The sequence below is a fragment of the Neomonachus schauinslandi genome, chromosome 4 (assembly GCF_002201575.2).
Source record: "Neomonachus schauinslandi chromosome 4, ASM220157v2, whole genome shotgun sequence".
Taxonomy (NCBI): domain Eukaryota; kingdom Metazoa; phylum Chordata; class Mammalia; order Carnivora; family Phocidae; genus Neomonachus; species Neomonachus schauinslandi.
In genome coordinates, this window is record NC_058406.1 from 50,073,811 (window position 1) to 50,214,476 (window position 140,666).

The 140,666-nt window shown below is 37.5% G+C and overlaps 1 protein-coding gene across 2 annotated transcripts; it reads left to right on the forward strand.

The window, feature by feature from the left end:
- The first annotated feature begins 33,541 nt into the window (after nt 1–33,541).
- ATG4C (autophagy related 4C cysteine peptidase) lies at nt 33,542–121,095 on the forward strand. 2 transcript variants are annotated; one of them, XM_021679951.1, is made up of 11 exons: nt 33,542–33,731; nt 57,853–57,992; nt 66,884–66,967; nt 80,740–80,973; nt 83,081–83,411; nt 85,868–85,938; nt 90,074–90,210; nt 96,428–96,506; nt 97,165–97,241; nt 105,004–105,123; nt 113,735–113,775. In XM_021679951.1, exons 2-11 carry the CDS (start codon nt 57,917–57,919, stop codon nt 113,756–113,758), a joined length of 1,233 nt encoding a protein of 410 aa, XP_021535626.1. In that variant the 5' UTR covers nt 33,542–33,731; nt 57,853–57,916; the 3' UTR covers nt 113,759–113,775. The 2 variants fall into 2 exon arrangements, with proteins under 2 accessions (XP_021535626.1, XP_021535625.1); XM_021679950.1 differs by lacking the exons at nt 33,542–33,731; nt 113,735–113,775 and adding an exon at nt 120,571–121,095 and having other exon boundaries at nt 57,893–57,992.
- Nucleotides 121,096–140,666: the final 19,571 nt, after the last annotated feature.

Genomic DNA, 140,666 nt, shown 5'->3' on the forward strand with positions numbered 1-140,666 from the left:
ATTCTGTTTCCTCAAAACAAAACAAAACAAAACAAAACAGCACTCTTCCTAGCTCTAAATTCTACGGGGGATTTTCTTTTAGAGAATAAAAAGGAAACAAAAGGAGAAAAAAAAAAAGAAATAAAGGGGACACAGTACTACGGATTTGTAATTTCTGGTCTACTTAAAAGTCCAGAGGTAGGTGAAACCCTCATGTCAGTGACCCTGGGCCTGGGCTCAGGTATAGGACCCAAATATGTTTGAGGTAAGAAGACTGAATATGTGGTAAAAACCATATTGTGGAGGGACTTGCAGGCACCATAAAAGAGATAGATTAAAACTGAACCAAATGTAGACATTTCTATTTCACAAACTTTAAAAAATATCTGTACTATTTACCACGGTGGTCTTGGCTGCTCTAGTTTCTGATGCTCCTTTAATTTTGTTTTCTTTGTCTTTGAAATGCACTGGACAACATTACAAATTATCTACTTCGCCAAATCTGGGTTCTTCCACAGAGATATGAATTTAGTTCTTCAGCAGTTCAAATACTTTCCCCCTTTTCCCTTTTGTCATTATCTCTGATAATGCCATATTACTCCTCCCACTCAAAAGCCAAGAAAGACAATCCAACTACTTCCTCCTCCAACTTACTTACAGGAAAGACTAGAAACAATTCTATCAACTCCCGCTGGGGCAGCAAAATGCCAAGGAGCTTTTCTTAGATTTTTGAATTCTGTGTGACTGTCTCTGTAGGTGCTTTCCAACAATTTGGTTTTATCTTTCTTGAATTCTGTTTTTGCTGCAGAAACCTTCAATTGTCTAACAGTGGTGGCATTTAGTAATCTTTGCCAAGTTTAATTCCAATTCAGTTGCCTGGAAGGTTTCAGTGACCCTGGAATAAGCTTTTGTAAAGCTTGTTCTGTGCAATGGGAAATTGCTCAAGGAAGTACGAGACAGGGTCTCCCCCTCCCTTCCAGTAAACAGATTGATTTATTTCTTTTTATTTCAAGATGGAAACAGAAAGCAAACTAAAAAATATGACCATCACCTTTGCTCCTACTCAAGTACAAGTTAAATCTGCAGCATCGAAAGAAGCAGTGCTTGCCTCAGGGAAGTGTATGTGTCTGACAATACCCAAGGTCATTGTAGGTGGTAAGCCGGCAAATCTTTTATTTTAATAATCATGTATTGCTGGGGCGCCTGGGTGGCTCAGTTGGTTAATCGTCTGCCTTCCGATCAGGTCATGATTCCGGGGTCCTGGGATCGAGCCCCATGTCAGGCTCCCTGCTCAGCAGAGAGCCTGCTTCTCCCTCTCCCTCTGCCTGCTGCTCTGCCTACTTGTGCTCTCTCTCTACCTCTCTGTCAAATAAATAAATAAAATCTTTAAAAAAAAATCATGTATTCCTGTTAATATGTATTAGAAAAGTATGACAACATTATAAACCATCATTTCATGGATACCATTATTTCAGATTAGGCTAAACAAAAAAGCTCCAAGAAAAATATGAAATAAATAATATGACTGGCATGCGAATCCTGAAAGTGGTACATGAATAATGCTGTACAAACAGTTGATGGTTAAGAAATATTGTCCGATTAAAATATACTGGGATTTGTCTTAAGACAAAACTGTTCTGGGGGCATCTGGGTGGCTCAGACTCTTGGTTTCGGCTCAGGTAGTGATCTCATGGTCATGAGATTGAACCCCATGTTGGGTTCCATGCTCTGCTTAAGACTGTCTCTCCCTCTGTCCCTCCTCTCTTCTCTCCAAAATAAATAAATAAGTCTTAAAAAAAAAAAAAAAAAAAATGAAACTGTTTTGAATCCCAGTATTGCTGTGAAGCAGCTGTGAGCTTTAGGCAAGTTCACAAACCTCGCTGAAACTCAGTGTCTTCATCTGTAATGTAAAGATAGTTCCTACCTTACAGTGTTTTTGAGAGAAACCAGCTACTGGATTTATTTATTTATTTATTTATTAAGATTTTATTTATTTATTTGACAGAGAGCACACAGCGAGAGAGGAAATACAAGCAGGGGGAGGGGGAGAGGGAGAAGCAGGCTTCCCGCTGAGCAGGGAGCCCCATGCGGGATTGATCCCAGGACCCTGGGACCATGACCTGAGCCGAAGGCAGACACTTAACGACTGAGCCACCCAGGCGCCCCCAGCTACTAGATTTATTATTATTTTTTTAATTTTTTTAATTTTTTAAGATTTTATTTATTTATTTGACAGAGAGAGACACAGCGAGAGAGGGAACTAAGCAGGGAGAGTGCAAGAGGGAGAAGCAGGCGCCACGTGGAGCAGGGAGCCTGATGTGGGGCTCAAACCCAGGACCCTGGGATCATGACCTGAGCCGAAGGCAGACGCTTAACGACTGAGCCACCCAGGCGCCCCCAGCTACTAGATTTAAAGCAGAGTTTTATAGTGAGCATAGTGTGTACTCATTAAATGGTAGACATCTTTATCTGATTCCTCCTGACTCTGTTTGTCATTTATCTTAAGTAAAAATCTTGTAGCCACAAAGCAAGTAACCAGCTCTCCTGCCCAACATTAGTGTCAGAAAATACTGGTGCCCCTGAGAAACAGGGAACCTAATGAATAGGGCACTGTTTCAGGAATCAGGAGATCTGGCTTTCATCCTGGACTTACTGCAGCCAGTGACTTAACTTACAAAGCAACTATGAAAACAAGCCTTGTGCCTGAAAAAATAAACCATCTCACTCTTTTTCTTGATGTTTGATTGCCATGGGATTGTTTTCAGAATTAGGAGAATATGACTCAAGTTCAGTTCAGGTCAGTAAACATTTTTTTTTCAGGATTTGATCTGTGTCAGCCACTGTGCTCGCTCTTGGATATAAGAATGAATAAGGCAAGATTCTTGAGCTTTCATCCATTCATTCAGTAAATGTTTATGGAGTACCTAGCAGGGAACAGAAACCTTATAAGGCCTGGGGAATAAAAAAAAAAGAGTTACTGCACTGATAGAATTTATAATCTAGAGAAAGTTATAGACAGTGACGTATTAATACATGTTTAAGAACTAGCTCTCTACAAAATAAATCAAAAAAGTGTCTGTGTATTAAATTTTATTAAGATAAAGAATGTGTAGCCAGAATTTATAAATAATAATATACACTTTATTGGAAGTCATTATACCCAGTTGGTTCTCACTAAACAATTTTGTTGATTTTTGCAGAACTCTTAAATCCATGGCAGACCTATGGTTGTAATCGACAAATAAGTGTGGTTCCACCTGAATGTTGGTTGATATTTTAAGTTAAAGATTAAGATGAAGTGAAACGAGGAAGAAGAATGTCAAAACTTCACTTGTTTCTCAATGACTGAGTGATTTCTTCTTGAATGAGATAATAGTTTTCAAAAATTTCAAAAATTACAAAAAATTTTTGGTGCTATTCACAATCTAACTGCTACAGACAAAACACACTTTTAATTTTAATTTGTATTATTATTTTTAAAAGATTTTATTTATTTATTTGAGAGAGAGAGTGAATGAGAGTGATTAGAGCACAAGCGGGGGAGAAGCAGAAGGAAAGGGAGGAGCAGACTCACCACTGAGCAGGGAGCCCGATCCCAGGGCCTTGAGATCGAGCCCCGCATCGGGCTCCCTGCTCAGCGGGAAGCCTGCTTCTCCCTTTCCCACTCCCCCTGCTTGTGTTCCTTCTCTCGCTGTGTCTCTCTCTGTCAAATAAATAAATAAAATCTTCAAAAAAAAAAAAAAAAGAGAGAGAGAGAGAGAATCGTAAGCAGGCTCCATGCCCAGTGCAGAGCCTGATGCTGGTCTCAGTCTCACAACCCTGAGATCATGACCTGAGTTGAAACCAAAAGTTGGATGCTTAACCGACTGAGCCACCCTGGCACCCCTCTTTATCACTTTCTTAAGTCTAAATAAGGAAAAGAACAATATTAACCCTTATTGTAGCATTTTTTTATTTCTGTGATAAAAATACTGCCAGTATTGCCACTTTTGAGTAAGTTACTAATATGATTTTCTTAAATACGGAGTTGGAAAGAGATTATATATAATTTCCACCATATAGATAGGATAGATGTAAATAACTTCAAAAACATAAATAGTAGTAAAATTCACTAAAATAGGAAGTTATGAGTTTTGAATATTTTCTTTGTTTTCTTTCTTATCTTTCTTATCTTTTTAAATATAATTTATTTCATTATAAGTTGTGGTTATAATAAGTATTATAAATTTATTTAATTTAATTTTTAATAATGGTGTGGAACAACTTGCTCACAAAATTTCTGAAAATAAAACCATCTATTCTTTTGAGCTAGTATATGCTAGCTCCAGCAGTCTTGGAAATGTTAGGAGGTAATATCTTGAAATATTCATATCTGTGTTTTTTCTTTTCTATACTTTCTTGTACTTGATCTTTTCCCTATAACTCAGAGCTGGCCATGATGCCTTAAGAAGAAGAATGGCTATTTTAGTGAGCAAGAAACAAAGGTCCTTATTATACATGGTAGATTGAACACATGTGTTCACCACAGGTTTCTTTTGAAATCCCTATGAAGGCATAAACCGAGAAGAGCCAAGAGAGTGGGAAAGGATAAAATATAACAAAATTTGAAGCACGGAAGTAGATGAATAAGTGAGAATGAATATTCCAGTCTAAAGAAAGCTAAAATCTGAACTTACAGAGGAAAAGGTAATAACAGCAAAGCGATTCATGGCTGTGGAATCCCAAAAGCTCAGGAATTGGAAGATAAAATTGAAGGAAATCTCTGAGAAAGTACAACCAAAAATAAAAAATAAATGAAAAATGGAAAAGAGAAGAAAATTATAGAGAGTTCAGCATCTGAATAATAAAACTTTCAGAAAGGAAGAATAGAGAAACAGAGGGGAGATTATCAAAGTAGTAATTCAAGAGCAATTCCCATAACTGAAAGACATGAGTTTCCAAAGTAGGAGAGCTCATTAAATGCTTAGCACAATAGATTTAGAAACACCCACACCAAGGCATCTCATGTGAATTTTCATTTACGAGGGACAAAAAGAAGTTCCTGAGCATTTCTAAAGAGGGAAAAGGGAGGCCACAAACAGAGCCAGAATTAGAAAGGAGTTGGCTCTTTCCAGCAATGCTTCATACAAGAAGGCAATGAATCAATGTCTTCAGAATTCCAAGGAAGATAGTTTCAACCTAGAATTCTATACTCAGCCAAACTTTCATTCGAGTGTGAGGCTAGAATAAAGACATTTGTAGTTGTTCACATTCTTAAAGATTGTATCTAACATGTACACTGGAGAATGTGCTCCACAAAACAAGGGAGCAAAATAAGGAAGAAAGATACGGTACCTAGAAAATAGGAGATCCAACACAGGGAGAAGAGAATCCTCAGGATAGGTATGGAGATCCCAGAGCCATATTTGGATAATATCGCTAGGGAACAATCTATTCATGTCAGGGCAGGAGAGCAGAGGGCTTTACAAGGGATGTTGCCATGAGATAAATAAATCAAAAAAAAAAAACAAGCCTAATGTATTCGAACATTATGAGAGGAAATTTATAATTCTGGAGGAATGTTTGAGGATGAATTAGTTATAGGAACATAGAAAACTGAGCAAACAATGAAGACAATTATTATTAACTCCAAAAGAAAAAAATTGTACAAGAAAGGAAGTACAATCATTGTATACTGCAACAGTCATGTTGAGGTAACCAAAAGTTATAATATGGGGAGAAACGAAGGAGGAAAAGAGTGTATGTGAATGTGTGTGTGATATGGCATGGGGTGGGCAGTGTTGTAAGAAATCCTAATCTTCATCTTCTGTAGCAGGAAACCTAGAGATGTGAAACTGAGCAATCTTGAAATAGCAGCAATCACGGATGTTATTTAGGAAAGATGGAAGCAAGTACCAGAAGAATATTTAGCTAACATAATGGAAAAAATATTGTGTTTGAAAAGTGGGAATTGGGAGTAGAGAAGGAGGAACAATGTAGTGCTTTTTTCATTGTAAGTATTATAGTAGTATTTGACTTTTAAAGCTCTGTACAAAGATAAACTATTGTTTCATTTTTTATTTTATTTTTTAGGTTTTATTTAATTTATTTATTTGAGAGCGAGAGAGAGAGCATAAGCAGGGGGAGGGGCAGAAGGAGAAGCAGACTCCCGACTGAGCAGGGAGTCTGATGCGGGGCTCCATCCCAGGACCCTGGATGACCTGAGCAGAAGGCACTTAACTGACTGAGACATCCAGGAACGCTGATAAATTATTGTTTTAAATAAAGAAGCAAGAAGCACCCAACTTTCTTCTTTTTGTTTTTTTCAAATAATCTTCTGAAAATAGAATACAGTGAGGAAAGTGATAGTGGTAAGGGAAAGCTTCAACCATAATGGTTATGGAGTACTGGAGAGTGATAATTACCACCCCTGTTAACAAAAATAATCACACCCTTAAGTGTTACAAAGAAAAACCAGAGGGGGTTGCCTGGGTGGTGCAGCTGGTTAAGCGCCTGACTCCCGGTTTCGGCTCAGGTTGTGATCTTAGGGTAATGAGATTGAGTCCTGCATTGGGCTCTGTGCTCAGCTCGAAGTCTGCTTAAGACTGCCAGGGGCGCGTGGGTGGCTCAGTCGGTTAAGCGTCTTCCTTTGGCTCAGGACATGATCTCGGGGTCAGGGATCGAGTCCCGCCTCAGACTCTCTACTCAGCGGGGAGCCTGCTTCTCCCTCTGCCTGCCACTCCCTCTGCTTGTACTCTCTGACAAATAAATAGATAAAATCTTAAAAAAAAAAAAAAAAAAAGACTCTCCCTCTCTCTCTCCCTCTGCCCCTCCCCCTCTAAAATAAATACATCTTTAAAAATTATGAAACATTTATGATGTACTAGTATTTCTTAAAAGAAAGAAAAAAGAAAAGAAGAAAAAACCCAGGGGGAATTGTGGAGCCTTATAATAGGGGTACTCAATCTACTCTAGGGTTTGTGGAGGATTTCCATACAAGCTTACAATTGAGCCAAAGAGACAGATTATAAGCAGATAATTTCAACACAGGTGGTAAGTAGAAATGATAGAAGTATACATAGAGGGACTTAGAGCACATAGAAGGGCATTTAGCCCAGTCTGAATATGTCAGGGACTTCCTAGAGTAAAGAATGGCTAAAGATGTGCAGGAGGCTAATGAAAGATGTGGAGCAATCATCAAATGTTTCTGAAAGGTTTTGAACCTTTGCATGCATAAGTTGAAAGATTCTAGACAAATGTTTTAACCTGATAATCAGATTCATAAATGGTTTTAATATTTTAATATCTCTTTATAGATTTGGTAAAGAGGGAAAAAGAGATCAAATAATAGTAATATTTATAAACAACTGGTATAGAAAAGCCTTAATTTATTTGGGCATTACCATAGTTCTTTCAAGTTATATTCCTTCTCTTGCCCTGGAGCTATAAGAAAGTAGGAGAAGGCAGGGGTATTTGGAAATATTCACCCTAATCCTACTCTTTTTTTTTTTTTTTAACCTTAAAGCATTTATTTTAACCTCATTCACTCATCATATTTCTTGGAATGGGGATATGTACATTACTTACCAATAAATTTTTTTCTTTTTTTTCCAATATATATATATATTTAAGATTTTATTTATTTATTTGACACAGAGAGACACAGTGAGAGCGGGAACACAAGCAGGGGGAGTGGGAGAGAGAGAAGCAGGCTTCCCGCGGAGCAGGGAGCCCGACGTGGGGCTCAATCCCAGGACCCTGGGATCATGACCCGAGCCGAAGGCAGACGGCCAACAGACTGAGCCACCCAGGCGCCCCTCCAATAAATTCTTAATGCCTTAATTTACAATTACCATAATTGCAGATACTTGAAAATCATCCCAATTAAATGAAAAAAACATACAAAAAATTATCTTTCTTTTACCTTTATAATTCAAAGTATATTCAAAATAACGTGTTTTTCGTTTTTTTTGACAGAGGAAGAGAGAGACCGTGCCTGTGAGCAGAGGAAGAGAGAGAATCTTAAGCAGGCTCCAGGCTCAGCACAGAACCCAACCCGGTGCTCGATCTCATGACCCTGAGATCATGACCTGAGCTGAAAACAAGAGTTCCACCCTCAAAGGACTGAGCCACCCAGTTGCCCCTATTGTAACCTTTAACCAAAAATTCAGTGCCAGTTTTGTTAAGTTTAACAAAATGGCCACATTCTTAAGTTTAATTCCGTTGGTAACACGGATTCTTTATACTAGTCTGATTGAACTAAGAAGTTACAGCTGCTAGGCAATTAAAGACAAGCTAAAGGAACTCTAGCCCTGTTTCCAACTATTATCCAGGGCTCTCTAGTCTTACTTCAGTCTGGCTCTTCATTCAGATTCCTTCTCCAGCAGCTTCTGGCCTTTGTCTCCTCTTTCTGGCCATATATTTCATTGCCTCCTGGACTTGATGATGAAATCTGCCTTCCTTAGGTTGAACCGTGGCCTGGAATCTCGCTTAGCCCAGCCCCAGGGAACCATGGCAAAAGACTTCATTCTGTTCAACCAGTCACCTGCTCAAGTTTGTTTGAAGTTAATCTTTAGGGTTTGGAACGATATTGTGCATCCACAGTTCTCTATGTGGTGGAATTGTGATTCTTACTCTTTTTTTTTTTCTCCCTTGTTCTTATTTTTCCCTAGGAAACATGGGGAGGAGCAACAGTAACATTTTACATTTGTATGATGGGCTTCTGTCCTTCATATCCTCTTCAAGCAGGGCAGCTCAACTTTTCTGTGTTTTATTTCTTAACGTCCATAGTAAGATTTTAACAAAGGACTCCGCGGCAAAAACAATGTTTCTCAGATCACTTGTGCATTGAGTATTTCATTTAATCCTCAAAACAACACAGCAAGGCTGATAGCTCATTTTTAAAAATTCTACTTGAGAGATGAGGATATGAAAGCAACAAAATTTTGACTGAGCCTCTTTTATGCAGCTAGTTAGCTTTATATCTGGGATTGCAATTTAGGGCAGAAGTAGTTATGGTGCAAATTGGGAATTCACGTGGTAGTTTCTTGTGGTTACCAAAGTGTGAACGGATTCTTAATATCCACAATATTCATATCTCTCCCCAATCCTGCTGGGGTCATCAATACCACATTACCCTACCTGAGGATCAGTTGTTTCAACTCTGATGCTTTGGTAATTTTTTTAAAATTAATAATTGGGATTTGTAAACTAGCAAAAGATTTTTTAAATTTAAATGCATGAATTCACGGGCGCCTGGGCAGCTCAGTCGTTAAGCGTCTGCCTTCGGCTCAGGTCATGATCCCGGGGTCCTGGGATCGAGCCCCGCCTCGGGCCCCCTGCTCGGCGGGAAGCCTGCTTCTCCCTCTCCCACTCCCCCTGCTTGTGTTCCCTCTCTCGCTGTGTCTCTCTCTGTCAAATAAATAAAATCTTAAAAAAAAAAATAAATGCATGAATTCATTTATAGGAAAAATCTTCCAGAGACATGAAAGCTAAAATCCAATGAAGGAATGACCTTTGTTGTGGAAAAACAAAAGAAAGGAAGAAATCAGGTCTTTTCTGGACAATCTGGGACATCAAATTATTAGGTGTAATATGTTTCCCCCTAGGGATATAGGTCACTTTCAATATTTGCCAAAGCCAGGCACTGGGAAACATTTGTAAGCTTTAATAACTGAGCTGCTTCAATGCGTTTTGGTAGAAGTTTAAAACCTCTCTGGCCCCATTTTATTAAACATATACCTTTGACTATACAACATCTCTCTCTTAGGATATTATTGAGAGAATAACCATCTACTTAACAGTTTTTATTGTGCCTGCAGTGTGTGTACATTGTGTACAGCTGTTATGTTGCACAAATGCCATGATTAGAGCTCTGGAAAAGGAGTTGGAGATAGAGGAGGAATTTGTAATCTGAGCAGGAAAGGACTTATTTAACTGGCTAAAAGTGTGTCAATCTCCTCTGCTTTGCAAATAAACTGGAACTCAGAGGTAAACTTTAGATCAAAAACAAAAACTCTGGGGTCAACTAAGGAGACGGGTATTAAAAACTAATAGTTGAAACAAATTTGTTGTAGAATAATCAGAATATACAGATACTTTTTTTTTTTTTAAGATTTTATTTATTTGCGAGAGAGACAATGAGAGAGAGACAGAGAGCATGAGAGGGAAGAGGGTCAGAGGGAGAAGCAGACTCCCTGCCGAGCAGGGAGCCCGATGCAGCACTCGATCCTGGGACTCCAGGATCATGACCTGAGCCGAAGGCAGTCGTTTAACTAACTGAGCCACTCAGGCGCCCTATACAGATACTTTTTTAAAAAAGATTTATTTATTTTATTTTAGAGAGAGAATGAGAGCAGGGGGAGAGGGAGAGAGAACCTCAAGCAGACTCTGCACTGAGCATGGAGTCGGACAGGCTCAATCCCATGACCCTGAGATCATGACCTGAGCCGAAATCAAGGGTTGGATGCTTAACTGACTGAGTTACCCTGGTGCCCCCTGTACAGATACTTTAAAAAAAAGAGAAAATAAAAACTACCTGAGCTCTAACAGCCAGAGATAAGAATTATTAACATTTTAAGATAAATCCACACTTTATATGTATATATACATATGTACAATAAAAAGCTATACATGCTGGTTTATAACTTGCCTTTTAAAATTCATCAATATATCATAAACATATTTCTATGTCAAATAAGTTATGTTAGTTACTACGTAGTATTTTATTAGACTATTTTACCAAAATTTGCATAGAAAAATCTTTGTTTTGTTTCTCATTTTTGAGATTTATTTATTTATATTTTTAAAAGATTTTATTTACTTTTTTAATATTTTGAATTGTATTTTTTTTAAGACTTTATTTATTTGACAGAGAGAGAGAGAGACACAGCGAGAGAGGGAACACAAGCAGGGGGAGTGGGAGAGGGAGAAGCAGGCTTCCCGCGGAGCAGGGAGCCTGATGCGGGGCTCGATCCCAGGACCCTGGGATCATGACCTGAGCCAAAGGCAGACGCTTAATGACTGAGCCACCCAGGAGCCCCAAAAGATTTTATTTATTTATTCAAGAGAGAAAGAGAGAGGGAGTGGAGGGAGGAGCAGAGGTGGAGGGAGAGGGAAAGCGTCTGCCTTCGGCTCAGGTCATGATCCCAGGGTCCTGGGATGGAGCCTCTCACATAGAGCTTCCTGCTCAGCAGGGAGCCTGCTTCTCTCTCTCCTTCTGCAGCTCCCCCTGCTGTGCTCTTTTGCTCTCTTTGTCAAATAAACAAATAAAATCTTTAAAAAAATTTTATTTATTTATTTTGGGAGAGAAAGAGAAAGAAGGGGGAGAAAGCAGAGGGAGAAGGAGAGGTAGAGGATTTCAAGCAGACTCCCCACTGAGCACGGAGCATGACATGGCTCAGTCTCACGACTTGGAGATCATGACCTGAGCGGAAATCAAAAGTCAGATGCCCAAAAGAATGAAGGACCCAGCCCCCCCCCTTTTTTTTTAAAGTAAGCCCACCCCCAACATGGGGCTTGAACTCATGACCTGAGATCAAGAGTTGTATGCTCTACCAACTGAGCCAGGCAGGTACCCTGAAATCATACTGTCCTGTATTGCCTGATGTCCAATGTCTAAAAACCATTTTTCTTATATTTTGTCTGCTTTTTTCATTGTTTTGGAAGAAAGGGTGAATGTGGTCCCTGTTACTTCATCTTGGTCCAAAGTAAAGTCTCTATCTCAACATTTTTAGAGTGCCTGTCATGTGCCAGCACTTGGGATCCCTGCTAGAACATATGAGCAAGCTACAGAAAGGTCAGAATTTGAGCTGGCTCAATGGACAGCAGCATCCAGGGATATAAATGCTACCTGATTTTAAGATCTCTGTCTCTCTACTTCTGTTTCTTTCTCTGTCTCTTTCCATATCTTGTGTCTCTATCTTTTTGCACACTGCTGTCAATTTTTCCTTCTTTAGATGATCTGAATTTATGAAGAGTACACAGGCAAAGAGACTTGAAATTGTATTCTTCCAGGGTGCTGGGTGGCTCAGTCGTTAAATGCCCTCAGCTCAGGTCATGATCCTGGAGTCCCAGGATCAAGTTCCGCACCGGGCTCCCTGCTCAGCGGGAAGCCTGTTTCTCCCTCTCCCACTCCCCCTGCTTGTGTTCCCTCTCTCACCATCAAATGAATAAATAAAATCTTTAAAAAAAATTAAAAAATTGTATTCTTTCAAGCTTAGTTATTTTAGAAAAAGGTGAATATCTTTTTCTCAGCTTCAGTATAAAAAATCTCTAGGAAGGAAAAATAAGCCCATCCCTTGGATGAGTCATTGTGGCTAGGGAAGTAAGGAACTTAAGCTGACCCAGTCCAGATCACGTGTTTACATTTGTGACCAGGGAATCTCTTACAAAATAGAGTCACAGGGGAATCATCAGATGAGTTGCCATCACAATTTATGTTTACAATTTTGGGTATACTAATTTTTTTTAAGATTTTATTTATTTATTTTAGAGAGAGAGAATATCAAGCAGACTCTGTGCTGAGCAATGAACTGGACACGGGGCTTGATCCCACATGACCTGAGATCATGACCTGAGCCAAATCAGGAGTCTGCACATTTAACTGACTAAGCCACCTAGGCACCGTAGTGGGTATACTATCTTTTTTTATTTAAAAAAAAAAACTACTTTAGGGCGCCTGGGTGGCTCAGTCGGTTAAGCGACTGCCTTCGGCTCAGGTCGTGATCCTGGCGTCCCTGGATCGAGTCCCGCATCGGGCTCCCTGCTCGGCGGGGGGTCTGCTTCTCCCTCTGACCCTCCCCCCTCTCATGTACTTGCTCTCTCTCATTCTCTCTCTCGCAAATAAATAAATAAAATCTTAAAAACATAATGTCCAACTTCAACACGTTTGCCAATGGTTAGTATTAAGGGGTCAGATGCTTGCTTGATACAGTGCATAAAGAAGCTAAGGTAGAAGGAGGCTTAACGTTTGAATAATGAATATGGTTCAGAAAAGCAATACACTATAGAAAATCATATGAGGGTCCAGAAGAACAACCGAGAACTCTAAAGGGTTTCTAAAGGGAAACATTTGTAAAGATAGTTTAGAAAACATCCAAAAAGAACTTTATGATAAGGTAGGGAAATCTTTTCTCATTCATGGACCCACCCAGGAAATTCTTTTTTTTTTTTTAAAGATTTTTTTAATTTATTTATTTGACAGAGAGAGAGACAGCGAGAGAGGGAACACAAGCAGGGGGGGAGTGGGAGAGGGAGAAGCAGGCTTCCCGCCGAGCAGAGAGCCCGATGCGGGGCTCGATCCCAGGACCCTGGGATCATGACCTGAGCCGAAGGCAGACGCTTAACGACTGAGCCACCCAGGCGCCCCCACCCAGGAAATTCTTAAGACATCTAGGCTAACTATGTCAAAGCTGGGCAAGAAAAAACTTTAATCTTGGAGTCATCTTTGAATAGTCTCTCCACTTATTATTCTCTCAGCCAATTAATTATCAAGTCCTATCCATTCTCTCAACCCTCTTTGCGTCTCCTTATTTAAGTCATCTCTCGCTTGGATTACTGCAAAGGTCTTCTAGCTGGCTTTCTGAATCAAGTCTTGCTGCCTATGATGGGATGCTTGTGCTTACTGCCCAACATCCATTTCCACTTCTTCTCTGTAGCTGCACCCAAAAATCTCCTTTTGGGAAAAATTCCTCTCTTACTCTTAACCATATAATTTTGAAGAGATTAATCTCACCTTCAGTTCCAGAAGTGGATTCTTGTGAGCTTAGCTACTTAGTGAATTTCTTTTTTTTTTTTTTTTAAAGATTTTATTTATTTATTTGACAGAGAGAGACACAGCGAGAGAGGGAATACAAGCAGGGGGAGTGGGAGAGGGAGAAACAGGCTTCCCACTGAGCAGGGAGCCCGATGCGGGGCTCGATCCCAGGACCTGGAATCATGACCCGAGCCGAAGGCAGACACTTAACAACTGAGCCACCCAGGCGCCCCTACTTAGTGAATTTCTATTGAATTAATAAAATTACTGATTCACTTATTGATTAGTGAATTCATCTATTCTTCTGATCATACTGATTACCTTAGGCCAATGAGACACAGTAAAATGTTGGGGACTTCTGGGAGCTAACTTATATATTCTTCCTTTGAATCGCTGTAGAAATGTCATTTTCTCAGGGACAATTTCCCTAATCTCACAATTTAGGTTATCCTCCCTTGTTATGCACTCCCGTAATACAAATACATTTGCAATTGTTTACAATCTGCCTTCCTTTTTAAGAATATACAGTTCCTGGATGTAGGGCTTTCTATCATACTCATTGCTATATTCCCAGAGTTCAGCACAGCGCCTGAGACCAAATACACAGTGAACAAATCCATAGACCAAGAATGAACATGGAACCCAGAATCAGAGAGAAGGCAAAAAATTGTATTTTAAGAAGAAATGAGCATTCTACCAAACCTAGTTTGTTTATTTATTTATTTATTTATTTTAAGATTTTATTTATTTGACAGAGAGACACAGCTAGAGGGGGAACACAAGCAGGGGGAGTGGGAGAGGGAGAAGCAGGCTCCCGGCTGAGCAGGGAGCCCGATGCAGGGCTCGATCCCAGGACCCTGGGATCATGACCTGATCCGAAGGCAGATGCTTAACGACTGAGCCACCCAGGCACCCTCTACCAAATCTAGTTTAAACATCAACCTAAAGCTACCTGATGTTAAAGAATCTGAGTATTTTGGCTTAAATTCCAGTTTAGACTGAACTAAGAGAGGAAATGTGAAATCAGAGAGGACAAATATTATGCCTTTCAAGTAAACTTTTTTTTTAAGTTTGCTTGTTTGTTTATTTAGTTAGTTAGTTAGTTCGGTATAAGTAGGCTCCATGCCCAGTGTGGAGTTCATTGTGGGGCTCGAACTCACAACTGTGAGATCAAGACCTTAGCTGAGATCAAGAGTCAGACACTCAACCAACTAACTGAGCCACCCAGGTGCCCAATGCTTATTTATTTTTCTTAGTAATCTCTACACCCAACGAGGGGCTTGAACTCACAACCCTGAGATCAAGAGTTGCACATTTTTCTGACTGAGCCAGCTGGGTGACCCTCAAAGTTTTGACTACACTTTCCTTAATGAGCTCTGTGAACTCATCCATGTCTATGCTTGTGCATTGTCTATCATTTTGGTATTTTCTTACTCATTAATTCAATTAATATTTATTCACTATCTCCTTTATGCATTGCTATAGGTGCTAGAGATGGATGAATAAAATGTGATCGTATAGGGAATTTACAGTCTAATTAGAAAGATAGATGTGTAAACAAATAAATTATAATATAACATTGTGGTAAGTGCTGAAAGAAGAAATTAATGATTATTGCTCTCTTTAAACATATGGTATTATTAGTCAGGGTCTTTCAGTTGCAAGTGACAGAAACCCAATATCAAATGGCCTAAGCAGAAAATGGAATCTATTGACTCTTGTAACTAGGAATTCCAGGGAGAGAGCTAAGCTGAGCTACTCAAATAATATTGTTGGGTCTCTCCATTTCTTTCTGGGTTTATGTCTTGCTGTTTAGGCCTCATTTTCTTTTTCTGAAGATGGACTCTGAGGTAGATTGTTGTGGTGCACTGCCCAGTTGCCACCTTTAGGATGGAAGCACTGATTTCTCCCTGCTTTTTGGGAGTGTTGGCTGCTGATGGCTCAAAGCTGAGTCTTTCTCTGTGAATTACCCTTAGACAAAGGGAGGCACCTCATTCCAGGTTATGCCTCCTTTCTGGGAATAACTTGCCTCCACACTGATCAATGAGGGGTTCCAAGCCCTGGCCTCTTGCCTTGATTCAAGACATGTCTGAAGGGCCATCTCAGCTTTAGAGCTACCCATGGGGTCAGTTGAAGGGTCTGAAGAACTTGAGAAGGTCTGACACTTGGCAGACCTATGAATAACAGGGTTGAATTTATTTTTAAATTCTGGTTATATAGAAAGAAATGGAGAGAAGTAAAGAGGAGGAAATATGAAGTAAGATCAAAAGATTGTCCTAATTAAAGACCAAGAGCCTTGCCCTGTGACTTCTCTTTAGGATTCTGCAGATCTTCATCAAGTGCTTCCATGTAAGTGGGTCTTTTGTGAAAGCAATGAAGAGACTGGGCTTCCCCCTGGACTTGCTTAGGATGGCAACTGTAGAGCACAGGTATATTTAGGAGTTTAGAGATATAATCCGAAGATAATCTAGGACTTATGTTCTAGAACTTTGCAGAGACATTGGGTAGAGCTATAAACTCTATATGTTAAAAGGTTTAACTGGTGAATATCTGGATATATCTGTCATAGCAACAAATATCTTGTAGAATAAAATATAGCTTTATTTTCTAAATATTCAAGGAACTAATAGCAAAACTAATAAATGCCATCAATCACAGTAAAAGAAAGGTAAAATGTCATAGAAATAGAAAGATCTTCACCAAAATCCAAGATGGATTTTTAAAAAAGATTTTACTTATTTATTTGTCCGAGAGAGAGCAGGAGAGCACAAGCAGGGGGAGTGGCAGGCAAAGGGAGAAACAGGCTCCTCACTGAGCAAGGAGCCCAATGTAGGACTCAATCCCAGGACCGATCCCAGGACGAATCCCCTGAGCCAAAAGCAGGCGCTTGCCTTGAGTCACCCAGATGTTCCTAGAAAAGATGGATTTTTATAAGTCATTATTTGACTTTGTTATAAAAAAATGAGATAGCAAGAAAAATTAAAAGTTCATTTTCCAAGAAAATTTTAAAAAATAAATTAGGTTCATCCATATATCATTACATGTAAAAATAATCAAAATTTTTGTCTCTGATTAAAACATTACCCAAAGTGTTCCCTGAGATTTTATTCATTAAACAACAACAAACTGGGCACCTGGGTGAAGCAGTTTGTTGGGCATCAGACTCTTGGTTTCAGCTCAGGTCCTGATCTCAGGGTTGTGAGACTGAACCCTGTGACAGGCTTTGAGTTTAGCATGGAGTCTGCTTGAGACTCTCCCTCTGCGCCCCACTCTTGCACTCTCGCTCAAATAAATAAAAATAAATCTTAAAAAAAAATAAACAACAACAAACCCCCACAACTATCCTCTGAAGAGGTACCTCTGCAAATGAATACAACTGTGAATTTTAAGTCCTTCTAGAAAATAGACAAATGGATTAATTTCTGGGGAACCATTTCTGCCCCGTTACTGGGGTTTTTTTGATGGTTGTGACTTGCCTGGGAAAAGCACAAATTTGAACTGAAAATAAAACAGCAAATTAAGAGAGCCATCTACTGGCAGCTCATTGAAATCTGTTTAATTCACTAGGTTTTTATGCTGAATGTACTTCGTAAGTAATACTATGATACACTTTCTTGGATAAATTTAATGTGACCAACTTTCATGCTATTCTTTGTATGAAGGAGGATATCTTTAATATAGTAGTTATAACCTGAAGCACAGATACCCATGTTTAGAAGTTATTCTTTAAAATTTAGCCAACTTGGCTATTACACAAAGAATGATGATGATAAGGTATATGATGTTTAGTAAAGTGAGTATAATAAGAGCAGACAATATATGTCTAGCACTGGCCCATGTAATTTCCTTATATTAATTTTTATAATCTTCACAACAGTCTTATAAAGTAGGTGCTATTATTATCCTCATTTTGTAGATGAGAAGACTGAGCACAAAGAAGTTAGATATCTTGCCCCTAAGTCAAACAGCTAATAAGTGTCAGCACTTGGATTAAGACTCAAGTAATTTGGCTGCGCAGTCCATACTCTTTTTTTTTTTTTTAAAGATTTTATTTATTTATTTGAGAGAGAGACACAGCAAGAGAGGGAACACAAGCAAGGGGAGTGGGAGAGAGAAGCAGGCTTCCCGCTGAGCAGGGAGCCCGATGTGAGGCTCGATCCCAGGGCCCTGGGATCATGACCTGAGCCGAAGGCAGACACTTAATGACTGAGCCACCCAGGCGCCCCAACGCAGTCCATACTCTTAACTATAACCAGATACAGAAATATATTGAGTTCATGTTATGTAATCAGCATTGTTATGGCTTATAGAGAGACTCCTGAAATTGAGCTACAGATATAATGCAATTCCTATAAAAATTCTAGCTGACTCTCTTTTTGCAGAAATTGACAAGATGATCCTAAAATTCTTAAAGAAATGCAAGGAACCGGCAGCAGCAAAAACAATTTTGAAAAAGAACAAAATTGGAAGACTCTCATTTCCCAATTTTGAAACTTATCACAGTGTTACAGTAATGAAAGAAAACACGGTACCAGCATAAAGATAGACATATATTTCAAAAGAATAGAGGGGCACCTGGCTGGCTCAGTCGGTGGAGCATGCAGGGTCGAGCCCCATGTTGGGTGCAGAGATTACTTAAAAGTAAGGTCTTTAAGGGGCGCCTGGGTGGCTCACTCGTTAAGTGTCTGCCTTCAGCTCAGGTCATGATCCTGGGGTCCTGGGATCCAGCTCCACATCGGGCTCCCTGCTCCATAGGAAGCCTGCTTCTCCCTCTCCCACTCCCCCTGCTTGTGTTCCCTCTCTCGCTGTCTCTCTCTCTGTCAGATAAATAAATACAATCTTAAAAAAAAAAGTAAGGTCTTTAAAAAAAACAATAGAACTATGACTCCAGAAATACACCTATATATTTACGGGCAATTGATTCTCGACAGGAATGCCAACACAATTTAGTGGTGAAGGAATAGTCTTATCTTTTTAAAAAATTCTTTATTTGGGCGCCTGGGTGGCTCAGTCGGTTAGGCGACTGCCTTCGGCTCAGGTCGTGATCCTGGAGTCCCGGGATCAAGTCCCGCGTCGGGCTCCCTGCTCGGCGGGGGGTCTGCTTCTCCCTCTGACCCTCCTCCCTCTCGTGCTCTCTGTCTCTCTCTCATTGTCTCTCTCGCAAATAAAATCTTAAAAAAAAAATAAAAAAAAATAATTTTTTTTTTATGTTTAATTCAATTTAGTTAACATATACTGTATTATTAGTTTCAGGTGTAGGAATAGTCTTTTCAACAACTGGAAATCCACATGCAAAAGAATGAAGCTTTACCTCCTATCATATACCAAAAGGAACTCAAAATGGATCAAAGACCTAAATGTAAAACAAACAAACAAAAACAGAAAAAAAACCCTAAATGTAGGATCTAAAACTATAATGTTCCATCTTCCTACCTTGCCAAAAAATACTTTTATAACAACAAGTTGAAAATTTTGTTTAAGTTTATGGTTTTATATAACTGAATGTCATCCAAATATCAAAGATGATTGAATTTAATTATTATTATACATGTTTGTACATCCTGTTGATGAGTTGGGAATACTTGAATTAGTAATAAAACAAAGATATACATAATTCATAAATTATTGTATGCTGTATTAGCTTGCTAGGGCTGCCGTAATAAATAAAGTACCACAAATTTAGTGGCTTAAATAACAGAAATCTATTGGCTCACACTTCTGGAGGCAGAAGTCTGTGATTATTTGAGTTGCCAGCTAAACTAGACAATTTTTTCTTGAAACACCATTTTTACATGAAAGAGTAACTGGCAAACTATGTTTATGCAGACTTTGGCATTTGACAGAATTTTTTTCAAAAACGAGTGAAGTATACCTGTTACTTCAATAAAAACTACACAATATTTTTTGTTGATAATAAAATTTGAGATTTTCAGTGAAAAATAGAATGTAGGAGAACTATCTGCCACAGTGAGCTTGTCAGCTTCCAAATACTTACAGACCTTTCTGACTAGAGAAGTGCGCAGGTGAAGCACATTCCCACCTTAGGGGTTTTGCACTGCCTGTTCCTTCTGTCTAAATGCTGTTCCCTTCCATCTGCTTGCCTTCCTCCCTTACCTCCCTTAAATTTTCAATCACATGTCACCTTCTAAATGAGGTCTACCTCCAGTGCCATATTTAAAGTTATAATCCATCCCTCAGGCCTTTCTCCCATCCTCTGTTTTTCTTCCTCCCTCCACCTCCAAAAGACTTATTACCTTCTTTTTTTTTTTTTTTTAGGTTTTATTTATTTATTTGACAGAGAGAGAGAACACAAGCAGGAGGAGTGGGAGAGGGAGAAGCAGGCTCCCTGTGAAGCAGGGAGCCCAATGCGGGGCTCGATCCCAGGATCCTGGGATCATGACCTGCGAGGAAGGCAGATGCTTAACAACTGAGCCACCCAGGCACCCTTGACTTATTACCTTCTACCATTCTACATAATTTACTTATTTTATTTTTTTAAAGTTTATTTATTTTTGTTAGTAATCTCTACACCCAATGTGGGGCTGAAACTCACAACCTCGAGATCAAGAGTGGCATGCTCTTCTGACTGAGCCAGTCAGGTGTCCCTACTTTATTTTTTGTTTGTTCCGTCCTAACCAACTAAAATGTAAGCTCCTTGAGAAGAGGAATCATTGTGTTTGTTAACAGATACAACCCAAGCCCCTAAAATAGTGCCTAACACATTGTAGGCAATCCATTACATATTCAGTATATTAACAAATGTTTGTAATAGTATTTTAATATATTCATAAAAAGTTACAATTATGCATCAAATTCTTAGGGGTCACTATCTCGATTGTAGTATGTTTCCTCAATGTTTGAATTTTTATAAAAAATCTAGGTTATTTTAAGATTTTATTTATTTATTTTAGAGAGAGAAAGTGCACATCCATGTGCACAAGCAGATGGAGGGGAAGAGGTAGAGGCAGAGAATCTCAAGCAGACTCCATGCTGGGCGCGGAGCCCAATGAGGGGCTTGATATCACAACCCCAAGATCATGACCTAAGCCAAAACCAAGAGTCAGATGCTTAACTGACTGAGCCACCCAGGCTCTTCAAAGACCTAAGTTATTTAAAAAATCAGAATATATATGTAGAGGGGCACCTGGGTGACTCAGTCGCTTAAGCATCTGCCTTTGGCTCAGGTCATGATCCCAGGGTCCTGGGATTGAGCCCCACGCCGCATTCCTTGCTCAGTGGGGAGCCTGCTTCTCCCTCTCTCTCTGCAGCTTCCCCTGCTTGTGCTCTCTCTCTCTGTCAAATAAATATATAAAATCTTTTTTAAAAAAAGAATATGTATTTATATAAACATGTACATATATGTATATACACACACATATATAAAAATACATGTATATGTATATGTACACATGCATATCTATGTTTAGCCCAGCCCAAATTACCATCTGTTCTGAGATGGAATTTATTTTGAGGAATTTATTCTTATTCTATGCCACAATAAGACTTCGTTTTTATTAAGTCCTGTTCACTTTCTGCCTTATTTTATAATTCATTGTATATATTCTTGTCTTCCTCAAAAGATTTTAGGCTCTAGGGCAAGACAATGTCATGCTCACATAGGCACCTGGACAACTGAGTTTTTAGTCATGCCTCAAAGACCAAACATTTTCTTTCCTTTTTTTTTTTTAAGATTATTTACTTATTTATTTGACAGACAGAGACAAAGGGAGAGAGGGAACACAAGCAGGGGGAGCAGGAGAGGGAGAAGCAGGCTCCTGGCTGAGCAGGGAGCCCGATGTGGGGCTCGATCCCAGGACCCTGGGATCATGACCTGAGCCGAAGGCAGACGCTTAACCGACTGAGCCACCCAGGTGCCCCCCAAACATTTTCAAAACTAGAGTAGATTTATTTTGAAAATGGCATTTGTCATTCAGTGGTACAAATTTGTGAATTTAATAATAAAACTAAATATTGGGACTTACTAAACATGATCCTTCCCAGCTTTTGTGTTTCCGTAGAGACATCAAAAAGAATAAATACCAAGAGGAGTTTTCTTCTGGCTGCCTTTTTACTTTAAGATATATCAATCTAAGGTTTTTATTTTTTAATTTTTTTTTAAGATTTTATTTATTCATTTGAGAGAGAGGCAGACAGAGAGAGCACAAGCAGGGGGAGAGGCAGAGGGAAAAGGAGAAGCAGACTCCCTGCTGAGCTGGGAGCCAGACACGGGGCTCAATCACGGACCCCGGGATCATGACCTGAGCCGAAGGCAGACACCCAACCATCTGAGCCACCCAAGGGTCCCCCAATCTAAGGTTTTTATAACTTTATTTATAAACAACAGCTTTTGTTATATCGAGGTTTAATATTAATATCAACTTATTATTCATATTAAATGAGTAACACCTTTATATTTATAAAATATAATACAGGTTGTAAATCATTTGTGAAATACAGAAAGCAGTAAGAAAAAAATTTTTTCAAAATTTCATCATCTAGGGGTGCCTGGGTGGCTCAGACAGTTGTGTCTGCCTTCGGCTGGGGTCATGGTCCTGGGGTCTTGGGATGGAGCCCCATGTAGTAGGGCTTTCTGCTCGGTGGGGAGCCTGCTTCCGCACCCCCACCCCCGTTGTGCTCTCTCGCTTTGTCAAATAAATAAATAAAACCTTTAAAAAAAGTTTCATGGGGGCGCCTGGGTGGCTCAGTTGTTGAGCGTCTGCCTTCGGTTCAGGTCATGATCCCGGGGTCCTGGGATCGAGCCCCGCATTGGGCTCCCTGCTCCGCAGGAAGCCTGCTTCTCCCTCTCCCACTCCCCCTGCTTGTGTTCCCTCTCTCACTGTCTCTCTCTCTGTCAAATAAATAAATAAAATCTTAAAAAAACAACAACAAAAACTTCATCATCTAAAGGCAATTATTGTTGATATTTTAATCTGTATATCTTGATACCTTTTCTTCTAAGTGTAGTTTTTCATTTGAAGGAGTTGTGATTATTTTACAAGCATAATTTTTTATCCAGCTTTTTTCATTTGCAATTAAAACATAAAGCACATTTCCATGTTATTATGAACTATTGATAAACATTACTATTTCAATCTTCGCCCAATTCAAAGTTTGAGATTTGGTTTTTGGTTCAAGTGACAAATTGCCAGTATTAGACTCTTTCCTTTTTCTCCTGGCTCACTGAATTTCTGAGTCTCCTAACACCCAAAATAGTTAATAATTTTCTATCAACAAAGAAAGAGAGAGAGAGAAACTATATTTAGATTCAGAAGAACCTGAAATTGAGTCAGGCTAAGATTTAGTCTAACAGAAGTAATGTTTATGAGCAGTATTTAACTTGCTGTTCTTCCCTGGAGAGCAGTGTAAGGTAGAAGGAAGAGCATAAGTTTTTAAAAAATAATTGGAAAAATGGTTAACTTTCACAAGAATAGAAGGAATTAAAAGAAGGAAAGAGAGAAAGAAAACTGTGAATTTTGAAGTCATACTGACCAGAGTTCAAATCATCTAAAAGTTGAGAAATGTTAGACTAGCCAAGGAGTAGACTATTTACTGCCTACCAGGTTCCAGGTGCCTTAAACACATCAGTTATGCCACTAGCCCCAAGAAAGAGGAATCACTGTCCTATGTCCCCATGCCTTAGAGGGTTGCATATTATACTAAAAACACAAGAGTGTCTTTATCATTCTCTTGCAGGTTCTCAGTACTAATCCAGTACAACCTCTCACCCAAAATATTTGTTCTTATTACTAATAATGTTCAGCCCCCAAAGAAATGATTCTTACATCCTTAGCTCTGCGTAATGCAACTGTGTTCAAAGGTAGTGGTTTTGGGTTTTGTTGGTGGCAATATCAAAGATAAACATTGCTTCAGAGCATGGAGAGGATTTGAGTGGTAAAATGCTTAGGTAAGAAAAAAAAAAGACAATTACCTTGTCAAATCCTTTCTCTCAGAAACCATGAATGCACTAGATTCTTTTTTTTTTTTTTAAAGATTTTATTTATTTATTTGACAGAGAGAGACACAGCGAGAGAGGGAACACAAGCAGGGGGAGTGGGAGAGGGAGAAGCAGGCTCCCCGCAGAGCAGGGAGCCCGATGTGGGGCTCGATCCCAGGACCCTGGGATCATGACCTGAGCTGAAGGCAGTCGCTCAACCGACTGAGCCACCCAGGCGCCCCAATGCACTAGATTATTGAATAGCAAGGAATCCTTTCACCATAAAGCTAGTCGTTCACTTTGTTGCTTCTGTTCCTATTCCATTTTGTGCCTCCTTGCAAGGTACTTACGAATTAGCATGGTATTTGCAACAATTGTATAAGGTGACTGTGGTAGGTATTTTTAAAATGGCTTCCAATGATCCCCACCTCCTAGTATGTATGCCCCTTTGTTTTGTTTTCAGTTTTTTGTTTTTTTTTAAGATTTTATTTTTAAGTAATCTCTACACCCAGTGTGGGGCTTGAACTCACAACCTTGAGATCAAGGGTCTCACGCTCCACCGACTGAGCCAGCCAGGCACCACTGTATGCCTTTTTGTAATCACCTCTCCCTGCGTGTGAGCTAGAGATAGTACATTGTTTCTAATATGTAGAATACAACAAAAGTGACGAGATGTTATTTCTATGATTGGATTTTAAAAGACAATGACATCCATTTTGCTAGCAGACTCTATTGCCTTCTTGGCTCATGTGCTTTAAAGAAACAGGATGATATTGAGGCAAAGAAATGAGAGTGGCTATGACCAATAGCCAGTGAGGAACTACGGCCTTCAGTTCAACAAAGAACTGAATCCTGTCAACAACCACTGATTGAACTTGGAAGCACATTCTTCCCCAGTCATGCTTTCAGATGGGTCCACAGACCTTGGCCATAATCTTGATTACAACCTTGATAGAAACCAGAAAGCAGAGGACCCAGCTAAGTCATGCCCAGATTCCTAATCCCGCCAAATTGTGAAATAATAAATGTTGTTCTTTAAAACCACTTAGAGGGGCGCCTGGGTGGCTCAGTTGGTTGAGCGACTGCCTTCGGCTCAGGTCATGATCCTGGAGTCCCGGGATCAAGTCCCACATCGGGCTCCCTGCTCAGCGGGGAGTCTGCTTCTCCCTCTGACCCTCCTCCCTCTCATGCTCTCTGTCTCTCATTCTCTCTCTCGCAAATAAATAAAAATCTTAAAAAAAATAAAATAAAATAAAACCACTAAGAGATGGGGGCGCTTAGGTGACTCAGTTGGTTCAGAGTCCAACTCTTTTTTTTTTTTTTAAAGATTTTTAATTTATTTGACAGAGAGAGACACAGCGAGAGAGGGAACACAAGCAGGGGGAGTGGGAGAGGGAGCAGCAGGCTTCCCTGCTGAGCAAGGAGCCCAATGTGGGGCTCGATCCCAGGACCCTGGGATTATGACCTGAGCTGAAGGCAGACGCTAAATGGCTGAGCCACCCAGGCGCCCCAAGAGTCCAACTCTTGATCTTAGCTCAGGTCTTGATCTCAGGGTTGTGAGTTCAAGCCCCATGTTGGGCTCCACGTTGGGCCTGGAGCCTACTTAAAAAGCCAAAAACAAAACCACTAAGAAATGGGTAATTTGTTATACAGAACACATAACTAATGCAGTGATTGGTGTAACGTTTTGCAGTTTCTTTTTTCTTATTTTTTTGAGAGAGAGTGTGTGAACGGGGGAAAGGGCAGAGGGAAAGAGAGAATTTTTTTTCAATTTATTAACATATAATGTATTATTGGTTTCAGAGGTACAGGTCTGTGATTCATCAGTCTTGTATAATACCCAGTGATCATTACATCACATGCCCTCCTTAATGTCCATCACCCAGTTACCCCATCCCTCTCCCCACGTCCCCTCCAGCAACCCTCAGTTTTTCCTATGATTAAGAGTCTCTTATGGTTTGTCTCCCTCTCTGGTTTTGTCTTGTTTTATTTTTTTCTCTCTTCTCAGATAATCCTTGTTTTGTTTCTTAAATTCCAAGTATCAGTGAGATCATATGATAATTGTCTTAGGAGAGAGAGAATCTTAAGCAGGCTCCACGTTCAATGCAGAGCCCAGTGTGCGGCTGGATCTCATGACCTTAGCTGAAATCAAGAGTTGGATGTTTAACCAACTGAGCCACCCAGGCGCCCAGATTTTGCAGTTTTGTTTTTTTTTAAAGATTTTATTTATTTATTTATTTGACAGAGAGACACAGCAAGAGAAGGAATACAAGCAGGGGTAGTGGGAGAGGGAGAAGCAGGCTTCCCGTGGAGCAGGGAGCCCGACCGGGGCTCGATGCCAGGACCGTGGGATCACGACCCGAGCTGAAGGCAGACGCCCAATGACTGAGCCACCCAGGTGCCCCCAGATTTTGCAGTTTTAAACATTATATATTACTCTTAAGTGTGTGTATATATATGTATATATACATATATATAGGCTTAAACATAAAAAACATTTTATTTATCATAAAAATATAATTAGTGATGTTGAGCATTTTTTCATGTACTATTGACTATCTGTATGTATCTATTGGAGAAGTATCTATTCAAGTCCTTTGTTCATCTTTTAATTGGGTTGTTGTCTTTTTGTTTCTGATCTGTTAGTTCTTCATACATTCTGGATACTAAACCTTTATCAGATAAATGGCTTGCAAATATTTTTTCCATTCTGTGGATTATCTTTTCACTTCACAGTGTCCTTTGATGCATGAAAGCTTTTAAATTTTGATGAAGTCCAACTTATCTTTTTCTTTTTTGTGCTTTGGTGTCACATCTAAGAAGCCATGGCTAAATCCAGGTTATGAAAATTTACCTGTATGTTTTCTTCTAAGAGTTTTATTATTTTAACCTTTATATTTAGATCTTTGATCCATTTGGAGTTAATTTTTAAATATGGCATGGGAATATCATATGGTTAGGGATCCAAATTTATTCTTTTTTTTTTTAAGATTTATTTATTTATTTTATTTTATTTTTTTAAGATTTTATTTACTTATTTGAGAGAGAGAGTGAGAGAGAGAAAGAGCACAAGAGGGGGGAGCGGGAGAGGGAGAAGCAGACTCCCTGCTGAGCAGGTAGCCCGATGCGGGACTCGATCCCGGGACTCCAGGATCATGACCTGAGCCGAAGGCAGTCGCTTAACCAACTGAGCCACCCAGGCGCCCCCCAAATTTATTCTTTTGCATGTGGAAATCCAGTTGTCCCACCACTATTTGTTGAAGAGACTATTCTTTTGCCACTAAATGGCCTTGGCATGTATTGCTTTTTTCTCCCTCTAATTTTTTTTCATTGTGGCAAAATATACATAACATAAAGTTTACTATTTTAACCATTTTTAAGTGCACTGTTCAGTAGCATTAAGTACATTCACATTGTGGTGCTGCCATCACCGCCATCTATCTCTAGAACTCATTTCATCTTTCAAAACTGAAACGCTATACCCGTTAAATAATAATTCTTCATTCCCCCCTCCCCCAGCCCCTGGCAATCACCATTCTACTTTCTATCTCTGAATGTGACTACTCTGGGTAGCTCATGTAAGTGGAACCACACAGTATTTGTCTTTTTGTGACTGGATTATTTCACTCAGTATAATGTCCTCAGGGTTCATTCATGTTGTATCATGTATCACAATTTCTTACTTTTTATTTTTTTTTATTTTATTTATTTTTTTTAAAGATTTTATTTATTTATTTGAGAGAGAGAGAATGAGAGACAGAGAGCAGGAGAGGGAGGAGGGTCAGAGGGAGAAGCAGACTCCCTGCCGAGCAGGGAGCCCGGTGCGGGACTCGATCCCAGGACTCCAGGATCATGACCCGAGCTGAAGGCAGTCGCTTAACCAACTGAGCCACCCAGGCGCTCCAATTTCTTACTTTTTAAAGGCTGAATAATATTACATTGTGTGTCTACATACATTTTGCTTATTCATTCACTTGTTGATGAACACTTGGGCATCTTCCACCTTTAGCTATTGTGAATAATGCTGCTATGACCAGGGTGTACAGCATGAACTGCTTTTTGTTAGCAAAAACCTTTCCCAGAAGCTCCCTAACAAATTTTCCTTCACATCTCATTGCCTGGAATTGTGCCACATGTTCATGGCCTAAACCAAAAGAAATGGGCCACATTGTTTGGTTAGAGTCTAAACTATAGGCAAATCATAATTTAACCTGTAGGCTTTGGGGAAGGAATATCTCTGCCCAGAAGCTCTGGGCTGTAAGGAGGCTGTGGAATCCATTATAAAACAAGGATGTGAGTGTAAGTCAGTTTGCACCTTCTGCTGCCAAGAGTCCTGAAAGCTACACACAGTTAGGGTGAACCTCAGATTTATATAGAATTTCTGCTTTGAAACCTTGAGGCTGGTGAATATACCTCATATTCCTGTCATCCTTGGTCATCATCTTTCTTTTTGTGCTCTCACCTGTGCTTCCCTTCCCCCTGACCCAATCCTCTTACTACTTTTCTTCCTTAGAAATCTTTCCATTCCTTCTCTCATGCTCTAATTTGCTACAACATGATTCTCCTCACAGAATTCACTTCCTGGACTTTTTAAAAAAAATATTTTATTTATTTATTTGAGAGAAAGAGAGTAGGAGCAGGGATGGGGGTGGGGAGGGCACAGAGGGGGGGGCAGCAGAGGGAGAGGGAGAAGCAGACTCCCTGCTGAGCAGGTGAGCAAGGAGCCCGTGGACAACTGGGGCTCTATCCCAGGAACCTGGGATCATGACCCCAGCCTAAGGCAGATGCTTAACCGACTGAGCCACCCAGGTGCCCCTCACCTCCTGGTCTTATTGAATGCTGACTTTTCTCTGGATTTGGTCTCTCTGCAACTTTCTTGAATTTATGTGTTTTTATTTTTGTCTTTTTGTTCTCATTTATTCATGCACACCAGGTTCAGAGATGAGTTCAGCTCTCTCCTCATTCTGTAATCCTCTGATTTTATGTAAAAATCCTGTTCCATGAAGGATTTTGAGACATTTGTATATACCATTCTCTACCTTGCCTCATTCCTGGGTTATGAGCTTACATCCCTATCTACCTAGCTCACAATCTTATCCATGTCCAAGGACACCTGGTGGCTCAGTCGGTTGGGCATCAGCTTTCGGCTCAGGTCATGATCCCAGGGTCTTGGGATCAGGTCCTGCATTGGGCTCCCTGCTCAGTGGGGAGCCTACTTCTCCCTCTACCTGCTGCTCACCCTCTCTCTCTTTCTCTCTGACAAATAAATAAATAAAATCTTCAAACAAAAAAAATCTTATCCATGCCCATTTTTTCAACCATCATCTAAAGTGGATAACTCCCAAAGGTATATAGTGAGCTCAAATCTTTCTCTTAAACTTCATATCTAACTGCCTCCTGGATATAGCCATCTGGCAATTCTTTAAGCATTTCTTTTTTTTTTTTTTAAAATAAAAAAAAAAAAGGTTTTATTTTCAAGTAATTTCTACACCCAATTTGGGGCTCAAACTCACAACTCTGAGATCAAGGGCCGCAAGCTCTTCTGATTGAGCCAGCCAGGTGCCCCAACCATTCCTAACTCAACATATGGAAAATTGGAAAAGCAGAAACCTGGGGGGTCTTTCTTGATTCCTTCTCCCCCTCATACCTCCTTTTGATTCTATTATCCTAATATCTCTGACCAATTCTTTTGTTTTTTTTAAATCACTATTTACTTCAGATTTCCCATTTTTTAATATGAATTATGAAAACAATATCTTAACTGTTCTTTTCAGCCCAAGACATTCTCCATAACACTGCAGCCTAAAATGCAATCTAATTATGTCATTCCCTAAATGGTTCCTTATATAATCAGGTTAAAGTCCAAGATTTTTAACATAGTACACAAGACCCCTTTAGGAAATAGCCCCAGGCTGTCTTTCCAGTTCTGTGTCCTACCACTCCGTCACTCTCATGTTCCAGCTGTAATGAATTTATTCTACATTGGCTGAGCCTCCCTCTTCGGCAGTTGGTGAATTATTTTTGCCATTTAAGTTATCTCAGGACTTTCTCCTCCAAGGTCCCTCAATTTGAGAGTAACTGACACTCCTTGTTCTCTTAATACCTTGTCCATACCTCTATCATAATGTTTATCACACTGTATTGTGGGACCGTAATTTTCCTATCTGAATTCTCTTCATATTTCCAGGATTTAGCACAGTGCTGGGTGTTTGGTAGATATAAGCTGTGGTTAGATCGTGTGCGGCATTTCAAGACTAAGGTTTACTTTGCAGCACTTGCTGAATGTGGCTATGTAATGAAAAGGAGGATGGAATAATATTGCATTTAGGAGGGAAGCTGAATCCACTGAACTCACTTTCAAAATTATGAGGATTCTGTAGCTAGGTTGAGGTACAGAGGGCAGTGGAGAAATAGAAAAAGATTGAAGACGTAGGAGAGGTGATGGAAATAAGGTCACTTGGAAAGGAGGAAAGGTTTTAAGTTTTCCTCAAAATATTTTTTTTATCTTTTGAAGGCGTACAAGTTATTGGTCTCATCAAGGGCTGGGCTCAATTTATCTCAAGATAATATTCTTGACCAGGGATTCATGTTACACATTTACTTATTAAACAGACCTTTCATCTCTCCTTGGGTTCAGAAGGGAAATGGATAAAGAAGTATTCTTGGTAGAAGTTAAGGATTAAAAGTTTACTAAAAAATCTTGAGTTGTGGGCGCCTGAGTGGCTCAGTTGGTTAAGCGACTGCCTTCGGCTCAGGTCATGATCCTGGAGTCCCGGGATCGAGTCCCGCATCGGGCTCCCTGCTTGTCAGGGAGTCTGCTTCTCCCTCTGACCCTCCCGACCCTCCCCCTTCTCATGCTCTCTCTCTGTCTCTCTCTCTCAAATAAATAAATAAAATCTTAAGAAAAAAAAATCTTGAGTTGTATCACAATCAATGCTACTAGGATGGCTGGTATGGTTTCAAAGTATATGCCTGGGATATTATGACATTTTAGAAAGGTCTTGACACTTAAAATAGATGTTGTTTTATATATATATATATTTATATATATATATATTTTATATATATATTTATATACATACACATATACATACATATATATATTATATATATATATATACATACACACACACAGCAATAAATGTTCTTTCATGTTTTTGAGTGCATTCTGATTAATGAAATATTCTGGTTTTAATACCTGTTTTATTATATAATCTAAATTACTAATTAAGAAAATGAAGCTTGGATGTTAAAAATAGCTTATATTAAAACTACATAGTATGGTGGCGCCTGGGTGGCTCAGTTGTTACGCGTCTGCCTTCGGCTCAGGTCATGATCCCAGCGTCCTGGGATCGAGCACCGCATCGGGCCCCCTGCTCCGTGGGGAGTCTGCTTCTCCCTCTCCCACTCCCCCTGCTTGTGTTCCCTCTCTCTGTCAAATAAATTAATTAATTAAATATTAAAAAAACAAACTACATAGTATGAGTAAGAAGGGAGTGTCAGGGCTTCAGACATCACTCTGAACTCCCACAAACACTTATGGAGAGCAAATTACTCTGAACAAAGTACTGTGTTAGAGCTGAGAGGGACACAAATATTTAAGATGTGGCTTCTGCCTCTTAGAAGGTATATTAGCTAGTATAGAGTTCCAATTAACCAAATGCATAAGTGATTATTAGTAGATTATGTTACATATATTTTACTTTCCGTTTTCTATTCTGATAAGGCTCTCTTATCATTTCCCTTTTAAATCTTTCCCAACTATCAAAATTCTCTGTGCTTCAGAAATGGACTGTAGTGGTTAAACAAAGTGCTTTGTCCTTAGCAGCACTAATTGTGTATTTGTTGCACTGAAATGAGTATCTTGTCCAGCTTTAACTCTCCTATGCTTGGCAATTGGCTGAATTGGAAAGTCAAAGACACGTTTAAAAGTGAGGACAGAATATTGCTGAGTATTGCAGCTGCCAAGAATCTCCTTTTAAAACCTAAAGTCTGTTACATAAATTATGTACTCTTTAAACCCTCTTCCATGTTCATTTACACAATTGATCATTGAAATTACTTTAGAATATGCATATCAATTATTTAGCATATTTTAAAAGCTTCCTTAATAACATCTTTAATAAGTGGATGCAATTATGTATTTATTTACTGCAAACAGTTATGAATAACAGATAACCTAATTATAGTTTATCATTACCTCTAATCATTCCAATGGAAAGGTTTCTCTTACTGCATTCATATTGTTGGTGCATTGAGTATGGAAAGCAGCAGATTGTTTTCTGTGATCATAGATTTTAAATATTTACTCGCTAGTGCTGCATAATTCAGCACACTGTAGTTGGAAAGCCCTTTGTATGGTAGTGGATGCCTTGTCGGTGTTACAGAATACAGTTTCCCTCTGTGACTTCTGTGTGAGGTTGTAAAAATGGAAAGTATTCTACTTCGTTTTTCTAACCAATTAAAATCTGTTTAGCTGTAAATCCATAGAAAATCAATGTTTATGGTATATATCAATTTTATTTTGTGTAATTACCATACAGTTTAAGAATTCAAGCATTGTTCTCATGGGCTACTAGTGCACAATATCAAAAATAAAATATATTCATTCAGGGGTGCCTGGGTGGCTCAGTCATTAGGCGTCTGCCTTCGGCTCAGGTCATGATCCCAGGGTCCTGGGATCGAGCCCCGCATCGGGCTCCCTGTTCCGCGGGAAGCCTACTTCTCCCTCTCCCACTCCCCCTACTTGTGTTCCCTCTCTCGCTGTCTCTCTTTCTGTCAAATAAATAAATAAAATTAAAAAAAATATATTCATTCTTGGTAATCTAAATCTTTATGAAAGTAACAAAAAGGCATCCAGACAGCTTGTTTGATACATGCTATCTGTCCTAAGAAATCAAAACAAAGTTCTGTATTTTAAAATATGGAACCACAGGCTATTTAATGAGGCAAGAAAACAGTTATTTTGTTTTGTTCACTCTAATAAATGTTACATTTATGATCTTGCTATATCCTTTGTGTGATTGGTTACTTGGTTGCCTTACCACATAATAGAAAATAAATAGCTCTAGTTATAATGAAAATAATCCAAACCATTAACCCGTTAAAAAAGTGAAAAAATTTTAAAATTTAATTTTGAACTTTCAACTCGGCATTCTGAAAGATTTCCTTTGCCATGTGGGTGCACAGTCCGGCAGTACAGATTGTTAATTTTTCACTCCCAGCTCTTACTATAATTTCTTAGGCTATTCAGGAGCGTGTGTGGCAGTCCTTGTTCCAACACAATCTTTCAGTACTGCAAAACGACCTAGGATTACACTTCGCAATAATTTAGTATCATACTCCTTATGAGTGTGGATAAAAATTCCCATTTCATAAAAAGCGTTTATACTGTCTTGAGTTTCAATCCTTGAAAATAATCGGAATGTGGAAAATGCACACATTCCTTAATATTTTATAAGTATTTACCTACCGTCTCAACTATAGCTTGGCTTAGAGAACCTTCACAACAGGATAGCACAGAATAGCGGCATTTTTATCAAAATGGGTCTACATTTTTCCAAGGAATTTAGTGACTCCTCTGAAATCACATCTCGGGTCTGCGGCTGTCAGGAGGAGAGCAAAGAATGAGGGGGCGCAGTGCATACTGGGTCTTGTAGTTCTGGTGCCAAAGGAGAGGGCGTGGCGTGGCGTGGCACGCTGGGAGTTGAAGTCCAATTGTCCCGCGGGAACTCCAAGCAGGCGTAATGTGGATTGTCTATCATAGACACCAATTACAGATAGATACTTTCCCTTGGCTCTGCGCTTGCCGTATTGGTGACCTAGGGGCTGGGGTGGCGAACAGTGGGGAAAAAGGATGAAGTGGAGCATGGCTCTGTGGGCCGTTGATGTTGCTACGACTAATCAAAAGGATTTAGTGCCCCGGAAGTGGCTGACCTACTGGGATCGAAGGGGGAGGCCTTTCCTCTTACTACGGTGGCCGGGGAGCTCGAGTGTCTGTGGCTGCGGCGCTGAGGTCGGAGCGTCTGCGTGTGTACTGGCTGCTTTTGGGGCGGCTGCTGCTAGAGCTGGAACATTTCCCGGGTTGGTGGCTCCTGCACATTTTTTACACTTCTCCAGTTCTGTTTCGGTGAGGGGCGATTTGAGCCTAGCGGAGTCAGGAGAAGGTTGGGACTTAGTGTTTCTGGTCCCCAAATGACCGGGTTTTGGGGGGACCCTGCCCTCTGTGGAGATCCTGTGGCCAACTGTTTAGGCTCTCTTTGAGGATTTTGGCGCCTCCCTCATCTACTTTCTAGTGTAATTTGTCTTCTGACCTCTGGCCCTTCCTGGGCTTCAAACTTAACAAACCGTAAGCCTTCCTGTAGGCAGCTGTTCCCCTCTCCTTGTAGCTTTTCTTGGTATTCCAGATACGACCTCTTGTCCCCTAAGCTATCGCATCCGTTTAACTTTTTCCCATTTAAAAAAAAAAACAAACAAACGAGAGAGAGAAATGAAAATCAGAACCAAAAATTAGATTCTGAAGGTCTCAATCTTCTCATTCCTAATACCTTTCCTCCTTTTTGGCCTTTGTTACTTCAAGCCTGTGTTACTTAACACACTCGCTTGAATATCTTAATGCCTTTCCATCCAGACATTAACGTTCACTCCCTTTATCTGGTTCTCACGTATCCTCAACGCTACCACCTCCATCCCATCTAAGGGCTTTATAGGTTGGAAGTTCCAATACATTCTTAGGATGACTGGTGAATCTGAGAGACGTCAGTGGTCAACTCGGCATATCTCTGCTTATAGAGTTTCTATTTATTTAAGATTTCTTTGGCTTCCATTTTCGTTTTGTGTTGATTATTTTCCCACAAGGGGTTTGCTGCTACTCTACAGTTAGAGGAGAATACCTTGTCCGACGGCTCTTTGTATCTGAATTACTTAGGTGGGATATTTACCCCCTCTATTCTTAGTCGGGACATATATCCCCTGTGGAATTTGCAATGATTTTGTGTCAGTTAATAGCAGATAGACACAAGGGAATGCTCTTTCCTTCTTGCTTGCTTGTGATCTCTTAATTAGATAATGAGTCATTGAAAGTACCCAGAGGGATTGGAAAAGCTTTAAAAGGTAAAGTCTATGTATGTTCCAGTTTACAAATTAATAAAGCTTCTTTCCTGAAGGAAGAGTTTCTAATTGGTACAATAATCTGATGCTATATTGATTTATCAGTTCATTCTCTGTAAAATTTTGGGAACGGTTTAAAGTTAAAAATTAGCCAATATAAGGAATTGATAATGGAGTAAAAAAGGTTTAAAAACCATTTAACTAATGCTCCTTTTCTCTAAAATGGAATGCAAATATGTTGAAAAATTTATTTGTTGTAATTATTTGTGGTATATATTTTTTTAAGATTTTATTTATTTAGGGGCGCCTGGGTGGCTCAGTCGTTAAGCACCTGCCTTCTGCTTGGGTCATGATCCCAGGACTCTGGGATGATGACCTGAGCTGAAAGCAGACACTTAACTGACTGAGCCACCCAGGCGCCCCATGGTGTATTTTTATATATTTTGATACAGCTGGTAAAACAGCATTGTATACTCTTCACTAATACTTTGTAGACAGAAATTTTTGTACTTCCTGGCTTTATGGGGACTGTGTAACTCAAATAAGTTTGCAGTTTTTCTTTTCTTCTGATTATTGCACTATGGAAATCCTAATAGTAAAACTTTTGTTCTTCTTTGAGCAGTCAAATATAATCTATACATGTCAGTAAAATATAAATACTTGTACCCTGTCAAATTGGATTATTCCTAATTAGTCAGAAATGCTTTCAGCCATGCTTATGATTTGGAGCTAAATATATATTTCAGATTTAATTCACTCATAGAATTCTTGATTGGATAAACAATTAAGAGGCTAGATATTATGCAAACTTTTGATATTTTTCCTGAGATTTTATTCATTTTGTAAGCATTTATTGAATATGTCTTGCTATTTAACTATTGTCAGAAAAATCATCAAGGGCGCCTGGGTGGCTCAGTCGTTAAGCATCTGCCTTCTGCTCAGGTCATGATCTCAGGGTCCTGGGATCGAGTCCCGCATTGGGCTCCCTGCTCAGCGGGGTCTGCTTCTCCCTATCCCTCTGCTGCTCCCCCTGCTTGTGCTCTCTCTCAAATAAATAAAATCTTTAAAAGAAAAAAAAATCATCAAAACATTTATTGAGAGCATCCTCTTGTCCTCAGCTCTGTACTAGATGCTGTTAAAGCATTATTGGATTTAATCAATATAACAACTCAGTGAGCTGGTGAACATTATTTACATTTAGCAGATGAAGAAACTGAAGCTCAAACAGTTCAAGTCATTTAGTTAGTCCAGTTCGTTTTGACTCTTCCCACTATACCACAGCTGCAAAGATGTGTTCTCTATCCTGGAATATATAAGGAACATTAATTCAATAAGTATTTTTTGAAGCAGCTGTTATTTGGTACATGATATATGTTATCTGTTGCTGGAGATATAACAGTGAACAAAAGAGACAAAAGTCCCTGCTCTTGAGGAACTTACATTATAGCAGAATGTATGGGATGTAAACCTTGCCTTCAAGAAGCAGCAAGTACAACCAATATGCTGTATTAGATTTTATGTGTTTTAGAATGTTAAAGTTGAGGGGCGCCTAAGTGGCTCAGATGGTTAAGCGTCTGCCTTCAGCTCAGGTCATGATCCCAGGGTCCTGGGATCGAGTCCCGCATCGGGCTCCCTGCTCAGTGGGGAGCCTGCTTCTCCCTCTGCCTCTGCCTCTCTCTCTCTCTCTGATTCTCATGAATAAATAAATAAAACATTTAAAAAAATGTTAAAGTTGAAAAGAGAGATTAACTAGGAATGATTTAACGAAGAAGATGAGATTTAATCTAGAACTAAAGTAGTGACTGTAGATCTGGTAGGTAGAAACGGGGAGGAAAGTGATTCTAGCTTGAGGCATAAAAAGAAGAAAATGCTGAATTGTAGGGGAGAGATAAAAGAGGGACGGACAAATAACTGGACTGCTTTGTATCTTTAGTTCCTTGCACACACAAGTGCACAGTTTTGGTTGAATTTGAAACAAATGTTTAAATGAATGAAGCTATGACAAGAGTTCAGATATATAGCAAGGAGGAATTAGATAGATCTAGTGTTATTTTAGTGGGACTGGGAGAAAGGAATAGATTTGATAGCTGTTGGTGAAAGAACCAGTAGGTTCTGTTAATATTCAGTGTTGGGAGTAGCGTGGTGGCCAAAGGAGAAAGGGAGGCTAGATTACCAAGTTTGAACTGAGTGGACCAGGTGTGTTATTGATTTACTTATTTCATCAAATCATGAGATTAAAAAAAAAAATTCCAAGATGCACCTTTGTTTTATGAACCAGTATGAAAGAAAAAAATATTGCCAATGTAACAAAGATCATCAACTATAAGATGTATCCATTTTCAGAGTTAGAATGTAAATGTATGATCTAGAAATGATGAAATAAAGTACTCCTTATGGTTGGTGGACCTTATAACTAATTTTTTTCTGTTTATAAATAAACTTGCACTCTTTGACATGCATTCAATCATTTAGCATTTATTAACTGGGCAGTCTCCTAGGTCACAATGATGAAATGGTGAGTAAATACAATTTCTACCCGCATAGAACATATTGTATAACTGGGGAGGCAGACATAAATCAAATGTTCAAAGAAATTTAAAGTTTGCAGTTATTTAAGTGCTATAAGAAAGGACTTGATGTTATACAGAGGAAAAACTGCTTACAAGAGGGACAGCAGTGTGGATAGGGAGAGGCCAGATGAAAAGATGAAAATATCCTGGGCAAGATGGTGGTGAAGATGGAAGTGGGTGGATTTAGAGATATTTAAGAGGTGGAACTAGGTGATAGACTGGATGTGAGGAATGAGGGAGAGGAAGGTGGTGCCTAGCTTTTTGGCTTATGTAACTGGATGGATAGTGGTACAGTTCATTGAGATAACACTATAAGATGACCAGGTTTGGGGGGACATGGTTTGTTTGTTAATATTTTTTTATGGTGGCATCAGTTTTCAAGGTTAATTTCTTGTTTTTTTCTTTTATGTCATTGTTTGAATTAAGTATACTTGAGGAATGGTGTACCTGAAATAAATTTTTTCAGTTTTTTTTTTTTTTTTCTTGAGTGAGCAGGGATAAAGTTCTAGATGAAAGCATTTGGAAATATGTTGGTATTTGTTCTGAATTTATATGTAACATATTCAACCATATATATGAATAGGTATATGATCTTTATTTTCACATGGGATTATGGGCAATAAATTGGGCATCTGGTTAAATTCTAACTTCATTCAATTAGTGTATATGTAAATTTAAATGTATATTAGGGAAGAAAGACATGCTCTTGATTTTTCCTTGAAATGTCTCCTTTGTGTAACTTTTGATAGATGTTGAATCAATACAGGCAGTTTATTTTTTAAATTTTATGTTTCATAGTAAAGCAGTAGAATGTGTAGAGCAGAGAGCATGGCCTCTGGAGTCAGACTGCCTAGATTCAAGGTGTGTTTTGCTATTTACCAGCAATATGACCTTGTAGAAGTTATTTAGTCTTTCCAAGCCTTTTTCCCCCTTAATCTATAAAATGAGGATAATAATAGTATCTGCATTATAGAGTGGCTGTAAGGATTAAATGAGATGATATATGTGCATAGGTTAACAAAATTCCTGGTACAGAGTTTGTGTTTATTATTGTTACAGATATGTGGTCTGAAATTATCTGTGTGTCTGTAACAACATTTTCATTATAGAGATCCTTATAACTAAAAGATCTCAATTGGAGAAAAAATTTGCTTGGTTAGTCATATTTGGATTTGGAGTAAATATTATGTAAGATAGTTTTGCTGATACATAATTGTCCTAGATGAGTTAACACATGTCCTCTTTTAATTATTTTCATTAGAGATTATGTTTAGTCTACAGCTATAATAGGAAACTAATGGTGGCTTGGTTTGTAATTACTTATTATTTGTTAGGATTATTACTTTTATTTTTAGCCAAACCTTTCTAAACCTCATACTTGCTTTTAGTGCTTATGGAAAGGATAAAAAAGTAGTTAGACTTAATAAAGTCTGATCAGTCAATTTAATTTCCACCCTACTTTTTTCTCCCAACATTTTTCTTTTGAAAGTTTCAAACCTAGGGCACCTCGGTGGCTCAGTCAGTTAAACGTCTGCCTTCAGCTTAGGTCACGATCCTGGTGTCCTGGGATCTGAGTCCCTGCTCAGTGGGGAGCCTGCTTCTCCTTCTGCCCCTCCCCCCCCCACTAGTGCACACTCTCTTGCTCGCTCTCTCTTGAAAAAAAAAAAGATCTTAAAAAAAAAAGAAAGTTTCAAACCTATAAAAAAACTGAAAGAATAGTACAGCGAGTACCTGTATATCTTCTGTTTAGATTCAGTAGTTGTTAACATTATACCTCATTTTGCTTTCTCTCTCTCTAAATACACACACATCGCATGCTTTGTTTTTCTTGCTGAACCATTGGAAACTAAGGTGGAGTCATCCTGACACTTCACGCCTAAGTTCTTCATCATATATCTCCTATGAACCAGGACATTCACCTACATAGCTGTAATGCTGTGTGCACACCCAAGTAATTTAACCCTGATTGATAATACTATCTAATGTATAGGCCATATTAAAAATTTGAATTTACCCAGATGTTTATCAGTAATGTCCCTTAAAGCTTTAAAAAAATACTTAAAAAATACTTCCAATTGGGGCACCTGGGTGGCTCAGTTGGTTAAGCATCCAACTCTTGATTTCTGCTCAGGTCATCATCTCAGGGTCCTGGGCTTAAGCCCCGCATTGGGCTCTGTGCTCAGTGCAGCGTCTGCTTGTCCCTCTCCCTCTCCTCCCCCCCCCACTTGCACTCTCACTCTCAAATAAATAAATAAATAAATCTTTTAAAAAAATCCTTCCAATCAGAGATTATGAATTTTCTTAGTTGTTATGCCTGTTTTCTTTTATCTAGAGCAATTCCCACCTTTTCTTTTTCCTCCTTCCTTGTTTTTGTTTTTGTTTTTTGGTCTTTCAAGACCGACAGTTTTGTTGAAGAGTCCAGGCCATTTTGTTTTGTAGAATGCCTCACAAAATGAATTTGTCTGATTGTTTTCCCACAATTTCAGGTTAAATATTTTTTTAAAGACTGTTACATAGGAGATATTGTAAACTTTCCATTTCACCACTTCAGGAAGAATATAATGGCAGTTTGTCCCATTATTGGTAATGTTAAGATCAGTTATTTACGTTAGCCAGATTTCTACATCCTAATGTTATCTTTTCCCTTTTGAACTTAATAATTAATCTATGGGGGAAATACTTTGAGATTGTTGGATATTCTGTTTTCCAACAATTTTTTTTTCTATCCTTGGTTTTAGTAGCCATGGATCTTCCTTACCTGAATCAATCATTGCATTGGTGGTTGCCAGATAGTGGTTTTCCAGTTCTCTCAATCCTACATGTTTGTTGACTATCTTCTCTAAAGAAGAGCTATTCTTCCTCTCTTCTATTATTTTAGTATCACTATGTACCCAAGAATTCTTTAAAAAAAATTTATCGGTTATAAATCTGTACCATTCTTCTTCTTCCCTTTTCTTCCTCTTCTAAGATTTATTTATTTATTTATTTTTTAAAGATTTTATTTATTTATTGAACAGAGACATAGCGAGAGAGGGAACACAAGCAGGGGGACTGGTAGAGGGAGAAGCAGGCTTCCCGTGGAGCAGGGAGCCTAATGCAGGACTCAATTCCAGGACCCTGGGATCATGACCCGAGCTGAAGGCAGATGCTTAACTGACTCAGCCACCCAGGTGCCCCTTCTTTTTTTTGAAGTAGGCTCCATGCCCAGTATGAGGCTTGAACTCATGACCCTGAGATTAAGTCTTATGCTCCACCGACTAAGCCAGCCACATGCCCCACCATTATTCTTTTTGATGATTAAATTATCTCAAATTGATTAGTCAACTTCAAGCCAGTTGCTGTGGCCTTTGCATACGTTCACCTTGGTATTTGGGCACATTATTATTTTTTTGTACAATAAGATGTTCTAGGCTCACCTTGTATATTCCCTGCCTAGACCTGGATTAGTCATTCTACCATGGAGTCCTGATTCAATTTAGTTGCAAATGGTACTCAGAAACCAAGATTGGGCATTGAAGATACTCATTGCTACTGGAGTATCATTGCTTAAAAATTTTTTTTTTTTTTAAAGATTTTATTTATTTGAGAGAGAGAGAATGAGAGACAGAGAGCATGAGAGAGAGGAGGGTCAGAGGGAGAAGCAGACTCCTTGCTGAGCAGGGACCCCGATGTGGGACTCGATCCCGGGACTCTAGGATCATGACTTGAGCCGAAGGCAGTCGCTTAACCAACTGAACCACCCAGGCGCCCCTGGAGTATCATTGCTTTTAGGTCCTTTAAATGGATACACACATGCACACACACACACACACACACTTATAGGATACCTTCAATTCAAATTCAGAACCACAAAATTCATCTTCACCTTCTGGCAGTTCATATTTGTATCTCCTTTTTCCTACAGGGAAAATTTTGATTCAAAACCATATCAGTATATTTACTCATCTAATCTCCTGTAAAACACTTAAGATAGTTTTGGTATTACTATACTGATATTCTTTCCAACAACAGATTTACCAATTAAAGATTTCTTTGCCATTTTATGTCCTTAGACTATATCCTGCTAAAGACCTATAGTCAAATTATGTGTTCAAAGTTATTTGTATTATATTTTCTGTGTGATTATGTTATCAGCTTAAAATATAAAGTTCCTACTAAACTACATTTTAATAGACTCTTTCTGTAAAATAAGTTATCTGGTAAAATGACTAAAGTAGCCATAATAACTTAAAACTTTATCATAATATGTGTATTGTTATAGGGAACTCTAGAACAGTTATATCAGGTAGAAAATATGCATTTTTTTTATCTTTGTAAAGTTTTAAACCCTTAGCTTTATTTTCAAATTGATATACGGTTGTTTAAAATTAGAAATGGGAAAAGGACATTCAACAGTTCCATTTGTAAGCCAAAACAGTTGTGTGTGTGAACATTTTAAACAATGCTCTTTTGACTGATGATACAATTCAAGCATTAATCTTTAACAATAGACATAATTGTTGAGGGTACTTTAACTCCTTCCTAAGAAATATGGCTAGTGTTATCCTTATTTACACCCAAAATAGTAAGATTTATATTATTTGTGTGTCCTTGGTCTTTGTATTTGAAGAATCCCAGTTGTGACTGTATGTGATATTTTTCTTGTGTGAATATTCTCATTGGAAAGGGGAAAAATATTTCTCAATAATTGTAACATTTTATATTTCATTTCTACTGTGGGACATAACCATATTACATCTTAAGTTCTGGTTAGTTATAAACATCTTGCATTTTAGAATGTAAATTTTATTTACTTATTTTATTTATTTATTTGTCAGAGAGAGAAAGAGCACAAGCAGGGCGAGCGGCAGGGAGAGGGAGAAGCAGGCTCCCCAGTGAGCAAGGAGCCCGATGTGGGACTCGATCCCAGGACCCTGGGATCATGACCTGAGCTGAAAGCAGACACTTAACCGACTGAGCTACCCAGGCGTCCCTAGAATGTAAATTTTATGGGGACAGGAACTGGGTTTCATGGCTCATTGTATCTCCCATAGTACCTTACAAAAGTAACCACTCAAGTACTCGATGAATGAATAAATGTGATACTTTGTGTTTAAATGAGGTATAATTACTAGTCTCAATAATATGGATGCACCTTTTTGTAGCAGAAGTAACTAGTGGAATGGGACTTGGAAAAGATCTTGTCCATATTTACTTGTTAAACAAACCTCAAAATCAGTGTGTCCCAAACTGAATTGATGTTGCTAGTTCTACAATTCAGCTTGCTATTTATATCTCATTTTTTTTTTTTGAAGATTTTATTTATTTATTTGACAGAGAGAGACATAGCGAGAGAGGGAACACAAGCAGGGGGAGTGGGAGAGGGAGAAGCAGGCCTCCCGCAGAGCAGGGAGCCCGATGCGGGGCTCGATCCCAGGACCCCAGGATCATGACCTGAGCCGAAGGCAGATGCTTAATGACTGAGCCACCCAGGCGCCCCTATATGTCATTTCTTATCCCCTGATCAGTATCCTGTTTGAGGTCCTCATTACCACTCATATAGCAGTCTTCTGACTAATTGAAGGAATTGAGTGTATTTAATGTGGAGAAGAGATGATGCAGTCTTTATTTTTTTTACGTTTTTTTTAAAAAGATTTTATTCATTCATTTGAGAGGGAGAGCACACACACATGCGTGCGCGCGCTTGCGCATGAGTAGGGGGAGGGGCAAAAAGAGAGGGAGAAGCAGACTCCCCAGTGAGCAAGGAGACCAATCTCAGGACCCTGGGATCATGACCCCAGCTGAAGGCAGATGCTTAACTCACTGAGCCACCCAGGCGCCCCTGGAGGTCTTTAGATATCTGATGGGTGATCAAATGGAAGACATATTAGTTTCAGAAGGCCCAACCAGGACCAGTTGGTGGAAATTATAAGGTCACAGGACTTTTGGTTCCAAATGTCTTTCAAGCAAGTGAAATTGTTTAAAATTAGCTGGAATAATATAGTTATGTGGATACTCTAGAACAGTTATGTTAGTAAAGAAAAATAGTTTAAATAAAATAGTATCAGGCTTTTAAACTTACAGCTGAATTTTTAGCTCAGTACAGAACTCATTAAGCACTGAACTCTGTTTTGGAGGCGTTCACTCAGAGGCTGGGTGAATGCACTTGGCTAGGATGTTGTAAAGGAGATCTTGCTATTGTATGGGTGGTTGAACCCAATTAATGATTCGTGAGTGAGTTTGAACCGGATAGCAGATTAGATTCCTGGGATGGGAGTGATGTTTTTTTCAATCTTTTAAGTTTACACATTTTCTTTCGCTGCTTTCTTTCACTGTTCACAGGTTAGGGGAGATTAGGGATAGATTGGAATGTGTATGGGAAATATATGGGAAAATGGTTAAGACCTGTTATTAATATTACTACTTACTGGTTAACTAAGTACTTTGTTTTTTTTTTTTTTTAAAGATTTTATTTATTTATTTGACAGAGAGAGACACAGCGAGAGAGGGAACACAAGCAGGGAGAGTGGGAGAGGGAGAAGCAGGCTCCCCGCAGAGCTGGGAGCCCGATGCGGGACTCGATCCCAGGACCCCGGGATCATGACCTGAGCTGAAGGCAGTCGCTTAACCAACTGAGCCACCCAGGCGCCCTAACTAAGTACTTTGTAAATTCCCTTTCAGTCCTGAGATTCTGACATCCCTCAGTTCTTGTAGAGGTTAGGTTAATTTTGTTAATGATTAAATAATTTGACCCTGTATGTTGCTTCTTATGCAGACTGCTTATTTCACCACTTGCAAAGTTGCATTTTAAAGTATGGAGGCTCCAACCATTCATAGTTACCTTGGACCTGTCAGAGGTTACCTGACATAATTAAAATTTAGTTATCAAACTAGAGTAAATATTATATGCTTCCTAGAGATAAGATCAAGGAGATCAAGGAATGCTTAAAACAGCCCAGATTTCGTTAATACTTCTTACTATAATTTTAAGTAAGTGATTGAAGTCATTTAAACTGCTTATATCCCATTTAGATTGTTATGATGACCAACTTTATAGTCTGTGAATGTGTACTATTCCGTGCTGCACAAACGGAGTTTTTTTTTTTTAATATTTTATTTATTTATTTTGACAGAGAGAGCACAAGCAGGAGGAGTGGGAGAGGGAGAAGCAGGCTCCCTGCTGAGCAGGGAGCCTGATGCGGGGCTCGACCCAGGACCCTGGGATCATGACCTGAGCCGAAGGCAGACGCTTAACTGACTGAGCCACCCTGGCGCCCCTCAAATGGAGGTTTTTGATTGTAGGACCTTGGTACAAGTCACGTGTGAGGGTAAATGAACGCTCAGTACTTAGTTTCTTCTTTTTAATTTTTAGATTTAAGAGAATAATGCATAAGTAGTACATTTTATTTGAGTTGTCATTGTAAAGTAGCTGTGCATTGATTTAGTGTTTTTAACTGGAGGGTGTATTCCTGAGGAGTTGTAAGAATGTTTATAAGCTGTATCCTTGAGGTAAAACTATCTTATTAGTCCCTTATTAATCTTTTTGCTATCAGCTCTTTTATCCCTCTTTTGTTATTATTATTTTTTTAAGATTTTATTTATTTATTTGAGAGAGAGAGAATGAGTGGGGGGTGGAGAGGGAGAAGCAGGCTCCCCAATGAGCAGGGAGCCTGATGTGAGGCTCAATCCCAGGACCTTGGGATCATGACCTAAGCCAAAGGCAGCCGCTTAACCAACTGAGCCACCCAGGTGCCCCTTATCCCTCTTTTAAAAGCCAGTTTCTGGGGCGCCTGGGTGGCTCAGTCGTTAAGCATCTGCCTTCGGCTCAGGTCATGATCCCAGGGTCCTGGGATCGAGCCCCGCATTGGGCTCTCTGCTTAGCGGGAAAGCCTGCTTCTCCCCCTCCCACTCCCCCTGCCTGTGTTCCCTCTCTCGCTGTCTCTCTCTCTGTCAAATAAATAAAATCTTAAAAAAAAAAAAAAAAGGCCAGTTTCTGATTATGTGAGTCCTGCCCTTATTATATTGCTGTTCCTTTGCTCAATCTTTTTATCTTTACTTCTTACTGCCATCTACTTTGCCAAACCCCTAGCTCTGAAAGAAGACAATCCAAATAAATACTACCAGTGTTCTCTCTTTCTTCATATTTGTGACTTTTTAAAAAAAGATTTTATTTATTTATTTGACAGAGAGATAGAGAGAGCACAAGTAGGCAGAGCGGCAGGCAGAGGGAGAGGGAGAAGCAGGCTCTCCGCTGAGCAGGGAGCCCGATGTGGGGCTCGATCCCAGGACCCCGGGATGACGACCTGAGCCAAAGGCAGACACTTAACTGACTGAGCCACCCAGGCCCCCCCCGTATTTGTGACTTTTTAAAAGAAATAAACATGCTGGGTTTACAAACAACATTTTTAGACTACGCGTTCAGTGTATGAAGATAGGAGATTGGCAAATATAGGAAAAGAGGGAAAAAGAAATGGATACGGTAATTGATGTTTCTGCAAAGAACTGAGATGAAGAGAAATAAGAGAGCACAGATGACACGCCAACATACTGAGAGACATTCAAGGTCAGACAAGGGATTAATATTTGTTACTAAAAATGCAAGCAGGTAGAAAAGGTTACAGTAGGTGAAAACTTAGAATGGACCTCACAGTTCATTTTATTTGATGGTATAGCTAAAAGCACATAAAAAATTCTAAATCAATATCTATATTTCATCTTGCTGCAGAATACCATTTGGGGAAGATGCCCAAGCATACGCAAATCCTGTAAGTCTGCAGTGTTTTTGTCGGTTGTACTAGTGACTGAGATATATTCTGTAGAGTCAGTCCCTAAAGTTCTGTCAGGAGCTTTTTCTTGGCTTTAAATTCTCAGTGGATAAAATATTCTTCTATCTATTGCCCTATGGGAGAGGCTGATTACCTTCATCTGCCCTTCAAGGACATTGATTTGAGTACCCTTTACATTTATCAGTTTATAATTTATCGACTGTCTTAATGCATGGTTATGGTTAGAAAAGTGACTCTCTAAAAATGACATCTGGGTCTCAATCGATGATTTTCATATCAAGTGTTGCAGCTCTGCGTTCCAAAAGAACTCTGCTTAATGTTCACTCTACTTTTCACATCATTAACAGTAAAGTTTAGGAATAAACCTCATCTGGTAGCTTTATGTTTACTAAGATAAAATAAAATAGAGATTTCTCCTCTTTACTGCTATTTTTTAATTAAAATGGATTTGTCAGAAGGTAAGCAGTGAACAGAAATATGGGAATGGTGGATGGTAAGATTTATTGTAGTATGCATTAATAAAGAAAGTCTACTTGAAAAAAGTTACTAATTTCTCTGAAGTTTAGGAAATAACCGTAAATCCCTTCTTAAAAAAAAAAAAGAAAAAACCATAAATCCCCCCTCCCCCATTTTTTTAAACCATAAATCCCTTCTTAAAAGTGTTTGGAGGGATGCCTGGGTGGCTCAGTTGGTTGAGTGTCTGCCTTCAGCTCAGGTCATGATCCCAGGGTCCTGGGATGGAGCCCCGCATTGGGCTCCTTGCTCAGCAGGAGCCTGCTTCTCCCTCTGCCTGCCTCTCTCTCTGTGTGTCAAATGAATAAATACAATCTTAAAAAAAGGTGTGTGGAAATTGTGAAGAATGTTATTTTGATGGTTTTCCAGACTAAGGCTCTGACATTACATAAACTAAACAAGAATTTTGGCCTGTCAGTTTGATCACTACAGCAGTGAAACCAGGTATTTTTAAATTTTATTATTATTTTTAAAGATTTTATTTATTTATCTGACAGAGAGAGACACAGCGAGAGAGGGAACACAAGCAGGGGTAGTGGGAGAGGGAGAAGCAGGCTTCCTGCTGAGCAGGGAGCCCGACGTGGGGCTCTATCCCAGGACCCTGGGATCATGACCTGAGCCAAAGGCAGCCGCTTAACCGACCGAGCCACCCAGGTGCCCCGAAACCAGGTATTTTAGATAACAAGAGATTGAAATATACTAGGTAATGGGTAAATCATCACTTTATACCTGATAGAATGAATTTTAATTCATTTCTAATTTTTTAAAAATCAGGAAAGCTTTTGGAAAGGGAATTTGTGGGTGAGGATAGTTTAGAATTTTTAATGGTACTACTGCCCTTAAAGTTCATTGTGGTTTCATTTGTGTTTTTTGCTCATTTGTAGTTAAACTAAAAGTACTGTTTTCTTGCCTTTCTTTGGCTTATCTCACCAAGTATAAAAAAGACATTTTAATAGACTGAATGGACTCAATTATTAATTTATTCCTTTTCCTCTTTCTAAATCTTAACTACTATTTTAAGGAGGAAAAAAATTATGAATTAACTAGGGATATCCTCCAAGTCATTTTATTCAGCTAGAGCTGCCCTAGGGGATTGCATTGAGGAAGTTACATTTTCTACATGACTAAATAGCTGAATCTGATGTCTTTAAGAACCGGAAGAATAAAATTGTTTATCTTAAAAAGGAAAAAGCACTGTCTCAGCATTTTATCTTTCTTAGAAGCTGCTTAGGATTTTGTAATAGAATGTCTTCTCTGTAGGTTTCTTAGTCAAGCAGTTTCAGGTGCATTTGTAATTTCCTGTATTCAGTTTTTAATTCAGCAATTTATTTTTGAATATTATTTTAATGTAAACATTCAATGTAAACAATTTAAATAAAGAAAAGTACAAAAAATAAAGAAAAGATGATATTTCATCTCTTAGTTCCTCTTTTAGCATGGACTTCTGGACATTGTTTTTGCATATTTGTGTGTATGTGTGCAACTCTATATACATGTAGAGTATATATGCATATAGATGTGTAAATTATATTCATGCTATTCTCTCTTCCTTTTCCTCACCCTCTATAAAGTTAGGTAAACTTTTTTATTTTTTATTTTATTTATTTATAAAAGGATTTTATTTATTCATTTGAGAGAGTTACAGAGAGAGAGAGAGCATGAGCAGGGGGAGAGGCAGAGGGAGAGGGAGAAGCAGACTCCCCGATGGGCCGGGCGCCCGAGGTGGGGCTCCATCCCAGGACCCAGAGATCATGACCTGAACTGAAGGCAGATGCTTAACCATCTGAGCCACCCAGGCACCCCTAAACTTTACTTTTTTAGAGCAATTTTAGGTCCATAGCAAGATTGAGCAGACAGAGTTCTATATACCTCCTAACAAAATGTAGAACTTTCCCCACTATAAACATCTCGCACCAGAGTGGTACATTTGTTACCGTTGAACCTACACTGACACATTGTTATCACTCCAGGTCCATGGTTTACATTAGGGTTCACTTTTGGTGTAAATAAATGTATAATGACCTGTATCTACAACTGTAGTACTATAGAGAATAGTTTTATTGCCTAAAAATCCTCTGTGTTCTTTCTACTCATTCTTTACCCCTCTTGCCCCCATCCCTCACAAACACTGATCATTTTACTATTGCTGTAGTTTTGCCTTTCCAGAATATCATACTGTTGGAATCATACAGTTTGATATACAGTGGTCTTTTAAGTTTGGCTTCTTTTACTTTGTAATATACATTTAGTTTTCCTTAATATCTTTTTATGGCTTGATAGCTCATTTCTTTTAAGTGCCTGAGTAATAGTCTACTGTCTGGATGTATTACAGTTTATTTATTCATTCACCTACTGAAGGACATCTTAGTTGCTTCCAAGTTTTGGTAATTAGGAATAAAACCGCTATAAACATCTGTGCAGGTTTTTGTGTGGATTGTTTTTATTTCATTTGGGTAAATACCAAGGACCACAATTGCTGAATCATATGCTAAGAGTATGTTTAGTTTTGTAAGAAGCTGCCGAACTGTCTTCCAAGTAGCTATAAGATCTTGCATTCCTATCAGCAATGAATGACAGTACTTACTGCTTGACATCCTTACCAGCATTTGGTATTATCAGTGTTTTGGATTTTGCGCATTTTAATAGGTGTGTAGTGGTATCTCATTGTTTTAATTTGATTTCCCTGATAACATATGTGGAGCATATGTTCGTATGCTTATTTGCCCATCTCTATATCTTTGGTGAAGTGAATCTGTTAAGGTCTTTGGCCCATTTCAAAATTAGGTTGTTCATTTTCTTTTCTTTTTTTTTAAGATTTTATTTATTTTTTTGAGAGAGAGACACACACAGCGAGAGAGGGAACACAAACAGGAGGAGTGGGAGAGGGGGAAGCAGGCTTCCTGCTGAGCAGGGAGCCTGATGCGGGGCTTGATCCCAGGACTCTGGGATCACGACCTGAGCCGAAGGCAGACGCTTAACGACTGAGCCACCCAGGCGCCCCTGTTCATTTTCTTATTGTTGAGTTTTAAATGTTCTTTGTATATTTTGGATAGCAGTCCTTTAGCAGATGTGTCTTTTGCAAATACTTTCTCCCAGTCTGTGGCTTGTCCTTTCATTCTCTTGACCTTGTCTTTCACAGAGAAGTTTTTAATTTTAATGAAGTCCAGCTTACCAGTTATTTCTTTCAGGTATTGTGCCTTTGGTGCTGTATCTAAAAAGTCATTGCCATGCTATAGGTCATTTAGGTTTTCTTCCATGTTATCTTCTAGGACATTTATAGTTTTGTGTTCTACATTTAGGTCTACGATCCATTTTGAATTAATTTTTGTGAAGGGTGTATGATCTATTCTACCTCCTTTTTTTTTGTTTGTTTTTTTGCATGTGTATGTCCAGTTTTCCAGCACCATTTATTGAAAAGACTGTCTTTGCTCTGTTGTATTGCCTTTGCTTCTTTGTCAAAGATCAGTTGACTATATTTATGTGCGTCTATTTCTGGGCTCTCTATTCTGTTCCATCAATCTATTTGTCTACTCCTTTGCCAGTACCAATAATGGCTTTGTCTGATTTTAGTATTAGGGTAATGCTGACCTCATGGAATGAGTTAGGAAGTATTATATTTGCTTTTATCTTTCGGGAGAGACTGTAGAGAATTGGTATAAATTCTTTCTTAAATGTTTGGTAGAATTCAAGAGTGAAATCATCTGAGCCTGATGCTTTCTTTTTTGGAAGTTTATTAATTATTGATTCAATTTCTTTAATAGATATAGGCCGAATTAAATTGTCTATTTCTTGTGTGAGTTTTGGCAAACTATGTCTTTAAAGGAATTGCTTCATTTCATCTAAATTATCAAATTTGCAAGCATAGAATTGTTCATAATACTCCTTTATCCTCCTTTTAATGTCCATGGGATCTGTGGTGATGTCCCCTGTTTCATTTCTGATGTTAGTCATTTGTATCCTCTCTTTTTCTTAGTTAGCCTGGCTAGAGGCTTATAGATTTCACTGATCTTTTCAAAGAATCAGCTTTGGTTTTGTTGATTTTCTCTACTGATTTCTTTCTTTCTGCCTTAATTTTTATTATTTCTTTTTTTTCTGCTTACTTTAGATTTAATTTGTTCTTTTTTTTTTTTAAAGATTTTATTTATTTGAGAGAGAGAATGAGAGAGAGAGAGAGCATGAGAGGGGGAGGGTCAGAGGGAGAAGCAGACTCCTTGCTGAGCAGGGACCCCGATGCGGGACTCGATCCTGGGACTCCAGGATCATGACCTGAGCCGAAGGCAGTCGCTTAACCAACTGAGCCACCCAGGAGCCCCTAATTTGTTCTTCTTTTTCTAGTTTCCTAAGGTGGAAGCTTAAATTATTGATTTTAGACCTTTCCTCTTTTCTAATATATGTAACTTTTAAGGGAATTTTCTGCATCTCACAAATTTTAAATTGTATTCTTATTTTCATTCAGGTGAAAACATTTCTTAATTTCTCTTGAGGTTTCTTATTTGGCTCTGTGTTATTTGAAGTATTTTGTTTAATGTCCCCAGTATTTGGAAAATATCCAGCTAACTTTCTGTTACTGATTTCTTGTTTAATTCCATTTCAGTGAGAACAAATATTATATGATTTCTGTTCTTTTAAATTTGTTAAGAGGTGTTTTATGGCCCAGAATCTTGTCCATCTTGGTGAATATTTCATGTGAACTTGAGAATAATGTGTAATCTGTTTTTGTTGAGTGAAGTAGTCTGTCAATTATGTCCAGTTGATAGGTGGTGCTATTTAATTCAACACTGTCTTTACTGATTTTCTGCCTGCTGGCCTTGTATTTCTTTCTGTTAGAGGGGTATGAAAGCCTCCAACCTTAATAGAGGAATCATCTGTTTCTTCTCACAGTTTTAGCAAGTTTTGCCTCAAATATTTTGATGCTCCCTGGATATCTTTTTATGGTAATAAATATAGATCTATGTCATAATATGTATATACCATAATTTTGTCATCAGCAGATATTTGTGTCTATTAGCACACCAGTGTGCCAGGTATAAGGATACAGTAGTGAATGAGACATATTCTCTTACTCATGGACTTTTTTATTTGAGAAATTATTATGTAAAATGCTTGTTTCTTCAGGATCATTAATTTCATCTCTTATGATGATGAAAAAAGTATGAAATTCATTTAATGTGCATTACTTAGATTTAATAAGTTTGAAAATATTTTCCTATGTTTATTGGTCTTTTTCTTTTAGAGTGCCTGGATTTTTTTTTCTATTTGGATGTTTTTTCCCTTATTGATTTATAGGAGCTCTTCGTATATTAGAGACATTCAGTTCAGTTTTGGGGGAGTCAAAAGTTACACATGGGTTTTCACTAAACAGGGGGTCAGTGCCCCAAACCCTGCATTGTGCATTATTCAGGGGTCAACTGTATATGAATTATTAAACTAGCAACAGCTTAACTAGTTTGACCTTATAATAATAATTTTATTATTCTGATCTACCCTAGGTACAATGGCAATAAAAGTATTCTTAGAGCATAGTCAAGGATATGTTACAAAAACATTTTAAATGTTTCATGTTTGGGGGTATAGTTATTCTGAGTAAATAGTCAATAAGCAGGAATTTTGAGGAAAAATAGTAATAATAAAAGAGTAACCTAACAATTTATCCTACTCTAAGTTCCTTGAGGTTAGAAAATTTTCTCATTAATTTCTGAATCTGTCACAGCATCTTACCTTGGCTATTTATTTATTTATTTAGGAGCCATTTTCTAAGGTACAGACTTTCCCCATACAAAATATCTTACTTTGTCTTTATGTTCTTCCCACCAACTTTAAGGGATCATTTTTACATTCTTGCTAAGGACTGTCTAGGGTATTCCTGGTAATCAATGTTGCAAACTGTTTGAACCAAAGTATTCCCCATTACCTACTTTCTTCCTGACTTAGAAAGAAAATACAAGGGGGCACCTGGGTGGCTCAGTTGGTTAGGCGTCTGCCTTCGGCTCAGGTCATGATCCCAGAGTCCTGGGATTGAGCCCTGTGTCGGGCTCCCTGCTCTGTGGGGAGTCTGTTTCTCCCTCTCCCTTTGCCTCTCCTCCTCGTTCTTGCTCTCTCTCTCTCAAATAAATAAATAAAATTAAAAAAAAAAAGAAAATACACGTGTGTATATTCTCTTATTTTAAATATTTTAAATTTAAAAGACTCGTGGTTGGTGACTTTTTGGGGTTTTTTTTTTTTTTAAGATTTATTTATTTGAGAGAGAGAGAAAGCAAGAGGATGGGCAAAGGGAGAGGGAGAGAGAGCATCTCAAGCAGACTCCCATCTGAGTGCAGAGCCTGATGTGGGACTCAATCCCATGACCTTGAGATCATGACCTGAGCCAAAACCAGGAGTCAGATGCTCAACCAACTGAGCCACCCAGGCACCCTGGTTGGTGGCTTTTTTTTTTTTTTTTAAAGATTTTATTTATTTATTTGAGAGAGAGAGTGAGAGCGAGAAAGAGCACAAGAGGGGGGAGTGGGAGAGGGAGAAGCAGACTCCCTGCTGAGCAGGGAGCCCGATGCGGGACTCGATCCCGGGACTCCAGGATCATGACCTGAGCCGAAGGCAGTCGCTTAACCAGCTGAGCCACCCAGGTGCCCAGTTGGTGGCTTTTTAACAATAAAAATTTTATGTATTTATTTATTTAAGATTTTATTTATTTATTTGAGAGAGAGAATGAGAGACAGAGAGCATGAGAGGGAGGAGGGTCAGAGGGAGAAGCAGACTCCCTGTTGAGCAGGGAGCCCAATGCAGGACTCAATCCTGGGACTCCAGGATCATGACCTGAGCCGAGGCAGTCGCTTAACCAACTGAGCCACCCAGCTGCCCCAACAATAAAAATTTTAAATTCTAAAAATTACATCTGTTCTTTGTATAAGATTTGGAAAAGGTGGGCAATAGTGGTATAAAAATAACCACACACAATTTTGTATCCAGAGAAACTTGTCAATTTTTGATTTCCTTCTAACTCTTCCCCTGCCACTTCTCCAGCTAGTATCATATGATGCATAAAATTTTAGATTTTGCAGTGTTTCCCCATTATCACAGACTTCCTGGAGACTTTATTTATTTGTAATTAATTATGTTTTAAAAAGATTTTATTTATTTGAGAGAGAGAAAGAGTGAGCACAAGCAGGGGGAAGGGGCAGAGGGAGAGAAAGAAGCAGACTCCCCTCTGAGCAGGGAGCCCGATGCAGGGCTCGATCCCAGGACTTGGAGATCATGAGCTGAGCCAAAGGCAGATGCTTAACTGACTGAGCCACCCAGGTGCCCCTGGAGACATTTTTAAAAAAACATTTATTTCTTGGGATGCCTGGGTGGCTCAGTCGGTTAAGCAACTGCCTTTGGCTCAGGTCATGATCCCAGGGTCCTGGAATTGAGTCCCGCATTGGGCTGCTTGCTCAGCAGGGAGGCTGCTTCTCCCTCTGTCTGCCATTCCCCCTACTTGTGCTCTGTCTCTGTCTGACAAATAAATAAATCAAATCTTTAAAATAACCCATTTATTTATTAGAGAGAGCAAGAGAGAGCGAGTGCACACAGCAGGGGGAGGAGCAGAAGAAGAGGGAGAGAGAGAATCTCAAGCAGACTCTTGCTGAGTGTGGAGCCTGATGTGGGGCTCGATCTCATGACTCCAAGATCATGACCTGAGCTGAAATCAAGAGTCAGACACAACCAACTGAGCCACCCAGGCACCCCTTTGGAGACATTTTTAATGGATATGTAATCAATCATGTGGATGTACATTTTATAAACCTTTCTCCGTACTTCTCCAAATTTTGTTAAATTATGCAATTTTCTGGAGGAAAATTTCTAGTTGTCAGTGACAAAATTTCCAATTGATAGACTTTTACAGCTTGTAAAAGTGCTACTAGTGATATACCTTATTTATCTATTCACTGATTCATTTAATAAACATAATTTGAGAACTAATCACATGCCAGGCAGAACTCAAGGACACTCAAAAAGTTGACCATCTAGTTTAAGAGGTGAGAAGTAATTACAGTACAGTATGATGAATGCCATGATAGAGGAGGACATAGGATCCTATGGGAGTTAAGAGCGGGACATCTCTTTTAGTTTGAGGTATGGAGGTGGGTAGAAATCTTACAAGTCTGACCAGAGGAGGTGAAACAAGCTGGGTCTTAGAGACTCATGATAATAAGGTAGTCAAAAAGTGAGGGTGAGCAGGAAGACCTTTTAGGTTGAGGGAATGGCACATGCAAAGACATGGAAGCATGTCCAGTTTAGGAAGCTTTAATATTAATATTAAAAATGGCTTCGGTGAATGGTGCAGTAAGGGAGTGGCAAGAGAGGAAGCTAAGTAAAAGGGCAGATGTAATTTCTTTTTTTTTTTTAATGTTTTATTTATTTATTCATGAGAGTCAGAGAGAGAGAGAGAGAGAGAGGCAGAGGCAGAAGCAGAGGGAGAAGCAGGCTCCCCGCCTAGCAGGGAGCCCGATGCGGGACTTGATCCCAGGACCCTGGGATCATGACCTGAGCCGAAGGCAGACGCTTAACCATCTGAGCCACCCAGGCGCCCCAGATGTAATTTCTTGAAGGGCCTTGAATATTCTCAAGGCTGAAGGTGTAAACATAAGGCAAAGTCCTTGAAGAACATGTTTGTAGCTCTAATTCTCATTTATACATCAGCAGTTCTCAAATTAATAGCTCCCGCTCAGACCTCACCTTTAAGCTCCAGATCTATATATCCAACTGCCTAGTTGGCCTCTCTAGAATATATCTAGATTCTAAGCTCCATGAGAGGAAGTATTTCACTGCTTTTGTCCTAAGCTGTATCTGCATTGCCTTGAACAGTGCCTGGCAATAACTTATTGAATAATTAAATAAATGGATGATTCTTTAATATATCTCTCAGAGACATCTCAAACTATATATAAATTAAATTCATGATCTTCCTTCTCTAACCTGAATCTCTTCTGATGCTCCCTATTTCAATGGTTGGCACCTTTTATTTAGTTTCACAAGCCAGGAACATGGGTGTATCTTTGGCATATCTATCTTTCTTGCCTTCTATATTCATTTAATCACCAAGACATTGAATTTTTGACACATTTCCTTATAATGTCTATTTATCTCCCTCTCTGTTGCTCCATTCCAAGGTATTATCATCTCTCTTCTAGTCCTGTAAAGTACTGGTAAACTCTATAATCATGTACTCTTCTTCTTTTTTTTTTTTAAAGATTTTATTTATTTATTTGAGAGAGAATGAGATAGCGAGAGAGAGAGCATGAGAGGGGGGAGGGTCAGAGGGAGAAGCAGACTCCCTGCTGAGCAAGGAGCCCGATGCGGGACTCGATCCTGGGACTCCAGGATCATGACCTGAGCCGAAGGCAGTCGCTTAACCAACTGAGCCACCCAGGCGCCCAATCATGTACTCTTCTCCTTTGCAATCTATTCTTTGTGCTGCTCTGGGAGTCAGACCCACAGAATCAGATTCTAATATTCCTGTTTGAAACCAATTGTTCTTAGGATAAACAATAAGATTCTTAGCATGGTGTACAAGGCCGTGTGTGCTCTGGCCCATGTCAAACCTATAGCCACATCTCAAGCCCCCTTTTTGGATTTTTTTGTGCTCTAGTCATACTGACTTTTAAAATTTTTCCAATGGACCATGCTTTCTCCTGCCTCAACTGTACTGTGTCATTAGTAGCTTTTAGTACATATTATAAAATGGAATGTCTATTGTTAGAGAAATAAATATATCAGTACTTTTGAGTAGATATTTATAACCCTAAAAGAGCAGTGTTCTGTGCAGCATTCTTTTTTTTCTGTGCAGCATTCTTTTCTTGATAAGTAAACTATCTGAATTATTGCAAATAAGCACAAGCATTTTAAGGTATAATTTGTTCCTTTTTCAGATTATATTGCACATCTCAATTTTCCCTCAAGTCAGTTATAAAACAAATATCTGTAAGCTACATTTATTTTTATTTTAAAGTAAGAAAACATCTTCTGTTGTAGATTTAAGCCATTTTATTTTTTTAATAAGATTTATTTATTTGAGAGAGAGAGACTGCATGTGTAAGTGGGCGGGGGAGTGGGAAAGGGAGGGGTAGTGGGAGAGAGAAAGAGAGAGAATCTCCAGCAGACTCCACTGAGTGCAAAGTCCCATGTGGGGCTCGCTCTCAGGACCCGGAGATCATGGCCTGAGCTGAAATCAAGAGTCCCACGCCTAACTGACTGAGCTACCCACGTGCCCCTAAGCCATTCTATTTTTTTTTTTTTTTTTAAAGATAACACAGGCAGGGGAAGTGGGAGAGGGAGAAGCAGGCTTCCTGCAGAGCAGGGAGCCCGATGTGGGGCTCGATCCCAGGACCCTGGGATCATGACCTGAGCCGAAGGCAGTCGCTTTAACAGACTGAGCCACCCAGGCATCCCAACAATTAGGTTTTGTATGAAAGTAGTGACTTAATCAGTTTAAGTGGAATCCTCCATTCTAAAGATAGTTGTCATTTCTTTTTCTTTTTCTTTTTTTTAAAATATTTTATTTATTTATTTTTATGAGAGAGAGAGTGCACAAGCAGGGGGTGGGGTAGAAGGAGAGGGAGAAGCAGACTCGATCCCAGGACCCGGGGACTACAACCTGAGCTGAAGACAGACGCTCAACCAACCAAGCCACCTAGGCGCCCGATAGTTGTCATGTCTTACAAGATTTAAAACCACCTTCTCTCATTACAAATAAAACAAATCTTGAATAGTCTCACAAGCACCGAAGTGGAGTTGTTTCACTAAGTTAATTTATTGTTTTTTTTTTTAAAGATTTTATTTATTTGAGAGAGAGAGAATGAGAGAGAGAGAGAGCATGAGATGGGGGAGGGTTAGAGGGAGAAGCAGACTCCCTGATGAGCAGGGAGCCCGATGCAGGACTCGATCCTGGGACTCCAGGATCATGACCTGAGCAGAAGGCAGTCACTCAACCAGTTGAGCCACTCAGGCGCCCTAATTTATTGTTCTTAATTGTGAGTACTTGGAGGAGATTATTGTTTGGTTTTGTGTGATAATTTTTATTGTATATTTGGTATTTAATGTTTTTTGTAATTAAAGTATTTATAGAATATATTATATTCTGTTATGTAAAATGAGAAATTGGTTTGCTCATTTGCAGTTCAAATTGTATTTAATCATAAGTAAAACTTTAGCAGTATTGTACCATATAATATATACTCATTACTTATTTTTCTTTAATTTTTTTTCTTTTAGTACTAAAGATTTAACTTTACAGAAGAATGCAATCAAGTTATGGCTTTTTCTTTAGAATTTAAATATGGAGGCCACAGGAACAGATGAAGTTGACAAGCTAAAAACTAAATTTGTATCTGCTTGGAACAACATGAAATATAGTAAGTATCATTTAAAAATTGTATACATCTAAAGAAATATTTGAAGACAAATATCATCTGCCTTATTAAGTCACTCACAATTGCTTAAGTTTCTCTTTGAATGAAATATTTCTGTAAGGAATGTGGATAAGCCTATATCCTTAAGAAAGAACCACATATCATCATAAACATTGTCTAGAAATTCAGGCATACTATGTGGTCCTTTTTTTTTGAACATTCAGAAGCAGAATTTATTTAAGTGAGGATAATACCTCAGTTTTTCAGACTCAGTTTCAGGCAACCAGGAAGCAAGCAAAATAGACCTTTGAACACACAAAGCAGACAGTATAATGTTTCCATACTGATACCTATGAATTTCTCTTAGGAGTACCCTTAGACCTTTATTTTTAACTTACTTATTCTTGGTTTGCAAACAAATCCAATAAGGATCATATGGTGGTTTTGAAACCCACCTTGGACTAGAAACAAATTAGAGATGAAGAAACTTTCAAAGATGGAGAAATACTTAGCAGAACCAGTTGCAACAGGAAGAAGTTCATATCCATAAAATAGGAATGATAACATTTAGCAAAACCCCTTCATAATGCAAATTTGGGTAAAACACAATTGACAGTTGGCTCCTGGTTCACTGGAAGGCATGGCCAGGTAGCTATTTAGATAGTTATAACTTGATAATAATGAAATATTTCATTTTGAAAACTATGGACATTGATTTTTTAAAAAATTGAGATATAATTTACATACTAAAAAATTTACCCTTTTATGATTCAGGGGTTTTTAGTATATTTATAAGATTGTACACCTTCATTACTATCTAATTCCAGAACAATTTTATCACCCGTAAAAGCAAGCCCGGACCCATTAGCAGCTACTCCCCATTCCTCCCCACATCTCTCCAGCCCCTGGCAACCACCAGTCTATTTTCTGTCTCTATGGGTTTGACTGTTGTAGACATTTCATATAAATGGAATTGTACAACTTGTGGCCTTTTGTGTCTGACTCCTTTCATTTAGCATAATGTTTTTGAAATTCATCCATATTATAGCATGTATTTATCACCACTTCATTCCTTTATGTGACTGAATAATATTTTATTGTATGGCCATACCGCATTTTCTTTACTCATTTATTAGTTGATGGACATTTGGGTTGTTTTTGACTTTTTGGCTAATACAAATAGTGCTGCTATGAACATTATGTACCAGTTCTTGTGTGACTATATCTTTTCGGTTCTCTTGGGTATATACCTATTAGTAGAATTGCTGGATCATATGTTAACTCTTTTTTTTTTTTTTTTAAGATTTAATTTATTTATTTGACAGAGAGAGACACAGTGAGAGAGGGAACACAAGCAGGGGGAGCGGGAGAGGGAGAAGCAGGCTTCCCGCGGAGCAGGGAGCCCGATGCGGGGCTCGATCCCAGGACCCTGTGATCATGACCTGAGCCGAAGGCAGACGCTTAACGACTGAGCCACCCAGGCGCCCCATATGTTAACTCTTAAGTTTAACTTTCTGAGGAACTACCAAGCTGTTTCTCAAGGTGGCTGCACCATTTTACATTCCCATCAGCAATGTTTGAAGGTCTGAATTTCTCTATATCCTCACCGACACTTTTTATTGTCCATCCTTTTTTTTTTGTTAAGTTTTTTATTTATTTAAGTAATCTCTAAATCCACTGTGGGGCTTGAACTCACAGCCCAGAGATCAAGAGTCGCATGCTTTTCTGACTGAGCCAGCCAGGCGCCCTATGTTGTCCATGTTTTAAAAAAATTTTTTTTAAAGATTTATTTATTTTAGAGAGAGAGAGCATGAGTGGGAGAGGCAGAGGGTGAGGGAGAGAGAATCTCCAGCAGACTCTGTGCTGAGCACGGAGCCTGACATGGGGCTTGATTTCACATGTCCCCAGCCGAAACCAAGAATAGGATGCTCAACTGACTGAGCCACCCAGGTGCCCTGTCCATCTTTTTTATTCGAGCCATTCCAGTGGGTGTGAAGTATCTCGCTGAGTTTGATTTGCATTTCCTTGATGAATAATGTTAAGCATCTTTCCATATACTTATTGGCTATTTTTATATATTCTTTGGAGAAATGTCTATTTAAATCCTTTATGCCTAGTTAAAAATAGAGCTACCCTATGACCCAGCAATTGTACTACTGGGTATTTACCCCAAAGATACAAATGTAGTGATCCGAAGGGGCACCTGCACTCCAATGTTTATAGCAGCAATGTCTACAATAGCCAAACTATGGAAAGAGCCTAGATGTCCATCAAAAGATGAATGGATAAAGAAGATGTGATACACACACACACACACACAGAGGAATATTATGCAGCCATCAAAAAATGAAATCTTGCCATTTGCAATGATGTGGATGGAACTGGAGGGTATTATGCTACGTGAAATAAGTCAACCAGAGAAAGACGATTACATATGATCTCATTGATATGAGGAATTTGAAAAACAAGACAGAGGATCATAGGGGAAGGGAGGGAAAAATGAAACAAGATGAAACCAGAGAGGGAGACAAACAATGAGAGACTCTTAATCTCAGGAAGCAAACAGGGTTGCTGGAGTGGAAGGGGGTGGGAGGGATGGGGTGGCTGGGTGATGGACACTGGGGAGGGTATGTGCTATGGTGAGCGCTGTGAATTGTGTAAGACTAATGAATCACAGACCTGTACCCTTGAAACAAATACATTATATGTTAATTAAAAAAAAAAAAAGTTACCAGGTTTATTACTGCTGACAGTTACAAAAAAAAAAAGTAAATCCTTTGTGCCTTTTTTAATTGGGTTGCCTTTTATTATTGAGTTGTAAGAGTTCTTTATATATTCTAGATACAAATCCCTTAGCAAATGTATGATTTGCAAATATTTTCTCCCATTTGGGGATTGTCTTTTCACTTTCTTGATAGTGTCCATTGAAGCACAAAACTTTCACATTTTGATGAAATCCAATTTATTTATTTTTTTCTTTGGTTGTTTGTGCTTTTGATATCATATTTAAGAAACTGTTGTCTATATCAAGATCATGAAGGTTTGTACCTATGTTTCTTTTTAAGAATTTTATTATTTTAGCTCTTATATTTAGGTCTTTGATCCATTTTGAGTTAATTTTTGCATGTGATGTGATGCAGAAGTCCAACTTCATTTTTGTATGTGGTATTTAATTGTCCCAGTACAATTTTTTGAAAAGAATATTCTTTCTCCTTTGAATGGTCTTGACACCCTTGTCTAAAATCAGTTGACCATAGATGTAGAGATTTATTTCTGGACTTGCAGTTCAGTTCCATTTATCTACACATCTGTCCATGTGCCAGTACCACACTCTCTTGATTACTTTAGCTTTTTGTAAAATTTAAAATTGGGAAGTGTGATTCCTCCAACTTTGTTCTTCTTTTCCAAGATTGCTTTGGCTTCCAAGATTTTTGATCATCTTATCAATTTCTGTAAGAAATCCAGCTGGGATTTTGATATAGGTTTGATATAGAATCTGTAGATCCACTTGCAGAGTATTGCCATCTTAGCAGAGTATTGCCATATTAAGTCTTCCAATCCATGGACATGGGATGTCTTTCCTTATATTTAGGCTTATAATTTTTTCCAGTGATGTTTTGTGGTTTTGTGGTGTACTTTTTTGTTAAAGTTATTCCTAAGTATTCTTTTTAAAGCTATTTTAAAATGAATTGTTTTCTTAATTTTATTTTTGTTTGTTTGTTGCTGGTATATAGAAATTCAGTTGTTTTTTGTAATTTGATCCTGTGTCTTGTAAGCTTGGTGTTCTATTTTATTAGCTCTAACAGTTTTTTGTGGATTCCTTAGGGTTTTCTGTATGTAAGATCATGTTCATCTGCAAATAGAGGCTTATGCTCTTTTTAAGCTTATGCTCTTTTTAAGCTTATGCTCTTTTTAATCTGGTGAATAGGTTATGTGATGAAGATTTCATTTGTAAGTTGAAAATTGTCATATAGGTACTAGGTAACACATTTTAGTAGTATCCTAGGAATTGTTACTTAACCTATTATTTACATATGTGTTGTTTTCCTTATTTAGATATTTAAGTGTCTATAGTAAAATTATGGTAATCTCTAATCTCTAAAGAACAGATTGTTCAGGGTAACTAAGTGTTCTAGATAGCTTCAAGTTACAAAATAGTTATTTTTTGTTTGATTTTATTGGTGAAAATCATTCTAAAATGTTTTATGTATTTTCCTTGCTTAGGGTTTGTGTAGTAGGGGTGGTGTAGGAAGGACTAACATTGATTGAACACCCATAGTGCATTAGCATTTTGTAGATCATTTATGTATCTTCTTATTTAAATCTCATATCTTTTCTTTCTTTTTTTTTTTAAGATTTTATTTATTTATTTGAGAGAGAGAGAGTGAGAAACAGCATGAGAGGGGAGAGGGTCAGAGGGAGAAGCAGCCTCCCTGCTAAGCCAGGAGCCCGGTGTGGGACTCGATCCCTGGACTCCGGGACCATGACCCGAGCTGAAGGCAGTCGCTTAACCATCTGAGCTGCCCAGGTGCACCAAATCTCATATCTTTCTGAGACAGATATCTTTCTGAGGTGTTTTTTTTTTTTTTTTTTTTAATTAGAAAACTGAGATTCAGCGACATATTCATAGTCACATATCTAGGTAATAACTCTTAAAACTGGTATTCAGGGCGCCTGGGTGGCTCAGTTGGTTAAGCGACTGCCTTTCGCTCAGGTCATGATCCCGGAGTCCCGGGATCGGGTCCTGCATCGGGCTCCCTGCTCTGCGGGGAGCCTGCTTCTCTCTCTGACCCTCCTCCCTCTCATGCTCTCTGTCTCTCATTCTCTCTCTCTCAAATAAATAAATAAAATCTTTAAAAACAAACAAACAAACTGGTATTTAAACCCAGCCTGTCTTGCTCCTCAGTCTGGCTGTTTTCTGGATACAGATTTCTGGAACATAATTTAGGATTACTTTTATCAATGTCAATATCATGAAATGATGAAGGAACTCGAAATGGCTTAGCACTTAAGATTTAAAAGACTGTGGACCTTACTTTCTTATAAAACTATTTCATTTTTGCTTTCTTCTCCCCTCCCCCCTTTTATTTACATGACTTTATGAGGCATGTAAACTTGACTTCCTTTTTAAAATAGTAAGTAAACCATCCTTCTGTATATTTCTGATCCTCCAGAAAATCATTATCATCTGTTATTTCTGTGTTCTTTGGCTTGTTTACATCTTTTAAAGCCTTGTGATTTTCGAGTTGCTGACTTAATGGACTATAGGTTTTTTATAATATTTTGTTTATGGTAGCTAGTCTCCAAAGATGGTCCTTAGTAAGGATCTTTAATCACATCTTGTGTTGTTTCTTTTCTCATTGAATCTGGGCTGGCCTATGCCTTATATTAACCAATAGAATGAGATACAAATGAGGCTGTGTCAATTCTAGGCCTGCTTGCTCTGTTTTGGATCTCTGAACTGTTATGTAACCAGCTTAGGTACTCAGCTGGAGAAATCACAGGGAGAGTCCACACAAAGAAGAAAGGCCCTGAGACTACATTAGAGATAAAGCATCAGCCAACGCAGTGTCTCAGTTGAGCCTCTCCATCTAATTTTTACGACATGAGAGACTCCAAGCAAGACCAGCAGGAGACCTGCTCAATTGAGCCCAGTCAACCCACAAAACTGTGTGATATAAGAAAAAAAGTTGTTTCAAATTATTAAGTTTCGGAGTGGTTTGTTAAACAGGAACAAATAACTGGAACAGTGTTCTGGTTTCTCTCTTAATATTTTTTTGTAATTGAGAGAAAAGTAACATAAAGTGAGATGAACAGATCGTAAGTATATAATTTGCAGAGTATAACTATGAAACTAACAATCTAATCAATATATAGAAAATTTCCTTCACCCCAGAAGGTTTCTTCATTCTTCCTTCTGGTCAGTGCTCACCCCTCATAGACAGTCACTGCCCTGTGTCAATTTATTTAATGGCTTTTTTGCCAAATTTACTTTCTTAATTTATTTAGTTTTATTTAATTAGTTTTTATTTAGAAGTCATGATGACATTTAATTTGTCTCTGTCCCACCTCCCTGCTGCTATAAATTGAGATTTAGAGGTAAAAAGTGGGGGAGATTGAGGGATAAAATAAAAATATATTCTTGAGTATTAAGAATTCTGATGAATATATATTTCTCAATATGTGTAAGAAGCACTTATTCATAATCATACTTGGCTCTTTCCTATGCCCCAGGCTCTGTTATCCTATACCTTTATGGATTTTACATCCTTCATTTTTCAATCTCTGTGTGCCAGAACATCCTGCTTCAGCATCAACAAGCTAGGGCAGAGATAGTGGTATATTTCTTACAACGCTTTTAAAAAGATAAAATGAAAATTGGTCAACTAAAACTAAATAATTTAAAGAAAAAAAGAATACAGACTAGTTGCTTGGCATACTGGTCTAATTCAGCTCTGACATGCCTGTGGAAAAAGAGAAAAATGGCTGGACCTTATCAGAAGTCCTGAGTCTTCTTTATGTACCTAGCATCAAGGAGTATTAAAGGAAGTCAATCTATCATGAGGGTTAGGTCCTGCCAGGATTTGCACAGGAAGTACAAAAGTAAGAGTATGCACCATATGAATGACGGTTGAGCTTTAAAGCACTATAATCTGTGCTCATGTAAAATGTGGATCCTTGCAGTGCCCAGGCTCTAAGAAATCAGATTTGCAACTTCCCTTTTTTTTTGAGGAAGGACTGGTGACTGGTAGGAGGGGGTAGGCAGAGGGTAATAAAGCATAGAGAGAAAGAGAGAAGTTCCCCCTTAAAGATTGTTTCCTTTTATTTGAGGTTGTTTTTATGAAGTTCTTCAAATTTGCCTTAGAAATGATGTTGTACGGGAAGGAGTTATTACTATTTTGGGGATTAGAATCATTCCGGTGCAGTACTAATAATATTTCTAAGACATAATGTTTGTAAAGTGCCTAGCCTAGTTCCTGGTATACAGTAGGTGGCCAGTGAATACTAACTTCCCATTGGAGTTTAGAGAAGAGCATCAGAGTCCAGTGAGAGAAGGAACAAATGGCTTAGAAATGCATACATGAGCCAGAAGAAGAAGTAGGATTTAGATAGGCTGATATTGAGGAGGACATTTTGATAGTATGACCCAGATAGCAAGCCCCACTTTGAGTATAGGTGAAAAGTAGTGGAAAAGATGACTGTAAAGGTAATTTGTATCATATTTTGGCAAGTCTTTAGTATCACTGAGAAGTTCATAATAAATCTGTTAAGTAATGAGTCACTGAGGATGGTTTTTGGGCAGAAGAGTTACCCAATCAAAGCTGAGCCACGAGGAGATTAATTTGGCAGTGACATGTGGCATATGCTAGAGTGAAGAAAGACTGATGGCAGAGTATTGCAGTAATCCAAGCTTCATGAAAGCCTGATTCGTGTGTTTGATTTTCCATTCTTTTTTCCAGCAAATTCAAATACTTGCATCATCTTTATTATGAACACACATTTTTGTTTATTTGTTTTTTATATTTATTTGTATTATAGCACTTTGGGGGGCACTTTCATAAGAATCACTGATTTTAAATTTTCTAACAACTCTTCAATATAAATGGCAACCCTCTTTGGTCCCCTCCCTTTTCGGTAGCTTTGTACTCTGTCATTCAGTAAACTTTACTATCACTCAATAAACTTTGCTTTGCTGCCCAAAAAAGGAAAGAAAAATAAAAGAGTAGACCTAAATCTGTTGACTCCCAATTTCAGATTCTTTCTGTTTATATGCTCTTGCATTTTAGAAGCGGCTTTTAAGGCTACCATTAGCAGTCAGGAATTTCATATACTTGGGAATATTCAGGAATGTAATGGACAAGTGTTTTTCTCAGGAAATCGAGAACTATTAATGGTACCATAAAAAACCAAGAGGAGGGGCATCTGGGTGGCACAGTTGGTTGAGCAATCAACTCTTGGTTTTGGCTCAGGTCATGCTCTCAGGGTCGTGGGAAAAAAAACCAAGAGGATACTACCTTTTATTTTTTATTTTTTTTAAAGATTTTATTTTTATTTATTTGACAGAGAGAGACACAGCGAGAGAGGGAACACAAGCAGGGGGAGTGGGAGAGGGAGAAGCAGGCTTCCCGCCGAGCAGGGAGCCCGATGCGGGGCTCGATTCCAGGACCCTGGGATTGTGACCTCAGCTGAAGGCAGACGCTTAACGACTGAGCCACCCAGGTGCCCCAAGGATACTACCTTTTAGACACATACAGTTTAGTAGGAAGAAAATTGGAAGAATTAGAGTTTGCAACTACAGTTGGGGATTGGGAATTGGGAGGTGGAAAACTGAGATGAGGATCTCTGAAAGCTTTATTCACTACTTTCAGAGATCCTCAGGTGGCTGACATGATGGGGTTATAACATTTCCCTAGGAAACTTCAATCCACATTTATCAAAAGCACTAGTGTATTGTGTTACCTTGTCCCTAAATTACTTCATTGGAATACTCAATTACTTTAAATATTTAATTATCTAAGATGGAAGGAAATATAAGAAATTGGTAACATTTGTTGCATTTGGGAAAAGAGATTGGTGTCAGAGAAACTAGAATAGAATTTGTACCTTTTAAGTTTTATACCATCAGAACATTGTGTTGGAAAATAAATTAAAATTAAATTCTTTTCTCATGTCCTTTATGTGGATAGAATGTGTTTAAAATACTTAACTGTGTGTGAATGTCACATAAATGGCCTGTATTTTCAGCTCATTGTCCATATATTTTGCTATTCTTGCAAAAAAATGCATGTCTATAGTTGAGAATTAGTGATTTGAAATTAAGAAAAAGGAATGCTGCTAGACTCTTAGTCTGAAATCCTTTAATTGCAAAACTACTTTTCCCTTTTCTCCTTTAGGTTGGGTGTTGAAAACAAAAACATATTTTAGTAGAAATTCCCCTGTATTATTGCTTGGAAAATGTTACCATTTTAAATATGAAGGTAAGTGCTAAATTTGTAACCCATTTAAAAATCTTTGTAGAAATTCATTGTGTAACTGTTTTCATTGGTTTATTTCCAGATTAATCTACTTTTGGCATATTTCTTTTTGTTTTTTACTTACACTTTTTTATTGTAAAATACACATAACATAAAATTTGCCATCTTAATTTTTTTTTAAAGATTTTATTTATTTATTTGAGAGAGAGAGAATGAGAGACATAGAGCATGAGAGGGAGGAGGGTCAGAGGGAGAAGCAGACTCCCCGCCGAGCAGGGAGCCCGATGCGGGACTCGATCCTGTGACTCCAGGATCATGACCTGAGCCGAAGGCAGTCGCTTAACAAACTGAGCCACCCAGGTGCCCGCCATCTTAATAATTTTTAAATGTACAGTTTGGTGGTGTTAAATACATTCATAATGTTCTGCTAATAACATTACCACCATTTAGCTCCAGAACTTTTCATCTTGTCAAACTGAAGCTCTACCCATTAGACAATAACTCCCCAACCTTCTCTTTCCCTCAGCCCCTGGCAACCACCATACTACTTTTTTTTTTTAAAAGATTTTATTTATTTATTTATTTGAGAGAGAGAGAATGAGAGACAGAGAGCATGAGAGGGAGGAGGGTCAGAGGGAGAAGTACACTCCCTGCCGAGCAGAGAGCCTGATGCGGGACTCGATCCTGGGACTCCAGGATCATGACCTGAGCTGAAGGCAGTCGCTTAACCAACTGAGCCACCCAGGCGCCCATCGCCATACTACTTTTTATGCCTGTGTTTTGGCATATTTCTTTTAAGAACCTGTATTTTATGTAACACAAAATATATTGCCATATCGTTTGGGTTTCTAGTAAACTCCTTGAGGATGAGAATCATGACCTCTTTTGTTATATCCCTCCTAGTTTTGGACTTATAATAGTATGAATGCTAAGTAAATATTATTTGAATTGATTTTTTAATATTCTCTATCAAGTTCTCTGATAACTTTAAAGTATATGCTAATAATTAAAAGCATCACCTTAGTTAACCTAATAATGGTAGAGTTTCCAATTCTTTTTTTTTTTTTAATTTTATTATGTTATGTAGTCACCACACAATACATCATTGGTTTTTGATGTGGTTATTCACGATCCATTAGATTTTCCAATTCTTAAGGATGCTCCAATTTCTGAAATTAATTGACTTTATTTGATGTTTTTAAGTTTCCACATTTACTCATCCTCTTAATAATTATCATATGTTTTCTTTTAATAATTATTATGTATTTTCTTTTAATAACTTATATCACTTAATGAGTGCCTTCTATGTGTCAGGCATCATGCTAAGCTCTTTGTGAAATGTCTTTAATTCTTACAACAAGCCTACAAAGTTGATTCAAATATCCTTACCTTATGAGTATGGAAACAGGAGATTAGAGAAGTTAAGTAATTTGTCCAAAGTCACACAGGCAGAGCTGAAATTTAAACCAAGACTATGTCTCACTTTACGACTGGTGTTTTTTCTACTATATGTCTTTGCTTGATTTTGTGTGTATGAGTGTGAGTATGAGTGTGAATGTGTATGTATGTGTGTAAGAGAGAGGAGAGAATGTATGTGAGAGTATGTCATTATCAAGGCTTTTATTTTTGGTTGACCTATTTTGGCATATCATTTATCAGCAATTTTCCAAAACCTTTTAAATGTCTTGTAATAATAACAGCTAACATTTATTATTTATTATGTGCTAGGCAGCATTTAATTTACATGTTTAACTGATTAAATCCTCACAGCATTCTTGAAGGATGAATAGCAAGGTGATGGACAAAGAAGGGATGCATTTTAGGTAAATAGAATGGCACAAGATATTAGAGAGTATATTTCAGAAACAGAGATGTCCAGTGTAGGTATGGTGGGAGAGAATTCTGAAAAGAATCAAATTATGGAGGGGCTTCTTGAATGCAATACTAAAAAGTTATGTCATTTGTTTATAGGTAGAGGAGAATATGGGCTTTGGGGTCAGACATAAGTGCTTTGAATTTTGGCTCTTTACTAATTAGTTGTTACTTTAGGCAAATTATTTATTCTTCCTAAGTATTAATGATAACTGTTTCATAAGGGTTTAGTGATGTGCCTGGTACATATGAGCATCTTAAATAGTATTATTAGTCATGATATAGGAAATTGGAGAAAATATGTGTTAATTGACTACATTATCAGGTAAGGCTTCTGGTCAACAATAAGCTATAAGTAGTTTAAGTGTTCGGGTACTCAAAAGTTACACATGGACTATAGGGTTGGGGTTGGAGCGCCTAACCCCACATTGTTCAAGGATCAACTGTATTTTGCTTTGGTTTAGGAGTGGTGATAAAGGGAAGGAGAAAGGTGTGGGGATCTGGAGGGAGAAAGGAGAGGAGCTAGAAAGGTGGTAAGAGGCTACGTGTTTAATGAGACATTCCCTTGTTGACATCCCCTGATCTTAAGTAAAGTCAGGTAAGCTTATGAAATGCTTGATCTAAGAGGAGTTCTTTTGGAAAGGGGATAAATTTGACATGTGGAATGAAGAAGACAACTCATATTGTAGTGCCTGGACACAGGGAGGACCATTAAAGCTTAAGCTATGGAGACTTAGCAGAAATCTTAGGGGCTAGCTTTGGACTCCTACATGTCACAGAATTTTTGGCATAAGCAAGGTTTTCTAAGTTTTCAGAGAGAGAGAGTGGGGTGCCCAAGTTGGCTTCTTAATTGCAATGATTGTTATTATCTTAGATTTTTGAGCAACAAGAATGCCAAATTTCAGTGTAATCAGTAATCATATATTGAGAATGTACTGGTTAGGACATTGATCTTGCCCAGAAGGAGCACATAATAACCATAACTAAATACATGCTTTGGAAGAATAACTGATAGAAGAATGATTGGAAGTCAATTAATAGGCAAGATACAATGACTCTGATATAGGCTAGTGGAAATGGAAAGGAGGGGATGGATTTGACATATTTTAAAATAGTATCAACAGCATTTAACAAATGACTGGATTTAGTAACATGAGAGACAGGAGATAAAGAAGACTTAGAAACTACTATCTTGGATGATAGGTAGTATTAGTAACCAAATGTGCTATACTAAAGGAAGCATGGGTTTGAGGGTACATTTAGTGTTTGAAGTAGACTATTTAGAAATGAACAGTCTGAATGAAGTAGGCTGTTTAGAACTGATCTGTATTTATTTTCAGAGGTGGCCTTTGAGGCCAAAGGGTAAGGTCATATTGATGGAAAGTATAGGTAGAGAACATCCATCTTTAAGGATATCCTGATAAGGAAGAATTAGTGAATGAAATTAAGAAGGAATAGGCAATATATAGGACAAAAACCCACAATGGTATATTATCATAGAGACCAAAGGAAAGAGATTTTCAGGGAGAGTTTCAGGACAAAATGTCTAATGCTCAAAAGAGGCTGAGTAGGAAATAGCCTCAGTAGAGGCTCTAGGGTTTGTTAATGAGAAATTGCTGATGACTTTTGAGAGAGCAGTTTCACTAGAGTAGTAAAGATAGAAAAGTAACAGTAGCTAACCTACATTTACTGAGTGTGGGTCTGTGTTATGCATTGTTTTTTTTTTTTTTTAAAGATTTTATTTATTTATTTGAGAGAGAGAGTGAGAGAGAGAAAGAGCACAAGAGGGGGGAGCGGGAGGGGGAGAAGCAGACTCCCCGCCGAGCAGGGAGCCCGATGCGGGACTCGATCCCGGGACTCCAGGATCATGACCTGAGCCGAAGGCAGTCGCTTAACCAACTGAGCCACCCAGGCACCCTGCATTGTTTTTTTTTTTTTTTTTTTAAAGATTTTATTTGAGAGAGAGAATGAGATAGAGAGAGAGAGCATGAGAGGGGGGAGGGTCAGAGGGAGAAGCAGACTCCCCACTGAGCAGGGAGCCCAATGTGGAACTCGATCCTGGGACTCCAGGATCATGACCTGAGCTAAAGGCAGTTGCTTAACCAACTGAGCCACCCAGGCGCCCACATTGTTTTGCTTTAAGGAGCTAGGGGGTTATGATATTTGGTAGAGAAGAATTTCTTATTTTTTAAAAAAGATTTTATTTATTTATTTCAGAGAGAGAGAGACTGAGCAAGCATGAGCGGGGGTAGGGGCAGAGGGAGAGAGGCAAACAGACTCCCTGAGCGGGGAGGCTGACACCGGGCTCGATCCCAGGACCCTGAGATCATGACTTGAGCCAAGGTCAGATGCATAACTGACTGAGCCACCCAGGTGCTCCAGAGAAGAACTTCTTTTTTTTTTTTAAAGATTTTATTTATTTATTTATTTGAGAGAGAGAATGAGAGAGAGAGAGCAGGAGAGGGGGGAGGGTCAGAGGGAAAAGCAGACTCCCTTCCAAGCAGGGAGCCCGATGCGGGACTCGATCCTGGGACTCCAGGATCATGACCTGAGCTAAAGGCAGTCGCTTAACCAACTGAGCCACCCAGGCGCCCAAGAGAAGAACTTCTTATATAAAACATAAAATTACAGCCTATACAGGAAAATATTGATCAATTTGACCAAATACAAATTTGGAATATCTACATGACAGAAGACACTATAAACAAAGTTTCATAGCAAGCCAGAGAGAGAAGATATTTGCACACGCTTTTTGATTCTCTTTTTGTGTGTATAAATATCTGTGTGTGTATCACATGATGATCTTTCTCTCCATCTACTTCTTAAACAAAAGGGTAGTCTCCAAAATAATAATGAACTACAAATTAATATGAAGCACATAAACAATCCAAGAAAAAATGAGCCAAGATAATGAACAGGTGCTTTTTAAGTAGAAATTTGAATGGCCAAATATAGGAAAAGGCTATGTTAGTAATAAAGGGAGTTCAAATTAAAATGAGATATTATTCTTAGTCATCAGATTTGCAAAAATTAAAAGGTTTCATGATACCAAATGTTAGCAAGGATGTGAAGAAATAGGAACTCAAGCACTGCTGATGAGAGGGTAAATTGGTACAACCTCTTCATGAAAAATTTGAGAGTACTTAGAAAAATTGAAAATATACACAACTTAGGACCCAGCAACCTTTAAGTATTTACCATAGAGAAGTTCTCTGTATGTGTGGAGAACACGTGTACAAGGATGTTTATTGTAGCTTTATTGAAATAAAAAGTTGGAAACAACTCAAGTATTCAGTAGTAGGAGATTTGATGAATAAGGTTATTCATTTATTCCACAAATATTTATTGAGAGTCTTATAATGTGCCAGGCACTGGAGTTAATACTGAAAGTATGACAGGCACAGTCCTTACTCTCAAGGACCCTACTGTCCAGCAGATGAGAGACATTAAACAAATAAGTACAAAAGTTATCAATCCTATTATGATATTTGTGATAAGCAGAAGTATAGGCTGCTATAAAACTACAGAAGGAGACCAAATTGGAAAGGTTGCTAACAGATGTATTTCAAAGTAGCTTAAACATTAAGGGGATGTATTAACATACACAAGCAGAAGTCCTATGTAGGGATGGCTCTAGGTTGGTTAATTCAGTGCCTCTCTGACATCAAGAACACGTGTTCTAGTCATCTTCTGACTCTGCTAATCTCAGCATGTTGGCCTTATCTTCACCTACCACTCTTTAAAGTAGCAAGTGTTTATTTCAGCACCAAGCTAGGATATATGACTGATATGACAGAATCCAGTGGAAGAAAGACTTTTTCTTCTTTGTATTATTTCTTTATTACAAATATTGAATTTTTATATGTTAATAATTTTATATTAAAACTTTAAAATTTTGATATTATGAATTATTCACACATAGAGAAGATAAAAACCTTGTGTATATACTTTTGAGAGTAACAAAAGTGTACTCAACAAGAAAACTACAATATTGCTTTTATGTATTTAACTTTTAGTTCAAGTATAATTAACACACAGTGTATGTTAGTTTCAGGTATATAATATAATGATTCAACAATTATATCCATTACTCAGTGCTCATCAGAATATGTGTATTCTTTTTTTTTTTTTAAGATTTTATTTATTTATCTGACACAGAGAGAGAGACAGCTAGAGAGGAAACACAAGTTGGGGGAGCGGGAGAGGGAGAAGCAGGCTCCTGGCTGAGCAGGACCCTGGGATCATGACCTGAGCCGAAGGCAGACGCTTAACGACTGAGCCACCCAGGTGCCCCTCAATATGTGTATTCTTGATCCCCTTCGTCTGTTTCACCCATCCCCCACCCACCTCCCCTCTGGTAACCACCAGTTTGTTGTCTATAGTTAAATCTGTTTTTTTGTCTCTTTTATCTTTTGTTCATTTGTTTTGTTTCTTAAATTCCACATATGAGTGAAATCATATGGTATTTGAGTAATTTTTTTATCTTTGTGTGCTTCTTCTACCCAATTATAGCCCTCCCATGCCAAAAAAACCCTGCTATCGCAATGTTACCAATGATTTTGTATTTCTTGTTTCTAATTTTTTGAAAATGGAATCAAACTATATTTTGCTTCTGTTACTTGCTTATGGCTTTCAAAGTTGTGTTTTTAAGAACTATCCATGTTGTTACAGGTAGTTCTAGTTTATTTTTATTGCTGCATAATATTCCACTGTATGAATTACTACAAATTATTCATTCTATTATTGATGGGCATTTGTTTTTAGTTTTTCACCATTATAAAAATGTATATAGTATTTTCTTGCATCATTTATTGATTTTTAATTCAATTCCACTGTGGTCAGACAAAATACTTTCAATATTAATCAATAATAAAATGAGATCTTATTTATTTGAGAGAGAGAGCGAGAGAGTGTGCGCACAAGCAGAGGGGAGGGAGAGGAAGAGGGAGAAGCAGATTCCCCGCTGAGCTGGGAGCCTGATGTGGGGCTCAATCCCAGGACTCTGAGATCATGACCAGAGCCAAAGGCAGATGCTTAACCAACTGAGCCACCCAGTTGCCCCGATAGAACGAGATCTAAAAAATGTTCAAATTTCTGGAAATTAAGTGATACACCTCTATATAACTCATTTCTTCATGCATGCCATTTTTTAGTAAAAGTTATGATTCAAAAAGTTCCGAATTCTGGGATTTTATTTCCATACATTTGGGCATAACCCTGGCAAGATCTAGAGCAACACAGATCCATAAAAACAGTAGACATAGTACAAAAACCAACAGCACACATAGTAAGACCACTTGATGTCTTACTTTCATGCCCTTCCTTATGTTCCACAAAGAGATCCCTAGGCAAAAGTCCATCCCTGAGATGGCTTCAGGTCAGAAAAAGCTTTTATCATTTTCTAGCCTCTGTGCTACCCTCTCTACTTTTTAAAAAGTGTTTTTTCCCTTTTTTCTTTTTTTTTTTTAAAGATTTTAATTATTTGACAGAGACATAGCGAGAGAGGGAACACAAGCAGGGGGAGTGGGAGAGGGAGAAGCAGGCCTCCCGCCGAGCAGGGAGCCTGATGCGGGGCTTGATCCCAGGACCCCAGGATCATGACCTGAGCCAAAGGCAGACACTTAATGACTGAGCCACCCAGGTGCCCCTCTCTTTTTTCCATGTACTATTTTCACCCTAAGGCTAGAGATTGTCTATAGATGCTCCTCAACCCAAAAATTAGGAAAGAGAGAGCCTCATCTCTGTTCAATTTACGTTAAATAATTTTGGCCCCTATGATAGAACTGGTATGCCAGAGATAGCCTCAAATTTAAGTTTTTTCCTTAACAGTCTCTGGGCCCATCATGTCCTGAATCATCTAAGAGAAAACCTAGAAAAATCCTGGCCAGATGGGGGCATGGTGTCTGTGAAAAGATTAAGCTTACTTAGAATGAAATAAAATCCTTAATTGCTTCTCTCACAGATAATCTGTAAAATTAAATTTTGGTATTTCGTCAAGATAATACTAACTGGTAGGACCATTTGGATTTATATACTACAAATATTTTTTGGTAGTGTATTTTATTTATCTATCTATCTATCTATCTAAGCCACCCAGGAACCCTTATATTACAAATATTGACATAACAATGCACAACAGGGTATCTTACACTGGGAAGGAAGAATTGTGTAATATAAAATGAAGAGTTTGTAGCTCAGGAAAGGTAGCAAGATGAATTTAAAAGCTTGAAAGATCACGCCAGATTTAGCCTGGTTAAAATAATCTAATTTTTTGCAAATGTGTCCTAATATTAGTAGAAATAAAATAATAGAAGGCAGATTATCAAGTTTAAGAATCTTATACTTATTGTGGCACCTGGGGGGCTCAGTTGGTTAAGCTCCTGTCTTCGACTCAGGTCATGATCCCGAGGTCCTGGGATTGAGCCCCACATCTGGTTCCCTGCTCAGCGAGGAGTCTGCTTCTCCCTCTCCCTCTGGCCCTCCCCACTGCTCGTGCTCACACGCTCTCTCTTTCAAGTAAGTCAATGAAATCTTTAAAAAAAGAATCTTATACTTATTTATCATTATGAATAAATTCACTGTAGATGACTCAGAGGCTGGTAGGATGAAACTGCTACTTCCTAAGCACTTAAGATTTTTTTCTTTATCACCAGTTTGGAAAAATTTGATTATGATATGCACTGGTGTAGTTTTGTTCATGTTTCTTGTGCTTAGGTTTTGTTGAACTTCTTGGAACTGTTGATTCATAGTTTTCATCAAATTTGAATTTTTTAAAAAAGATTTTATTTATTTGAGAGAGAGAGAGAATGAGCAAGGGAGTGGCAGAGGGAGAAGCAGGAGAAGCAGACTCCCCGTTGAGCAGGGAGCCTGATGTGGGGCTCGATCACACGACCCCAGGGTCATGACCGGAGCTGAAAGCAGATGCTTAACTGACTGAGCCACCCAGGCGCCCCTCAAATTTGAAATTTTTTCATTTTGTCTTCAAATATTTTTTCTTTCCTTCCTTTTCTTCTCTCTCCTGGGTCTCCAATTATACGTATATTTTCATGGATGAAATTCTGCCACAGCTCACTGATGGTTGTTTATTTTATTTTTAAAAAAAGATTTTATTTATTTTAGAGAGAGAGTGCGAGTGGGGGGAGGGGAAGAGGGAGAAGGAGAGAGAAAACTCAAGCAGACTCAGCGATGAGCACAGAGCCCGACTTGGGACTTGATCCCATGACCCTGAGATCATGACCTGAGCCGAAATCAGGAGTTGGACCCTTAACTGACTGAGCCACCTAGGCGCTCCTGCTGGTCCTTTATTTTTAAAAAATTATTTTTCCATAAAAAAAAAAATAAGAAAAATAAAAAATTATTTTTCCTCTCTGTGTTTTATTTTGGATCATTCTTAATTGCTGTGTCCTCAAGTTCACCAGTCTTTCAGTCTTTTCCTTAGCAATGTCTAATCTGCCATGAATCCCAGTCATATATTTTTCATCTTGGACATTGTAGTTTATATATCTAGAAGTTCCATTTTTTTTGTCTTCCTTTTCTCTAGTTACCTTTTGGAACATATATAAAATAGTTGTAATAACTTTTTTAATGTCCCTGTTTGCCAATTCTAACATTTGTATTAGTTCTGGTTCAGTTTTTATTGATTGAGTATTCTCCTTTTGGCTTGTGTTTTCCTGTCACTTTGCATGCTTAGTAATCCTTGACTGATTGCCAGACATTGTATTATTTGCCTTGTTGGGTGCTGGATATTTTTGTATTCCTTCCAGTATTGCATTGTGTGCATGTGCCAAACTTTATCTGTTTTACTCTTGGGGGGTATTTGGGTAATTTTCAATTTTTGGCAATTGTTAAGAATGCTGCCGTGAATATTCTAGTACATGTGCTTTGGTGAATGAGCACGTGTATGGATTTTCATTCAGTATGTATACCTGGGAATGTAATTGCTGGATCATAGGGTATTCATATGGTCAGCCTCAGTAGGTACTACCAAATACTTTTATAAAGTAGATGTGCCAATTGGTATTCCTACTAGGTGTTTGTAATAATTCTACTTGCCTTATGTCACCATTACTTGATATTTTTCTTTTTTATTAGAGCTACATTTTGATTTTATGTTTTTTAAGATTTTATTTATTTATTTGACAGAGAGAGACACAGCGAGAGAGGGAACACAAGCAGGGGGAGCGGGAGGGGGAGAAGCAGGCTTCCCGCCAAGCAGGAAGCCCGATGCAGGGCTCGATCCCAGGACCCTGGGATCCTGACCTGAGCCGAAGGCAGACACTCAACGACTGAGCCACCCAGGCGCCCCTACATTTTGATTTTAATTTGCATTTATCTGATAACCAATGGAATGAGCATATTTTCATAAACATTTTTCCATTTGGATATATCTTCTATTAGATTATCTTTTTCTTGTTCATTCATTCCTAAGTTTTCTTTATATTTTCTAGATATGAATCCTTTTTTGAATTTATCTATAGGAAATGTCTTCTTCTAATCTATTATTTTTTCATTCATTTAATGTTATCTTTGGAAGAAAAGTAGTTCTTAATTTTAATATAGTCTGGTTAACTATTTTACCTCCTTAAATAGTTACTACTATTGTGTTCTGTTTAATAAATCCTTGCTTAGTTTAGGACAAGATGTTCTCTCTAGTATTTTGAAGCTGTCATTTCTTTGTTCTCGCTGTTTTTTTTTTTTTTTAAGATTTTATTTATTTATTTGACAGAGAGACACAGCGAGAGAGGGAACACAAGCAGGGGAAGTGGGAGAGGGAGAAGCAGGCTTCCTGCTGAGCAGGGAGCCTGATGCAGGGCTCGATCCCAGGACCCTGGGACCGTGACCTGAGCTGAAGGCAGATACTTAACGACTGAGCCACCCAGGTGCCCCTCTCTGGTTGTTTTTCAGATCATTTCTTTGTCTTTTGTGTGAACTTTATTTTACTCTACTTGGAATTCATATCTTTCTTAAAATCTGAAATATTTTCAACCACTTTTAATTTATATCTATTCCCCATTCTTCCCATTCTTTCCAGCATCTCTGATAAATCTTTGTTAGATTTTTTTTCGTGTCTCTGAAATTCTTTGGTTTTTCACATATTCTATTACTTTGTCTCTCTGTGCTGTATTCTGAGTAACTTTAGCTTTTAAATTATCTCCTAAGTGGTGTATAATTTTCTGTTTAATCTTACACCAAATTTCTTTTTAAAAAAAAAATTTTTTTTATTCTTATGTTAATCCCCTATATTATTACATCATTAGTTTTAGATGTAGTGTTCCATGATTCATTGTTTGTGCATAACACCCAGTGCTCCATGCAGAATGTGCCCTCCTCAATACCCACCACCAGGCTAACCCATCCTCCCACCCAATCTTACACCAAATTTCTATTTTAGTTATTATATTTTTCATTTCTAGCAGTTCCATTTGGTTTTCTTTTCTATGTGCCTGGTCAATTTTAATAGTCTGTTTTTTTTGTTATTTGTCTAACCTTCAGTACCCTTCTATTTTTTAAACATATGCATACTTACTTTATCCTGTATCTGATAATTACAAGAGCTGTAGTCTTTGAGGGCTCATTTTATAATTTGTTTACTTGTAATTACTTCTCATAATAGCTTGTTTAATTGTGATAGTCAGCCTTGATTGAACCCTCAATGTTTTTTTGTTTTTTTTTTTTTTAAGATTTTTTATTTATTTATTTGAGACAGAGAGAATGAGAGAGACAGAGAGCACATGAGAGTGGGGAGGGTCAGAGGGAGAAGCAGGCTCCCCGCGGAGCAGGGAGCCCGATGCGGGACTTGATCCCGGGACTCCGGGATCATGACCTGAGCCGAAGGCAGTCGCTTAACCAACTGAGCCACCCAGGCACCCTGAACCCTCAATGTTAATAGCAGTTCTCTTCTGTTTCCTTTATCAGCTTTCATTTCATTCTTTGTTGTGGTTCTTTGTGACTTCCCATGCTTCGTAAAGCTCTGATCTCACATTTCTCCCTTCATAAAAAACAAAAGCAAAGCAAAAAAAAAATTCAAAACCCTCTTCCTTTGGTTCCATTTATCTTACATTCACCTGACAACTGTTTATTGCACATCTACTATGAACTGAATGAATTCTGTGCTAAGTGCTGAAGCTTTAGGGGTGCAGAAGAAAACATTCCCTCTCTTCTAGTGTACTTGAAGTTTGGAAGGGAGGCAGATGTAGATAAATATTATAGATATAATTAATTAAGATTGTGAAAAGAAAAGTCAGTCAAAGAATGGGATAGCAGGGGCAGTATTAGTATAGTGGAAAGTCAAGAGGACAATAAAGTTCATTTAGTACTAGCAATTTTCCAATAATATTTAGAGTAAATTCTTTTTGGTGGGGAGGGGCAGAGGGAGAGAGAGAATCCTAAGCAGGCTCCACACCCAGCCCAGAGCCCGATGCAGGGTCCATCTCCTGACCCCGAGATCATGACGTGAGCCAAAATCAAGAGTCAGAGGCTTAACCAACTGAGCCACCCAGGTCCCTGTAAATTTTATATTTGGAGTAAATTTAGAGTAAGCATTTAGAGTAAATTTAGAGTAATTTTAGAGACTAGATCTTAAAAGGATAAAGAATTAATCACTTTGTCAAGGTAGGAGATTAGGAACTATATGTTTGGCAAGACACAGGATGAGGTGCGAGAGTTATGTACTATTGTATCAAATTTCAAACAAATTTAAATGTCTCTGAAGTAGAAATTTTGGACATATTTGTAGGGCCATGTTCAATTTCTAGGCATTTTTATTTGTAATTAACTTCAAATATTGAGAGAAATTCATCGATAATGGGGGCTCGGCAGCCATTCTTTTTATTGTCATTGAAACTGTATGCCACAAGTTAGCTCTATAAGCTGAATATTACGAAGTTTAGGGGATTGTAATTTTTTCAGAATGAACTTGAGGAAGGATAGGTGCAGCAAGGATAAAGAATAAAAGCATGATAAAACTGCTTTAACATCCTGCAGAAGGGCATTGGAAATTGAACTCCTTGGAATTGAAAGTTGTAGGCAGATTTATCTGTCCACCTGTCCACCCACCCAGACCAAGCAACATTTATTAGGATCTACTTGTTTTAGGCACTGTGCTATATGCTGAGGTTGTAAAGGTGACTAAGATATTTTCTCTAGGAGTAATCAAGCAATGTCCGTTCATTTTGAGAGAGTAATCAAGGAATGTTAGTTCATTTGAGCCCCAGTATTTTGTAAATTATTGGGCAAACAGTGACCACAATTTTCACACAGAAATTGTATTACAGATAGTCAATTTGAAAAAGCTTTTTAAAATGATATATGTGGGTGGGAGCAGTTTTTAAAAAAATGTATTCAGCATGAAAGGGTAACTATATATTTAGGAATTTTATATTCTTACTCTTCAGCTTCTTAGTTTTGATTTTATAATTTGAGTATAAATATTCATGACAATAAATACAATGTGCACATTTTATTTGATTTTTAGAACTAGTTTATGTGATTACGTTCAGTTTTACATATTGACAAATCATATTTTATTTGCAAACCTCATTTTAGAGAGCACTAATATGTATATCCTGAGCCAAATGAGGCAAAAAGAAAAGGTATTTTTATGTTATCCCCTCATAAAAGAGTTGATTGTATTTGGAATATAGGATATTATTATTAACAGTATTACTGATGAAACCTTTTATTAGCTAGTTCAAGAGTGTACAAAACATTTCAGCATCCATTCTCATTTGATTTTCATAATAGCCTGATTAGGCAGAATAACATTTATCTTCATTTAAATTGAAAAAAAGTGTTAGAAAAACTGTAATATACTTCATATCTTATGGACAGTAATGGGAACATAATACCATTATTGATGTTTCTTTGCATATATTTAGACTATAGTTTATATTTTTATTTTGTAGATGAAAATAAACTGTTACCTGCAAGATCAGGATGTACAATAGAAGATCATGTAATTGCAGGAAACGTAGAAGAATTTCGTAAAGATTTCATTTCAAGAATATGGTTGACCTACAGGGAAGAATTTCCTCAAATAGAAGGCTCAGCTTTAACAACAGACTGTGGTTGGGGCTGTACATTAAGAACTGGCCAGATGCTGTTGGCTCAAGGACTCATACTACACTTCCTTGGTAGAGGTAAACCAAATCTCTGTTTTTGGGGGGGGATTTTTGTTTTGTTCTTTGTTTTGGGGAGGCAGGGACAGAGAGAGAGGGAGAGAGAGAATCTTAAGCAGGTTCCATGCCCAGCGCAGAGCCTGACGTGGGGCTCAATCTCAGAACCCTGAGATCATGACCTGAGCCAAAATCAAGAGTCAGAGGCTTAACCGACTGAGCCACCCAGGGGCAACCTGCTTGTTTTTTTAAATTTGAACTCCAGCTTGCAAACTGTGTAAAATTTCTTATGGTTAGTTTCTTGGCTTCCTGATGTCTTCTAAAAGTTGTAACTAATCTAGCATATTCCATATTTATTGAACTAGGCTAGGTATGACTTACATGTAAGTATAAATTTTTAGTAGCCTTTGGATTTTTTGTTGTTGTTGTTATTATTTAGTTCTTTTTGATTGAATTATCTGGATTATCTCCAGTTCAGTAAATCTTGAGCAGGTCAATGGCAGTGACTTTGAGCAGATAGCTGATATTTTTATATTATTTAAATCTTAAGAAATTTAAACCGCTTTCTTTATTTTCTCTCTGTATATCAATAATGCTTTAAAATGTTTTTATCTTTACAAATATGATTATAATCAGTTAACTTGATTAGGCATATTCTTAATAAGGTTATCATGCTTAGTCTTTTAAGACTTTCAAAAATGTCATTGATACTTCTTACATATATCTATTTTTAAAAAAGAAAAACCTTTCTTACCATTTTTAATAATTTGTACATTTGTAGGAAGATTTTAGTTTAGTATTTTAGGCTATCATATATGGTTATTACTAAGTATTATCATATTTTTAGAGTGTTAGATAATTTTCCTGCAATGCATGGCAAATATTTGGTAACCTTTCTATAGGGATTATTGATGAGATTATTTAGAGAGAATGTTTATTCAAGAGTGGTATGGATAATACAAAGAAAAAGAATTTTTAAACTTTCTCTGGGATGATTTATTTATAGTCTTGTGCAATCACGGGCAAGAATTGGGATTTTTTTTTTTTTTAAGATTTTATTTATTTATTTGACAGAAAGAGACACAGTGAGAGCAGGATCACAAGCAGGGGGAGAGTTAGAGGGAGAAACAGGCTTCCCGCAGAGCAGGGAGCCCGATGCGGGGCTCGATCCCAGGACCCTGGGATCATGACCTGAGCCGAAGGCAGACGCTTAACGACTGAGCCACCCAGGCGCCCCAAGAATTGGGATTTTTTTATAGTCCTAACTAGTTCTCTGAATCTATGATTCATTTTGTTAACTTAAAGTTACATGTGTGCTTGGAACTGCCTTGTCATAAAAACTGTTAAGTAGTGAATATAGTTGGTTTTGGGGGTATCTTTGATCTTTAATGACTTCTATTTATTAACTTCTCATTTACTAGAGAATTGATATTACTCCCTAAACAATGATTATTTTGAAAGGATTGTTTGAGAAAAGAACAAAGAAAAGAAATTTAAAATTTTCATGGTTAAGACTTCTATTTTAACATATAATCAGAGCAAAATCTACTTTCTGAAGTTATTCTCTCATTAATGTTAGTGAATATGTTTATTGTGCGTTTGGGTAGTCAAGATTGGATGTCTGATAAATAGTACTGGTAAGGGAGTATAGAAGTCCTCATTCCATTTCAGCACTGTCAAAGAAAAGAAAAGAAAGAAAAGCATTTTCCGGAGTTGTTTATTTGTACCTGAGTTTACTATTTTTTTAAAAATTATTTCTCAATATTATTTTTTAAATTTTATCTCAAAGCTTTATTGAGATATAATTTACATAATATAAATTCACTCATTTAAAGTGAACAATTCAGTGGTTTTGGCATGTTGCCAGGGTTCTGCAACCATCACCATCACCTAATTTTAGGACATTTTCATCATCCCCAAAAGAAACCTCATACCCTTTGGCAGTCACTCCCAATACCCTGCTTGCCATAGGCAACCATTAATCTACTTTCTGTCTCTGTAAATTTGCCTACTTCTGAGTTTACTATTTTAGTTTAGTAACCTGTATGACTTTAAATGCTATCTACTTATCTTAGTAGAATTGTTAAAATCTATTAAAAGATCTGAACACCTTGCTTTGGAACTACTATAGCTTGGACCTGGCCTGATGCTTTGAACATTGAAAATTCAGACTCTGAATCATGGACTTCCAACACTGTAAAAAAATTTACTGCATCATTTGAAGCATCACTTTCAGGGGAAAGAGAACTCAAAACCCCAACAGTTTCTCAGAAGAAAACAATCAGGAGATATTCTGATGATCATGAAATGAGAAATGAAATATATCACAGGAAAATCATCTCTTGGTTTGGTGATTCCCCTTTGGCTCTCTTTGGTTTACATCAACTAATAGAATATGGAAAGAAGTCTGGGAAAAAAGCCGGAGATTGGTATGGACCAGCTGTGGTTGCTCATATTTTAAGGTAAAATTGTATTAAAATCTTTCATCTTACGACAGAGGTCCTTAGGCTCAGAGATACTGATTTTTGCAGTGCATATATGTAATTGGAACTTTTAAAGTCTTACTGTTTGAGAATATTCATAAGGAAGCATTCATTTGCTAAAAACAAGACATTGCAACTCTAGTTACATTTAATATATCTGTGACAAATTTTTCCTTTTTTGTTCATGGGGATAGATATCCAGGGTCTCTTTCTAACCAGATTTTCATTAGACTACCTTATTGGAATGTTCTAAAAACTAACAACTCTTTCAACCTTGGAACATGCGTAACATTATAGTTTTTTTTTTTTTTTAATAGTGTAACCTGGGGCCTGTAATGTACTGATAGTGTAATGAAATGTCAAGAGCTAAAATTGATGTTTTCAGCATTTCTTTGCACACATCAAATTCTTGTGAATTGTAAATGTATGGGACTATTAATATTATAATTATATCATAGTAAAATAAAGGGTCTGTGACATTCAGAGTAGTTAGAAAAAAGTCGAAAGTCAAATCTCACTGTACCTCAGCCTTTTATGTGCCATTTGGATACTGCTTAATTTAAAAAAAAATTTATCTTATTTGTTGTGTGTCCCATTGTTGTAAATGGAATCATTAATATGTCACCCAAATATAGTATGTTATAGTAAGTTTACTCCATTTAAAATAATATATAAATTAGAAATTATTATAAATTTTTTTGCGTATTAGCTGGCTTTTATATTTTATAGGCCAGATGCTTACAAATGGAAATCTATTTGTCTAATGTTATTAAATGGATTGTTAATAATAATATCAAGTCCTGCTTGGTATGATATTTATAAAAGCATAATTATAAAAGCTTAGTTTCTACTCTTCAAGGTATTATGTTCTATACCCCAGGGATCAGAACACTTTTTTTGTAAAAGGCCTCATGGTAAATATTTTAGGCTTTACAGGCTATAAAGAGCTCTGTTGACCATTTTTCTTTTCTTTTTTTGTTTTACAACCCTTCAAAACTGTAAAAGCCATTCTTAGCTTGCAGGTTGTACAAAAATAGGCCACAGGTTGTATTTGGCCTATGGGCCATAGTTTGCCAATCCCTCTTCTAAATTAACACATACAAACATAAATAATAAGTCATGTGAAATTAAAAAATTATAAAGATACAGTTAAATAAAAATATTTCTATTTCTCTAATTTGTGTAATTTCTTTTTACAGATACTGTGACTTTTTTCAAATCATTTGCACCATTGAGAACATTCTATTCATTCAGAAATATTTTTCAACTTGCAGTTTTACTTATAGAATTCTACGACTCAAAATTAGGAAATTCATTTGTTCAGGTTACATAGGTTTTTGAGTGAAGGGGGAAAAAAGTCATGCATTTATTTATTTATTTATTTTAAACATTTATTTATTTATTTGAGAGAGAGTGAGTGGGAGGAGGGGAGAGGCAGAGGGAGAGAGAGAGAAAAAATCTCCAGCAGACTCCCTGCTGAGCATGCAGCACATCTGGGGCTTGATCTCATGACCCTGAGATCATGACCTGAGCCGAAATTGAGTCCAAGGCTTTACCAGCTGAGCCACCCAGCCACCCTATAACTTACAGTTTAATGTTCTTTGAGTAATTTATTTTTAAAAAGATTTTATTTATTTATTTGACAGAGAGAGAGAGCAAGCACAAGCAGGGGGAGCGGCAGGCAGAGGGGGAGGGAGAAGCAGGTTTCCCGTGGAGCAGGGAGCCCGATGCGGGGCTCGATCCCAGGACCTTGGGATCATGACCTGAGCCACCTAGGCACCCCTTTTTTGAGTAATTTAGTGTAATACTCTACTTAGAAAGGATTGACCAGATTTTGATACCATTCAGATAATAGTTTTGAAAGCAGACACTATAGGTTAAATAAGTGAAAAAAAAAAAAGATGGCTTTCTTTCCCCTTAAATCTTTTATTTATTTATTTATTTTATTTATTATTTTTTTAAAGATTTTATTTATTTATTTGACAGAGAAAGACACAGCGAGAGAGGGAACACAAATGGGGAGTGGGAGAGGGAGAAGCAGACTCCCTGCCGAGCAGGGAGCCCCATGCGGGACTCGATCCCGGGACTCCAGGATCATGACCCGAGCCGAAGGCAGTCGCTTAACCAACTGAGCCACCCAGGCGCCCAAATCTTTATTTTTTAAAAAATTTTTTAAAAAGATTTTATTTATTTATTTGACAGAGAGAGACACAGCGAGAGAGGGAACACAAGCAGGGGGAGTGGGAGAGGGAGAAGCAGGCTTCCCGCTGAGCAGGGAGCCCAGTGCGGGGCTCGATCCCAGGACCCCGGGATCATGACCTGAGCCGAAGGCAGATGCTTAACGACTGAGTCACCCAGGCGCCCCTCCCCTTAAATCTTTAATTATTAACTGGAAATGTTAGGCTTTTAAAGGATGATACATGTTGTTTTTTTAGAAAAGCAGTTGAAGAAGCAAGACACCCTGATTTACAAGGAATAACTATTTATGTTGCACAAGACTGTACAGGTGAGGAATGTATATAATTCTAATTTTTATCTGATTATTTGGTTATACTTTTTTACTTAGATTTAATTGGCAGATGACATATTAGTTTCAGGTGTACCTTATAATGACTTAATATTTGTATATATTGTGAAATGATCACCACAGTAAGTCTGATTAACATCTGTCACCATACATAGTAACAAAAATCTTTTTTTTTTTTAAACTTTTTTTTTTTTTTTTAAAGATTTTATTTATTTGACAGAGTCACAGTGAGAGAGGGAACACAAGCAGGGGGAATAGGAGAGGGAGAAGCAGGCTTCCCGCGGAGCACGGAGCCTGATGCGGGGCTTGATCCCAGGATCCTGGGATCATGACCTGAGCTTAACGACTGAACCACCCAGGCGCCCCACAAAAATCTTTTTTTTGTGATAAAAACTTTTAAGATCTACTCTCATAGCAATTTTTTAAAAAATATTTTATTTGAGAGAGAGCACAAATGGGAGGGGCAGAGGGAGAAGGAGAGGGACAAGGACAAGTAGACTCTACACTGAGCAGGGAGCCAGATATGGGGCTTGATCCCAGGACCCCAGGATCACCACCTGAAACCTGAGACCAAAGGCAGACGCCCAACCGGTTGAGCCACCCACGTGCCCCCTTAGCAACTTTCAAATATAACAACATAATATTATGAACTGTAGTCCCATGCTGTATGTTACATTCTCATGACTTACTTGTTTTGTAGCTGGAAGTTTGTATCTTTTTTTTTTTTTAAAGATTTTATTTATTTATTTGACAGAGAGAGATAGTGAGAGAGGGAACACAAGCAGGGGGAGTGGGAGAGGAAGAAGCAGGCTTCCCGCCGAGCAGGGAGCCTGATGCGGGGCTCGATCCCAGGACCCTGGGATCATGACCTGAGCAGAAGGCAGATGCTTAACAACTGAGCCACCCAGGCGCCCCTGGAAGTTTGTATCTTTTGACCCCCTTTATCCACTTCACCCTCTTCCCCACCCCCTGCCTCTGGAAACCAGCAATCTGTTTTCTGAAGGGAAGGCTCATTTGGTTAAAGTATCTGTTAGGTCAGAAGAGTCAGAGATAGGGATGGTCATGTGTGTGCTGCCTCAGAAAAATTAGAGAATTTAAAGGTTTATAATTAGAATCCATTACTGAGTAGTTTGGAAAAAGTAAGATGATAGAATTGAAATATGGAAAGAACTATTGTTGCATTTTTCTACCTTTGGTTTAGATTGATTATGGGAGATAGGGAAGCTGCTGAACGGAAGAATTTGATAGCTCATAACCTAAATTTGGAATTTAAAGGGAAGAAGTGGGGCACAAGTAGCAGAGTTTGTTAATCAGCTAACTGTACAAGAGCAGAAGAGTTTGGTTTTCTTCAAACAGGGAGTTTGAAGAAAGTTTTTTTGTTGTTGTTGAACAAAACAAAATAAAGTTTTGTCTATATTTGCTTCTACAAAATCCTCCCATTTGCTCTTGAAGTATTCTACTTAGACTGTCACACCCCTCACTCTACCCAAACTGCTCTTATCAATAATTTTTTTTTTAAAGATTTTATTTATTTATTTGACAGAGAGAGAGAGAGAGCGAGAGCAGGAACACAAGCAGGGGGAGTGGGAGAGGGAGAAGCAGGCTTCCCGCTGAGCAGGGAGCCCGATGTGGGGCTTGATCCCAGGATCCTGGGATCATGACCTGAGCCGAAGGCAGACGCTTAATGACTGAGCCACCCAGGCGCCCCCTCTTATCAATAATTTAATCTTGCTAAAAATCCAGTGGTCACTTCTCAGAGAGTCCTCACATCACACAATCTACTAGCAGCATTTGACACAGTTGACCACTTTTTCCTCCTTGTAATGTTTTGTTTACTTGATTTCTAGAATGCTACTTTTCAGGTTTTCCTTCTACAGTGTACACTCCTTCACAGTGTTCTTTGCTGATTTTCCTTATCTCACTGATCTCTAAAATTGCACTCGGCCTTTAGACCTCTTCTCTTGTACACAGATTTGAATTCACCTGGTCTCATGGCTTTACAGGACCATCTATATGCTGTCAACTCCCAAATTTATAGGACCTCTCACCAAATCCAGGCTTTTATATCCATAACTGCCTACTCATCCTCCCCGCTTGCATGTTTAATAGATATCTGACACTTACCATGTCTAAAACTGAATTCCCGATTCTCCTACTCTTTCCCCTCCTATAGTTGTCTATAGTATGTCTTTGTAAATGGTATGTCTCTTACTCTGTTTACTTATACCAAAGCCATTCAAATCACCTATGACTCCCTTTTTTTCTTCTCCCATCTTGCATTTAACATATTAAGGAGTTCTTTAACTTACTGATCACTTTTAACCAGCTCCACATGACCATCCCATGATTGTTCCCTATCTTCACAATTACTGCCCTTGTTCAAGCTACTATCATCTCTTGTTAGATTACTGAGGCTACTTTCTTTTTTTTCTTTCCTTTTTTTTTTTTTAAGATTTATTTATTTGAGAGAGAGAGAGAGAGAGCATGTGAGCGTGGTGAGGAGGGGGAGGGACAGAGGCAGAGGCAGAGAGAGACTCTCAAGCAAACTTCCCACTGAGTGTGGAACCCGATGCAGGGCTTAATCTCAGGAACCTATAGATCATGACCTGAGCTGAAATCCAGAGTTGGATGCTTAACTGACTGAGCCACCCAGGCGCCCTATTTTCTAATTGTTCTCAGTGCTTCAGCCCTTGCCCCTACAGTCTGTTCTCAACACAGGAACCACACTAGTAAAGTGTAAGTCAGATTAGGACATTCCTTTTCTTAAAAACTCTTTAATAGCATGCTGTCTCACTCAAAGTAAAAACTGCAGTCTTTAAAATGGCCTTTAAGAGTTCATGCAATCTGGGGCACCTGGGTGGCTCAGATGGGTAAGCATCTGCCAGCGGCTCAGGTCGTGATCCCAGGGTCCTGGGATTGAGCCCCACATTGGGCTCCCTGCTCAGCGGGAAGTCTGCTTGTCTCTCTCCCTCTGCCCCTCACCCTCGCTCATGCTCTCTCTCTCTCTCTTGCTCTGCTCTCTCTCAAATAAATAAATAGATAAAATCTTTTTTTTAATTTTATTATTATTATTTTTTTTAAGATTTTATTTATTTATTTGAGAGAGAGAGAGAGCACAAGAGGGGGGAGCAGGAGAGGGAGAAGCAGACTCCCTGCTGAGCAGGGAGCCCGATGCGGGACTCGATCCTGGGACTCCAGGATCATGACCTGAGCCGAAGGCAGTCGCTTAACCAACTGAGCCACCCAGGCGCCCAATAGATAAAATCTTAAAAAAAAAAAAAAGTTCACAGAATCTGTCTTCATTCTCCCCCAGTGTTTCACTTTATCTCCTAACCTTATTTTGTATTATTTTACCCCTTGCCAACTTCCCTCCAGAAATACAGGCCTCTTGTTCCTGGAGTATGCTGGCTATGATTCTGCCTTAAGGCATTTGCATTGACTGATCTTTATACCTGGAATGCTCTTCCCCCAAGTTTTGGCATTTTTTGGTTTCTTCCTTTGTCTTGACTTAAATGTTATGTTTTTCCTAAGGCCCTCCTTACCACCTTATTTTAACCACCCATGCCCACCCCCCCACGCCTACATTTCCTAGCCATCTTTCTCCCTTTTTCTTCAAAGCACTCATCACCATCTGACATCTTTTTTTAAGATTTTATTTATTTGAGTGAGAAAGAGCACACACAAGTGGGAGGGAGTGGCAGAGGAAGAGGGAGAAGCAGACTCACTGACGTGGGGCTTGATTCCAGGACCCTGGGATCATGACCTGAGCCGAAGGCAGATGCTTAACGACTGAGCCACTCAGGCGCCCCAACCATCTGACATATTTTATATTTTACTAATTTACTGTCTATTTCCCTATATTAGAGTATATGATCTATGAGGACAGGGTTTTCCTCTATTTTGCTCACTGGTAAAACCCTTAATGCTATATAGTAGCTACTCAATAAGTATCTGCTGGATGTATAAATGAGGTAGACATTTTTTAACTCATTGAGACCTTGATAGTGATATCAGAGATTAGATGACTGGCCATTGGGGAGGAGGGATTAGAGTAAAAATATTTCTGAAAATCATTTTTATAAAATTTAATACATATTTATTGTATTTTTCTCAGTTTACAGTTCTGATGTAATTGATAAACAGTGCACTTCCATGGCCTCTGATAATATAGATGACAAAGCTGTTATTATTCTAATCCCTGTTAGACTTGGTGGGGAAAGAACCAACACCGACTACTTAGATTTTGTAAAGGTATGAAATAACATTTTTTTTAAGGCAATGCTAGCTAATATGAAAAATACAGAAGGTTTGCAGTCTTTTTTCTATGAAATTGGTAGTGATGATTTTATAAAGCTTGATATTAGAAATTTTAAATTTCAGATTGTAAGATTAAATATGATTTGAAGGATATGATGTTCTATGATCAAGTAAAAAGCCTTTTAAACTTCTTGTAGCTAATTAAGGAGACAGATGTGGCAATAATCATAATCTGTAATATGTCTACAGTACCCATTATCCCTTTTTGTGATTGTTTGAAAGTATGTACCTTTATTTATAAAACCCACATTAAACTATTTTGAGATAATTATTGAAACAAACAGTTTGCTGTTATTGCTGTTTTATCTCTTAACTTGAGTCCTGTGCCACCATAAGGTCAATAAATAGAATGGCTATTTATTTATATAGACAGAAATGATGAAGACAGTACGGGGGAAGATTCCATTTTGGTTTTCTTTATATTAACCAGTTAAAAATCTGTTCTATTTGAAAACACATAATTCTTTTTTCCAGATGAGCCTGCCTAATTATATTATCTTGTTCTGGGTACCAAGACGTTCAGTTGTCACACAACTTTAACTTAAAAGAATTTTTTAAAATTTCAGTATAGTTGACACACAATGTTACATTAGTTTCAGGTGCACAACATAGTGACTCAACTCTGTATGTTATGCTGTGCTCACCACAAGGGTAGCTCCCATCTGTACCATACAATGCTCTTACAGTGTCCTTGACTATATTCCCTATGCTGTCTTTTATGACTGTGACTTTTTCATTCCACAACTGGAAGCCTGTATCTCCCATTCTTCTTTACTCATTTTGCCCATCTCCCCCGCCTCCCTTCTCTCTGTATTTATAGATCTGATTCTGTTTTTTGCACAAAACTTTAACTTTTGAAATACTTAGTTTTGGTTAAGATTATAGCATTTATATTATTTTCATAGTTTTAATAAAGTTTCTCATCTTTTCAGGGCCAGAGATGGACTTGCTCTTTGAATGGAGTGTTATGGCATATAGTAATCCTGAAATTTGTCTTTTATGTTTCAGTAACAGTTTGTTCCCCGTGTGAAGCCTCATGGTCCATGTGTATATGGGTGGAACATATATCCTCACTATAGACTCCGCTGTTTCTAAAAATCTAGAGCAGTTATTTTCAATACATGAGATACGGAAGTTTTCTAGCTGGTATATTGGCTTTTCGTAATAGTTACTAAAATTCTGCAGGCATACATGTTACTAATAATACCAATACTATATGATACCGGTAACATATGAATCCCCTAGGTAGAAGTGGGATTTTGATTTCTAACATGTGGGCTCTGTAGTAAAGTTAATGGTAGAATGTGGGAAGTTATGAACCATTTCATCTAGCAAATTCATTGAGGGTTTTGGGACTTCTGGCATGTTGCCACGTCTCAGTAGGTTGTAGTCAAGTCTGAACTAGATTCCCTCTGCCTTTTCTATAACCATGAAAAGACTAGAAACTGAGACAATCTTGGAACTGACTCCTTTAGCCAAACCCCCATTTCTAGTGGAATGGGCTGCAGATGGCTTCAAGGCATGTTTCATCTAGCTGAGGGCTTTGCTACTTGGTGGTATTAATATTTTTTATCAGATGGTAGGACTGCCTCATGCTCTTGAATGATTTATTAGAGCCTGAAGTGTAGTAAACAAACCATAGTTAGCTTTTAAAGTGATCTTCAGTACCCAACATATAGGAGTTGCTCAACAAATACTTGTTAACGCTCATATTTGTGTAATACTTTTAATGCAGATATATTTCATTTTGCCTTCACAACAGCTAGGAACTATCATATCTTTATAAAACAGAAAAGACAGATGTTAAGTCATAAGTTTAAGTTCAGATAGCAAACTGGTAACTGACCAGAATTTTTGTAATTTTCATATTTTTCCCTAAAATATGGATGTTTATTTTTAAAAATATTTTATTTATTTATTTATTTAGCATGAGTGGGGAAGAGGGGCAGAGGGAGAGAGAATCTTAAGCAGACTCCCTACTGAGCACAGAGCCCGACGCAGACTTACGACCCTTAGATCACAACCTAAGCCAAAACCAAGAGTTGGATGCTCAACCAACTGAGCCACCCAGGTGCTCCTAAAATATGGACTTTTAAAAATGTAATACTCTTTGAGCTTCTACCAGTTTAATTTATACATTTTATACATTTAAATTTTTCTAATTATCGGCAAAAAATGGCAGAAATGGCTGAGTGAAGTAGATTATATGCTATGTGTTATGTTTGCTTAGGGGTTGGTTGGGTCAAAAGCCAAAATGATAACTTGTAAAGAGGCATTCACTTGGAACTGAAAAAATAGAGTGTCTGGTGGTCCTAAAAGAAGAATAATCTTCTTCCTCTTTCAATTCTTCTTCCTCCTCTATTCTCCTTTCTCTTTCTTCACCTCTATCTCCACCACCATTCCACGCTTCCTACTCCATCTCCCTCTTCCTCTCTCCCTCCACTTCCTCCTCCTTCTTTGTCAGCAGTTGTATTTTTTCCTGCCAAACCATTGCGCTTGTACTCTCTAAAATTCACCACTCAGTTCTATTTTTCACAGTTATTAATCAAGGTAATTCCAATCTTTCAGAGATGGTACCATCCCCTGCTACTTTCTGTGAGGAGAAAGAAACTTGGTGTGGTGCTTTATCAGCTCTTAGCTCAGGAAGTTTATTTATTTATTTATATTTTTAAAGACCTGGAATGGGGAAAATCTAATGTGTTCTCCTTCTCCAGCAAGACAAATTAGGACTTTTCTTTTTGACTGATTACTTCAGTCTTATTTATTGCTTCATGGGTATAGCTCAATAAATTCTCACCACTAGATAACTGTGAAGAAGCTTTTTTAGGAACTGAAGAGTGTTTCAGGTTTCCAAAGATACAGTCTCTTATATGTAATGGCATTCTAGTTCCTAATCTGCTTCTCAGTGTTTATTGCTAAATCTGCTCTAGTCTGTTGCAAAGGAAATATAGATGTCAGGAACCAAAGTCTTTATTCCATTACTTGGAGTCATTCTTTTTTGCTGAGGAGAGTCATTGATGATTCTTGCTATATATATTTTTTCTTTTCTTGGCTATGAGGGACTAAGAACTTTCACTTCCTCATGGTTCTTTCTGTCAGAAACATTGTGTGTCAGCTGATCAGACTGCCTCAAGTTGAAGTAAGGCACTCTCTAATTAAGGATTTTTATTTGAGGGGAAAAGAACAGAACAACAGACTATTAATGGAATAATAATAAAAATAGAATAATAACATTTTATTATTTTCTGTATAATTTCAGCTTAATTTGTTAGCTCTAAAATTTTAACCTATGCCTTCTTTGTTTTATTTAACCCTTTTAGTTGCAGTTCTCCTTTCCAAAAAACCTCTATGATATTTTCACATGACTGAAAATATACAAAGGTGTTATTTTCTCTAAAGGGTTATTTATAACAGGGAGGATCTGGAGACAAATACTCATGATGGAGATTTTAAAGCATGTTGTGCTATTTTCATAAAATCGAATATTTTACAGCCATTAGGTATTATACTAGTGATCTATATTTATTGGTAGAAAAAGATGTTTACAACATAATGAGTGACTCAAGTTAAAACAGCATATGTAGTGTGAAGCCACATACGTAAGATCGTATTCATAAGTCTCTATGTGATCTCTATGTAACATAGATCAAGTTCAAGAAGGTGTTCCCCAAATATTAATAATGATGAGCTCTGTGTGTTGGGGTTTTGGGAAATTGTTAGTTTTTTAAAAAAAAATTAGTTTATTTAAGTAATCTCAACACCCAATATGGGACTTGAATTTATGACCCTGAGATCAAGAGTTGCATGCTCTTTTGACTGAGCCAGCCAGGCACCCAGGAAATTTTTACTTCTTTTTTTAAGTAGGCTCCATGCCAAGTATGGAGCCCAAAGTGGGGCTTGAATTCAGGACCTTGCAACCAAAACCTGAGCTGTAATCAAGAGTTGGACGCCTAACATACTGAGCCCCCCCCCCAGTTTTTACTTTTTAATACATACTCTATGGGTGTTTTTATTTATTTATTTATGTTTATTTTTATTTTTTTAAGATTTTATTTATTTATTTGACAGAGAGAGATACAGCGAGAGAGAGAATACAAGCAGGGGGAGTGGGAGAGGGAGAAGCAGGCTCCCCGCAGAGCAGGGAGCCTGATGTGGGACTCGATCCCAGGACCCTGGGATCATGACCTGAGCCGAAGGCAGTCGCTTAACTGACTGAGCCACCCAGGCGCCCCTATGGGTGTTTTTAAAATAACAACCAGATATTATTATTTTTTAAAGATTTATTTATTTATTTATTTATTTATTTATTTATTTATTTATTTTGGAGAGAGAGTGTGGCAGGGAGGGGCAGAGGGAGAGGGAGAGAGAATCTCAAGCCGACTCCATGCTGAGTGTGAAGCCCTATGTGGAGCCCCATTTCACAGCCCTGAGATCACGACCTCAGTGGAAACCAGGAGTCAGGCGTTCAACTGACTGCACCACCGAGGCGCCCCAACCACATATTATTTTTAAGAAAATAATTAAAAAAAAAATTCCATGGTTTGATTACTTGTTAAAGGGGAAAAAGTATTACTTCATATACTTTATATTTTTATTAATTTATTTTAAAGATTTATTTATTTTGAAAGAGAGAGAAAACAGTGGGAGGGGCAGAGGGAGAGGGAAAGAGAGAATCTAGAGCATACTGACTGCTGAGTGTGGAGCCCAATGTGGGGTTCCATCTCACAACCCTGAGATCACGACCTGAGCCAAAACTAAGAGTTGGATGCTTAACCGGCTGAGCCACCCAGGCACGCCATGTACTCGTTATTTTTATATGTTCTAGATTTCAAAACATTCTGTCATTTAAGAGAAGGAAAGTTTAACTATTAATTAATACTTCTGGGGTTTTATCATTATTAGTGTTTTCTAACTTTATAACATATGCTATATATATATGCATAATATAAGCTAAACTATTGACAAGAGTTTACATGATTCCACTGGACATGTTTTTTAAAAGGTATAGAATTATTGGGGCACCTGGGTGGCTCAGTTGGTTAAGTGTAGGGCTCTTGGTTTCAGCTCAGGTCATGATCTCGGGGTTGTGAGATCAAGTCCCACGTCTGGCGCCATGCTCAGCTTGGAGTCTGCTCCAGATTCTCTCTCTCCCTATCCCTACCCCCTTTGCTCCCCTCTAAAATAAATAAATAAATAATACAATACAAAAAGACAATCTTTAAAGATTTTATTTATTTATTTATTTATTTGACAGAGAGAGACATAGAGAGAGAGGGAACGCAAGCAGGGGGAGAGGGAGAGGGAGAAGCAGGCCTCCCGCTGAGCAGGGAGCCCGATGCGGGGCTCGATCCCAGGACCGTGGGATCATGACCTGAGCTGAAGGCAGACTCTTAACGACTGAGCCACCCAGGCGCCCCCAAAAAGACAATCTTTAAAAAAAGGTTTAGAATTATTTGCCCGCTTAAATAGAATTCTGCTTAGAATAGATGCTGAGGGGCACACTAAATAATTTATTGAGGTATCCCTGATATTTTATGATGAGTAAATTAAGTTGACTTTAAGTGCAATAACAATTATTAATTGCCTTGGATTAAATTGTTTTCATTTGTCTTTATGTTTATTCCAATAAATGTATGAAATCGCATAAAAATGTGTCAAGTGAATGCTGTTGATTAGAAAATGGTTTGTAGCTTAGGATTCTAAGACTCAAGATTCAGTGAAAACAGTAATAAGGTCTAAGGACTATTTCTAGTATTTCAGAAAGCCTGATGAAAATACTATGTTATGATAAGGCTGCACCAGCTAACCGAAAGGCCAAGTGTTTTCGCTCTGGCAGGAGTTTTATTGCCTTTATATGGTGACCTTATTTATTTCTGTATCTGGCACACAGTAATTGTTAATGTTGTTGAGTGACATGCTGATCAGAATAGATGATTTAGTCATGTTAATATTGAGTTATTTAAAGAAAATGGAAAATAGTGTGGTAGATAAAAGGATTTTGAAATATTCGGGCGTATGTAATAACAGTAAAACTGGCGGTGAAAAATTTGGGAACTACTATACATACTACTACTGCTAATACAAATTTGGTTGTTTTGAATAACTACCATTTGCCTCTTGACTCTAACTCTGACTTAATTTCTTTTGGTAGGGTATTTTAAGCCTTGAATATTGTGTGGGTATTATTGGTGGCAAACCTAAACAGTCATACTACTTTGCTGGATTTCAAGGTCAGTGATTTAGTAAAATATATTTCTTTATTGTTTTCTTTTATAAGTCAGAAAGTTAATTTGGGATCATTTGGAAACAGGATGATTAACAGAGCAAAATGCGTACCTTATAAATTCATCAGTCCTACCATAGCCACTCATTTGTCATTTGGTCCACAACATAATTGGATTCTGTAAAATGTATGTTTAATTTCTGTTATTGCATAAACAAGCATAATTTATTGGTTTCACTAAACTTCAGAAGACATTGCTGCCACATTCTGGCAGTTACTATTTACATATTTACTTTTTACCAGTTTTAGTGGTGCTAGTTGATGATAAAATGACAAGCAATATGTTCTTCCTGTCAGGATAAAGTAGTGCAATACATTTTTCATATGTAAACTGTAGAATATAATTGTGTGTTTGTGAAAGTAATTTTATCACCAAAAATTAAATGACAGTCTCATCACTTTATAAAAATTCTGCTTATACAAGCATATTTGATTATGCAAAAGTTAATCTGTCCTGTGCAAACCTATGTTTCAGTCAATGAATATCAGTCTGGCAAGCTATTACTCCCAGGTTTTTTTCAGCTATTCTACATAGAAATTGGATTGTAAGCAGTGTAATAATAAGGTGTTTTTTGAATTACTTGTCTTCTGTTTTGTCCTTGTAGATGACAGTTTGATTTACATGGATCCTCATTACTGCCAATCTTTTGTAGATGTCAGCATAAAGGATTTCCCTCTTGAGGTACTATGGATAAAGAGCTGGTACTGTTTTCTTACCATATGAAGCAAACTCTAAGTATGTAGAGATGTGCTAGACAGCTATGCTTTTATGGTATTACAAGTTAATAATATTTTACTGATTTATAAAACCATACTCCACACAGTGGTCAAAGGTTAAATAATTTGTTGCTGAATTTTAATTTATGACACACTTTCTTCTTCATTTATCTTTGTCTCTAACTGGTTAGATATCCTAGCCCTACCAAAATAAATGATCAAGCCTCCAAGTTATTTTGTAGATAAACAGCTAAATATTACTGAAGAATTTAAAATGTTAGGCATGTTTAATAAAAAGAAAAAGGGGGGGGAAGAAAAAGATGATGGAGTTGGGTTAGAATGACAAAGTGACTTGAGACTACCTGCTAAATTATTTTATTTATTTTATTTTTTTAAAGATTTTTAAAATTTATTCATTTGAGACACAGAGATACAGAGAGAGAGAGAGCACGAGCAGTGGGAGAGGCAGAGGGAGAGGGAGAAGCAGACTCCCGGCTGAGCCAGGAGCCCGATGTGGGGCTCGATCCCAGGACCCTAGGATCACGACCCCAGCCGAAGGCAGACGCTCAACCATCTGAGCCACCCAGGCGCCCCCCTGCTAAATTATTTTAAGTATAATAGTTGAGTCTTAGCCCCTAGTTAAGTTTTTCAAGAGCTAAGTTGGGTTTCTAATATTTGTTTTAGCTCTGATTTTTTTTTTTTAAGATTTTTATTTGAGAGAGAGAGAGAGCACAAGCAGGGAGGAGAGGGAGAAGCAGGTTCCCTGCAAGCAGGGAGCACAATGTGGGGCTTGATCCCAGGACCCTGAGATCATGACCTGAGCCGAAGGCAGATGCTTAACCAACTGAGCCACCCAGGAGCCCCAGCTTTGATTTTTTTTAAAGATTTTATTTATTTATTTGAGAGAAAGAGAGAGAGCACGAAGTTGGGGGCAGAAGGAGAGGGAGAAGCAGACTCCCGCTGAGAAGGGAGCTGGATGTGGGGCTCAATCCCAGGACTCTGAGATTGTGACCAAGCCGAAGGCAGACTAGCTGACTGAGCTGCCCACGTGCCCATTTTAGGTCTGATGTCTTAACATATTGTTTTCCTTTATGTCGGGTCATTTGTGATCCAGTATTTTATTTTTAAATTTTATTATTACTTTATTTCTTTAAAGATTTTATTTATTTATTTGACAGAGACAGACACAGTGAGAGAGGGAACACAAGCAGGGGGAGTGGGAGAGGGAGAAGCAGGCTTCCCATGGAGCAGGGAGCCTGATGTGGGGCTCGATCCCAGGACCCTGGGATCATGACCCAAGCTAAAGGCAGACGCTTAACGAGTGAGCCACCCAGGCGCCCCTATTATTACTTTATTTGTTTTTTATTTTTTTTATTTTTATTTATTTTTTATTTTTTTTGAAAGATTTTATTTATTTATTTGAGAGAGAGAATGAGATAGAGAGAGAGCATGAGAGGGGGGAGGGTCAGAGAGAGAAGCAGACTCCCCGCTGAGCAGGGAGCCCGACGTGGGACTCGATCCCGGGACTCCAGGATCATGACCTGAGCCGAAGGCAGTCGCTTAACCAACTGAGCCACCCAGGCGCCCTCTATTATTACTTTAAAAAATATTTATTTATTTAGTAATCTCTATGCCCACTGTGGGGTTTGAACTCACAACCCTGAGATCAAGAGTTGTACATTCTACCGACTGAGCCAGCCAGGCATCCCAGTGACACAGTATTTTAATTCAGAAAATTTTGAGAGTGCGTAAGTGAGACATGTAATTATTACATAGTTTTGGTTCTTGTTTTCCCAGTTGTTGCTTTTACAGACTTTTAAAATAATCATAATCACTTGAGTGGCATGGATCACTAATTCTCAAGGAAGTATGATTTAATATTTATCTTGGTAATAGCTTCCTAGCTAATATTAATATCTAGTAGTATTTAAAGGATAGATTATGAAAATAAACTGTAAGATTAAAATCTGGTTCTGAGGGGCGCCTGGGTGGCTCAGTCGTTAAGCGTCTGCCTTCGGCTCAGGTCATGATCCCAGGGTCCTGGGATAGAGCCCCACCTCGGGCTCCCTGCTCAGCGGGGAGTCTGCTTCTCCCTCTCCCTCTGTGCTCCACCTTCTTGTGCTCTGTCTCTGTCGAACAAACAAACAAATAAATAAAATCAATCTTAAAAAAAAATCTGGTTCTGAAAGATACATTATAAAACATCCTAGCATTCTTTGTAAACGATTACCTGAACTAAAAGTGCAAGTATTTTAAGGCCAGAGATAAGGTTTGCTTTCTGTTTTCTTCCTTCATAGTTTCTTACATGTAGACCTTAATAAATATTTCTAGTTGACTGATACTGTGGGAGGCGTGACAGAATTTTGCTATGTGAACCACGTTGTAATTTTCTTTCAGCTGCATGGTGGTCTTTTGGCACTGATTCCTGTGTCTAAGTTACATTTCCACTGTGCCATATTAACTCCTTAAAAAAGCAGATATTTGAAACTCAGATGGAAAATTATTCATAGCATTCTAATATTATCTAAAATAGGCAAATTAAAAGATTATTACTGTTGACTGTTTTAACCAGTAGAGAAGGACTATTCTTCTGATATTTTGAAAGATTCTACAAAGGAACCAGGTGAGTGACTATCCTGGTTATGTCTGCACTAGCAATATTAGAAAGGCTGTAGCTCACTATTGGGCGGCAGGTGCATCAATACAAGCTTGAAGTTGGGTGTTGGTAATGAGAATGGAAAAGAGGAAATGATTTTAAGAGACTTTGCAAAGTTTGGTGAAGTTATGTAACTCCTGAAATGCACAGAAGCATTTATTTCTTATACAGTAAGACACTGAGAAAGTGGGTTTAGATTTATATTTTTGAGATGCTGGTAGAGTATCTCCACCTATCTGGGTAATTCCTCTGGACAGTTTTTCATTTTTCTTAGTTCAGGGATTTATCTTAGGCTATTTAGTGAATAGTATCATTTATTTTTCTATGAGAGTGTAATACAAAAACTATAGCAAGTTGCTTTTCTACAGAAATAAAATTTTACTTTTTGCTTTTGATCATATTTTAAGCTTAAAATGCTCCAACTGGAGGTATTTTAACTACCCTATATTATTAGCCATCCTTGGCTTGTTATATAGGTTCTGTGTATTTATGCTATTGAAAATTTGCAATTGATTGACATAATTATATGAGCATTCTAAAACCACACTTATACCTCAATGATTAAAATTATTTTTTAAAGATTCAATTATTTGGGGGGGGAGGGGGAGAGGGAGAGAGAAAGAATCCCAAGCAGACTCCATACTGATCGTGGAGCCTGACATGGGGCTCGATCTCATGACCCTGAGATCATGACCTGAGCTGAAATCAAGAGTTGGATGCTTAACCAACTGAACCACCCAGGCACCCAAAATTATTTTTGAAAGGAATTTTTTTTGATCAATACTTGTTTTTGGTCAATAGATGGAGAAATTAAAATCTTAGCTCTTTTATTCAATTCCATGTAAGAAATCACTTAGTGAGTGCTTTGAGTCCAATAGAATTATGAAAATTTAAGAAAGTATGATATCTGAATATTTGAGATTAAAGAGGAGATTTAGCAGATTACATCTTTTGTTGTTCTTATGGTAGTGAATTCCTACATATTTAGAGTTGAACTTTTAAAATTTTGAAACCAAATCAGACCAAGTATTCTTTTTTATTTTTTTTAAAGATTTTATTATTTATTTGAGAGAGAGACACACAGTGGGCACAAGTGGGGGGAGGGGCAGAGGATGAGGGAGAAATGTGTGTATTTAATAAGATTTCTCAAACCAGAGACTATTGCTTCATGTTATTTATGATGCACTTTCAGAATGACCGGTTTTAACTCTTATAAATAACAAATTGTGTTCTATTATGTTTTTGCATTTTTTTTATTGTTATGTTAGTCACCATACAGTACATCATTAGTTTTTGATGTAGTGTTCCGTGATTCATTGTTTGTGTATAACACCCAGTGCTCCATTCAGTACGTGCCCTCCTTAATACCCATCACTGGACTAACCCATCCCCCCATCCCCCAAATTCTATTCTATTATTAAGACAATATTTGATTTACTAAATACTAATATTCTACTAATAATGCAAGAAAAGTCTTATTAATAGACATGTTAGTCTGTTGTGATTCCTGGGCCCCCATTTTCAAGTTTCAGATTTTAGGATATCCACACAGTGGTGATTATTTTAATCTGCCCTAGTAAAATCAAAGAATAGTGACATTAAAGCTTAAGAATGATGTGATGTGATTAGATAGTTAGATGAGTGAATTCATCAGTGAAAGATGTACGCTTTATGAATTACACATGTGAACTGCAGTTAGTAGGAGGTGCTTTATAGTAAGGGTATTCTCTAACTATCTTAGGAAGCTCCATCTAAATCACCAAAATAGCATAGCTACACCTAAAAGTATTTGTTTCAGTATTATTTGTATGTTTAGGTAATAGGATCCACTATTCCAAAAAAATAAGCCTAGACAGTACTTGGTATTTAGTAGGCACCTAGTAACTATTTGTTGAGGCAGTGAATAAATAATGTATTGAAAAGTGAAATAAATGGGAATTAACTCACCTTGACTAATTTTTTCACAAACATATTTCATTGTCACAGAAGTGTATCTAGTAAATACTCCCTAAAATGTGTTTATAGAGGGTGCTACTCTTACCAATCTTCAGAATTTTAAAAATTAAAAAAGCAATTGTAAGTACATAGCTCAAAGCATTAGCACAAAGTAAATATAGCTGTGTAACACCCTTTGGGAAAATATTTTAAAGTCTAACTTGTTCTGCAATAAACAGAAATGATTCTGAATTATCAATTAATGTTGGCTTGACTTCAGAATCTTCTTGGGTGAGTGAAAAAATATAATTTTTAGTTTTAAAGTATAAAATGCCTCTTTGTAATATGAGTCCTAGTACTCATAAAGTTACACCCAATAGTAATTTCAGTTTTCATTTATCAGAGATTTATATCTGTGTTTTTGTGAATAATTTAAGAAGATCTTTATAGATACCAAAACAACCAGGAATAACACTGTAGTGTTTGTCATTACTATCTGTGATCATTGAGGCAATACAGTGAAACAACACTAAGCCTATTTGGTTTAGTCTTACTGGTTTTTACATGAAAACATAATTTAGCATAATGTAGGACATCCTTGTAGATGAGTTTAAAAAATACTTTCTTGGACCCTGTAAAAACCTTTGCCCCTTCTTTCTTATCCCCAAGTAGTAAAAACTAAGCATTCCTTATTATTGGCTTTGGAAGGAGTAGGGTGATTATTTTTAGATAGCTTATATGTACGTAGAATAACTTTTTAAAAAAAGATTTATTCATTTGAGAGAGAGAGAGAGAAAGAGAGAGAATACAAGTGGGGAGGAGGGGCTGGGGGAGAGGGGGTAGAAGCTGATCCCCTGCTGAGCCTGACACAGGGCTCCATCCCAGGTCCTGGGTTCATGACCTGAGCCGAAGGTAGACGCTTAACCGACTGAGCCACCCAGGCGCCCCTAGAATAATTTTTTAAATATGACCTAGAGCCTTTTGTGCCTTATACACTAATATACTCTTGTATATTGTTAACAAGTTTGTGTAGCTCTTCTGTGCCTTTTTAGATTTGTTTTCAATAAAACAGATAAATAAAGCAAGTGAAACAGTGTTGAAAAAAGTCCAACTAATACGATACTTGTGTTGACTCCTACTTTGGAGACTCGAGTTTAGTTAGGTTGGATCTCACTATATAAAGTAAGTATTGGCTAAGCATTTTATAGAAGTCATAGTTTTGAAAACACATTTGTTTGGCTATATTTACTGCAATGATAGTGGATTTGAATCTAATATATGATTGAACTATCTACAAGGGAAAAAAGCAGCTTGAATATACGCATTTTGCATATCCTCTTGTGATAACATGGGACACTAATTGGATCACCGGGATGGATATAGGGGGAGAGAAAAGAGTGATTTTGACTGATTTACCATGAACATAAATATGAAAGCCTATGAAAGCCTATGTATTTTAATAGATAGTTTCAAGTTAAAATCCCTTAGTTTTAGGTATTAAATGTAGGGAAATTTTAGTTTTATGGGTTCAAATTCAGCCTAGATCATTTTTCTTTTCTTTTCTTTTTGAGAGAAAGAACACATGTGCACAAGCAAGTGGGGGAGAGGCAGAGGGAGAGGGATGGGGAGGGAGAATCTTAAGCAGGCTCCATCCCCAGCGTAACTCAGATGGGGGTTCCATCTCACAACCCTGGGATCATTACCTGAGCCAAAATCAAGAGTCGGATGCTTAACCGACTGAGCCACCCAGGTGCCCCCATATCATTTCTTAATTGAGCTTATTCTTTAATTAAAAAATACAGAATATACAACAAAGAATTTCTCACACCTGTCTACCATCTGCCCAGTTTTCTCTCTGTCCCCTAAACTTGTTAATTTTGGTATATCCTTACAGTTCATTTATATAAACATAAACAAATATAAATATATATATATATATCTTTATGGCCCTCCTTTTTTACATGTAAACCTTTTTTTATACACAGAAAAACAGACTTTGGTAGCCTCAGTGATTTTTAAGGACAAGATATCTGAGCATTCAAGCAGTTAAAAAAAAATCTTTTAGGCAAAGCACCAGAATGTGGTGGTGAAGGAAAAAAAACTGGAGTGATTAGCTTTATATTCTTCCCTTTTCTTTTGTATTTTCTAAAGATCCCAGACTCTACCAGTTATCTATATCCCATTAGCAAGAGCAGAGAGGCTAGCGCAGCTTTCCCAGCCAATTTATATCTGTGGCACTGTGACCACATGAGAAAAGTGAACTAAAAGGGACAGGACTGGTAAGGAGGAGAGCAAGGACCATAAGAGAACAGTTTTGAACTGTGTCCCATATGGGAATAAACAAGAATTTAAAGTAAAGCATAGAAGAGGGGGTTGGGAGAATATGCAATTATGTACTGATTGTGTCAACCGCTAAAACTCTGAAGTTGACCTCTTTTCATATCATAATGGAACATTTACATAAATCTGTGTATTTGTTTATAAAGTCTTGGTATCCTTATTAAAGGATTTTTAAACATTAAAAAAAAATCTCAAAAAAGGGGCGCCTGGGCGGCTCAGTCGGTTAAATGTCTGCCTTCGGCTCAGGTCATGATCTCAGGGTCCTGGGATCGAGCTCCCTGCTCAACGGGGAATCTGCTTCTCCCTCTGCCCTCCCCCCAGCCCTGCTTGTGTTTGCTCTCTCGCTCTCTCTCTCTCAAATAAATAAATAAAATCTTTAAAAAAAATCTCAAAAAAACCCACCAAAACCCCAGGCTTAATTGAATTTTCATAGAAATAACTAACTTGATTCTAAACCTTGTACTAGCTTATGTATGTCTTTTCCAGTGGCACATTTTCCCTCCCTTCTGCAAGTGTTCGAAATGGACATCACTTTGACACACGTGTTTTCTTTTACAGAATGGCACTAATGCCACAGAAGGTGGAGATGTGAATTGAATGTAAACAATGTTGGCTGTCATGTTTTACAGCTTTGGAGAGTGAAAAGGACCATTTACATAGGACAGACTAAAACACTGTTTGAAAGCATATTTATGAGAAAAGCTAGATGGCAAATTTTAAATTAAGTAATATCTTGTATATATTCAAGTCCATCAAATAAAACTAAATTAATCCTAAAGAACTTTTAAAATTGCAGACATTCCACTGTCCTTCTCCCAAAAAGATGTCATTTCGAAAAATGGATCCTAGCTGTACAATAGGATTTTACTGTCGAAATGTTCAGGACTTCAAACGAGCTTCTGAAGAAATCACTAAGGTAATTTTATTTAAAATATTATAATATTTGTAAATGACCTAAATTTTATTAGAGATAACCTATCAGAGGACAAAAATCTGTAAATTATTCTTTTGTAAATTTTCCCCTTGAATGTTAATATTATTAGGAATATTGTGAACCAGAAAATAAAACTATTTGGGAACTCCTAGCCTTTGAGACTAATGAAATCAACTAGTGACCAGCTGAAAGTATCCATTGCTCCACTAGGTGGCACTGTTGAAATAAAAATCCCTTTGCAAACTAGCCTTGTGCAAGCAATTAGGTTATATTTTATTTGAAGAGGATTTTAAAAGGGCAATACCTTAGGGGGTAGAAAAAAATTAATGAAGTATTTGATCAAGCCAAATTGTGCATTATTTCTTGTTAGTCCAAGTGCTTCTTTGATTTTTTTTTTAAAGAGAAATGGTATTTTTGGATTTCTCAGAGCTGCTTTATAAAATGAGCTGTGTTGTTACCTTCCAATAAGCTTGTCTAATATGATCTGTTCTACTTATAGGATCTTTGAAATAGGTTTATTTAACTCCCTCTCATTACCTTTAAACTTCTGCATTTTTTTGGTCCTTGAGTACTGCTAAAACATTTATAGAACCTTAAGGTCTGTCTGTATTTAATACTTTAGAAAATAAAAAGGATTACTTATTTAGGAAGTAAGCATAACTGGATGGCTGTCTTTATTAGTATCAATAATTATAGGCTATCATTTTATGGTAAGTAAAACCAATACTAGACTCATTTTTTGGAATTTTTAACTTGAGCTCAGGTGTAATAGTACTCATTACTGCTTTAATTTCCAGTTAGTTTTCTTCTGGAAAATGGACCTGATGGGTTGAAATTTGATTTTTACAATGTAAGAATAGAATGAAAAAGTTAAATAAAAAAGTTTCATATAAGCTTAGTTTACTTGACCTGCCCTGCAAAAGAGGAAATTTAACAGGAAGATGACAGAAAAATGAATGAGAGGAGAAAATGAGATATGTGAGAACCTTTCCTTATTCTACATTTCTCATAGTTGTCGTCTTTTCATTCTCCTTTTTAACCCAGAGGGCCAAGTGAACGGAACAAAATGTGTCTTCTCCGTTTCCCCCCTCTTTTAATTACTTGAAGTTATTATATACATTTGTTTAATTTTTCTTTGGCAACTCTGTCTTTATAAAGTATCATGTCAAATATGTGCTAAAATACACAAATCCAGCTGATATTATAATATAGAGTGATGTTGATGACCATTTCCCATTTGAAGCCCTGTTGCTGTTTATGCTAGTTTATTTTCTCTCTAGGTGAAAATAAGTGTGTTTAAAACAGTAAAGTAGTCTATTCCTAGAATAGAAACAAATCAAATTATTACCAAATTGAAGAAACAAGATGAACAAATGAGTTGCATGTTGATGTTTTCTGATTAAAACTTACAGTTTTTGTGGGTTATATATATATATGTATATATATATAATATATTGCCTATATATTTATAAGTGTATGTATTTATATATATTATGGTTTTTACATGGTAAAAATACTTAGAAATTATTGCTCATGATGCATCAGAGTAATATGCAATATTTAAACAAAGGGAAACCATATTGAAATATCATTTGGAAGTACCGAGAATTTTGCCAGAGTCAATTAACTTTATTTAATAATAGTGTTGTTCTTAAGTTAATAGCTTTTCATAGCAGTATCAAAAACTCTCTTTGTTGATTAATAACTTGATCATTTACTTTTGCTTGGAAGGTTGTAAGTTAAATAGTTTTCCTTTTCATCTTAAAAACTGAACTTGGCAGTTTTATGTTAAACTTACTTTTTCTCTTTAAAAATTAAAACAATTTAAATTATTTGTTTCAATACAGGATATAATTTCAGTTGTCTCATTTTGAAAATAAAGCTAGGTAGCCTAGATTCTCATGTTTAATTTGTAATGCTATATGGATGAGTATTCTAATGCCTTATACTATATGATTTTTAAAATATTAATAAAAATTGTGAAATTAATTTAGTGTTTAGCAGAGCTCAGCCCAGCAAGTATCTGAGTAACTACCATGTTGAAAGTATAAAATGACCAAGCCATAATCCCTACTTTTGAACAGTTATAAGGCTTCTGCCCTCAAGTAGCATTTATAGGCCAGGAGAGGGAATAAGACAAGTACATATACATTACATTGAATATGATAAGCACCCATACAGAAATAGAAAAAAATTGACAGAAGAAGGAAGGATGCTGAAATGAGAGCAATGTCACATCCAAGTCAAAGTTCTTTATTGTGATGGTGATATTTAATTTGGTCCTTAAAGTGTAGGCTTAAGGAGAAGGAAGGTTACTTCAAGCAGAGGAAGTAACAAGAGGAAAGGTATTGGAAAAGGAAAATGTAGAGCTTGTCTAGAGAATGGCGATTAGTCCAATTTGTTAGGTGCCAAGGGTACATGTAGAGTAGGATTTCTGTCTTCTGACTGCCTAAATTAGGATCCTCTATGACTTGGGAGTCTGCAGTTCTAACAAGCCTCCCAAGTAGTCTTGTACAACAAATTTGAGAACTACTGGTGGAAGATTGCAACCCAAAGTGTGATACTTGATGTTTTTAGGTAGCACCAGCATACATATTTTAATCTATATGTATTTATTTATATTCATATTAGAAAAATATAACTGGCATATTAAACATGTGATTTCCTGTTAGTGATTTGTACAAGGCTATTTAAGTTAAAAACTATGGAAAGAAAAATAATCATTAATCGTAACAGAGATGGCGTACATAAAAAAATAATGAAGGAAGCATGTATGTGTCCAAGGCTTGGGAAACACTGCTGTAGAAACAGCAAAGGATGAGGCTAGAAAAGGAAGTTGGATAATATTGTGGAGAGTCTTGAATGCCAAGCTGAAGAGGTCTGTAATTTAGCAATATGTTGATTTTATTAAATTAGTTTTTAATTTCAAGCATACAGAAATATAGAGAATAACATAATAAATACCCATGTGCTACCATTGAGCATAAGGAAAAAAAATACGTATATAATTGAAGCATCTTAACCTTTCCCAATCTTTTTCTTTTCCTTCCTTCCCAGTGGTAACTATTATCCTAAGTTAGTATATAAAACTCATATTTTATATTATATCCATAAACAACATATATTACTTTGCATGTTATTAAATTTATCATAAATGGTATGTTTATATGAAAATGTATATATCCTGCAATTTGCTTTTTCATTTAATAGTGACTTAGAAATTAGATCTATACGTATTGGTCTAGCTTATTCATAATTGAATAGTAGTACATTTTGCAATATACTACTTTTTATTTAAACTGTCTTTTGTTGATGGTCATCTAGCTTGTTTTTCAATTACAAATAATGTTTTTAAGAATATTCTTGTTTATATCTCTTCATTTACGTGTACTACATTAACTGGGATTATTACAGTAGATACCCTAGATACACACTAGAGTGGAATTGCTGGGTCATAGGGTATGCATATTTTTAGATTTGCTGGATATTGTTAAATGCTCTCCAAAGTAATCATACCAAGCAGTATATGAAAATTTCCAATGATTCACATTCTTATTAACACTTGATATTGTAAGACTTTTATACTTTTAACCAATCTCATGGATATAAATCTCATGGATATAAATATATATAACTACATAGTATCTCTTTGTAGTTTTAATTTATATTTCTCTGATTAATAGTGAAATTGAGCATCTTATCAAAGTTTATTTGTCCTTTGGTTCCCCTTTTGTGAGTTTATTTATTTCCTTTCTCTAATTCTCTGTAAGGTTATTTGAGTTGAAGGAAATCAAATCAAATTTATAATTCTGGATACTACCACTTGTTGGCTCAATGTGTTGTAAACATATTCTCCCAGGCTACTATTTTCACTTGTTAATGGTGTCTTTAATTTTAGTCAAATTCGTAAATCTTTTTCTTTATGGGCTTTGAATTTTTTATCAAAGAAATCTGTAATAACCAAAGTCACAAACAAATTTCCTACATTTCTTCCAAAAGTTTTATGTTTCACATTTAGAACTTGTATATGTCTTAAGATCTGCATCTTTTTGGGGGAAACATGGATAACTGGTTGTTCTAGCGTTATTTATTAAAAAGCCTAACCTTTCTTCATTGATTTGTAATGCCTTCTTCAAAGACTTGGATGAGGACAGAGCTGTGGGATGGGAGAGGAAGGAACTGTTTTGAGAGTTAGTGAAAGTAGAATCTATAAGACCAAGCAGTTTGTGGGACTTGAGGGCAAGTGAAAGGGAGAGCCCCAAAACAGTCTGCTGTACATCTATCTGAGTGTCTAGGAGAAAAAAATTAATAGTTCATTAATATGACAGTTCAGGTAATCAACAAGATTTGAGTGCTCTCACCCCTACCATTCTGCCAAAGCTCCTCTCAGGGTCACTAATGCCCCCCACATTGCTAAGTCCATTGGTCATATCTTAGTCTTCATCCCACCTATCCTAAACTTAATATTTGCCATAGCTGAACACCCACTACACCTTCATACATCTTCTTCATTTGGCTTCTACAACCACTCTCTTGGTTTTTCCCATTCTTCACTAGTTTTTCCTTCTCAATTCTCCTTTGTCTGCTCTTCTCCCCAGTCTCTTAATGTTGGAGCACCCCATGGCTTAGTCTTCAGTTCTCACATCTTTTTTATCTTGGTGATTTCATCTAGTCCTATAGCTTTAAATATCAATTATAAGTCAACTGAAACCAAGATCATGTCTTTAACTCAAACCTCTTTTTCCAATTATAGATTATGTATCTCCAAATGCCATTCAGCATCCTTTGTATGTCTGATGCACATTTCCAAAATCAAATTCTGATCTTCCTTTTCAAGCCTGTTTCTGCTCATAATTTTCCTCATCTCATTTAAGGGCAAATTTATCTGCTAAGGCCAAAAGCTTGGAGTTATCCTTACCTCCTTTCTCTCTCTCATATCCTATAACCAATTAGATGTTCAATATATATCTAGAATCAGACCACTTTTCACACCTCTACTGATACTATTATGGTCTGCAATGGCCTAATTTGGTTCTAAACCCCCATCCCCCAAACCTATTCTTGATTTAGCAGCCTCGCTGATCTTCCTTTCCTCAGAAACCTGCATTGACTTTTCAGTTCACTTATAAATTAAAAAAACTCTTACCATATCCTCCAAGGCCCCAGATGATGTGTATCTCCATGCCCCATTTCCTCACCTCAAACCCTCATCTTCTTACTCTACCCTCTTTCACTCTGCTTGAGTCATGTTGGCCTCCTTGCAGATGTCTAACCTAATGGCGATGGACTGGAATGCTTTTTTCCTCAGATATCTGTGGGACGGATTCCCTTGCTTCCTTTAATTAAGTCTTGGCTCAGATGTCTCCTCAGTGAGGCATAATCTGAGCACCTTATTTAAAGATGCAGTGTTCCCCACCATTCCCTCTTACCTTGTCATTTTATTTTTTTCTTAGCACTTACTACTTTCTAATACACTATATAATTTACTTATCTATTATATTTATTATCTGTCTTCCCCAGTGGAATATAAACTTCACAAGGGCAGGAATGTTTTGCCTGTTTTAGGTCATTGATGTATCCCAAAGCATCTAAAACAGTGCCTGGCCCATAGTAAGTACGCACTATGTTGAATGATGACTGTCTGGAGCTGGGTATGCACTGGTGAACAAGAAAGTTATGACTCCTAGCTTCATGAACATATGTCTAAGTGGACAAGATGAACGTTAAATCCACAAGTGGATAACAAAAATTTAAAATTCCATAAAAATATAGTGTTATGGACAAGAAAAATAGGAAACATATAATTTAATTTGGGGAGTACAAATTTTATAAGATTTATCCGTTGCATTTTCCTTAAGGTCCAGAGAAAAGTCTGGGAATCATCCTGGATCCCTTGCTCTATCTCACAACCCATGCCCAAAATTCATCAGCAAAGTCTATCATCTCTCCTTTAGAATATATTTAGAATTTGGTGACTTCTCACCATTACCATTATTACCCTGGTACACCATTATATCTTCCTTGGGATTATTGTAGTAGCTTCTTAACTGATCTCCCTTGTTCTGTCTATAGGATATCTTCTAAGTATAGCAGCCTGAATGATCTTGTTAAAATGGTAACTAACATCATGTTACTTTTTAATTCAAAACTCTGCAGTAATTTTTTAACTCAGAGTAAAAGCCCACTACTCTTCCAGTTACCTATAAGGCTTTCTATAAATGGAATCTCCCTCTATCCACCCCCCACCTGACCTTATCCCCTTCCTCTCTCAAGTCCAGCCACACTTAGCTTCCTTGAAAATGCTAGGTGTCCTTCGCTTTCAAGGATTCTGCTTGTTTTCCTGTGCCTGAAATTCTCTTCCTGCAGATATTCTCATGATTCTCTCCTTCACTTTTTTCAGGTCTTTACTCACCTGTCACCTTCTTAGTCTTTTCCTGGCCACCCTTTATGTATTCGTTATTTCATTCTTTCCTTGTTTTAGTTTTCTCCTTAGCATATTCACTTAAGTACACACACACACACACATTCTGTTATATCATATATAAACACATTACGTATATTTAATTTATTTACCAGTTTTCTACTCTACTGGAATGTAATTTCAATAAGGGGTATTTGTTGGTTTTGTATATTATTGTTTCCCCAGTGCCTAGAACTGCCTGTCACATTGGAGGAATCCATAAATATTTGTTGAATGAAGGAATGAAAGAGATTTTGTAATAAGTTTGTCTTATAAATTAGCAAGGAGCTCAGTAATTGAATTATAGCAAATCTAGTATGTTTTCACCTATTTCTTCTGTTGTATTTTCTTCTTTTTTAATGGCTGTATTATTTCTTCTCCCCAAGGAAATTAATTATAGTAATTTTGAAATTTTCTTCTGCTTTTTTTGCTGTTTCTGTTTCCTTCTGGATCCTTTTTTGTTTTTGCTTTCATCTTCCAGTTCTCCCTTGGATGCTTTCCCTCAAATAACTGGTGATCTTCTGTGTCTGTTTATACTTAAGAATGAGGCACTAAAGAGGTGAGTAGAAGTTCTGTGTGTTTGAGCATGGCTTTTTAGCTGGTGATTTTCAATATTAGGATGATCAGGTGATGAGTATGCCTTTTCATTGGGTGACCTCCAAGTGTTAGTAAGTGATAATCTTTTCTCTGGAGTTGTCCCATTTTTTTTTCATAGAGGAGTTCTGCCATCTCCCTGTGAAATGTAAGTTGCTTGCTGGTGCTTTAGGACCAAGAAGTGAAGGATGCTGAAGGGCCCTCCAGTTTAATATTTTTAGAGTCTCACTTAAATCTTTAGCTTTTGCAGTCATCACTGTGCCTGGTGTACTAAAGGCCGTATCTTTATTCAGTTTTTCCAAAGAATACATCTTTATTTTTCTGTCTGTAGGATGTCTAGTGTGGAGCAAAGAAGGGTATTGGTTGTGAGGAGGGACCTGGGAATTGAGTCTGTATGTTAGGCTTTCATTGAGTTTCCTTGTTTTCAGTTTTGTGTCTCACCTCTGTTTTTGTGCTTTTATATACTCTTCGTCTCCAAGTTCTGCAGGGTGAACTTGCTCACTTTTCATAAGTATCCTGCCAACACATCTCTTTCCCAATCCCTGAACTTAGATTATATCTCCTCTGCTCTGCTGTCTTGGAAAAAGGCCTGATGTAGGTTATTGTTATCTTATCTCACATCCTCTATTCCTCCTTTTTTTTTTCACTTGTTCTCAGCCTAAAGATAATTGTAAGATAAAATTACTATTTTTTAATGATAAACTTAACTGCCTAATAGTACTGATGTTTGAGACCAGAAAATCTCAAATAAAAATGTGAGTATTAGGAAATTGTTTGATTATGGATGTCCACACAGGAAAAAATATTTACAAGTAGCCAGCTGTCCTCTAGCTATAGAACAAAATTTATATTACAGCCATTGAATCCTAGTATCTAAGAGATCTTAGAGGTTACTCAATCCAAAGCTAACATTTGTGGAGTCCTTACCATATGTTTGATATTGTGCTACACACTTGATATACATTATTTCATTTAATCTACACAAACCTTCTGAGGTAGGTACTGTATCCCCTTGTACACATGTGGAATCTTGTACTTACAGAGGTTCAGTAACCTTCATAAAGGTCACAACTAATAAATGATAGTGCTGAGATTCAAAACTCAGACAGTTTAACTTTGAGAGTATATGCTCGTAAGCACTATTCTCTACAGTCTTCTATTTATCCATCAATCCACATGGTCCAGACAGTTGACTATCTAGTCTTCAGTTCAGGTAGTGGTGAGCTAAGTATTTTCCTTGGAAGTCTTCAATTTTTGGACAGACCCTTATTGTTAAAAAAGCATTTCTTATATTGAGTTGGAATCATTCTCTATGTAACTTTTACTCCTTCATCGCACAAAGCAGGAGAATAAGTTTACTTCTTCTAGAACAAACATTCCCATTTTCTCCAATGGTATGCAATTTCTCATACCCATTGCTATTTTGGTAAATGTCTTTTTGTAAACACCTTAGTGTGTCAGGTTTATGTTCATGATTATATTTCCCCTCCTAGTTCTATATTCTCCAAGTGAAATCTGAGGGATATTTTTCTTTCATAGGTCTTCTTTACTTCTGGGATTTAATGATAAGAACTCTGATTCTTTTAAAGTCTTCAGGGACTTATTGTTTAGTTGGGAAGACATGAAATGGATATTAAAGTAAAATGACTGTAAAAATATATTTAGTAAATACTAACATTGTGATAATAATGGCAGCAATAATAGCCAACATATTAGAGGCCAGGAAATCTTCTGAGTACTTTACATATATTAATTGATTTAATCCTCACCACTTTGTGGCATAGATGCTATCAATACTGACATTTTACAGCCTAAGGCAAATGAGTCAGTCTAGTTAAGTAACTTGCCCAGGGTCATATAGTTTGTAGGTATTAGCCAGGTTCGGAGCAGAGACTAAGTTCCATAGTCCATGTTTGTAATCCTTATGCTACACTAGACGATCTGTATGACTTTGGAGAAAGCTATAAGCACTTCAGAATGAGGTACTTGGCAGTGGGCTGGAGCTTTGAGGACTGACTGAGTTTGTATGATCAGAAAGGAAGTATGAAGGGCAGCTAGATGATAGGAACATCATGAGCAGAAACATTACAGTAGAATGTTATGGACTGTTTATGGTTGAATGTTATGAAGTAGAATGTTTAATGTGGCTAACAAGGGCCTGGATGATCTGGCTCTTGTGTACCAACCGTTCTTCCTTTTTTCTTCTACCCTGGAGCCACACTAGCCTTTTTTCTGTTCTTTGAACATGCTGAGTGTACTGGCATCCTAGGCCTTCGTACTAGCTGATTTTCCTACCTGGAGTGTTCTTCTCCTAAAACTCTAATGTGTGGTTGCTTATTGTCATTTGGGTCTCAGCTTGACCTTTTCTGACCACAGAACCTACAGCAGCCTTCCCGTCCTTCCTTACCACATTACCCTGTTTTATTTTTATCATGGTTCTCCTCTCTGAATGGTGTGCAAGCACCATTAGTTACCTGTTCTATATCCACCTCTTTTTTGTGGTTATTTTGCTAAGAGAATTCTGCTTTTGTTTGGGGGGACAGTGTACCCAAATATTCATTTTTCTTGGTCTCCTTTGTATTTAAGCACAACTTGGCCAGTGAAAGATAAGTGGATGTGTGCTGGAAGTATCTGGGAAAAATTTTGCTCTTCTGATAAAATGGTAGATTTAGATGTGGTGCTGTCAGTCCCCTTATATCTGTCTGCCCCTGCCTTGAATGTGAACTCAACACCAGGGGTTTCAGTAGTACTTTGTGATCATGAGGGAAAGGCCAAGAGAATTGTAGGAACTGTTTAACATCTATTAACCAAAGCCAGCAATGTCAGACTTTTTGTTATGTGATAACAATTCCTGGTACCTAAAGCCATTGTTGTATTTTAGCTTACTTTTTGTCAGTTGGCACAAAAACCATTCCTAATTAATAAAGATGATGTTATCAATGATAGAAACCTGGAGAAGTCTGGAAGGGAGCTAATTTTGGGAGGCAGAAATGATCATCAGTTTGAGTAGATACTGCAGCATGCCTCTACTTACTGTAGGAAGCGGTATAGTATAGTGGTTGTAACAGAACCAGACTGCTTAAGCTTAAATCCTGGCTCTGTGAGTTACTAGCTGTGTGAACTTGCACAAGTCACCTAACCCCTCAACTGTAAATTATGTATAATAACAAAGCCTAACAGAGAGATGGCTGAAACTGAGAGTAGATAATATTAAAAGATTTTATTTATTTATTTGAGAGAGAGAGCACACGGCAGTGGGAGCAGCAGGCTCTGCTGAGCAGGGAGCCCGATGCGGGGCTCGATCCCAGGATCCTGGGATCATGAGCTGAGCCGAAGGCAGATGCTTAACAACTGAGCCACCCAGGCGCCCCAGATAATATTTTTGAGAATATAGAATATATAAAGAAGATAAATGATCAATAATTGATTAATACCTGCATTTTAGGATGTAGGAATAAGTGGAGTCAATGAAGGAGATAGAGAAGAAATAGTTCAGAAAATAGGAGAAACAGGAAAGCAAAATTACAGAAATCAAAGGAAGTGAATATTTTAAGAAAGTAATGCTTAGAAGTATTAGTTGCTGGAAAAATATCAAGAGAATAGGAACTAATAAAAGCCTTTTTTTTTTAAAGATTTTTTATTTATTTATTTGAGAGAGAGAGAATGAGAGAGAACACATGAGAAGGGGGAGGGTCAGAGGGAGAAGCAGACTCCCTGCCGAGCAGGGAGCCCGATGTGGGACTCGATCCCGGGACTCCAGGATCATGACCTAAGCTGAAGGCAGTCGCTTAACCAACTGAGCCACCCAGGCGCCCAAAAGCCTTTTTTATTTCAGGACCAGAAGAGAGTATTTTCAGTATAGCGAGGGGTAAAAGTTGGGTTACAGTAATTGAGCAGAGAGAAGACAGGAATGAGTATCACATGTACATTTAACTTACTTCAGTTCAGCTACATGAACTCTTGCAATAAAACAGGAATGTATTTAACCATGTGTGCTCTTTATTACATACTCTAATATAGACTGTAGTGTGTTGTACATTTATACATGTTACGGAATAGGGTTGGACACACAAGACTATACATAACACCCTTTAAACAATTTAAAGGCCTTTTGAAAATAATTTTGACTATGTTGATTTTGACTGTATTTGATTTTCACATTATGGGCTGACTTTAGAACCTAACCACTACATAAAAAGTAGCTCCACTGTGAACATAATGTTGAATATAGACCACATAGATCTAGACTGCTCTGTACTGGGTATAATTTTACATGTGTGGAGGCAGAGGCTAGAAGTAAATAAAGGTTTTGACCTGGGGAGAAGAGGTCATCTCCTGGTTCTATTTCTGTTCTTCCTTATACCTTCGAGCATTATGAAGGAAGAAATTGCTTAACTTCTGTCCTCCAGCTTTTTCCTTTGTAGATTTTTGAAACCTGTCAACGTAGCACATAGGAAAAATGTGATAAATTATTTGACCTCCTGAAAAATGATTTGCCTTTTAGATAATAAAGCTGCTTTAGTGTATCTTTGATTATCATGTTATTAAAATACAACAGAGGACTTGCCTATTCTAAAATTATTGTTGAGCAAACCACTGAATCACCTTTTGAAAAGCGACTATGAAATAGTAAACTCGGGTGCCTGGGTGGCTCAGTTGGTTAAGTGACTGCCTTCAGCTCGGGTCATGATCCCAGGGTCCTGGGATCGAGTCCTGCATCGGGCTCCCTGCTCTGCGGGGAGCCTGCTTCTCCCTCTCCCACTCCCCCTGCTTGTGTTCCCTCTCTCGCTGTGTCTCTCTCTGTCAAATAAATAAATAAAATCTTAAAAAAAAAAAAAAAGAAATAGTAAACTCAGTTATCTTAAATTTTTTTAAAAATGGTTTTCTCCTAACTATCCAAGATATACATGTTAGAAAGTTTGGAAATTAGAAGTGTAACAAAAAAATCACCACTAAGTCTTTCATTCATAGATAACTTGATATTTTATTGTATATCTTTCTAGTCTTTTGAAAATACTTATTTAAAATGATTTTAACATAATTGAGATTAAATTTTAGATATAGCTTTATATCCTGTTTTTTTCTTTTAACATTATATAATAGATTTCCCAAGTTATTAAATAACTTTTGTTATCTTTTATTTTGTATAGTATTTCAATTGATAATACCCTATGTCATATAGGTAGCCTAGTTTAGAATTTTTTTTTTCATGTAGATTTTATGTTATCCATCATGGAGGGACTTTAAGCTTAGTTTTGACTTGTAATATAAGAAAGGAAAACTAAAGTTTTCACTTTTGACAAAAGTTTTTAGAATCAAATTTTCAAATCAATGGTTATTCTTAAAAAAAAAAGTCTGAAAAAGCATTCTTGATAGGGTGCTTATAAGCTAGGAAAAGTGTTTAAAAAGCATGTTGATAAGTGATTGAGGCCTGATAACCCAAATAATTCCTTATTAGTTTCTCTTTTTATTGTTGCTGCTGCTGTTAAGTCATCTTGGGAAAGTAATTTAAATCCTTTGGGGCTCAATTTTCCCATTTATAAAATGTGAGTAAGCTCAATAATTTCTAAAGTTTCCTTTGGCATTCCATATTTCTTTGTTCTAAAATTATTTCTTCCCTGCCATATCATATTTATGTACTGATAGGTTATTACTTACCTTACTGCCCAACTCACTTGTCCTTTAATATATATATTTTAAATAGGCTTTATTTTTTAGAGCAGTTATAGTTTCATAGCAAAATTGAGTGAAAAATACAGAAAGTTTCCATATATTACCTTCCCCATCAGCATCCCCCACTAGACATCCCCCCAGTATGTATTATGACTGATGAACCTACATTGGACACATCATTATTATCACCCAAAGTCTATAGTTTACCTTACGGTTCACTCTTGGTATTATATATTCTGTGGTTTTGGAAAGATGTATAATGATATGTAGCCACCATTATGGTATCATACAGAACAGTTTTCCTGCGCTAAAAATTTTTTGTATTCCATCTATTTATCTCTCCCTTCCTATTAACCCCTGGTAACCACTGGTCTTTTTACTACCTCCATAATTTTGTCTTTTCCCAAACATCATATTGTTGGAATCTTACAGTTTGTAGCCTTTTCAAATTGTCTTCTTTCACTTAGTGATAGGCACTTAAGGTTCCTCCATGTTTTTTATGGCTTGATAGCTCATTTCTTTTTAGTGCTGAGTAATATTCCATTGTCTGGATGTACCAATTTATTCATACATTCACCTACTGAAGGACATCTTTGTTGCTTCCAAGTTTTGGCCATTTTGAATAAAGCAAGTTTTTGTGTGGACATAAGTTTCAGTTCATTTGAGTAAACCTTTAATATATTTTTCATTTGATAATCTTTAAAATATTTTAAATAAATCAAGAAAAGTTAGAAAAACTGTAATTCTCAAAGCCTAAATCAATAAATACACATAAGGGGGCCTTACACTATGAGTGAGTTTGCAAAAAGTAGGTACATTTTGTAATTAAAGGACAGAGGGCCCCTTTCTGACATTTTGCCCCGGGTCACAGATTTGAATCTTAGTTGATGACCCACTAATAAACCTAAATGACTTCTTTATTGATCTTGAAAGAAAGGATGAAGAGATGATAATATTAGCTTTGTTGTGCTGATTTGAAAATGATACAATGCCCATTAGATACTGGACTTTAACAAGTGACATTAAATGAACATAAAATGACAACAATTTTCAACTGTATTCCAGCCATTGGCTGGAGGTGAAAGAGGCTTGATCACATTATTTTTATTTTCTGCACTTTTCCTTCTTTCTTCCCTTTTTTATTTTGTAGAGTGTAAATAAAATAAATTTGAGCAATGTATACTTTAGGAGAGCAATATGAATTATCGGTTATGATTTTCATTACATTTAATTTTTCTAAGTACTTGATTGTTTTTAAATGGTTCATTCTCATTCAATTTAAAAAATGTATTTCATATTAACTGTCTCATTGAAATATTTTAAGTTTAACACTGTATCTGTATGCTAGGGCTACATATTTATTTTAGCCACATTTTAAGAGAATCTATAAATGTAATATATAAGAATTTGATGATCCTTCAGTTGAATATTGACATTTGGGAGAATTTAGTTTTTACCCCTGAAATTATACTTTAGAAACAAATTATAATTAATTGATCATGATTAATGATGTGTAAATACTGTTGATATTTTTTCAGCATTCTCTGTAATTCACATAAACTTTTCAGAATCCTTATAGGTCCTTGTTATCTATAGAAAAGTTTGTTTCTATCAAAATGTCATTCAAAAATTTTATTCATTTTTAATGAAAATTCTTTTAATTTTTTAATAGAATTTATTTAACAGAAAGATTTAAGGTGGTTTAGAATGGGTTGTTGGATTGTTAACGAATCCGAAATTGATAGAGGTTATAAAGGTTGTTGGTCTCCCCACAGAATTCCAGGTACTACTTTTTTCACTTCTGAATTATGTAGCTTTAAGAAGGTAATATGTAAGGTATGGATTATTACTATGTATAAGAATACTGTTTTTCATGTTTACCAAATTACTGCAGAAATATTTTTTCAAATATGTGACTCTGAAAAGACTCAATTTTTAAAAATAACTTTTTATTACTGCTTTTGGTCAATTTAACAATCCTCTGAGGTAAGGAGATTGGGTATCTTTTGCTGCATTTTGTAGTTGATAGTCAGGTAGAGTAATTTTGTCCAAGGTCTCATCAAGGTAAGTTGTAGAATTGAGATTAGAATGAAGCTTCTGACTCAGTTTAATGGCTTTTCTTCTGTGTAATGGTCCCAGTCTTTCACAATATTTTACTATAGTCAGTGATACCATTTTGTTTTATTGTCTATTGCTACCAAAAGAAGATAAATCTTGGTTCTTTAGTAAACCTTTAAGTCAGAAGGTGATTAGAAGACTTACTTTGATGATCCTGGAGTCCCTGGATCGAGTCCCGCATCGGGCTCCCTGCTCCGCGGGGAGTCTGCTTCTCCCTCTCCCACTCCCCCTGCTTGTATTCCCTCTCTCGCTGTGTCTCTCTCTGTCAAATAAATAAATAAAATCTTAAAAAAAAAAAAAAAAGAAGAAGACTTACTTTGAGGGGGGTAGGATGGGAATGATAATGTACTTAATTTTTGATGGTCTACTCTTAATGGAGAAGCAAGTATTTAGCTATAAGTAAACTCTACAATGCTGATGAACTTTTTGTCTTTTAGCCAGAACAGTGTAACAGTGGTACTGGATAAATGTAAATGAGAGAAACTAACAAGAGAGATTCAGGGCTAAAACTTTAGACTTCATCATGTGGTCCTGCTGTGCACCCTTGCATCCAGTAAGGGATTTTTCTGTACTTTCTGTTACAGATGCTGAAAATTTCTTCTAAGGAGAGATATCCCTTATTTACTTTTGTAAATGGTCATTCCAGAGACTATGATTTTACATCTACTACAACCAATGAAGAAGACCTTTTCTCAGAGGATGAAAAGAAAAGATTAAAAAGATTTAGCACAGAAGAATTTGTCTTGCTCTAAAGATTAGTACATTTGTGCTTGTTGAGAAGAACTCTTCTGCAGGGGCAACAATGAAGAGAAACAAGTTTACTTGAAACCGGCTTATTTTCACAAGTATCTTAATTTTATATGTTCTTTAAAAAAAGAACATTTGGAAATATACAAGTTTTAAAGGTATTTTTCTGAAGGAGAAATGATTTAATGAATCTTTATTTCTAATAAATATCAAGTGATTCTGGCTGCATTCCTATTTCCCTAAGATCTGCTAACGATAACTCTAACTTAACTATAAGCCTTCCAGTCTTCAAATTCTTCCACCTGAGGCCACTAGTCTCCTGAAGGTTTTTGATATAGGCCCCAAAATTGGGATCACCAAATAGGTTCAAAAGCTTCTATTTATACTAACAACCAGAAGACCAGAGAATGAATCTTGAGTGCTGCATAGCCTCCTGTTATTAATGCAGCCAAAGGATACTTATGGATGTATCTGGATATATTAAATAGCAGTTGTTAGCTGTGATATGCATACAATTATATAAGTAGAATTGTGAGTTAATGTAATACTTAGCAATATGATTTTATAATGGCTCCTCATTTTGCTTGCTATCAAGCCTTCTCTGAGGAGTGAATATAAAGTATTGGTTTTCTCCAGAAATTTGAAGGTTATGTTATTAATATTAACTTCATCCAATCAAATCAGATAAAGGCAATTTTGAGATAGTAGCAGTCGTTTGTTTCCTGTCTCAAAAATGGAATTTTATGGGAATTCTGCTTACTATGGAGTTTTTAAACCTAAAGATAAGTACTAAGAAGGATATCAGTAGATGCTCCTCTATGTGATTTTTGCTATTTGTATAAATCAGTGTAGTGGTGTTTAGAAGTTGAGTCTATTTATAAGGTAAATCTGCCTTAAGTGTATTATGTGTTACTGAAAGGCAAATTTGTGATATAAAAATATAAGTTATTATTCAGCCAGGACTTTGTACTTTAATAAAGATGTGAGAACATAAAATACCTTTGTTTGGTTTTAATAGGATTATTTTAGTTCTTTAATTTGAAAAAAATCATTGTCTCATATGAAGTCTATTTATTTATAATGAAGGCAAGTAATACTGTTTCTCTGAAAGCAAAATATTAACTTATTTTATGGAGCTTTCATGTTTCAGTGTGGAAAGGTGACTTATAAAGACATAAAATTGTGTATCATTTAAAGTCACTGATCTCTTCCATCAGAAAGCCTATTTGTTAGGTTTAGAGTTGCATGCAAAACTGAAACAGAGGGGGCAGATTGCTTTAGTATGCCTGATGAGAGAAATCAGGTTTGGCATTTCCCTATGAGGACAGTTTATTGAATTGATATAAATGGCCTGAAATCTAAAATTTTCCCTTACTCCAGATAAAATCTAGACAAATTAAGTCCAGTACTAATTTTCCTAGAATGTCAAAGCATTATAGGAATAAGAAACCAGTAGTATGCCCGATTTTATGCCCTGCAGTTGTCTCGTCTAAATTATTGCAGTTTGTTCTTTATATACACCTGCAATATTCACAGGATTTTACAACAAACACATCCAATGAGAGTACCCATACCTTCAAATGAATCAGAACTGATTGTAAGTATTCTCTTACAAGAACTATATAAAAGTTTAGACTTATACTATTGCATTCTGTTATTTTCTCACCATCTTTGGGGATCATTTTAAGTAGGTTATAATTAGACCTGGCCAAAGTTGAGGTGAGAGGAGGCAGAAACTTCCTTTACATTGAATTACATTGAAAATACTCAGAATACTGTACAGACAAAACAAACCAATCTTGAATACAGTTATCCCCATGACTGAGGATAAATGTGTAGGATCGGAAATGATCAGCATAATATGCACATAAAAAGTATTCAATATTGTGTATGAATGAATGTATGCATTCATGAAAATCGAGATAGGCTGATTGATTTATTTTGCCTGTTTATTCAACTTCAGCTGAGGACCAGCCAAAAGTTGTGCTAATCTTTTATTGGAAAGGCAGCAACAAAACTACATCATTAGATTTAGAATAGAGGTACTATATATTCTGGTTTCAGACTTTGTTTTGAACACAGATTTCATTTCAAGTTCTGACAGCCAGTAAACTTGGTCAATAAAGCTTATGGATGATCTCTTTCAGCCTGGAATAAAGGAAAGTAAAAAAAAAAAAAAAAAAAGACAAGGTACTAAGATGGGTGTTCTGTTAGAATTATTATAGGAGGATCTTGCATTTGGACATCAATATTAAGATACTAGTTTTACCATTAACATTTCAGAAATGAATTTTTAAAATTCTTAATGTGACTTTTTGATGGTGAAGGTTCTTTTCTCTCTTCCTCATAAGATTTGACACTTTGAATCCCCTTTTGTCAATATATTAACCACCAGCAGGCAATGTTGAGAGTCATTTGCTGGATGAGTGAATGAAAAGATCCTTTACAGTACAAGTGTATCCAAAAGGATTTCCCCGAGGTACTCATTTTTCTGTTTTTATATTAAACTAACCCCATTAAATCTGTATTATTGAGAAGACAACTTTATAGGATTAAAAATTTAGGTCACTTTTGTGTTCTGTTAACCTTAGCATTGTCCAAGGGCAAGCATATCTGAAAGTATATATGTTAATTCCATCTTGTTTTTAGAAGAATTAAAGGAATAAAAGAGCAAAAATGACTTATCTATATAATATATCCAGTGTTAGGTCAGAAATCTTAATTTTTTAGAGATCTCTAGTTACTTTCTATCATTGCAGGCTGGAAAGCACTGTATTTCTGGTCAAATCATATAATCTAGGTCCCCCCCCCCCTTTTCTCTGCTAATTATTTTGGAACTGGGAAAGTTTTATTTTCATGCTTTATCACAGATCACCTTCAATGGCTTGCACTGTATACCTAAGTTTTTTTGACTATATATTCAAATATAACCAAAAAAAGCACACTCTAAGAATTTTCCAGAAATAAGAAATAAGAGAAAGAACAGATAATGAGAAAACACTTTGAAAATACTAAATAGCTGTATGAATTTCCACTGAAATAGACCTAAGGAGGAAACTAGAATTTTTAGTTAAAATATCCAAAATATATTGATAGAGGCAATTTCTTGAAAAGGATTAAGGGATTACTATTTTCTATAAAAAGAAGAGTAAATTTCTTTAAAAAATTTTAGGAGAATAAATATTGTGCATTATTTATTATAGCCTCAATACTGCCAATCACCACAATTTAGTGTATTATATTCAGTTGAGCATTTAGACTGAATATTTTGAGATACTGAATTTTTGAAAAAGTGAAACATTAGACCAGAAAAAATTAGAAACATCTCATCCTATTCCAAAATATAAATTTTATATCATTTTATAGTTTGAATCTTAACTCAGTTTAGAAATCTTAAGCATTTTTGTGTGGTTTTCATGGTTATATAAAGACTTTCTCCTTGCCTATAAGCTTTGAAAAATATTTACAGTCAGTACTGCAGACACATTTTTGAATTAGCATTTTCTTCTCTTTCATTTTTATAGTCCTCCTCAACATTATTGGTGGCAAGCAATGGCCCAAAACATTCACAACTAGTTATAAAATTTCACTTATTCTCTCATAATAAGAAAAATATATTAAAAGTGAAGAATACATGTATGTTATTAGGCAGGAAAATTACTATGCTACTCTGTAACCAATTCCTCCAGAAATTTAGAAACTCAATCTTCCCTTATTTATTTATATATTGAAGTATAGTTGACATACAATATTATATTAGTTTCAGGTGCAAAACATAGTGATTCAACATTTATATACATTATGAAATGGTCACCATGATAAAAGTGTAGTTACCATCTGTCATCAAAGTTATTACAATATTGTTGACTACATGCCGTATGTTGTACTTCACATTCACATGACTTGTGTTACAACTGGAAGTTTGTACCTCTTAATCCTCTTCACCTATTTTGCCACTTGCCGCATCCCCCTTTCCTCCAGCAACCACCTGTTTGTTCTCTGTATTTATGAATATGTTTCTGTTTTGTTCATTTATTTTGTTTTTTAGATTCCACATATAAGTGAGACCATATGTTATGTCTTTCTCTGATATATATACACACATATGTATTTATCACATCTTTATCCATTCATCTATTGATGGACACTTCTGTATTTTGCTATTCTTTTTGGATTAGTGTTTTTGTTTTCTTTGGATAAATACCCAGAAGTGGAATTGCTAAGTGGTATGGTATTTCTATTTTTTAATTTTTTGAAGAATTTTCATAGTGGCTGCACCAATTTACAGTGTAGGAGGGTTCCCTTTTCTCCATGTCTTCTCCAACACTTGTTATTTCTTGTCTTTTTGATACTAGCCATTCTGGCAGGTGTGAAGTAATAATCTCATTGTGTCTTTTATTTGCATTGCCCTGATGATTAGTGATATTGGCACCTTTTCACATGCCTGTTGGCCACCTATATGTCTTGGAAAAATGTCTGTTCAGGTCCCCTGCCCATTTTTTAATTGGATTGTTTGTATTTTTGGTGTTGAGTTATATGAATTCTTTATAAATTTTGGATATTAACCCTTTATCAGATCTATTATTTGCAAATATTTCCATCTCTTCAGTAGGTTCCCTATTCATTTTGTTTCCTTCATTGTGCAAAAGCTTTTTAATTTGATGTTTCCTTCATTGTGCAAAAGCTTTTTAATTTGATGTAGTCCCAATTATTTATTTTTGCATTTGTTCTCATTGCCTGAGGAGACAGAGCCAAAATAAATATTTCTAGGACCAATGTTCAAGAGTTTATTGTCTATGTTTTCTTTTAGGAGTTTTATGACTTCAGTTCATACATTTAGGTCTTTAACCCATTTTGAGTTTATTTTTGTATATGGTGTAAAAAAACTGGTCTGGTTTCATTCTTTTGCATGTAGCTGTTCGGTTTTCCCAGCACCATTTATTGAAGAGACCATCTTTTCCCCATTGTATATACTTGTCTTCTTTATCATAGATTAACTGACCATGTAAGTGTGGGTTTATTTCTGGGCTCTCTATTCTGTTCCATTGTTCTGTGTCTGGTTTTGTTCCAGTACCATACAGTTTTGATTACTATAGCTTTGTAGTATAGTTTGAAATCTGAGAGTGTGATACTTCCTGCTTTGTTTTTTCTCGATTGCTTTGGCTATGGGGGTGGTATTCTGTGGTTTCATACAAGTTTTAGGATTATTTGTTCTAGTTCTGTGAAAAATGCTACTGATAGGGATTGCATTGAATCTGTAGATTGCTTTGGGTAGTATGGACAGTGTTAATTCTCCCAGTCCGTGAGTATGGTATGTGTTTCCATTTATTTGTGTGATCTTCTGTTTCTTTAATCAATGTCTTACAGTTTTCAGAGTACAGGTCTTTCACCTCTGTGGTTAGATTTATTCCTAGGTATTTTATTCTTTTTTTTTTTTTAAGATTTTATTTATTTATTTGACAGACAGAGACACAGCGAGAGAGGGAACACAAGCAGGGGGAGTGGGAGCAGGAGAAGCAGGCTTCCCACTGAGCAGGGAGCCCGATGAGGGGCTCGATCCCAAGACCCTGGGATCATGACCTGAGCCAAAGGCAGATGCTTAACGACTGAGCCACCCAGGAGCCCGGTATTTTATTCTTTTTGATGCAGTTATAAATAGGATTGTTTTCTTAATTTCTCTTTATGATAGTTTGTTGTTAGCGTATAGAAACATAACAAATTTCTGCATATTAGTTTTGTATCCTGCAACTTTGCTGAATTCATTTATTAGTTCCAGTAGTATTTTTGGTGAAGTCTTTAGGGTTTTCCATATACAGTATCATGTCATCTGCAAATAGTGACAGTTTTACTTTTTCCTTACCATTTGGATGCCTTTTATTTCTTTTTCCTGTCTGAATGCTGTGTCTGAGACTCCCAGTACTATGTTGAATGAAAGTGGCAAGAATGGGCAGTCTTGTCTAGTTCCTGATCTTAGGAAAAGCTTTCAGCTTTTCACCATTGAGTATGATGTTAGCTGTGGGTTTGTCACATATAGCCTTTATTTATATTGAGGTATGTTCCCTCTCTACCAACTTTGTTGAGAGTTTTTATCATAAATGGATGTTGGATTTTGTCAAATGCTTTTATGCATCTATTAAGATGATCATATGATTTTTATCCTTCATTTTGTTAATGTGGTGCATCACATTGATTGATTTGCAGATATCAAACCATCCTTGTATTCCTGGAATAATCTCACTTAATCATGGTGTATGATACTTTTAAAGTATTATTGAGGGACACCTGGGTGGCTCAGTCAGTTAAGTGTCTGCCTTCAGCTCAGGTCATGATCCCAGGGTCTTGGGATGAGTCCCACATTGGGCTCCTTGCTCAGCAGGGAGCCTGCTTCTCCCTCTACCTGCTGCTCCCTCCTCCTGCTTGTGCTCTCTCTCTCTCCTTCTATTTCTCTCTCTCTGAAAAATAAAAAATCTTAAAAAAAAATAAAGTATTGTTGAATTTGGTTTGCTAATATTTTGTTGAGGATTTTTGCATCTATATTCGTGAAGGATGTTGGCCTGGAATGTATGTATGTACATATGTATGTATGTATGTATGTGTGTGTGTGTGTCTTTGGCTTTAGTATCAGGGTAATGCTCGTCTTGCAGAATGAATTTGGAAGTGTTCCTTGCTCTTCAAATTTTTTTTGAATAGTTGGAGAAGGATAGGTATTAATTCTTCTTTAAATGTTTGGTAGAGGGGCACCTGGGTGGCTCAGTTGGTTAAGCATCTGACTTGATTTCAACTCAGGTCATGATCTTGGGGTCGTGGGATTGAGCCATGTGTCAGACTCCACACTCAGTGTGGAGTAGGCATGAGATTCTCTCCTCCTTCTGCCCCTCCTTCCTCACTTTCTCTCTCTCTTAAATATAAATAAATAAAATAAATAAATAAAATCTTTAAAAAAATGTTTGGTAGAATTCACCTTTGAGGCCATCTGGTCCTGGACTTCAGTTTGCTGGGAGTTTGCTGATTACTAAATCAATTTCATTACCAGTAAATTGGTCTGTTCAGATTTTCTATTTCTTCCTAATTTAATATTGGAAGATTGTATGTTTCAAGGAATTTATCCATTATCCATTTCTTGTAGGTTGTCCAGTTTATTGCCATATAGTTGTTTGTAATAGTTCCTTATAATCCTTTGTATTTCTGTGGTGTCATTTGTAACTTTTTTGTTTCTGATTTTAAGTCCTCTCCCTTTTTTTCTCCTGATGAATCTGGCTAAGGTTTATCAATTTTATTTATCTTTTCAAAACTAGCTCTTAGTTTAGTTGATTTTCTTTTTCTTTTCCTTCTCTCTTTCCTTCCTACCCTCTTTCCTTCCTTCCTTCCCTCCCTCCCTCTTTCCTTCCTTCCTTCTTCCATCTCTATTTATTTCCACTCTAATCTTTATTATTTCCTTCCCTCTGCTAACTTTGGGCTTTTTTTTTTCTTCTTTTCTTGTTCCTTTAGTTGTACGGTTAGATTGTTTATTTCAGATTTTTCTTGTTTCTTGAGGTAGGCCTGTATCACTATAAACTTCCTTTTTAGGACTGCTTTTGCCGTGACCCATAAATTTTGGAACATTGTGTTTCCATGTTCATTTGTCTCCAAATATTTTTGATTTCCTCTTAGCTTTCTTTGTTGACTTATTGGTTGTTTAATAGCATGTTGTTTAGCCTCCATATGTTTATATTTTTTCCAGTTTTTTTCCTTGTAATTAATTTCTAGTTTAATACCATTGTGGTTGGAAAAGATGCTTGATATGACTTCAATCTTAAATTTACTGAGACTGTTTTGTGGCCCAACATGATCTATCCTGGAGCATGTTCCATGGGCACTTGAAAAGAATGTGTATTCTGCTGTTTTTGGATGGAATATTCTGTATTTGGGAAGCCCATCTTGTCTAATGTGTCAGAGTCACTGTTTCCTTATGGATTTTCTGCCAGTATCAGTGATGCAAATGGGGTCTTAAAGTCACCTACCATTATTATATTACTCTGTTTCTCCTTTTTTGCCTATTAATATTTGCTTTATATATTTAGGTGCTCCTAAGTTGGTATTTACAATTGTTATATCCTCTTGTTGCATTGATCCCTTTAACATTATGTAATACCTTTGTCTCTTGTTACAGTCTTTTTTGTTTTAAAGATTTTATTTATTTATTTGACAGAGAGATAGAGAGCACAAGTAGGCAGAGAGGCAGGCAGAGAGAGAGGGAGAAGCAGGCTCTCTGCTGAGCAGGGAGCCCGATGCGGGACTTGATCCCAGGACCCTGGGATCATGACCCGAGCTGAAGGTGGGCACTTAACCGACTGAGCCACCCAGGCGCCCTCTCTTGTTACAGTCTTTGTTTTAAGGTCTGTTTTGTCTGAAAGAAGTAGTGCTACTCCAGCTTTTTAAATTTATTCATTTGCATAGAATATCTTTTGCCATCTTTTTATTTTCAGTCTGTATGTGTCTTTAGGTCTGAAGTGACTTGTAGGTAGCATATAGATAGGTCTTGTTTTTTTTACCCATTTAGTCACCCTGTGTCTTTTCATTGGAGCATTTTATCCATTTACATTTAAAGTAATTATTGATAGGCATGTACTTATTTTATTCATTGTTTTCTGGTTGTTTTTGTAGTTCTTCTCTGTTCCTTTTTTCTTGATCTCTTCCCTTATAATTTATGACTTTCTTTAGTGTTATGCTTGGATTCCTTTTTTTTTTTATTTTTGTGGATCTATTATAGGTTTTGGTTTGTGGTTACCATGAGATTCATATATAATATCCACTGTATACAACAGTCTATTTTAAGTTGATGGTCATATAAGTTTGAACACATTCTATTTTTTAATATAAAAATCTCAGAATGTGTATTGAGTAAATACTGAATTAAAAAATTATAGAATAAACATCTAAAATACAAGTTTTTTTCCTTTTTTCTCCAAGTTTTTATTTAAATTCCAGTCATTTAACATATAGTGTAATATTAGTTTCAGGTATAGAATTTAGTGATTTATCACTTACATACAACACCAAGTGCTCATCACAAGTGCCCTGCTTAATACCCATCACCCACACAACCCATCTCCCTGCCCACATCCCATCCAGCAACCTTCAGTTTGTTCTCTATAGTTAAGAGTCTGTTTTATGGTTTGCCTGCCTCTCCCTGTCCACCCCATGTTCATCTGTTTTGTTTCTCAAATTCCACATATGAATGAAATCACATGGTATTTGTCTCTCTCTGACTTATTTCACTTAGCATAACACTCTTTAGCTCCATCTACTTCATTGCAAATATAAGATTTCATTCTTTTTTATGGCTGAGTAATATTCCATTGTGTATATGTGGTGTGTATATACACACACACACCACATCTTTATCCATTCGTCAGTTGATGGACATTTGGGCTCTTTCTATAATTTGGCTATTATTGATATGCTGCTATAAACATTGGGGGGCATGTATCCCTTTGAATATTTTTTTTTAAAGATTTTATTTATTTATTTGAGAGAGAGACAGAGAGAGAGCATGAGAGGGGGGAGGTCGGGAGGGTCAGAGGGAGAAGCAGACTCCCTGCCGAGCAGGGAGCCCGATGCGGGACTCGATCCAGGGACTTCAGGATCACGACCTGAGCCAAAGGCAGTCGCTTAACCAACTGAGCCACCCAGGCGCCCTCCTTCGATATTTTTTTAATGATACGTCTTTTTTTTAAAAAAAAAAGATTTACTTGCTTTAGAGAGACAGAAGGCAAGAATGCATGCATGAGTGGGGGGAGGGACAGAATGCATATTTTTCTATCCTTTGAGTAAGTACCTAGTAGTGCAATTGCTGGACTGTAGGGTAGTTCTATTTTTAACTATTTGTGGATCTGCCATACTGTCAAACACATTCTAAAAGCACTACATTTTCACACCCCCTTCTACGTTTTCTGTATGTCATATTTTATATCTTTTTATTGTATCCCTTAACTAATTATTGTAAATGTAATTGATTTGACTACTTTTGTCTTTTTTTTTTTGAAGATCTAATTGGCTTTATTTGATGATCCATGAATTGGGCAGCATCCCATCTAGCAAGTAGAAAGGTGCTACTCTTGTTTTCTAATCTTCATATTAACTTTACAAGTGGTTGATCCACTGCATTTACTATATGTTTGCTTTTACCAGTGAGATTTTCTTCTTTCATAATTTTCTTACTTCTAGTTATGGCCTTTTTCACATTTCTTATAAATCTGGTTTAGAGTGATGAACTCCTTTAACTTTTGTTTGCCTGGGAAACTCTTTACTTCTCCTTCAATTCTGAATGATAATCATGCCAGGTAGAATATTCTTGGCTGTAAGTTTTTTCCTTTCAATACTTTGAATATATCATGCCACTTTTTTCTGGCCTGCAAATTTTCTGCTGAAAAATCAGCCAAGAAAAATCAGCCAATAGTCTTACGAGTATTCCCTTGCATAACTAGTTGCTTTTCTCTTGCTGCTTTTAAGATTCTTTAATTTTTTTAAAAAGATTTTATTTATTTTCAGAGAGAGAGAGTGCACAAGCAGGGGGAGCAGCAGGCAGAGGGAGAACCAGGCTCCCTGCTAAGCAGGGAGAGAGAGGCAGGCTAAGCAGGGAGCCTGATGTGGGACTCGATCCCAGAACCCTGGGATCATGACCTGAGCCGAAGGCAGATGCTTAACTGACTGAGCCACCTAGGCGTCCCAAGATTCTTTAATTTTTGACATTTTAATTATTATGTGTCCTGGTGTGGACTTCTTTCATTCATATTGTTTGGAGCTCTCTGTACTTCTTGGACCTGGATGTCTGTTTCCTTTCCCAGGTTAGGGAACTTTTCAGCTATTAATTCATCAAATAAGTTTTCTTCCCCTTTCACTTTCTGTTCTCCTTTTGGGACCCCTATAACATGCATGTTAGTTAGTATGGTTGGTGTTTTTCTAGAGGTCCCTTAAACTATCTTCCTTTTTTAAAATTCTTTTTGCTTTTTAGCTTGGATAATTTCCACCACCCTGTCTTCCAGATCACTGATTCTTATGCATCTTCTAATCTGCTATTGATTCCCTCTAGTGTATTTTCCATTTCAGTTATTGTATTCTTCAGCTCTAACTTTTTATTTTATTTTTTATTTTTATTTTTTAAAGATTTTATTTATTTGACAGAGAGAGACACAGCGAGAGAGGGAACACAAGCAGGGAGAGTGGGAGAGGGAGAAGCAGGCTTCCTGCTGAGCAGGGAGCCTGATGTGGGGCTCGATCCCAGGACCCTGGGATCATGACCTGAGCCGAAGGCAGACACTTAATGACTGAGCCACCCAGGTGCCCCTCAGCTCTAACTTTTAAAAAAAATATATCTTCTTTCTCTGTTGAAGTTCTCACTGTGTTCATCCCTTCTTCTGCTGAATTTCGTGCGCATCTTTAGGACCATTACTTTGAACTCTTTATTTTATCAGGTAGTTTGCTTATCTCCACTTTTAGTTCTTTTTCTAAGGTTTTGTCTTGTTCTTTCATTTGGAACATATTCCTCTGTTTCTTCATTTATCCTGACTTTCTATATATTAGGTAGATCAACAAATTTCCTGGTCTTGAGGGAGTGGCCTTATATAGAAGGTGTTCTGTGGGGCTTAGAAGTGCAATCCCTCCTGGTCATCAGAACCAGGCACTCTGAGGGTGTCCCCTGTCCCCTGTGTAGACTATATGTGTGCTCTCTTGTGGTTGGCTGAGACTGAGATGGGTGCACTTGTGGGCAGGGCTAGACCCAATGTGGCTTCCTGCAAGGCCTGGCCACTGCTCTTGTGGGCTTGCTGGTGGGCAGAGCTATCCCCATCCTATGGGACAGGAGCTGCTTTGGAGGAGTGCCAGCCAGGGTAGGCAGGTTGGGTGGGGTGGGTCTGCAGGGGAATGCCAGGGCAGGGTGAATGGTGCTAGCAATGTAGATGGAGAATGTCAGAATTGGTACTCACCAATGTTGGCCTAAGCAGGAAGGCAAGAAAAATGGTACCCACCAATGCTTCTGTTCCCAGAGAAAGTTCCTACAGATCCTTGCCCCTCTAGCACTTGTCCTAAAATTAGTCAATAAATATTCCTGTATAGCCCAGGCACTTTTCAAACTGCTGCCTCTGTGCTGGGTCTTGGAGTTAGTTTGTGCATGGACCCTTTAAGAGCAGAGTCTTGATTTCCTATAGCTTTCTGGCTGTCCTGGAGTTAAGCCCCACTGATTTTCAAAGCTCCTGGAATTAATCCCTGCTGATTTTCAAAGCCAGATGTTATGGAGGCTAGTCTCTCCAGTGCAGGTCCTCAGGGCGGGAGGTGCCTAATGTGGGGCTTGAACCCCTCACTCCTCAGGGAGCACCTCTGCACCTGTGATATCCTTCCACTTGTGGGTTGCCACACTGGGGTTGTGGGTCCTGACCAGATGGCATCTCTGCCCCTACCACTCTTCTCGATGTGGTCTTTTTCTTTATGTCTTTAGCTGTGGAAAAGCTGTTTTTCCAGTCTTCAGGCTGTTCTCAGAGAGAGTTGCTGTATATGTATGTGCAGCCCTGGTATGCCTGTGTGAGGAAGTGAGCTCAGGATTCTCCTCTTCCACCATCTAAGTTATTCTTCCTACTAGTTCTTCCCTTATTTTTTTTTTAAATTTTATTTATTTATTTGAGAGAGAGAGAATGAGAGACAGAGCACGAGAGGGAAGAGGGCAGAGGGGGAAGCAGACCCCCTGCTGAGCAGGGAGCCTGATGTGGGACTCGATCCCGGGACTCCAGGATCATGACCTGAGCCGAAGGCAGTCGCTTAACCAACTGAGCCACCCAGGCGCCCTACTTATAACATCTTTTTAAACCCATGAATTCCCAATTCTTGTTAACTCATATTAGTATAAGATATACAAAAACATTTATAATTATTAATTTAATTTTCAATAATTTAAATGGAAGAGAATTCTCTGTGGAATTTTATGTTTTACTCTTGAATGACAGTATCTGGACTGTTGACTTAAAATAAGGGAAGAGCTAGGGATGCCTGGGTGGCTCAGTTGGTTAAGCGACTGCCTTCGGCTCAGGTCATGGTCCTGGAGTCCCGGGATCGAGTCCTGCATCGGGCTCCCTGCTCGGCAGGGAGCCTGCTTCTCCCTCTGACCCTCCCCCCTCTCATGTGCTCTCTGTCTCTCTCATTCTCTCTGTCTCAAATAAATAAACAAAATCTTTAAAAAAAAAAAAAAAGATGTTATAAGTAGAAAAGGTTAACAAAATTAGAAATTTCATAGGCAAATACAGCATAGTAAACTGACACAGATTTAAAAAATATGAGCTAAAAAAGTGAATTAAAAAGGCTTGTAGGCTGGGGTGATTTAAAATTTGATGTAGGCTTTGGAAGAAAGTAAATACTGACCAATCCCAGGAATTGGATATGGGCTGCCATGCTGCATAACTCCAAGGGACACTATCTTTTTTTTTTTTTTAAGATTTTATTTATTTGACAGAGAAAGAGACAGCGAGAGAGGGAACACAAGCAGGGGGAGTGGGAGAGGGAGAAGCAGGCTTCCCTGCGGAGCAGGGAGCCCGATGCAGGGCTCGATCCCAGGACCCTGGGATCATGACCTGAGCTGAAGGCAGACGCTTCACGACTGAGCCACCCAGGCGCCCCAAGGGACACTGTCTTTGGTATATGTTATGTGAATGGCACTACCTGGAGTTATGCAATGTGGCATCCCTATAACTAATATTTACATACTACTTGCTATTTACTCAGCATAATTGTGATCAATTTACTTATATTAAATTATAATTAATGAATCTAAGATGGGGAATTAGATCTGGGATTAAGGTAACAATAAGAGTCCTGGGACTTGGATGATCACATAATGGAACAGGTCAAGAGAGTTTATGGCCAGGAGTCTAGTTAATAATCAGAGGTTTTTGGGCGCCTGGGTGGCTCAGTTGGTTGAGCAACTGCCTTCGGCTCAGGTCATGATCCTGGAGTCCCGGGATCGAGTCCCGCATCGGGCTCCCTGCTCGGCGGGGAGTCTGCTTCTCCCTCTGACCCTCCCCCCTCTCATGTGCTCTCTCTCTCATTCTCTCTGTCAAATAAATAAATAAAATCTTTTAAAAAAAATAATCAGAGGGGCACCTGGGTGGCTCAGTTGGTTGAGCGACTGCCTTCGGCTCAGGTCATGATCCTGGAGTCCCTGGATCGAGTCCCGCATCGGGCTCCCTGCTTGGCGGGGAGTCTGCTTCTCCCTCTCCCGCTCCCCCCTCTTGTGCTCTCTCTCTCTCTCACTCTCTCTCTCAAATAAATAAATAAATAAAATCTTTAAAAAAAAAAAATCAGAGGTTTTTAATGGAAAGATGCACATATATATTTAAATATTTTCAACATACTTTAAGTAGATATCACAGAAAAAAGAATTCACCTCACACTTCTGTTCTCTTAACATATACTTTCAGGTGCCTGGCTGGCTCAGTCAGTGGAGCATGTTGACTCTTGATCTTGGGGTTGTGGGTTCGAGCCCCACACTGGGTCTAGTACTTGAAAATAAAATCTTAAAAAAATACATATATTACTTTCAATTGTCCACATTCCCTTCTGTTTCGTGTTCATGTTTACATTAAGCATGTCTAATAGGTTGAATTTTGATTCTTGTTTTTTAAATTTAATTGTGTTTGGGGGCATCTGGGTGGCACAGTTGGTTAAGCATCTGCCTCTTGGTTTCAGCTCAGGTTGTGATCTCAGGGTCATGAGATTGAGCCCCCACTGGGCTCTGTGCTCAGCATGGAGTCCGCTTAAGACTCCTCTCCCTATCCCTGCCACGTGTGCTTTCTCTCTCAAAATAAGTAAATAAATCTTAAAAAAAAAATTGTGTTTGATGGAGAGAGCCACCACTTATCAGTCTACTACATTTTGGTTTGTATACTAACATTGTCTGAAGCCCTCTGATTTGCATGGTAGTCTTTTTTTTTGTGTCTTGTGACTGGTTCCTAAAACTGACCCACTCTGCTTGGCCAGTTTCATGCCTGTACTTAGAGAGACTCTTATTTTTGTATATTTGACCCTATAAATACTAAAATAGTTGAATCTCAAGGAATTGAACCATAGATGTTTCCAAACAATGTTTTAAGGAAGGTTCTAAGAGAGTTAAAAGCATTGTAAAATTATTTTTAATCATATAAGCTTGACATGATCTTGGATGATATAGTTACAGCATTTCATAGATGTCCTTTATTTTTATTCTTTTATAGTCAAACATATAGTTGACTGACAAAATGAGCATTTCGTTGAGGCTAATAATTCTTTTTTAAAAAATATTTATTTATTTAGAGAGAGAGTGCACAAGCAGGGGGAAGGGCAGTGGGAGAGGGAGCGAGAGAATCTTCAAGCCGACTCCTCACTAATAGCTGAGCCCGACATGGGGCTGGATCCCAGGACCCTGAGATCATGACCTGAGCTGAAATCCAGAGTCGGCCACCTAACTGACTGAGCCACCCAGGCGCCCTGAGGCTAATAATTATTTCTATCTTTATATTAATTATATCAAATTAAGGGGCAAGACCTACATTTCTTACCATGACTTTTAGCACTTTCATTTTTCTATTTTCCTGTCATGTTTACAAAATAAGGGGAAATGAAATATAAAATCCAATATTGTATAAGCTGCTACACAAAGATTGTGACATTAGCTGGCAGGCAGCATCGTCTCAGAGCTCAACGTGCTAGTCAACCGATGTTCAAAAGTCTGAATTTTATAATATTTAAGGTGATTTAGGGGAATCAGATTACATATGAAAATCTAATGTCTTTTGACTATTATCCTAGTGGGTATGAAGTGGTGTCTCATGGATCTTTTTTTAAGTAACAGCTTTATTAAGATGTAATTCACCCATTTGAAGTATACAGTTTAGTGGTTTTTAATATATTCACTGAGTTGTGAATGATTACCACTATCAAAATCCAGAATATTTTCGTTATTCTAAAAAGAAACCTTGTACCTATTAATTAATCTGCTTTCTGTTTGTATGGATTTGCAGACATTTCATATAAATGGACTCCTACAGAGATGTGGCCTTTGTATCTGACTCCTTTCACTTAAGCATGCTACTTTCAAAACTTGTGGCATGTATCAGCGCTTCATTCTTTTTTGTGGTTTAATAATATTCCATTTGATGGATATACCACATTTTGTTTATTCATCAGTTGATGGACAGTGGTTGTTCCTGCTTTCGCGCTATCATGTATAATGCTGTGAACATCTGTGTACACAGTTTTGTGTGGACACTTGTTTTCATTTCATTTCTCCTGGGCATATGCCTAAGAGTGTAACTGCTGGTCATGCGGTAGCTCTGTGTTTAGCTATTTAAGGAACTACCAAACTGTTGTCCAATGTGCTATATCATTTTACAATCCCACCAGCACTGTATGAAGGTTCCAATTTTTCTACTTCTTCACCAATGCTTGTTACTGCCTGTCTTTTTCATTTTAGCCATCCAGTGTGTACAAAGTGCTACCTTACTATGGTTTTGATTTGCATTTTCCTAGTGACTAATGATGTTGACCATATTTTCATGTGCTTGTTGGCCATTTGTATATTTTCTTTGGAGAAGTATATATTCAAATTCTTTGCTCATTTTAAATTGGGTTATTTGTCTTTATATTATTGAGTTGGAAGAGTTCTTTGCATATTCTGGATACAAGTCCTTTATCAGATATATGACTTACAAACACTTCCTCCCATTCTGTTCACTTTCTTCATGGTGCCATTTGAAACACAAACGGTTTTAATTTTGATAGAGTCCAATTTATCTATTTTCTATTTTCTTTGGTTGTTTGTGTCATATTTAAGAAACCATTGCTTAATCCAAGGTTAAAAGATTTTTCACTTATACTTCCCTCTAAGGGTTTTATAGTTTTAGTTCTTACATTTGGGTTTTTTTGTTTTTACTCATTTTGAGTTGATTTTTGTATAAGATGTAAGATAACTGTCCATATTCCTTTTTTTTTTCATGTGGATATCCAGTTGTTCCAGCACTGTTTGTTGCAAAGACTATTCCTTCCCCATTGAATGGTCTCGGCATTCTTGCTGAAAATCAACTGACCATAAATACAAGGTTTATTTTCGGACTCCCAGTTCTATTCCATTTATCTTTATGTCTATCCTCATTGCCAGTACCACACTATCTGAATTACTATAGCTTTGTAGTAAAATTTGAAATTCGGAAATGTAAGTCTTCCAACTTTCTTATTTTCAAGATAATCTTGGAAATTCTGAATTCCTTGTATTTTCTTTCTTTCTTTCTTTCTTTTTTTTTTAAAGATTTTATTTATTTATTCATGAGAGACAGAGAGAGAGACAGAGGTAGAGGGAGAAGCAGGCTCCCCACGGAGCAGGGAGCCCGATGCGGGACTCGATCCCAGGACCCTGGGATCATGACCTGAGCCGAAGGCAGACGCTTAACTGACTGAGCCACCCAGGCGTCCCGAATTCCTTGTATTTTCATATGAATTTTAGGATCAGCTTAATTTCTGCAAAATTTTTGTTCATTTTTGTTCAGTTTCTGTTTTTATAACATAAAAGCGTTATGGAATTTTTACATAGTATAAAATTGGCCCCAAACACCAAAGATACATGTTTGGAAAGGAATAAACCATGTAAAATGCAAGTGGGGTGCCTGGGTGACTCAGTTGGTCAAATGTCTGACTTTGGCTCAGGTCATAATCTCAAGGTCCTAGGATTGAGGCCCTTATCGGGATCTTCGCTCAGCAGGGAGTCTGTTTGACCCTTTCTCTCTCCCTCTGCCCCTCCCTCCACTTGTGTTCTCTCTCTCTTTCAGATAAATAAATAAAATCTTAAAACAAAAGAAATATGTAGGCTCACCTGGGTGGCTCAGTTGGTTAAGCGTCTGCCTTTGGCTCAGGTCATGATCCCAGGGTCCTGGGATCCAGTCCCACATCAGGCTCCTTGCTCAGCAGGGAGCCTGCTTCTCCCTCTACCTGCTGCTCTCCCTGCTTGCGCTCTCTCACTCTCTCTCTCACAAATAAATAAATAAAATCTTTTTTTTTTTTTAAAGATTTTGTTTATTTATTTGACAGAGAGACAGGGAGAGAGCATAAGTAGGCAGAGCGGCAGGCAGAGGGAGGGGGAGAAGCAGGCTCTCACTGAGCAGGGAGCCCAACGCAGGGCTTGATCCCAGGACCTCGGGATCATGACCTGAGCCAAAGGCAGCCGCTTAACCGACTGAGCCACCCAAGAAAGAGGTGCCCCAAGAAATAAAATCTTAAAAAAAAAAAAATTTAAAAAACATGTAAAACATAGGTCTTACAATTATGGTCAAATGTAAAATTATAGATTATGTTATATCCAAGCAGTGGCCACAACAAGTGCTTCAAAAGTAAGACTACCCATATTCACTTAAAACTACTAGTTTGGAGAAAATTATGAATCCTTGTATTTAGGAAAAAAAAGATATTTAATTTAATTTAATTTCCCTGTCACGCTTCAGTGTTATACAGTGGAGATGGCATTAATAAACTGGTTTAACTGTAGAGTCAGACTGGCTCTGCTCAAATTGTGACTTTAGCACTTACTAGCTACATGGCCTTGAGCATGCTACTTAATCTCATCTATGAAATATGGATAATGGTAACTATTACATTGGACTATTGGGAGGATTAAGTGAGGAAACATGCAAAAACACTTAGAAAAAATGCCTGGCCCATAGTGAATACTCAGTAAGTATTAGCCTTTAAAACTGTTGTCAAGATTTCATTCATGTCTGCCTTAAGATTTGAAAAGGCTTTAAGAGTATTTTTGTGTGTGTGAAATGGCATTGAAGGACACGACTTAGAAAAAAAAAGAAAGGAAACCCAAATCCCCTAAAACCTTTTAATTCTATTCCAATATTGAATGTCTGTAGGCTGTATAGAATTCATTGAGATAAAGTGACACTTTTGTCAGGGAACTTAGAAATTTACTTAAAGGTGGGGAAAATATACAAAAAACCCACACTTGGTAGGGGAAGAGAAGACTTAGAAGTTCTACAAAATAAAATTATATTTGGTTTCAAGAGAACTTGTATCTGGTTATGAGGGTTAGGAAAGTCTTCGTGGAGGAGGTGGTATTTGAGATGAATACTAAAAGTCTGGCATGATTTATATAAAGGCAGGGACGAGGTAAGTATTTGAGCTAATAAGGAAACAGCACAAGGACCCAGAGAGAGGATCCATGGACATGTTTTCTAAATGAAAGTGGGGTCAAGGTGGAGGGCCATCCCCCTAGGGTGCATTTGAAGCACATGTGACTGATTCTGGTTGTTCTGCCTAGGGCGCTGGTATTTAGTAAGGGGATGATGATAAACATCCTGTGATGACGTGGACAGAAAAATGTGTGATAAGAATGAAATGTTTATTGAAGGCCTCGAGGGCTTTGCGTATCAGGCTGAAATTAATACTTACGTAGGTAGATGCCTGGGAGAGAAACACGGGAGGAAAGACAGTATGAAGGAAGAAACAAAGGGTACAGAAGTCAGAAGAACTGGGATTTAGTTCTAACACTTTAGAATGTGAAGATTTAAAATTGGAAGATGATTTCTAAAGCCCTACTCCTAGAGTCTGTTTTACCTAGATATAATTCTATAGAGTCTATGGATGGACTTAGTGTGTTTCGATGGGGCTGAAGAACGGTATGTCATTTAATGTATAGGTTCTAAACGTGATGAACCCAGAAAAAGAATTCAAGAGTCTATGAACTTCGGGGCGCCTGGGTGGCTCGGTCGTTAAGCGTCTGCCTTCGGCTCGGGTCATGGTCCCGGGGTCCTGGGATCGAGCCCCGCATCGGGCTCCCTGCTCGGCGGGAAGCCTGCTTCTCCCTCTCCCACTCCCCCTGCCTGTGTTCCCTCTCGCGCTGTGTCTCTCTCTGTCAAATAAATAAATAAAATCTTTAAAAAAA

What these genes read in the sequence shown, in the direction of transcription:
- ATG4C (XM_021679950.1), top strand. Translation starts at nt 57,917, where the DNA reads ATGGAGGCCACAGGAACAGATGAAGTTGACAAGCTAAAAACTAAATTT. An exon ending in TTGGAACAACATGAAATATA is followed by an intron (nt 57,993 to 66,883) that starts GTAAGTATCATT and finishes TTTCTCCTTTAG; the next exon opens with GTTGGGTGTTGAAAACAAAA. An exon ending in ACTACTTAGATTTTGTAAAG is followed by an intron (nt 90,211 to 96,427) that starts GTATGAAATAAC and finishes TTCTTTTGGTAG; the next exon opens with GGTATTTTAAGCCTTGAATA.